At 38.7% G+C, this 144,179-nt stretch overlaps 1 protein-coding gene and 3 pseudogenes across 1 annotated transcript; all 4 read left to right on the top strand.

The window, feature by feature from the left end:
* The first annotated feature begins 55,733 nt into the window (after positions 1 to 55,733).
* Positions 55,734 to 105,749, top strand: LOC143626533 (G-type lectin S-receptor-like serine/threonine-protein kinase SD2-5). The gene is made up of 2 exons (XM_077096598.1): positions 55,734 to 56,609; positions 103,398 to 105,749. The coding sequence occupies exons 1-2, from the start codon at positions 55,734 to 55,736 to the stop codon at positions 105,747 to 105,749; spliced, it is 3,228 nt and encodes a 1,075-aa protein (XP_076952713.1).
* Positions 56,468 to 58,155, top strand: LOC143626481 (G-type lectin S-receptor-like serine/threonine-protein kinase SD2-5 pseudogene; annotated as a pseudogene).
* Positions 105,750 to 124,928: 19,179 nt separating the features above from the next.
* LOC143626532 (G-type lectin S-receptor-like serine/threonine-protein kinase SD2-5) lies at positions 124,929 to 134,132 on the top strand (annotated as a pseudogene).
* A 920-nt stretch (positions 134,133 to 135,052) lies between these two features.
* LOC143626480 (G-type lectin S-receptor-like serine/threonine-protein kinase SD2-5) lies at positions 135,053 to 137,689 on the top strand (annotated as a pseudogene).
* The last annotated feature ends 6,490 nt before the right edge of the window (positions 137,690 to 144,179 follow it).

Raw genomic sequence — 144,179 nt, 5'->3', positions numbered from 1 at the left:
CTGAGATATGGTGCCACTACCTCCTCCCTTCGCGCGGCGGAAAAGGGAAGCGGTGTTGCGCCTTCGACAGGTATACTTTGCTTATCTTTTATGGTTCTATGAGCGCGATTCTGATAGAATTACTAATGAATCTTTGCTCACTCAAATGTTTGTAGAGCCGGCGACAGCGCAACAAGATGCCGAGGCTGCGCCGGAGGTCGCTTCGAAGTCCCCTGTTTTACCCTCAAAGAAGGGTAGAATGGACTTCATGGCGATGTTTGCTTCGCGAACGGAGTTGCGCCAAGGTACGTATTGCGCTCTTTTTTTTTTTTCTGACTTTCTTTTAGATTTAGTCATGAACCATTTCTTTTTGTTGATTTTTTCATAGAAGCCGTAGCTGGCGTACAAGCTGCTGGTGGCACTCCTGGCGCCGGTGCCAGCGCCGTTGGCTCTTCTCCTGCTCCTGCAAGCGATGAATCTCCCCTCATTGGGATTACTAAGGAGCAGGAGGCCGTTTTGCGCGCCGACCTGGCGGCGTCGAGACCTCCTTCACCTCCTCCTGCGCACAGCCCTCCTCGCGAGACCGATTTTGGCTCTAGGTCGCAGGAGAAAAGGCCTGTTTCCGAGGAGGAAGAGGAGTTTGAAGTTGAAGACTCCGACCGCGGTCGCGCCAGTCCTGCAGCGCCACGAGGCTTCGCGGCGGAGCCTTCTCGTGGGGCTGGCGCTGACTTTTCTGCTTCATCCCCGCAGGTATAGGTTCTTTTTTGCTCCGCTGCGCGGACTTCCATCTTAATGTGTTGACTTAGATAATTTCTTTGTTTTTGCAGGAAGCCGATCACATTTATCGCCCGAGATGGACTATTACTGAAGACAGCACATTTCAGTCCATGGGTGTGTGTGCGGAATTCTGGGCTCATGCTGTGCCTCCATCTGAAAGGAGGTTCCAGGAGGACCGCGCTCGCGACGACCTGCTCAACGATCATATGTTTGCTGGGTCAGCCTTCTTTGCTGCCTCCCAAGAGCTTCGCTCTGATTACGTAAATGTACGTGATGCTCTTGCGGAAGCCAAGCAAGAGGCTAAGGTGTCTGCTTGGCATCTTTCTGATGCTCGCGAGAGAGCTGAGAAGCTCCAAGCAGAGCTCAGTGAGAACAGAGCAAGTGCCAACAGCGCCTTCGTGAAGCGCGGTCATGAGCTTCAGGCTGCGCGGGAGAAGCTGCAGGCGGCGGAGGCGGACGCGGCCAAGTTTGCGCGCAGAGCGCGCGACTTGGAGCTGGAGGCGGAGGCGCGTGACCAAGCTCTTGTCCAGTCTATCACTGAAAAATCATCACTGGAGAGTGAGGTTGCGCGCCTGAAGAAGGAGCTGGCGGCCGCGCAGGCCGATAAAGATGAGGCCTTGGCGACGGCAGCGTCTAGCCAGGAAGCACTTGATGCTGCGCGGGCGGAAAAAGAAGAAACCTTGGCGGCAGCAGCGTCCGACAAAGAGGAGCTGAAAAAGACTAAGGAAACTGTTGAGTTATTAAACTCTCAGGTTCCTGCCCTCGAGACGTCTGTTGCTGGCCTCGCGCAGGATCGCCAATGGCTAATCTCACAGGGCATGACTCGTTGCGCTTTCGCGATGAAATACTCAGACGAGTTTCAGGCCCTTGTGATGGACTGCAACGCTGCCGCGCGCTTGGTGGGTCGAGCTGAAGGGTTTACGGATGGCTATGAATATGGCATGTTGAAGAAGAACCCATCCGAGTACCCTTATCAGAGCGACGCTGCCTGCGCGGAAATGGCCGCGATGGGGGAGAAGTATATGAATACTCCCATTCCCATCCTTGCGCAGGTACTTTAACTTTAATGAGATTACTTTGATTTATTTTCGAAGTATGTGTGTACTCATATTTTTCCTTATGATTTGCAGATATCCGCGCTTGCTGACCAGCCCGATCTCGTCGCGCTAAAGAAATTACTTGACGAGTGCGAAGGGGCTGGCGGCGGCAATGATGGCGCGGGGAATACTGCTCCTGCTAGCGGCTCTGGCGTGGCCAAAGGATCTGCTCCTGACACTATCGTGATAGAACACTCCATTTTTGACGAAGAACTTGACTATGGTCAGTTTGGAGATGACGAGGAGCAGGCTGCGCCAGATGCTGAGGGCGATGATGAGGATGATGAAGAGGCTGATGTCAACGTGGAGACTTGAGAAGCCCTTCATGTTTTTTATTTTTATTTGTAGTTTGTATCTCATCTTGTAAACTTGTAAATTTCAATGCTTTGGAATGAAATTTTGTTTTTCCCTTCTTCGCATCTTGCGCATTCCCATTCATCTCTTTATATCGCATGTTTGCTTGTTGAATATAAGATATGCTTGCACGTTGGAATAAGAACAAGGTTGTAAGGAATTTATTATACTTAATCCTTGTCATATTGTAAGTGATATTTCCATATCTTGATTATGTTGACACGCGCCTTGGAGTTTTCATTATTCCTCTTTTGCGCGACGTTTTCGCGCATGGAATTATGAATTTTTTAGCCTTTACGTGTCAATATGTGTTACTCAGATATCCATTACATTTTCATGCGCGACCTCGACCTGAGACCTTAACAACTATGTTTTGGCATTTGCTTTGCCTTAGTTGTGTTTAGGTATTTTTATGGTCAGGGTGCGCAGTATGTAGGATGGATGTTGTGAGTGATTTGAGCTAAGGCTCACATTATTGGGCTAAGGCCCTGACGTTTTAGAGTTAAGACTCATTAACGTGTTTGAGCTTGAAGCTCGCGCATGTATGTTTTACTTCGTTTTATTTCGTTTTGATGTCAATACAGTGTTATCATATTGCTCAAAATTAATAAAGGGAAGTGTGAAACATGTATGCAAAAGGTAATAGAATTGGGCTAAGGCCCTGACGTTTTAGAGTTAAGACTCGTTAACGCGTTTGAGCTTGAAGCTCGCGCATGTATGTTTTACTTCGTTTTTATTTCGTTTTGATGTCAATACAATGTTGTCATATTGCTCAAAACTAATAAAGGGAAGTGTGAAACATGTATGCAAAAGGTAATAGAATCCACATTAAGAGAAGATAGCGCGTATCATTATTTATAATGGCTTAAAAAGCCTTGATTACAAACTTGACATTTTTACATGAAACATTTTCTAAGCTGTGCCGCGTTCCATGCGCGCGGGATCTTCTTTCCATTCAAATCTTTTAAAGCATATGCGCCTTTCCCCAATTCTTCTGAGATTTGATACGGTCCCTCCCAATTGGGTGACATTTTTCCCGGGGTATCGCGCGGCTAGCTTCATTGTTTCGAAGGACAAAATCATTTTTCTTGAAGTGGCATTCTTTCACACGCTGGTTGTAATATTTTTCCAGTTTTTTCTTGTATTTGGCTTCACTGATGATAGCCGCCTCTCTGCGCCCTTCAAGTAAGTTGAGATCCAACCTTCTTTCGCGCTCGTTATCAATCTTGCTCATCATGAGCACTCTATGGGATGGGCATCCAATTTCCGCTGGAATCATTGCCTCTGTTCCATAGGTTAGGCTGAACGGGGATTCGCCATTGCTGGTTTTGCTTAATGTCCTGTGTGCCCACAGGACATTAGGTAGCTCTTCGACCCAAGAATGGGATTCTCCCTCCAACATTTTCTTCATCCCATTTAACAAGCTTTGGTTCGCGCGTTCCACTTGTCCATTCCCCTGAGGGTGATAAACTGAAGTGAAAATTTGGCTGACGCAATTCCTTGAGCCAGCTGGGTATCTTCTTGTCAGTGAATTGCTTGCCATTATCACTCACAATTTCCATGGGCAAGCCAAAACGGCATATGATGTGGCTCCAGATAAACTGCTTCATCGCTTCGGCTGTTATTTTTGCTAGTGGCTTGGCTTCAACCCATTTTGTGAAATAATCTACCGCCACTACCAAAAATTTTACTCGCCCAGGCGCTTGCGGTAGGGGACCCACAATGTCGATTGCCCATTTGTGGAAAGGCCATGCAGAGGTCACTGGAATCAAGTTGTTCTTTGGCCGCATGGTGTTTGGCGCATAGCTCTGACATGCTTTGCATTTTTGGATCTCCTTTAGAGCGTCCAAGTACATGCCTGGCCAATAATAACCTGCGCTCATTGCCTTGGCAACCACCATGCGCGGGCCAGCATGTATTCCACAGATTCCTTCGTGTATCTCTCTGATCACATAGCTTGCTTCCTCAGCATCTAGGCATTTCATGAGTGGTCCCAGATAAGAGCGTCGATATAATGTACCATCAAGCAGTTCATAGTTTTGCGACTTGTGTCTTATTTTCCTCGCCTGTGCGCGATCGTCTGGTACTCTTCCCTCCTTCAAGAATTCCATTATTGGAGTTATCCATGATGAAGGGGTTGTATGAGTTACAAGGACAGACTTCGCTCCCACCGACGGGTTGCTCATTACTTCTACTCTGACATCTTTGCCAAAGTGATCAAAACTGGTTGATGCCATCTTGCTCAGCGCGTCAGCAGATTTGTTTTCACTGCGCGGAATATGAATGATTCTGAAGCCTTCAAATTGCTCGATGAGCTTTTTCGCCTGCTCCAGATACAGAGGCATGGTGTTCTCCTTGGCATCATAAAGGCCATTGACCTGTGCTGCTACCAAGTATGAATCAACATGGGCCTCTAGCTTTTTGACTCCAAATTTGTGCGCGATGCGCAGCCCAGCCAGCAGGGCTTCATACTCAGCCTCATTGTTGGTGCTCTTGAAGTCCAACCTGATGGCGTAAGTATATTCATGATTCTCTGGATCCACCAGTTTGAGGCCTGCGCCGGACCCCTCGTTGTTTGAAGCTCCATCAGTGAACAATCTCCAAACATTTTCTTCATCATTTGCCCGCGGAGGGTCTACCTCGCGCTGAGCTTCTTCAATTTTTCCTTCCGGAATTTCGGCGATGAAATCAGCTAAAACTTGTCCCTTTATTGCTGGACGGGGCTTATAGGAGATCGTGTGCTCTCCTAATTCCAGCGCCCACTTTGTCAGCCTTCCTGAGAGCGCGGGGCGCCGCAAGACTTGCTGGATGTTGTAACCAGTCAGAACTTCAATGGGATGACCATTGAAATATCTATGAAGCTTGCGCGACGCGTGTGTTAGTGACAAAACTAACCTTTCCATGATGGAGTAGCGCGTCTCAGGATCTGTCAGCACCCGACTCACATAGTATATTGGAGTTTGGATTCCCTTGCGATCCACCAATAATACTGCGCCGATGGCGCGCTCTCCTGCTGATAGGTATAATGTCAAAGTTTCACCAGGAAGTGGAGCTGTGAGCGCGGGCAGATTTATCAAACATTCTTTGATCTCACTGAAAGCTTGCTCGGCCTCAGGAGTCCATTTGAACTGACTTTTCTTTAAGCAGTTTCTCAATGTATTGACAAATGGGGTAGATTTGGTTGCATGGTTCGCTAGGAACCTGTTGATTGATACCAATCTACCATTCAGCTTCTGAACTTCTTTCATGGTGGATGGCGAGGGCATGTCAAGGATGGCCTCCACCTTCTCAGGGTTCACCTTGAAACCATCCTTGGTGACCATTACACCTAGAAATTTTCCCTCTAGTACGCCGAAAGTGCATTTGCTCGGATTGAGCTTCATGTTAACTTTCTTTAGGCGCCCAAGGGTTTCTTCGATGTCTTTGAGCATTTGCTTTTCCTCCCTACTTTTGATCACCAAATCATCCACATAGACTTCTAGGTTTCTTCCAATCTGCTCGCTGAAAACAGCATCCATAAGTCTTTGGTAGGTGGCTCCCGCATTCTTCAAACCAAAGGGCATTTTTGTGTAACAAAAAACACCCTTGTCGGTTCTGAAGGCGGTCTTGTCCTCGTCTTGTGGTGCCATTTGAATCTGGTGATAGCCCTTGTAGGCATCCAGGAAACATTTGAGCTTGAATGGCGCCACGGAGTCCACCTTTGCGTCGATGTTTGGGAGGGGGTAACAATCTTTTGGGCACGCTTTGTTGAGATCCTTGAAGTCAATGCACATCCTCCATGACCCGTTACTTTTCTTTACCATCACAGGATTGGCTACCCATGTCTGGTATCGTATCGGGCGGATGATGTTTGCGCGCAATAGATCCTCAACCTGCTCATTCATGGCCCTCGCCTTCTCATCCCCCATGACTCTCTTCTTTTGAGCAATTGGCTCTACAGACTTGAAGGTGTTGAGAGAATGTTGCGCCAGGTCTAGCGGAACCCCAGTCATATCAGAGTGTTGCCACGCGAAGACCGACATATATGCTGTGAGCAATCTTTTCATTCTCAACCACGTGTCGTCTGATATCGTAGCGCCAATTGTGATTGTCTGCTCCGGGAATTTTGGGTTGAGAATCCATTCCTCTGGCGCGTTGTCTGCCATTGGAAGTTTCATCCTCCCTTCCCGCGGAGTACTTGTCACTGCGCACAAATGATCTCGGTATACAAAAGTTACACCTGTTGGTGTTGGGAACCCCAATGCGCCGTGCGCTGGCGACGGTATGGCGTTGAATTGGGCAATCGTTTCCCTACCCAAGATCATATTGTGGCAAGAAGTGGTGGGCAAGACCAGGAAGTTAACAACTTCGGCTCGCTTGTGTTTCTCATCCCCCATGGTTAGTTCAAATTGTATTTGACCTAGGGGATGAATGATTTCATTTGAAACACCCGAGATCGGGGCATTCACAATTTCAAGCCTTGCCTGGTCTGCCGGATCCAGTTTCCTGAAACATTGCTCATACATGATGTCTGATTCGCTGCCAGTGTCCACCAGGACTTTTGACACTTCATAATGAGCAATGTGTGTAGTGATGACAAGAGGACTGCTGATGGAAGGGCCTCCCCTGATTCTTGGGAAGATGACTTGTTGCTCGCGCCAATCTCCTTGGATTTGCGCGCTTCTCTTTCTTGATATTTGCCCTTGCCTTCCTCCCTCGGCTACACAGATTCTTTTGTACTTTTTGCTGGCTGAGGCTCCTGATTGTTCATTTTCTGGTCTTGAGTTTTTTACCAGGTGAGCCAGCTTGCCTGATTTCACATCCTTCTCAATTGCATCCTTCAAGTGGTGGCATGCATCAGTGTTGTGTCCTGTGGATTTGTGAAATTCACAGTACTTGCCACTGTCTGATGGTCCCTTGTAGTGTAGTGGCTTGGGGCTTTTGAATTGGACATTCTCAGTGCTTAACACCTGTGAAGGCGTTTTAGTGAGGGGAGTCCATATTCTTGGCAGAGGTCTGCTAGGATCTCTGCCGCCCTCCCTATTGTCACCCTCCCCGCGACTACGACCGTCTTTTTGGGGCTGGGGTGAGCTTGGTTGCGCCTGCTTTTCTGCGGAAGAAAAACTGGTTGATTGCAACCTGGACCATACAGAGTTCTGTTTGCCCCTTTTTTCTTTGCTGCGCGGTGACTCAGCTTGATGCGCTCTTTCTCTTGCCCTATCTTGGGCAATTTGTTTTTCATTTCTCGCGAAAACTCGCGATGCTTCCATTAACTTGGCCCACGTGGTGGGCATGCCATCTCTGCTTACGAGAGCTCGGCGGAGTTGATCACTGCGCGCGCCTTGTATAAAGGCCACGCGCAATAGTTGCTCAGTGATGCCTCCGATTGCCAGAGACTCCTGATTGAAACGAGTGATGTAGTCTTCAATCGTTTCATCATTCCTGCGCACGCAGTGCATGATGTCATCAGGGTCGCGCGTGTGTCTGCGCTGCTGTACGAAGTGGGCTTGGAACTTTTCCAATAGTTCCTCGAACCCATCAATTTGCACAGTCGGCAAGCTCTCGAACCAGACACGCGCCGCGCCCGTGAGGCAGCGAGCAAACATGTGACACCATGTTGGCATCGTCCAGCTCTCTAGGTTTCCCGTGTTGTAAAAACCTTGCAAGAAATCGTCTGGATCTGTTGTGCCGTCATATTTGCCCAAACCACTTGGCATCTTGGTTTTGTGCTGGATGGGAGCCTTAGCGATGCGCTCAGTGAACTTTGAATGTTTCACCAAGATGGCTGGTCTGTACGGTGTGGTTACGTCCACTTGCCCTCTAACTGGTGGGCTGTACGGTATTTGCAGATCCAGATCGGCTCTGGCTCCAGGCGCCATGTTCACAGGCGCGCGGAGCTGTGAGCCTCCTGCATGAGTATCTCGCGTCTTCCTCATGCTGTGCACTTCTTCATCACTGAACTCAGTGTGTGCAGTGTGAACAGAATGTCCTTCTTCCGGCGCGCGCGGCCTTTTTGTTCCATGAACAGTTTGCTTATCAAACGCTTGCCTTTGTGTTAAGTCGGCTAGCTTTTTCTGTTTGACCATCTCATTGTACTTGTCCATTAGACGCCGCTGCTCGTTTATGAGCCATTCTTTAGGATCATTTGTTTCATCTTCTGGACCCATTGGTCCTTTTTGTTTCGCGCCGGCAAGATTTTGTAACGTGAGATCGTCTGGAGGAGTTTCAGTCTGGCCGTGAGGAGTTGTGATGAAGGGACGGTTACTGGTGGTGCGCGTAGAATCACGCGGCCCCCTCAGAAACTGCTGTCCCTCATTAACATCCTCACGTTCAATATCCTCCAGAACTTGATCAACGTTATGAACGCCAGAAACCATGGTGATTTTTTTTTATATATAGATCTGATGAGATCTGATTGCCGTTGTAACAGTGGATGGCGCCAATGAAGAAACGTGGATCGACTCACTGGTAGACGATCTACTTTCCTCGGGTGTGATTATGCTATTTCACCGATGGTTTCTCTTGGATCTGGGTTCTTCCACCTACAAAATGAACAGCACCGTAAACTTACCCCTCAGAAAGGGACAGGGGGGTCCTCTTTGGGGTAACCCTCCGGTGTGAGAATAAGTATTTGTGTAGAATATAATAATATCCGAGTAAGGAAATCCGGAGAGTATTGCTTAATAGCTGAATGCTCTGTATGATTGTGTTACTGGATGTAACTGTCTGATTGAATGTAATTGAATATGATTGAATATGATTGAATGGCTCTCCTTGTGGAGTTGATGCTGTATTTATAGTGCTGGGGTTTCCACTGATTGGGCTCAGCCTTGTTGGCCTCCTCCAATTGCTCTGCGCCACGTGTCCTCTGGGACACCTGGTGCTTTCTCATTGGTTATAATCACGTGGTAGCACATGGGTTATGCTGAGTTGTCCACCTTTCATTCGGCAGCTGTCAACATCAGCATATTCTTATTCCTTAAAAAGATACCTTCTGGAAGGTTGTCTGACGTGCACAATCAAGGTTGCCCTAATCCTGATTTGGATAAGGGTGAGGTTGATTATGTGCATGTATGATATGCGCCTATCCTGAGGATGCGCGAGGTCTTCTCTTTATTCTCACGCGCAGATGTTTCATGCGCAGATGTGATATGCACAAGCATGTGATATGCGCCGCGCGCTGATGCGCCACGCGCATATGTGATATGCGTGAGCATATGTGATGCGTGAGCATATGTGATGCCTGGGCATCTGTGGTGCCTGGGCATATGATGCCTGAGCATGTGTGGTGCCTGGGCATATGATGCCTGAGCATGTGATGCATGAGCATATGTGATATGCGTGAGCATATGTGATATGCGCCATGCGCATAGGTTTTGGCTTTTGCGCCTTCGTAATGTCTTGATTTCAAGCCTCTTGTCTATATCTTGTGGGTTGACCCGCCTTGCTCGGTGTTGAGGCGGGTACATACCTCTTCAAATACGTAACAAAAAAAATCATACGAACCGAAGTAGTAGTTGGTGGGTCATTTACCTTAGAGTAATGGTAGTTTGCCAAGAGTTTTATTATCTATATAGAAGTAAAAGAGAAAGGTCGGCGCCACATAATCATTTTGATTATTTTATTTTATTTTTTTTTTGACTTTCAAAGTGTGTTTGTTTTTTGGTTTGTTTGTTAAGCTATGCTTATACCCAACGAATCTAACAAATACTAAGCATATTTGCGTCTGCTTGCCGTCTAACGCTCGGGTTTTACCAACGTCTAGTTTTTACCGACCGAATAAACGTCGTATATATTTAATTTCTTTTATGTGCATATGCTAATAGTCATTTTATTTTTAATTTCACGAATTTATCTTTTGTTATTAGTTATGGTACCGTAAAACGTAATCGATACCGGCTGAATATAAGTCGAATCACCGTCGCAACGCTCAGGTTTTACCAACTGAAAAACGCTGTTTTAAATTAATCTAATTTTTATACAATAAGTTATATGAGTGCAGCTACATTTTTCTGTTTTTTTTTTCTAATATATTAATTTGAAGAACCTGTGTTTCAGTTTTAATCCGGTAACGTAATGAACGCAGCTGATACCGACAGAGTTCGCATTAGCTTGCCGCTGCAACACTCAAGTTTTACCAACAGAATTTGACGCAACGCGCACGAGAAATCATTAGCATATAGGTAAAGGAGACTTTTGGCGCCACAGAAGGGAAATAAGTTCCATGATTTATTTTTCAAATATATTAGATATTTATGAAATGCAAAGACAAAAGTTTGTTTTACCTGGGTGGTTAAGGTGTGTTGGTTAGAAGTTGTTTTTCTCATTTGCCCTGGTTCGATTATTGGGAAAATTACATTAACATTTATTTTTTTTTGGGGAAAGTTGCATTAACATTTAGCTTTTTTCTTTATTGTGTCGTTAATAGAGGTGCACAAACCGGTTTTTAAAAAAAAACCGGTTCGGTTATTAACCGGACCGGTTTTTTTTGGCCCGGAAAAAAACCGGTTCGGTTAATAACCGGACCGGTTAATAACCGGTTTTTTGCTGTCAAAACCCTAACCGGTCTAACCGGTTAGGACCGGTTTAGAAACCGGTTAGAACCGGTTAATAAACCGGTTTTTTTATTAACCGGTTTTTTTATTAACCGGTTTTTTTTTTTTTTTTAAATTTCGCGGTTTCAAATACGAATATTTGTTTTTTATATTTTGTACTTAATGAAGACCATTATTTTTTCACAGTATAAACAAACCGGTAACTACAAGGCAAAACGGTAACTACAAGGCAAAACGGACTGACCGAAGCCATTCTTTGCTTTCGTTGTTAGGGTTCTTTGCTTGGAAGATGAGTATGAGTGTGTGTTGGTGAATGTGTTTTCAACAAACCAAAGATTAAAAACACATAACTTTCATTTATAGTTTTTACATTAAAAATACAAACATTAAATCGTTATCGCATATTCGTAACTCAAAAATACAAACATTAAATCATTAACACTGAAGAAATCTCTGCCAAGAACTGTTGTTCATGATTTAACTCAAAAATACAAACATTAAATCGTGAACTAGCAGATGCTCCTGTTGTTCCCAATCACAGTTTGTTCATGATTTGCCTCCATGTTTGCTGTTTCTTTAACTAAATTAGAAAAATCCAAATCAACAAGTAAATAAGAGCACATATTAGGAAAAAGAATGCTTAGACACGATTACATGAACAACTTGCTGTTTCTTACTCATGATTTGCCTCCATGTTTGCTGTTTCTTTAACTAATTTTCTTCGCTACCCGATCCCGAGCTATTTCTTAGGTAATCGTCGTACGCGGCTTCTTCATCGGTCATTGGTTCAGTGTGTCCTTCATTGACCTCGTCTTCATACAAGCCCGCTTCATACTCCATTTCCCCCTCGAGTGAGCGTTGATGTTGTGCCCTATCTAAAGAGTCCAAGTAATCCTTGTAGCAAATCGACATCTCTATAGCTGGTGCAGTGAGTCGAGTCCTCCTAATCGATATAACCCTGCCAGAAACAGAAAAAGCAGACTCCGAAGCTACCGTGGAAGCTTGGACCGTTAGTAAATCTTTGGCCATGGCGGCGAGGATCGGAAACTCATCCTCCTTACCTCTCCACCAAGCCAGCAAATCAAGACTTCTAAATTCATCCGGAGTCATGTGTTTCACAAAGTTGGTACCACCATACCTTCCAAGTTCACTGCTTGGGGTGTTTACCTTTTGACGTTTACCGGCGTCTTCTCAAATCATGTAGTACATCCCCATTTCAAGGTCGGTTTGGGATTGGGATTGGGCAACAGCTCTTAACGAGTCATGAATTTGGGAAGACGACCCGTATTTTGTAAGGTAGACATCATACATGTTTGACAAGGTGGTGTTGAAAGCATTCTTTAAAGTTTGGCTATAATAGGGGTTTTGATCGTCGTTTAACCCTAGCTCATCACAAATTTTTTCTATTAAAGCTTCAACACCACCAACATTGATGCAAGGGTTTAACGCAGCAGCACATGTCAAAACAGCGGGTAGTTCTTGAAAATATTTTCTAAATTTTTCTTTCATTTTTACACCCATATCAAAATAAGGTGCACCCCTACAATGAAGTTCACTCAACTTTGTGCACATGACAACAATTTTTGGTAAAGCAATGGGGCTTGTTGTATAGTAAACCCCGGATAAACTAGTTGTGCAAGATTTAAAAATTTGAAGGACCTCCGTAACGATCTCAATCAATAACCAGTTTCTAGGATCGTACGGTGCACATTTACCCCTACTTGACAAAATTTGATGAAACGCAATTAATGATTCTTTTTGTTGGATGGCTTTCTCAAACATATTACAAGTCGAGTTCCATCTTGTTGGACAATCCCAATTTGGCCCCAACCATTGACAATTAGCTTCTACACAAAATTTTTTGTATCTTGAAAATGTTTTATTGTTGCTAAAAACATCTCGTAACATTCTTTTAAAATTGTTTCTTTGCGTTTCGATCACGTTTAACCCATCTTGCACGGCCAAGTTGATAATATGTGCAATGCATCGGCTATGAAAAAACGCTCCATCACAAATAGGTTTATACTTTAATTTTAAATGGCCAACCGCGGCCGTATTGTTGGACGCGTTATCAAACGAAATTGAAAAGATTTTATGTTCAATCTTGTATTGTCGAATGACTTTATCCAAGATTTGAAAAATATTTCTACCCGTGTGCGGGTAATCAAACAATTGAAACGCAACGGTTCGTTTCATCATTTGCCACGACTCGGGGTCAACCCAATGAGCCGTCACACAAATGTATGAGTCGGGCGAACCATGAGGTACCGACCACACATCCGTTGTTAAGTTTACACCAGTTTGTAAGTTTGAAAAGTATGAAATTAGTTCGGATTTAGCGTTTTTCCATGCTTTAAGACAATCTCTTCTAAGGGTCGAACGACTTACGTGTTGGTAGCGTGGTTGAACATAGTTTTGCATCATCTCCGTGAATTGAGGGTTGTCGAAGTGGTTGAAAGGAAGTGTTTGTTGAATCACAAAGTTTGAAAACTGTTGACGTACCGCTTCAACGTCGTACGTAAACACCGCTCCTTGATTCGTCATCTCCGGCTGCGAACTACTTCCCGATTCGTCCTTCAAGGCCTTGCAAAAGGGCCTTTGTACATGCGCTTTTAAAGTGGAGTTTGCATCTTTGCCATAAAACTTCAAACAATGTTTGCATCGAGCTTTTTGGCTACCGTTAGACATTTCGCATAGGTCGAAATGTTGCCAAACATCATGGTTTCGTTTCGTGGGGATGGCCCGAACGACCGTTTCTCCCGTGTTCGAGGCACCCATGTTGACGGATGAAGCAGCACTTTGGGAGGCCATGATAATCGACTACGAAATAAGAGTGGTATACTCGAGTATGAAATAAACGACTACGAAATAAGAGCGTATGGAGTGGTAATGTGGTATAATTGAGCGTGAGATAACAAAATAATCGCGTATGAAATAAACGTTTAGAGCGTTTGGAGTTGTATAATCGAGTGTGATCTGACCAATACCCAACCTAAACTATATATAGATGTTTGTGGGGGTAAAATGGTAAAAAAAAAAAAAAACGGTCCAAAAACAAAAAAAACGGGCATATAGCCGTTATACAACGTTCAAAAACCGGTTTTTAACCGGTTAACCGGTTATGGAGAAACCGGTTAACCGGTTTTTCCACAACGGTCAAAAACCGGTTAACCGGTTTTTCCATAACCGGTTAATAAAAAAAACCGGTTTTTCCATTAACCGGTTCGTTAACCGGTTTTGGATCTAGAACTTGTAACCGAAAGACGAACCGGCGGTTTGTAAACCGGTCAAACCGGTTTTTAAAAAACCGGTTTTCGTAAAAACCGGTTTCCGGTTTAAACCGGTAAACCGGTTCCCCAACCGGTTTTTTTGGCCATCTCTAGTCGTTAACCAACTGACATCAAATTTATTTATTTTTTTTGTTATTTTTTTTAACCGACTGAATTTGTGTACTCTCACCACCTCAACACTCGGAACCGATAATTCTCAGGTTTGAACAACACTCGGGTTTAGTGATCACGCCACCCCATTGGTCAGCCTCAAGTTTTATAGATTATTCACTTTAGTTCCGGTATCGTGACGAATGTAACCAAACGAATTTTTTTAGTTCTGGTACCGTAACGAGCACGATATATACCGACCAAATTCATGTAGACTCACAGCCGCAACGGTTGCGACCGACAACGCTCGGGTTTTACAGACACCCAATTTTAACGAACGATGACACCCCATTGGTCCACCTCAACTTTTAGAATATTCTTAGTTCCGGTACCGTAACGATCACGATGTATAGTGACCAAATTCATGTATACTCACCGCCTCAACGATCGCGACCGATGACGCTCGGGTTTACCAACCGAATACATATGCTAATTTTTTTTTTATAATTCGTTTTACATGTGCTGCTACATTTTTTCGGTTTCCTATTTTAAGAATTTATTTTTTTAGATTTACTTCCGATACCATAACAATTGACCAACTTCGTGTTAACTCGCGGCTGCAACGTCCGGGTGTTACCAAACAGTTTCCCCGCGCAACGCGCAGGTGAATCACTAGTTTACTTTATGTTTTATTTAATTTGTCCGTTGTAGTTTGTATGCTTATCTAAGCAGTATATATTCGGTGATGAGAAAATTAACTTGTTCTAGTACTTCATGATCTGCTGTTTGAGTTTTTGATATTCCAGCAACTATTATGGATATTATCTTTGTGATAATGAGCTATGGGATTTTCCAAAGGAACCCGACTTTTCAATCAGGGATAATAAATAAAAGGGAGTAACTTAGATGTACCAGTGGCTCAGTTTGACCTGACAGTTGAAGTCTTGAACAGGACTAAGCGATTTGGCAAATAGTTAACATATTCTCCAAAGTCAGTGCTCATTTTGGATCATGAGTGTAATGGCGGGGCGGCTGTTTTTTGGAATACATCTGGAAATTATGCTCATCGTGTTGGTTTCCTTGGAAATGCTTATTGTTCTTGTAGCTCTTGCTCGGAAGATTGTGGTTATTACCGTTTCCAGTAAATGCAGGCGATTGTTAATAATAAGCTAGACCTTGTGTTCATGCATTAGTTTAGTGAAGAAACACTAAGTGAGCCCGGTAGATTACGGATAATCTTAGGGTCAGGTAGATGTTTCCCACGAGGGTTAGGTCCGGCAAAGATGGTTATTCTTCTGATGACCTGCAAAACAGACACTGTGAGCTCGTCACTGAGAAGGAGGGGGTACCTCCTTGTGACCACCCTCCGGCGTGAGAATCAGACTAGATGGCTCTTGAATATAAGTGTATATTAATAGCTAGAGCAGATATCAGATAATATATGAAGATATAAGATGATGATACCGTTCCAAGGTGTTGGAGTATTTATAGCCAAAGGTAGGTTTCCAAGCAGGTACAGCCAGCTGTATAATATTCATGTTCAACCAACTGTGGGCTACGCACGTGCCATGCTGGTGGTTGGTGGGTAGGTAGCGGCTGATAGTGACATGGCCGGCTGTGCACTATTCCTATTCCACCAACTGCAGGCTATGTACGTGCCACGACAAGGGTTGGTGAGTAGGCAACGGCTGATAGTGACCTTAAGTACTAGAGCGTGCTGCTCGTCGTACTGTTGTCAGTGAGCTGTTGCTGCTTTGGTCAGATCTTTTGTCCATACCTTGGCAGGTATAGTACAAAAGATCCTCCAGAAGCGTACGGACTGGCTCATTTGGGCGGGAGTATTCCCGGCTTTGGGCGGGAGTATTCCCGGCTTGCTCATTCCTTCTTCAGGTGACATTACTGAATTATTTGAGAGTTAGTGCCTTGTGCGTGTAGCCTTGCTATTAGTGCGGGTAGCCTTCCCTGATGGCTTGTATCCGCAGCTGCGGGAACAGGCGGGCTACTTCACCATTGGGAGGCTTTTCCTGCGGGAACAGCTGGCGTACTGCGCGTAAGGTCTTCATCTCTCTGAGCATGGTGGGTCCTGCGGATCCAGTTGGTCTCTGCGCAGACGTCCCTCTTCAAGGTGAGTCTTGCGGGTCCAACTGGGCTCTGCTGGTACCTACCCTTGACTGCCAAATACCAAGCTTCCTCTTTTTGTTTTGTCGGGCGGTAAGGACGTTGTTTTCTCTTGTCCTCTGTGTGTAGAGGTTTGTGCTCTGGGGAAGATCTCTACCCAGTTGCTTTTCCTTTTCCGCGAAGCGTTTAGCTGCTGTCATGATGGCATCCCACTTGGATGGCATGCCATCTTTACCCGTCAAGGTGCGGATGAGCTCTGGGTCTTTCGCGCCCTGGATGAAGGCGGCGCGAACAAGATCTTCGCTAATAGTGCCCAGACTTAGCTTCTTTGAATTGAAGCGCGTGATGAAGTCTAACAGAGACTCGTCTTCCTCTCGGATGCAGTTGAGGATTGTCCATTGCTCTTCGGTATACTTTCTTTGTTAACTGAAGTGTTGGCTGAACTTCTGCTGGAAGTCTGCCCAATCGTAGATGTGGTGGACCAGTAGACGGTCGAACCACGCTCTGGCTGCCCCAACAAGTGTCATTTGGAACATGTAACACCACGTGGGTTCCATCCAATTGCTGATGGTTGTCCCCGCTATGAATCTGTTCAAATGATCGTCTGGGTCAGATATACCATCATATGTGCCTATGTTGGACATTTGTTTGGCACTTTTCGGGGCAATTGCTTCCGCAATGTCCCTTGCAAATTTGGACGTTCCCGCATTTGCCACAGTTGGTCTGAAGGTTTTAGAGAAGTCACGTGGGTTTCCACCCGCGTTTTTTGGTTTGAAGGTTTCTCCAAAATTTCTTCTCGGTTGGAAGTCCGCTTGTTTACGCTTCCCTTTCGCCTTATGACGAGGGTTCGCGTCACTGTCAGACTCCTCCCAATCGTCATCCAAGTACTTGCACTCATTGCTCACGTCGAGCTGTTGTGGAGTGCTTCCAAATTCATCAGCCTGTTGGAGTGAACGTAAGCGTTCATCCAACTCAGCTTGGAATTCCTTCTGACGTGCTTCCGCCCACGCTTTAACTTCATCAAGTGTTTGGCGGGGGAGCCTCGTCCGTTGTCTTTCCGCCTGGGTATCAACGAATCCCAGGGGAGGATTGTTTACTGCACTTGCCCCCGCTTGGGTAACCGGGGTAGTGTTCGTAAAAATTGTGTACTCGCCGGTGTTCCCCCCAGTAGCTGGGGTTGTGGTTACCGGGGTTTCTTGGTCACTCGTTGGCCTTGGCACCGGAGTAACCTTAACCATCTTTCCAGAAGTTTTGAAAAAAAAAACTGAAAAAGAATTAGTTCTAGCTTTTATGCACGGATGGCACCAATGAAGAAACACTAAGTGACCCCGGCAGATTACGGATAATCTTAGGGTCAGGTAGATGTTTCCCACGAGGGTTAGGTCCGGCAAAGATGGTTATTCTTCTGATGACCTGCAAAACAGACACCGTGAGTTCGTCACTGAGAAGGGGGGGTACCTCCTTGTGACCACCCTCCGGCGTGAGAATCAGACTAGATGGCTCTTGAATATAAGTGTATATTAATAGCTAGAGCAGATATCAGATAATATATGAAGATATAAGATGATGATACCGTTCCAAGGTGTTGGAGTATTTATAGCCGAAGGTAGGTTTCCAAGCAGGTACAGCCAGCTGTATAATATTCATGTTCTACCAACTGTGGGCTACGCACGTGCCATGCTGGTGGTTGGTGGGTAGGTAGCGGCTGATAGTGACATGACCGGCTGTGTACTTGTTGGTACATGTATGTCAGTAGTTCATAGTCTAACGTTTGTAATCGAGTCTGTAATGTAATTATGTTTTTGATTATGTTTATGTTTATTTAACGAGCGAAGTTGTCAACAAGTTCGCTCAGGCGAACTTGTTGAACAAGCGAAGTTGTGGACAACTTCGCCTGAGGCGAAGTTGTCGTGCTTATATAAACTGTTGACTGTAACAGTTTCAAGAGTTCGTGAGTTCGAGGGTTAGCGAGTTACGTGTTTACAAGTCAGTCTGTAATAGTGACCTCGTGTCACGTGTTCGTGTTATCAATATAACGTGTTTCGGTTATTGCTCGTGTGTTTGATTTATACGTATTCTACGCTCGTATCTAACTACGCAGGGATTCCGCACCTGCGCAGATAGCGACATCCCGTGTACGATCCGTCCAGGAACCTACAATTGGTATCAGAGCATGCTATTGTAGGCGAAATTGACGGACGGATCAACCCTCGATTTAGGCGAGGGTTGATTCCGCACCTGCGCAGATAGCGACATCCCTTGATTTAGGCGAACTTGATTTTTATCTCCGTTTTCGATCTTTGATTCTAGTTTCTATTATCATTGAGGGTATGTGTTGTCGATATCTCTCACAAACTCGTTCGTTTCTTGATCGTTTTTACCCGGTTCGAGACCTCGGGTCGTCGGACCTTCAAAACCGAAATCTTAAAAACTTGTGGTAAAGTGTGCATGGACGTCCTTTTCAACTTCACATCCTTAATATCATGTGTATTGATGTTCTTGATCGTCGGATTTAGCCGACAACACCGGAATTCCGATGTTGGAATTCTAACAGTCGCCGTTAGGGTTTAGGCGAAGTTAGGTTATTGACGAAGTTATCCGCAACTTCGCCTGGTGCTTAATTTCGCTTGAGGCGAAGTTATCCACAACTTCGCCTGAAGCTTAATTTCGCCTAACACTTATCTTCGCCTGAGGCGATGTTGTGATAAGGCGAAGTTATCTTCAACTTCGCCTAAATCAATTTGTTTAACAGCTACATTAGACGAACTTACAGATGAAGCGAAGTTGTTCCCAACTTCGCCTCACCTTTAATTTTGCCTATACAGTTTTAATCACAACTTCGCACATGGTATAACGCGAACTTGTGAGTTGCTTAACAGTTATCTAACTTGGTTCGTTTAGTGCAGATATGGCTGCTGTTGGCGGTGCTGGTGGTGGTGACGGTGATGATCAAAGACAGTTCTTTCCAGCGCATAACCAGTACATCATGTTAGACCCAGACGCAAGTGGCGTGGAGGACTACAGGGAAATAATCACATTTCTGCTGCGCTCAAGGATCTTCCATGCGATCACGAATACCCTGCCTATATCACTACCTAACATTGAAGACTTTTGGCAGTCGGTAGAGTATGATTGCCGGGTTGATCCACCGGTGATGCGAGCAACCGTAAATGGTCATGTTGTGCAGTTCTCTTCAGAAGATATACGGTTGGCTTTGCAGTTCGGAGAAGAAACGAGGGATGACCCAACGGAGTTCGTCGCTCCTTTTCGTGATGGGGCATATCTCAGGATGGGTTATTCAGGTCCGTTGGGGGACACGCAGAGAAGAAAAGGATTTTTGTTAGATCAGTGGCGCTTCCTAATGCACATCTTGATCGTGTGCATGTCTGGGAGGAAGGCAGGAACTGATGGAATGGGCGCGACGATGCAGTCTGCCATGACTGCCCTGACTTACAACAGAAGATATTCATTTAGTCAGCTAATATTTTACGAGATTGATCGTCAGAGGAGGGCTGTGGCGCGTGAGCGATTTGTTATGTATCCTCGATTCTTACAAATGATTCTCAATCATGTGGCTCCGTTGCTACCTCAGAGACGCCCTATTAGATACGTTGAATGTGTGACGAAGCGTATCTTTGCTCAGTGTCGCACTTCTAGCGCACGAAGCAAGCCTGAGCTGCGTCCCAGGCATACTCCACTGTTCGGGTATCTTGTCAACCCGGAGTATGTTCCTGCTGGTGGGGACGAGTTCAGAGACCCAAGACCACAACAGGCGGCAGCATCTCATGCTGTATCAGCTGCGCCTGCTGTGACTACTGCTGAAGACGTCGACCTTGATGCTGCTTTTAGCGGCCAAGGAATGTTTGATATGGATGTCTCGGGTTCTCAGGCCATGGATGTTACTAGAGCAGTTACTTCGGTAGCTGACTCCGATCTTGATGAGACTTTTGCTGAAGCTAGACGATTGATGGTGTCTAGGGAGAGAACGGTTGGGAAGAGGAAGAGAACGGTGGACGACGATGATGAGGAAGATGATGAAGAAGAAGCAGTTCAGCTAGTGCTCAGACGTTCAAAAAGAGAACGGACAGGTATGGGTTCGGGAGCTGGAGAAACTTTAAGGCTGGTACGTTTTGCTCCACCTGCCTTGTCTGGTATGTCTCTTATTCCTTCTACAGCACAGGTTACTGCCGTCCAGACGTCGACTCCAACAATTGTGTCTCTACCACCTCAATCGCTTACTCCATCGGTGGTAGTAGCACGATTTGTTGAGTCCACGGTCACTACTACTGCAGGGTTACCAAGTGTACCACCTGCGGTCACTTCTGCTGCTGATGTCCCACCAACTCCAACGCCTACTTCAGACTCCGAAAGGATAGCTTCACTAGAGCGGATCGTAGCTGAGCAGTCCAAGACAATTCAAAGCCTAGTGGAAGCAAACCAACTACAGGCCTCCCTCCTGGTCGAGCATGGGAAGATCATAGACGCTATGAAAGCGTTCTTGGCATCTCAGGGGGAGATGAGCTGTAGGGGAGATGAGTTGAGGACAAAACGAAGAGAAGATCATGACGATGATCCCAATGCACCGGAAGGTGCAGGTGGTGAGCTGCCAAGAACTTCTATAGCTCTTGGTACTTCCACAGCTGAGGGGGAGTCTACAAGCGCAGCTGGTGATGATGATGATGTTGATGATGTAATCGACGCGTTGAAAGAGTTAGATGATGATGATGATTTTATGCTTGAAGAAGATGTGCTGCCGAGTGATGAGATTGAGAAGATCGGTGAGCAAATTATTGTTGAAAGTGTGATAGAAGAAGGGGAGATCGTAGATGAAGATATTGAACACAAGATTCCAGAGGTGGAGATGCCCGATATGGGTGATGAGACAGTGGTGGAAGATACTGAATGGGAAGAGCAGCCGAATTGGAAGGAAGGTTGTGCTCAATGGTTCGTAAAGACGAAGAAACCGGCGGTCCCTAAAATGTTCAAAAAGAGTTACAATATTAAGGGATACGCTGAAGCAAAGAAAGGTATTATCTGCTGGATATATGATGAGCAGCTGCGGCTCTTCGTGATCAAAAGATATGACGGGATTCAGTACTTCAGGAGGACTTTGAGATCATTAAACACACTGCCTGAATGTGAGGTTAAAGACTTAGCCAGATTGGGGTTGATAAATCGAAGTGACAATAACATGGCTAGAGTCATCGGAAAGATCGTATGGAAAGAGAGCATTAAGGAGAAGAAGTTTGAGCTGCTGAAACCACAAAAGGGGAAACTTGTCGAAGACAAGGATAGAGGTTTGAGAGCTGATGGAAAGCCTTGGATGGTTATGAAATATAAACCGATCCGGTGCCTTAAAGAAGTACCGATGAAGCTTATGCCCAAGGACGTGCTCAAAGACCTAAAATGGTGGTTCGTGGATTGTGAAACAGCGGAGGCAGTAATGGAAGATGAGGATGAACAAGAAGTGCTTAGGGTTTACGACCCGATGCATCTTGTTAATCTATCGCAAGCTGATCTGAAGATGCTCAACGAAAAGAAGATCTTCTACATTCCTGCTTGGAAGGATCAAGCGAGGAAATATCAAAGGGTGGTGTCGGTATGTGTTAGAGAAGGAGCGCACGCGTAAAGCTACAAGATTACAAGACTCAAGCTTTGAAGATCAAGATATGAAGCTACTGCCAAGGGGGAGTCTGTTGGTACATGTATGTCAGTAGTTCATAGTCTAACGTTTGTAATCGAGTCTGTAATGTAATTATGTTTTTGATTATGTTTATGTTTATGTAACGAGCGAAGTTGTCAACAAGTTCGCTCAGGCGAACTTGTTGAACAAGCGAAGTTGTGGACAACTTCGCATGAGGCGAAGTTGTCGTGCTTATATAAACTGTTGACTGTAACAGTTTCAAGAGTTCGTGAGTTCGAGGGTTAGCGAGTTACGTGTTTACAAGTCAGTCTGTAATAGTGACCTCGTGTCACGTGTTCGTGTTATCAATATAACGTGTTTCGGTTATTGCTCGTGTGTTTGATTTATACGTATTCTACGCTCGTATCTAACTACGCAGGGATTCCGCACCTGCGCAGATAGCGACATCCCGTGTACGATCCGTCCAGGAACCTACAGTACTATTCCTGTTCCACCAACTGCAGGCTATGTACGTGCCACGACAAGGGTTGGTGAGTAGGCAGCGGCTGATAGTGACCTTAAGTACTAGAGCGTGCTGCTCGTCGTACTGTTGTCAGTGAGCTGTCGCTGCTTTGGTCAGATCTTTTGTCCATACCTTGGCAGGTATAGTACAAAAGATCCTCCAGAAGCGTACGGACTGGCTCATTTGGGCGGGAGTATTCCCGGCTTTGGGCGGGAGTATTCCCGGCTTGCTCATTCCTTCTTCAGGTGACATTACTGAATTATTTGAGAGTTAGTGCCTTGTGCGTGTAGCCTTGCTATTAGTGCGGGTAGCCTTCCCTGATGGCTTGTATCCGCAGCTGCGGGATCAGGCGGGCTACTTCACCATTGGGAGGCTTTTCCTGCGGGAACAGCTGGCGTACTGCGCGTAAGGTCTTCATCTCTCTGAGCATGGTGGGTCCTGCGGATCCAGTTGGTCTCTGCGCAGACGTCCCTCTTCAAGGTGAGTCTTGCGAGTCCAACTGGGCTCTGCTGGGACCTACCTCTTCATTTACATTGTTAAGTTAGTTATTGACACTTGACAGGTACTCTTCACTGTCATCTTGAAAAGATGCAACTGTTTGCGTATTGTAGTATACATAGGTGTCTATATATGTAGTAAAAGTAATGGCTACATTGCAACTGAATTGTGTAATTTCTGTTTCATGATTTGGATTTGGTCAATGACCTAACCAAAGCCCTAAATAACAAAATCGCTCCAATCGTTTTGTGTTACAAGCTGATTTTTACTTAGAAAGGTTAGGAACACACATTAGTGGCATTACAGAAAGCAATTCGTGAAAAACAATAAAAAAATGACAGAAATCGGACTATATTTTAAAAAGAAAATTATATTCTATATTACTCAAAGATGCTCTTGATTTCAAAGTTTTGGATCAGACTAGCCTCGCGTGGTCTAATATGGTGGCTAAAAAGTATAACGTTGACATGACTTGTTTAGGACTTATTTATGAGAAAACGAAGAAAACTATCACTAATTAATTGATTCTTATTTTTTTTTTCAATTCATGTAGAGCCTATTTCAATGGTTAATTCTTTTGTATTTATTAGCTTAGTTTATTTATGTAATAGTTATGTTTCCGTTTAGTTTGTTCTTATTTGGACCCGAAACCATTTTGTATTCAAGCTTATTGGGCTTTTTATAATAGAATGTATATGCATGTGGCTTGCACTACAGATAGTGCAAGCTTTCCATGCACATACCAACTCTTAACAATTTCAAACCACTTTACTTTCACTGTTTACCTTTTCTTTCTATCTACTTACTACTTATAGTAAATAACAAACAAGATCCGAGATCCGGGTGTTGTTAGTGATTTCCGCTAGCTAGCAATGCATTGATTCAAGCTAAGTTGTGAGATCTGTTTTAATAGGACCTAAAATTGTTATCAGAGCTTCGACTCGATTTTTTGTGGTTCTTGGGTCACTACTACGGATTTTGATCTTGTTTAAGTGTTTCTTGAGTGTGTTTAAAGTTACTAAGGGTTGTCTTGGTTGTTTGGAGCTTCATTCTTGCCAAAAGGTATGTTTAGTGAAGTTACGTGTTTGAACAGCGCATCTTGCGATTCTGTATCATCTGGTACACAATCGCAATCGCAACTGATTCACAATTGCAATCGCATATGGATCACAATCGCCGTCGCAAGTTTCTCACGCCTGGAATCGCAACCCATCCGGAATCGCTATATTGTTCATTGCGATTGCGATTCACTATACTTAGAATTTTCAGAATCTTCCACTAATTTCAAGAGTGTTTTCCTTAGCTGATTTCTAAATCTTTTAAACATAACTTATGAGTCTGAGATGATGTTGAAGAGTTACTTGGTGCTAGAGAATGAATCTGGAACCACTAACAAACCACCCCCACTTTTAAGGTTTGAGTATTTTGAAGATTGGAAGTGGAGGTTTAAGAACTTTGCTCGAATGAATGACTATGAGATTATAAGATCTCTTGATAATGGACCTCACAGAAGAACATCAGTGGTAGATGGTGTTGAAGTTGATGTTCCCGTCACAGCTCTTACACAAGATGATCTCCAAAAAATGCTTGAAGATCAAAAAGCCTACGGTTTTCTCAGCATTTGTCTAGCCACAAAGATCACTCAAAGCATTAGAGAATGTACAAATGCAAAGGAACTTTGGGATGCCTTGGTTGAGAAGTTTGAAGGAAACTTAGACATTAGGGAAAGCAAAAAAGCATGCTGAATGGGGAATTCAATATGTTCAAGGGGAGACTGTTGGATCAATGATTGATGGATTTGAAGCTTTGAATACAAGGATGAGAAGTGCTGGTATTTTTAGGGATATGTCTGAAGTTAACAAGAAGTTGTTGAACTCACTGCCATATACTTAGAACAACAATGTGACTGCAATCAAAAGAACCAAGGAAATGAGCACAACAAACCTGATGGACTTAATTTCCATCATCACCATATCAGTTCTCTTAATCATGCAGGTGTGTCAACAGGAGAGTTGGAGCTGCTTTTCTAACTCAATCACACCCAACTGTTCATACTGCTGATGGATTAAAAGGGGTTCAACCAATAATTCAAACCGAGCCAAACAAAGCTTCATTTCCACTACTGGTTCATTTGATTCAGTAACTCCAAATTCTATTCAAGGTTTGGTGAACCAAGCAGTCAATCAAGCCTTGAAAGCTCATGGTCTGAATCAGCATTCAAGTAGTTCAAGTAGTTCAAGCCAACCCACTCTTCAAGTTGAAGACTGCCGCATTCCATTGTTCGTTGCCTTCATGGCTTGTCATGAAGAGCTGTTGAAGGGAAACCTCTTGCCACCCTCGTTTACTCAAGGATATCTGCTAGAGATAAATGAATAAGATCTTAAGGAGATGAATATAAAGTATCAAATGGTTGGGGCAGTTCACCAGGCCACGAAATTTATCAATAAGTACAGAAAGAACAACTTCCGTTCAACCGGTCGAAACAACAACATTGGGTTTGATAAAGAAAAGCTTCGCTGTTACAACTGTAATGAAGCCGGGCATTTCGCAAGAGAGTGAACAAACCTAACAAAGCGTGCCGATGAGATGAAGATTGTGGAGGTGACGAAAAGTGAGGGTAGTAAAGGTTCTAGAGTTGGTGGTAGAAGATTTGTGCAGAACAGCTCATCGGGAAATCAAGGGTTCCAAGGATTGATAAAGGAAACTCCAAAGCAAGTGGAATGACATTGCTGACACAATCCGGTGAATCCTCTTAACCCGACTGGATGGCATAAATGAGTAAGCCGATGGTTCCAATCAACTTTGCTGGGATGGCATTTGTGAATAGAAATGATACTTAGACAAGTGCTGTAGGTGGTAGCAACCAAGCAAACCCAACCCTTCCCAAGGTACACACAATTATGCTCCAAACTATGTGTTGACAAAGTAGAATCCTATAAAGCCCAAAATGCTAGATTGCTAGAAGAACTTGCTGGTTTTAGATATCAAAATCAGGAGTATAAGAAAGCTAAAAGATATTTAATGAATACATTAAACTCATCATGATGACATGGCTAACTTAAATCTACAGTTGTTTGAGGCAACCTCACACTGTGATGTTTACAAAAATCGAGTAAATAAATTAATTATTAAAATTGAAAAACTCGACTTAGAACTTTGCAAAAGAAAGATAGTTTTAGATCCCTACCCCACTTTAGTTTTAACTCTCATCCAGAAGAGAAGACAGAATGATCTATGAAATTGGTCATGTATCAAATCCTAAGATATTTGTCCCTGGGGTATCTATGTCTATTAATCCAATTAGTGAATCGATGAGTACTAATGGCTGCTCATCTTGTTCAGTAGGTAATTTAGCGGATTCGGAATCATTGGAAGATGGCATGAGTTGTGAAAGAATGGTGTTTTAAATTCAATTTTTGAGTGTGACGTGAATTCAAAACTATCAAATGTTAGCTCTGTCTGTGTTGATAAAAACTCTATTTCCATGCAAAATACATTAACTTCATCTTTGAATATTAATGTTGATTGTGATAATGTTGATGTTGGCATTGCTCATGATATTTTGAATGAAAATATTGATGATGTTTCTGATATTGATTGTGTTAATTTGACAAATGATTCTTGTGTACAGAGTTATGTAAATTTAAATGAGCATGTTGATATGAACATACCAAGTTGTGAGATTAATTATAATTCATCTAAACCAAAGAATTTGAGAATGAGAATCAGGTTAGTACTTCTAGTAAGTACATTCCTCCTCACAACAAAAGATCATTTTCTCAAACAGCTAATCACATAAAAGATCCTCAATCTTACAACTCTACTGATGATAACTACTATGGTCATAGAACACAAACTGATGTTAAGTCTTACTACACAAATGCTTTTGATGATCATGGCCAGAAATTAAAAGGGAAACACAGTCATGATCCATCCTTCCAAAGGTCACCTTTTCTGCACCATCAACAGTCATATACTTCTGATGAGTATTATGGTGTTCAATATAGGAAATGCTGCTTTGTGTGTGGCAATCCATCTCACCTTGTAAGACATTGCAAGAACTGGTTTAGGCAACAAGGGACATTCACAAGCATCTTAATCCGTCTCGATCAGTAGTTGCTAACAACTTTGGGTTAAGGACTAATCAAGCTGACAGTGAATACCAGCGAAATGGATATGAGATCAAGGGTTAATAAAGTCAAGAAGAAGAGAAAACCCTTTTGGAGATCAAAAAGGAGAAAGTGAAAAGGAATCCAAAGATTGCAAAGTCTGAGGACTTTAGTTTGAAAATAAAGAAGGAAAAGTAAAAAACTGTTAAAAACAAGGAACACGTTTTTGCATGAGTTCCTAAGGACTATTCTTCAAGTGACGACTCACCAAGTAATAAAATGTTTTCAGGAAATAAAATAAAATTTGGTCAATTTGTTGTTAACCTTCCCGAGACAAATTTGTCTCGGGAACCCATGTCTAATTGATTGCTTATGGCATGCAGGGTTAGTCAAGGAGGTCTTTCAATAGCATTTGGTACTTAGACAGTGGTTGCACCCGACATATGACGGGAGACGAATATTTACTTTTTGACATTCAACAATTCGAAATAGGATCCGTACCTTTTGCAAGTGACATGGGAGGGAAAATAACATAGAGAGGAAAAGTCTGTGATGGCACTCTCTGCTTTGAGGATGCCAATCTCATTGAACAACGAAACCACAATCTGCTCAGTGTCTCTCAAATTTGCGATAAGAAATATTCTACCTTGTGCAAGGAAAATGAATGTTTAATTTTAAAACTTGGTTTTCAAGTCCCTGAGGAATGGGTTTTGATATGTACTCCAAGGCATAATGATGCTTACATATTACACATGAAAAGTTCGTACTCATGACAAACTGCTTTATGTTTAATGTCTAAAGCCTTGGAGAACAATTAATCACTTTGGCATCGACATCTCGGTCATGTCAACCTAAAGAATTTGAATAGACTTGTCAAAGATGAGCATGTGAGGGGTTTGCCTATTAAAACTTTTTCAACTATTGAAAAATGTATCTCGTGTTTAAAATGCAATCAACACAATCTCCCTCACAGGCCCAAAACTGTTAATTATATAGATTCCATTCTTAAACAGTTACATATGAATTTATTTGGACCAGTTCATCCTTTGGCGATTGGCCGAAAAGCTTATTGTCTTGTTGTTACTGATGATGTTTCTCGTTTTAGTTGGAATTTTCTGTTAGAATCAAAGGATGAAACTTCCCGGTTCTTGATCAAATTCATGACTCTCGTCGAGAACCAAACTGACTAAAGAATCAAGAGTATTAGAAGCGATAATGGAACAAAATTCTGCGACCGAACGATGAATGATTTCTGTCATTCTATGGGGATCGAGGGTCAATTCAGTGCCCCGTATACTCCATAAAAAATGGGGTTTCTAAAAGACGTAAGTAAACACTGACTGAAGTAGCGAGAACAATGCTGCAAGACTCAAAGATGCTGATCTTTTTCTAGGGTGAAGCAATCAACACCGCATTCTTTGTCCAGAAACGGTGCTGCTTAACAAGTGTATGAAGAAGACTCCATATGAAGTCTACTACAAAACCAAGCCACAAGTTAACTAATTCAAGACCTTTGGATGTGCATGCACTCGGTTCATATTGATGCTAATTTAGATTCTAAGTTTGCTGAAAAGGCAGATGAGTGTTACTTTGTTGGATATGCTGCCAACAAAACCGCTTATCGGGTTTACAATAAGAAAGCAGGAGTGATTGTGGAATCCTTCAATGTTGACTGACAAGAGCTTAATAGATCAGATGTTTGCACCGGTCTAGATTAACTATTTGATTATGGCTACTTTTTCCATCAGTTCCATGTTCTGTTTACCCCTAGTTGCTTCAACCTCATATGCAGTGTCTCATTCTATACTAATTCATGCTACAGTTAATAGAAATGTATTACCTGTAGCTCCTCAAATGGCTACAGTTAATCCAGTACCTCAAGCTGCAGATACAACCAACGAAGTTCTTGATGAAGAAGATTTTGATTTGGATTCTTCTTATTTATAGGCTAATAAAAATAATTCAAGTCCCATAGAGTCTTTAGTTAACCTTCAACAAGAGCCAAGTGTGGTTGAATCCATACCCACACCTCCTCCCTCAAACGATGATGCACTCACCACTGCTGAAGATTCTGTTGCAAATGAAGTTCCTCCTGGTGCTTCAAACACCACTGATTCCATTCCAGTTACAACAACTCATGTTACTTTCATGGAAGATCTTTGAGATGGTCCTATTGCTTCAGAACACATGGTTGATCAACCAGAAGAAATTCAACCAGCCACTGAAGAAATTCAACCAACCACTGATGTCTTAACAAATGCCCTAAGGGCTTTTCACCCATTGATAACCCGTCTGTGGAGTTACAGGTGGATCCAATATCTTAGATGAGCATTAACAGGTCACATCCTACTGAGAACATCATTGGATCTCCATATGTCGGCATTCAAACCAGAAGCAAGTCCAATTTTTTGCATTTTTTGTTTCTCAGGTTAAACCTAAAGACTATCATGTTGCTCTTAAAGAGAACTCCTTAGTTGAAGCCATATAGGATGAATTACTTCAGTTCAAAAAGTTCAATGTGTGGAGACTTGTGAAGAAGTCGAAAAACAAGAATCCGATTGGTACTAAATGGGATTTCAGAAATAAGAAGGACGATAAGGGTGCGATTATTCGTAATAAAGTGAGATTGATAGCACAAGGGTTTTCACAGCGTGAAGGTCTTAACTATGATGAAGTCTATGCTCCTATAGCTAGACATGAAGCTATTCATATTTTCTTAGCTTATGCATCATATATGGACTTCAAGGTTTATCAGATGGAAGTGAAGACTGCTTTTTTGTATGGAAAGGTGAAATAAAGAGATATATGTCAAGCAACCACCAAGTTTTGAGGACCCTAATCGTCCAGACTATGTGTACCATCTTGACAAAGATCTCTATGGTCTCTATCAAGCACTTCATGCTTGGTACACTACCTTGGCAGAACATTTGCTGGAAAATGGCTTTAAGAGAGGCGTTATTGATCATACACTCTTTGTCAAACAAGTTGGTATAGATCTGATCCTAGTCCAAGTGTATGTTGATGATAATATTATTTTTGGGTCAACGAATGATGATTTGTGTATAGAGTTCTCAAAGATAATGTATAATCGGATTGAAATGAGTTCTTTGGGAGAGATGACATTCTTTCTAGGCCTACAAGTTAAACAAAAGAAGGATGGGATTTTGATTCATCAAGAAAAATATGTCCATAAGATTGTTCAAAAGTTTGGGTTCAAGGATGCTACTTCTTTTGCCACTTAGATTGTTATAAGACCAGTGCTAGCTCCATATCCATTTGGGAAGTCAATCGATCAACACCTTTACAAGTCTATGATTGTTTCCCTAATGTATCTCACGGAAAGTAGGCTAGACATCATGTTCCCTGTCTGTAAGTGTGCCAGATATCAATCAGATCCTAAGGAGTCACACTTACTATTGTTAAACGTATCTTCCGATATCTCAAGGGAAAGCCTCACTTGGGTCTTGTTATTCAAAAGACTCTCCTTTGGTGTTACATATACTGATAGTGATTATGTGGGCTGCAATTTAGATCGAAAGTCAAATACAGGAGGGTGCCAATTTTGGGTGATCTCTTGATATCTTAGCAATGCAAGAAGAGGTCACAGTATCCACCTCCACCGCTAAAGCCTAATACATCGCTGCCTCCGGCTACTGTTCATAAGTGATTTGGATCTAACATCAGCTGCTGGACTATGGTTTGAATTTCTTTAACATCCCAATCAAGTGTGATAATAACGCAGCAATATGTATTGTCAAAAACCCGGTCCAACACTCAAAGACAAAACATATTGACATCCGAATGCATTTCATTCTTGAATTTGATGACTGAAACTTATAAATATTGAAAATATCCACACAAATTACAACTATGCAGACCTATTCACAAAAGCTTTTGATCATGCCCTATTCGAATTGTTTGTCGAATCGCTTGGCATGATCAATTTTGATTGAAATTAAATATCTATCTTTTTGTATATAAATTTGTAAATATTTTCAAATATGTCACAAATTTAGAAGGAGAAAATGAGGTTCTGCAACACACCAAAAATATTTTATCTTTTCCCTTTTTTTTAAGAAAATCAGAAAATGTTTCAAACCCCGTTTGGAGGGAGTCAGTAAAATTATAAAAATTTTGAGAAATGATAAAATATTGACCCTAATGTTCCTAGCACATGAAAATAGTAGACCAAAAAGCCATAAGATCATTACTTGATGTGTAGATAGGCTTGACAAATAAGTAAGTATTAGTGTGATATAAACTAAATTACTCGCCTGCACTAGTGGCTATAAACTCATGAAGTGGTTGCATGTTTATGGTTAAATCCTATTTATGAAGGCATAAATGTAATTAACATGTTATACTCAAGTCTCTCTTAGTTTTATTAAAATTTGTGTCTGCACTATAAGTAAAAAAAGAAGGAAGAAGAAAAAGAAAAAGAAATTAGGATTTTAAAGAAATTTCAACTTATTTTTCTTTATTTTAATTTAAGCCCTGGACTTTCTCCGTTTGTGGTCGTATAAGATCTGATTGTTAAGGCTCTAAATCTTTTACTTTGTTTTACTTTCTTTCGTTTTGTTAAGCCTTGGACTTTCTCTGCATGATAATATGGAATTATCCGATCTGATTGTTATTGCCCTGAACTCCTGCTTTATTTTTAAATTTCTTAATGAAATAAAAGGCGCAAAAGTGTGTCTATAAGCGTTTTGGTGATCAGATAAGACATGTTAAGTCAATTTGAGGTGATATGGAAGCAAATTGAGTATGAGATTTCATGGAGATTGTAATTTTCTGATTAGGTGGGGACCACATAAGTATTGTGCATAATCCTTACCTTAACATATCACTACGATGCCAAAATACTTCTCTAAGTTTAAAGTGGACAAAATATATCTACAATCGACTTTGGGTTATTGGCACAATAATGCTGAAATAAAAATTTGATCTACGACATTAACGATCAATGTTATTCCATGTTGTGATCATTCTCTCAAAATATAAATATAATATTAAATCTTTATTGTGTGTGTGTGTGTGTATATATATATATTCTAAAATTATATTTTTTTGTTTTGTTTTATCTTACTAGTTAAGTTTGTTTTTATATCTTTAGAAAAATCAAAATCTTATCCTTAAGTTATTTTTTTAATTTATTTTTATTTTTATTTTTAATTTTATGTTTTACTTAATTTTGTTTACTCCATGTTTCACTATATGTTTATGTTTTTTGTGTGCTTTACAACAAGGTTTATCATGCAAATATTGTCAAACGTATAGACAAACAAAATATATTATATATATTTTGAGTGTTCGGGTTTGGTGTATTATATTTTTCGAACTTAAAAGGTTAAATGTTTTCAAAGTTTTGGGGTTGAGAGTGAAAAATCATTCAAAATGTCGAGAGGATTTGACCCTATTGCGAGATAGATTGACCCTATATAAGGTAAATCAACTTTCATTTTCACTTTTAACACTCTCACATTATCTTCAAAACTCTCTCAACTCTCTCTCTAAAAACCTCTGAGATCCGATCCAAAATCATTTTTACACTTGATTCACCCTTCATATCATCAAATGGATTCTTCATTTAAGGTAATCCATCAGTTTGTACATGAATCGATCTATTCTTGATGGTTCGGTTCAACCCAGACCTTTTTGGATTCATAAAGGTTTGATATGTTGTTGTGTTAAAAAAGAGATTGGAAACATACTATTGATAAAATATGGAACATGTGTATTGATTTAATTAGATTTTTGATGAAATTTCATAGGATTTTTGATTTTAGGGTTTTTGGTTTGTTTATCGTCAAAATTGGAATACTTAGGGTATGTTTGGGATTGCTTATTTTCACCAACTTATAACCTATTAACTTTTTGAAAAGTTAGAAGGTGTTTGGAATTGCTTATATCGTGAGAGAAAAAGTTTCATAAGTTATAATGTTGTAACTTATTAACTTAATGAAAAGTTACAAGGAGGTAAAATAAGGAATCCTAAACACCCCCTTAGAGTTGTTGTTGGTGAAAATAACTTGTTCAGAAGTGTTATTCGAGGGATTGCAAACCTGGATCTACAAAGAATTGGGCTTTAGAAAAACTTGAAAATTTCAGATTATGAATAGATTCGGAATCGCAATCCTGAACAGATTCGAAATCGCAATTCTGGCAAGACTCAGAATCACAATCCTGATGGATTCGGAATCTCAAACCCGTCTAAATCGGAATCATAATCCTGATTGCGATTGCGATTCCTAACTCTTGGAAAAATTTTCAAGTCTTCAAGTCTTCAATTTTATTTTTTTCTGTTTTACTTGAAGTTTAATTTTTGTTAATTATATCAGTACTTATGTTTTCTTATGCTCTCATCTTGCAATCGAGTCACAACGTGTTTGCTCCATTGGAAATCTCTACATAACCTCGTCACAAAGTATTCATGTCAATGATCAAGGGATTACAAGGGTGTGCCCTCTCCTATGCCATTACAACAAATCCAGAGATACATATATGCCGGATACATGAATTCTGGAAAATGCCAAGCAAACCAAAGACAAAGTCGGGAAATTAGTTATTACTACAAAGGTGGCGAAAAGAAAGTTGATGATTGATGAGGGAATCATTAGAAGGGTTTTGAAAATCAAAGACTCCCCGACTCATTACTTTGATAAGTTCAAGAAGGAGAATGTTCTTGAGGTAGTAAAGCAGATAGGATATGATGTACCTTTGGGAACCTTTGAGAAGAAGCATTTTCCACCTTTTGGGAAGTACTTGTTTCACATATTGCCCATTGCTTTTCAGACTTGAAGGGAGGTTTTTATGATTTGAGATTAGACTGGGTTGGGTTCATGGCATGCCTAGCTCATTGATGGATTGGAATTCAATTATTCCAAGTACATTTTTCTTTGCATGCATGCCCATGCCGGTTTGGATGATAAATGGCTTCTTTAATTGAGATTTGTAGAGTTGGCACTTGATGACAAAATGCCCAACGCGCCCAGACCAATATATGAGGCAAATTATGATGATGTGACGTGAGGTCGAAGACTCACTCAAAAATAAACCAAATACTACTAAATAGATAGTGGTAAATGGGTATCGAACACAGGGAGTTTGTGGAATATGCGTTAACAAAGTAGTTTAGCAATAAAACTAAGATAAAAAGTAAATGACAAAAGTAATGTTCAAGTTGATTTTTGATTTGATTATAAGAACTAAATAAACTACAAAAAAGTTGTAAACAATTGATTAAACAAGCACTCCTCTTATGGTTTAGGTTATTACTCAACACTTTTGTTAACATTCAATGGATAAACCATACTATCTTGGTTTTGTGTAAATGCAATTGTATGTGATTAATCAAGAACTAAGTACTCGGATTCTTAGAACGCGAGGTTGTTACTCAACAATCAATCAATATTATTAACCCTAATTCTTTCCACTAAATCTCAATTGTCAACGACACCAAGAACGTGTGGTTCAAAACTAGGTTTAAATGATATAGACAAATTACAAACAATCACACAAACATCATGATTATACTAACATAAATAATTAGATAATCAATCCAAATTCAAGAGCAAATAACATAAAGTGTATTGTAAATTAACCTTACATCCCAAGAGGAATAGCAAAGAAATTAGCCACTCATGGTTTTGTTGATCATCATAGCATCAATTGTTTTCATCAAACGAATCAAACACACTAAAATAATGATTACAATCACCAAAGATAATGTCTTAGACTCTCCAAATCGTTCCCCAATGTTTCTAATTGAAGAGATAGTTCACAAGACATCCAAAACAACCTAATAAAGAACAAGAATGCCGGCAGTTACTATCGGACTATGGTCCACGGTCTGGACCGTGGGACACGGTCCACTCCACGGTTCTGGAGTAACCCACGGTACAGTGGGTTCTGACCACTTTTGTCCCTTTTGGACCATGGTCTACGGTGTGCATGATGTGTTGTAAAACACACTTATTTTCCGCGCCTTTTATCTACGTATTATATTATATTTTATGTGTTTTAACTTGTTTTATATAGGTTTTACATATTAATCTTCATCTTGTAGGTTATGGGTGAAAGAGTGAAGAAACCAAGCTTCTTGAGCAGTTTACGAGCCTTATACGCATGAGATTTCAAGAAACAACTCAAGGCCTATCCCGATTACATGTTATACAAGCCCATGTCTTACACTAATCAAGATATAAAAAAAAAATAAAAACCCTAGGCCTAGTAGCCAGGTTGCGATCGGAACTGTGGCAGCCAAGGAAGAAAAGAAAAAGGCTAGCGTTCTTTAGGTGGTGACGGCTAAGGAAGAAGAAGAAGGTTAGAAGCAAGTGTCAGCCACGTTTTACATCAGTTTGGACAGCCAAGTGCCGCCCCGGAACCTCTTATATCCTTTCATTCATAACATTGTTCATCAACTATAATTTTCTTGTTCAATTGCTTAGTAGTTTTGAAATTACTTTGAAGATTGACTTGTTATTGATTAGTATTGATCATTGAATGCTTGAATTGATGTTTGAGATTAGTTATATGATGTTTTTATTAAGTGTTCATGGCTGTCCAAATATGATTAGAGGCTAAACTTGTTAGTTCTACCTAGGAATGATGATAATTGTTAGTGTTTGATGAGCTTGTTGGATTGTTTGATTGATAGATGTTAATTGTTATTGTAAAGTTTGATTTAGACATGAAATAGGTTGTGTTTAAGGGATGGAAATTTTGGGTAATTCATTGCTTAAACCCCTTGTGTTGGTTGATTAATTTTGTGTTGATTGATTGGTGCATTGTTTGATTCTAGACTTTGTGTTTAGTGTTTGTTTGCGGTAGGTACAACCGTAGGGTTTTGTTGCGTGAATTTGAGGTTAAAGTACAGCGGTTAGGCACCTTCTTAGAGACCGAGAGGTGATAAGAAGTTAGGGTCGTCTATTACCTTTGCATGCTAGAATAAGGATTGCGCGAGAGCGAGTTCGTTTCTTGTCAGGTTTAGGTGTTTTGAGCGACTAGTTGATCTATTTTGGTTTAAGTTGAATTGTTCCTCTATCCTTGGTAGTGTAGTATTCATTGCCATTAGGGTCGAGTGTTGGTGAGACCGAGAGGTGAGTCAACATTAGAACACGTTAACAATTGTTTCCCGGTTTGGTCGTTTTAGCCGATTTTGAGTAGTTTAGGCTTGTTGAGTGAGACCGAGAGGTAATCCAGTGAGCCCGAGCGATCCTTAGTCGTGTCATATTTAGGAACCGGTGTCTTGATATCATTCAATCCATTAGCTTGTTAGGCCTACAGTTTGATTTAAACCTAGGTAGACGTTTTCTCCATCCAAAGTCAATACAATTAGTTTGTCATTAAGTTTTTTATTTTAGGTAACTTTTGTCAGTCAGTCTAGTTAGTCCATTTAAGTTAAAAGAAATAAAAAAATCAATTAAATATTATTCTTAGGTAGGTCTTGTCTAGGGGTTAGTGATTGTTAGCGTCCTTACGTGTCCACGTGTTCGATACTCGGACTTCCTAGGTCTATACTACTTGCGATCGGTACACTTGCCGGTTGTGTGTGGTTTAGGATTTTCGTTTTATATTTAAAGCTTAGTTGTGAGGGTCATTATTATAGGGTTATCCAACGCACACCAGTGGACTGTGGGCCACAGTGGAGCTCGAATCCATTTTCTTGTTTTTCTTCATATCTCTCTCGTTCCAGCTCCGTTTCCTTTGCCGTTTCCGCCCATGATCTTGTTATTTCGTCCTTTACCTCATCATACCTGCATTTACATGAGCAACCATAGTCATCTAATTTCATAAAATTAACTTAATCCCGAAAGTATATGTATATCATTTAGTTCGATTAAGAGTTTCCCTACGGGTCACTCGTCACATTCCCACACTTAACCGTTGCTTGCCCCCAAGCAATACTTAGAACCACAATTGCTTTCAAAACACAACCACCAAACAAACCACAAGCCCGGCTCAGTCAAGGTCCCCAATCATACCCTATTCCCTCACTATTAGAGGTTTGCATTCGTATCACTTACTATTATATTTAAAATATAAAATTTTAGTCAACCTTAATATGCTTTCGGTTTTTATTCACACATAACACACCGTCACTCATTAACTCTCTTATCGGTGATCGTTCCATGTATTTCAATAATACTCAATTCTCCTCGCATACGCTTTTACCACCATCAAATCTCCACCTATTCATGCTTTAACACAAATGCAAATCAAGAGGTCTTAAAAAGGGTTGTAATGGGGCCAGGTGTAAAGGTATGGAATGGGAATATTGAAAGTGACTCACATGATCTGATCCGGATTGTTACATCAAAACTAAAACAATAAAATAAACTACTACATACACTACCAACTTGTATCCCAAACTCGATACACATCACTTTGAATATTGGATCCCAATCTTTCTCTCTCTCTCTCTCTTTTTTTTTCAAATAAACTTAAACTTGCACATAAATATGAAATCCACTACTCTCTATTGATTGATATCAAAACTAATACAATTACAAAGTAAAACCTACCAAGCCGGATCATCTCACAACATACATCGGGGTTAATTAAATAAGAAGAATAAGTCCAAATAGGTGTACTAAGGGAACCAACCCCCCCGCCCCTCTCATTGCCCACGCTCATATGGGTAATGTATGAGGCCCAACCCCCAAAACCCACACTCACGCTCATCCAGACGCGGCTTTAGAACAAGTTCTAACGGAGAATAACCAATCCATCACCACTTTTCATTTTCCCAATACTCAAGTGAATATGGATATGTTATGCGGGTTATTATACCGAAAGCATGCTAACCTTGACTAAAATACTTCTCAACCTCATTTATTTTTAAAACAGCTAAGCAAACTTGACTTTGAGGGAATTATGACCATGAAAAGGGACCAAAACTTTACCCATGCTATCTTACCACTTTCCGGTGTTTTTCTTTCAATTGTCCTTTTTTTTTAATATTTTTAAATTTTTAACATTTTTAACGAAAAATTTCCCATCCCCACACTTGGGATACATTGTCCACAATGTATGGTTTTGAGAAAATAAAACAAAGACATTGCTAATTAAAACTCCACTTTCATTTATGAAAAACCCGTGTTGTCCCCAACATAGTGTTGAAGAGAATTTCCCCACACTTGGTTTTTGCTAAGATGGTAACTTAAAATACCATTAGTAACAAACAAACTAGAAATTATAAAGCAATATAAAAATAAAAATATACAAAATGTACAATTACCACCTTTTTGAAACTTTTATGACATTCAAGGTGGGTGGCTGGCCCACTTCCGTGCAGCCTTCTCGTTATAAGCACGCTCTTTTTCAAGCAACTGTTGCCAGTCTTCCGGCAAACCAGGGTCGGGCCCGAACATCCTCATCCTCCACAGTGGATCATTTAGGTTAGGTGGATGTCTTACTTTCATCTTCCTTGGTCGACCGCCTTTTTCTGCCACCTTCTCACTCTGTTGATGCTCAACTTCTTTCTTCTCAATTGTCCTGTCAATCAAAAAACACTCCATTTTCGTGTGATCCTTACTCAAGGATACACACTTGTTAACAAAATCCGCCTTCAGGCTTTCCTTGTCAACAAGAGGGTCAGTAGTACTTTCAAATAATAATAATCGTTTATCACAATTCCCACATTTAATTCCCAGTGTCCCCATAGCACAATCAATTACTGCAAGTGAAGTGGAGAGAAAGGGTCTACCCAATAATATGATTGTGGGTTGCGCATTAGTTACATTTTTAGCATAATCAAGTACTAAAAAGTCAACTGGGTAACAGAAATCCTCCACATGTACTATCACATTATATATCATTGATGTGTTGTAAAACACACGTATTTTCCGTATGTTTTATCTACATATTATATTATATTTTATATGTTTTTACTTGTTTTAGATAGGTTTTACATACATTTATTAATCTTGTAGGTTTTGGGTAAAAGAAAGGAAGAAACTGGGACTTTTCGAGCATTTTACGAGCCTTTTACGCATACAAGTTCAAGACAAAGCTCAAGGTCCGGCCCGTATGCATCATGGAGGCCCAAACCTTATATCATATTATAATATAAAAAAAATTAAAAAAACCCTAGGTGAACAGTAGCTGCGATCGCAGCAGAGCAGGAGAGGACTAAGAGCAAAAATCTTTTTTCGGCTTGGAGTTGGGACTTGTGGCGGCTAAGGAAGGAAGAAGAAGCAAGAACCAAGCCTTGGGATCATTCACCACTGTTTTTTACAGCCGAGAGCAGCCCCGGAACATCTCATATCCTTACATGTTTTCTATTGTTCATACACTTTTAGTTTCTTGCTTAATTGTTGAATTGTTTTGCAATTACTTGAGAGATTGAATTGTTTATGATTAGAATTGATTGTTGGACGATTGTTAGGATAATTGGTATGAGTTTTATGGAGTTTTTATTGAGTATATGCGGCTGTCCAAATAATATGATCGGCTAATCTTGTTAGTTCTACCTAGGAATGATGATTATTGTTAGTGTTTAATAGGTTTTATGGATTGTTTGATTAATAGACCTTAATTACTACTGTAAAGTTTGATTTAGACATGAAATATGTTGTGTTTAAGGGCTAGAAATATTGGTGATTCGTTGCATAAATCCCGTGTGTTGATTGATTAGTTTTGTATTGATTGATCGGTGAATTGTTTGATTCTAGACTTGATGTTTAGGGATTGTTTGCGGTAGGTACCACAGTAGGGTTTTGTTGCATGATTTATTGGATTAAGTACAGCGGTTAGGCACCTTCTTTGAGACCGAGAGGTGATAGGAAGTTAGGGTTGTCTCATTATCTTTGCATGCTAGAATAAGGATTGCGCGAGAGCGAGTTCGTTTCTTGTCAGGTTTAGGTGTTTTGAGCGACTAGTTGATCTATTTTGGTTTAAGTTGAATTGTTCCTCTATCCTTAGTTGTGTAGTATTCATTTCCATTAGGGTCGAGTGTTGATGAGACCGAGAGGTGATCTAGCATTAGAACACATTAGCAATTATTTCCCGGTTTGGTCGTTTTAGCCGATTTTGAGTAGTTAGGGTTTATTGAGTGAGACCGAGAGGTAATCCAGTGAGCCTGAGCGATCCTTAGTCGTGTCATCTTTAGGAACTGGTGTCTTGAAGTCATCCAATCCATTAGCTTGTTAGGCCTACAATTTGATTCAGACCTAGGTAGACATTTTTCTCCACCCTAAGTTAACACAGTTAGTTCCCCGTTAAGTTTTCTATTTTTGGTAAGTTTTGTCAGTCAGTCCAGTTAAGTAAGTAAAAATCAAAAATCAGTATAATATTATTCTAAGGTTGGTCTTGTCTAGGGTTAGTAATCGTTAGCGTCTTACGTGTCCACGTGTTCGATACTCGGACTTCCTAGGTCTATACTACTTGCGATCGGTACACTTGTTGGTTGTGTGTGGTTTTAGGATTTTCGTTTTAATATTAAAGCTTAGTTGTGAGGGTCATTATTATAGGGTTATTAGACACACATCAAGTTTTTGGCGCCGTTGCCGGGGACACGGTTTTAGGCGTTTTGAGAGCTATCCGAGTTAGGACTTACCTTTTGTGCTACTTGTAATTATTGTTTGTTTTATTTGACTTATTTTTTAGAATAGATTAGATAATCTTATTTCTAATATAGTTTTTATGCGACATACTCGATCTCGTGGACCACCCGACACTGAAGCATTTCCCGAGCCAGAGAGAGAGTTTCGTGAGAAACATCGTCCCGTTTCACCCTCATCCACTTCTTCATCCGTTGACTCCGACGATAGCGATAGGATCATGGGCGACATTCCACCGAGGAGGACAATTGCGGACCGGGGCCGACCGGCCAATGCTGGCGCGAGATCCAGCATCGCACCACCCGCCATTGGAGTTGCTACGAACTGGCAGATCCCATCGAACATTCTAAATACCATTGCTCGTTCTGCTCAGTTTCACGGGTTGCTTCATGAGAACTCGCACTCTCATCTCACCCGCATCGTGCGTATCTGCGACACTTTCCATCTTGCGGGCGTTTCCGAAGACGCCGTTAAGCTCCGCGTCTTTCCGTTTTCACTCGCTGATCAAGCGAGTCTGTGGCTCGAGTCCATCTCACAGGGCTCTATAGCTACTTGGGCTGCCATGCAGAACCAATTTCTTGAAAAATACGATCCTCCGGCTAAGGCTGCTCGTTTGCGTAACCAGGTACATTCTTTTCAGATGGAGGACACCGAGAGTTTTTATGAGACCTGGGAGCGATTCAAGAACTATTAGCGTTGTGCCCGAACCACGGCTTGCAAGATTGGGCGGTCGTCGAGAAATTTTATAATGGAGTGACGTACGCGACGCAGAGTATGCTCGACACGGTGGCGGGAGGAAATCTGTTGACAACAAAGGACCCCGATGAGTGTATCGCTTTATTTAACGGGTTAGCTATGAGTGGATACCAGAGACCACCCGCCAGAGGAGGTAAGACCATCGATTCCATCTCACAAGGTATGCATTCGGTGGACACCACCACCGCACTGACGGCACAGGTCGAGGCATTGGCGAAGATGGTGAAGGACAAGCAGACGAAGAGCAAGTTGTGTGAGATCTGTAGAGGGGGGCATGATACCGTTCAGTGCCCAGTCAGTTCGCAGGAGGAGGCCGTAGACTTCATAGGAAATCCAAACCGAAATCCAAATTCTTTCAATTCTTATAATTCGGGATGGAGAGGCAATCAGAACTCCAACTGGAGGAGCGGCAACCGGCCCGGGTTTTAGCAACGCCAGAGTTTATTTCAGGATGCCGGTGAAGGAGCAAGCAGTGGGGAGAAGAAGCCCACCTTGAAGGAGATGATGACGCAACAGACGCAGATGTTGTCGCAGCTTATGACGCGTGAGGATTCCCGACACAAGGAGACGTAGGAGAAGCTTCGAGAGCACGAGCAGTTCATGAGGAATCAAGGAGCGTCGATTTAGAGTCTCGAGCGGCAGATGGGGGAGATAGCCAGCCGATTGAACGAGAGGCCGCAGGGTTCACTACCGAGTAACACCGAGCAGAACCCGAAGGGATTCGCTAAAGCTGTGACAACGAGGAGTGGTACAGGGGCACGAGAGGAGCCCAAGATTCGGCAGAGAGAAGTCGTCGAGGAGCCTGCAGTAGTTGTAGAGGAGCAGGTGGATGAGAAGATTCAGATGGAGTCTCCACCGGCCCAGGTGCATCAGAGGAGCAGCCCAGGGAGTTCAGCATAGGCCGAGAGACAGCAACTACCGAGCGAGCCGCCGAGAGTCTACAAGCCCAGAGTACCATACCCCAGGAGACTCCGCAGAGACAGAGATGAGGAGCAGAATTCCAAATTTCTTGATCTTTTGAAGCAGCTTCACCTTAACATTCCATTCCTTGAGGCACTAACTCAGATGCCTAAACACGCGAAGTTCCTCAAGGATATCCTTTCGAATAAGGAGAAGCTTGCTGAGGTCGCTTCCATCCCATTGAGTTCTAGTTGTTTTGCTGTCTTACAGAGGAAATTACCAGAAAAGATGGCCGATCCAGGGAGTTTCACGATTCCCTACATCTTGAGTGATGATACGGTTATTCATGTGCTAGCCGATCTCGGTGCCAGTATTAATCTCATGCCGTACTCCATGTATCGCAAGTTGGGTCTAGGCGAACCGAGGCCTACCAAGATGAGTATCCAGCTTGCTGATTGTTCTGTGAAATACCCTCGAGGGGTCATTGAGAACATGCTGATTCGTGTCGACAAGTTCATCTTCCCGGTGGACTTTGTCATTCTAGACATGAACGACGATGATAGCGTACCACTGATTTTAGGCCGACCATTCCTTGCCACTGCATAGGCATTGATCGACGTCTGCGAGGGTAAGTTGATTTTGAGAGTTGGGGATGAGAACATCACCTTTGACGTTCGACAGTCACTGAAACACCCCAAGTCTGCTGATGACTCCCTGTACTTTATCGATACCATCAAGGAGCATGTTGGGGAGTTTTTCAGCGAGATCTGTGGAGGATTTGCCTCCGACACTCAGATTCTCGATAGGGATATTCCGGAGATTGAGATGGTTGCCATGACCGATCAGTCAACAGAAGATGATGCGGAGTCACATCACCCTAAGTCTGAAGTGTCTGCTAGGATCGTACGTGACGATTCGATGGACCGACCTTCTATCAAGAGCCCCCCTCCATCCTTAGAGCTTAAGGATTTACCTGCCCATCTGGAGTACGCGTTTTTGGACGAGGAGAGGAAGTTGCCGGTTATTATCGCATCCACTTTGATGGAGGTCGAGAGAGACAGACTGTTGAGAGTGCTTCGAGAGCACAAGGAGGCCATTGCATGGAAGATTATCGACATCAAGGGTATCAACCCTTCATTTTGCACGCATAAAATCCTCATGGAGGATAATTATAGGACTGTCGTTTAGCCGCAGCGGCGGCTTAATCCGAAGATGCAGGAGGTCATGAAGAAGGAGATCATCAAACTCCTTGTTGCGGGGATCATTTTCCCCATTTTTGACAGTTCATGGGTTAGTCCAGTCCAAGTGGTTCCCATAAAGGGTGGCATGACTGTCGTCACCAATGAGAGGAACGAGCTCATTCCCACTAGGACTGTGACCGGTTGGAGAGTCTGCATCGATTACCGCAGACTGAATGATGCCATGAGGAAAGACCACTTTCCTCTACCTTTCATTGATCAGATGTTGGAGCATTTGGCAGGTCAGCAGTACTACTGCTTCTTAGATGGTTTCTCCGGGTACTTTCAGATTCTTATTGCTCCCAATGACCAGGAGAAAACCATGTTTACCTGCCCATACGGTACGTTTGCCTATAAACGTATGCCGTTCGGACTGTGTAACGCTCCAGCCACATTTCAGAGGTGCATGGTGGCTATATTTCATGACATGATCGAGGACTCCATGGAGGTGTTCATGGATGATTTTTCTGTGTTTGGGAGCTCTTTCGATAAGTGTCTCTCCAACCTTGAGAGGATGTTGGCCCGATGCGTTGACACCAACCTAGTTCTTAACTGGGAGAAGTGTCACTTCATGTTACGCGAGGGCATCGTTTTGGGGCATCGTTTTTCGAGTGCGGGGATAGAGGTCGACCGAGCGAAGGTCGATACCATCTCTAATCTTCCCCCGCCCACTTCCATGAGATCCATCCGGAGTTTTCTGGGTCATGCTGGGTTCTATCGCCGGTTCATTTAAGATTTTTCTAAGATTGCGAGACCCATGACCAAACTCTTGGAGAAGGATGCCCCATTTGTGTTTTCTGAGCAGTGTATCGAGGCGTTTGATCTTTTAAAAGACAAACTCGTTAATGCCCCGATCATGATTGCTCCCGACTGGTCGCTTCCTTTTGAGTTGATGTATGATGCGAGCGACTTTGCAGTCGGAGCGGTTCTTGGACAGCGGAAGGATAAACACTTCCATCCGATTTACTATGCGAGCCGGACCTTGAATGGGGCACAGGAGAGTTACACCACCACCGAGAAAGAGCTTTTAGCTGTGGTGTTTGCATTTGATAAATTCAGGTCCTATCTTGTTCTATCCAAGACGATTGTGTAAACGGATCATTCTGCCATTCGTTATCTCTTTAGCAAACAGGATGCTAAGCCACATCTTATCCGTTGGATCCTTTTGCTCCAAGATTTTGATATTGAAAAATCCGTGATAAAAAGGGGGCCGAGAATGTGGCGGCCGATCATCTTTCGCGTCTTGAAGGAGCTGAGTTAGGAGAGCCGGGGGTCAGGATTAATGACCAATTCCTGACAGAGAGTCTTATGTTTGTTTCGGCTTAGGATGAGGGTTTCCCATGGTTCGCCGACTTCGCGAACTATCTTGCGGACGGGTAATACCCGAAGATGTCTTACCAGCAAAACAAGAAATTCTTTGCTGATGTTAAGTTTTACCTTTGGGACGACCCGTATCTCTTTCGTATTGGTGCTGACCAGTTGGTCAGGAGGTGTGTTGATGTTAAGGAGGGATGGCAGATTCTGAGCCATTGCCATGTTGGACCGACAGGAGGTCACCACGGTGCGAGTTTGATGGCAAAGAAGGTGTTTGATTGTGGATTTTATGGGCCTTCGATATTTAAGGATGCGCACGCGTTTGTGAGGAGTTGTGATCGTTGCCAGCGGGTCGGCAACATCTCATCGCGAAATGAAATGCGCCAGAATGCTATTCAGGTTTGTGAGGTTTTCGATGTGTGGTGCATTGATTTCATGGGACCGTTTCCATCTTAGCGTGGGAACAAGTATATACTCGTGGCGGTTGATTATGTCTCGAAGTGGGTTGAGGCCAAGGCCTTACCCACTAATGATACCCGAGTTGTACTCCGTTTTCTCAAGAGCCTTTTTGCTCGTTTTGGTGTCCTGAAGGCGTTGATCAGTGATAGAGGGACTCACTTCTGCGATGCGCAGATGGAGAAGGCGTTGCGTCGCTATGGGGTCACCTGTCGGCTTGCAACCGCCTACCACCCACAGACTAGTGGGCAGGTAGAAGTGAGTAATCGGGGGATCAAACGTATTCTTGAGAAAACGGTTGGTTCGAATCGTCGGGATTGGTCCATCAAACGTATACTTGAGAGATTGAATTGTTTATGATTAGAATTGATTGTTGGACGATTGTTAAGATGATTGGTATAAGTTTTATGGAGTTTTTATTGAGTATATGCTGCTGTCCAAATAATATGATCGGCTAATCTTGTTAGTTCTACCTAGGAATGATGATTATTGTTAGTGTTTAATAGGTTTTATGGATTGTTTGATTAATAGACCTTAATTGTTATTGTAAAGTTTGATTTAGACATGAAATAGGTTGTGTTTAAGGGCTAGAAATATTGGTGATTCGTTGCATAAACCCCGTGTGTTGATTGATTAGTTTTGTATTGATTGATCGGTGCATTGTTTGATTCTAGACTTGGTGTTTAGGGTTTGTTTGTGATAGGTACCACCGTAGGGTTTTGTTGCATGATTTATCGGATTAAGTACAGCTGTTAGTCACTTTCTTTAAGACCGAGAGGTGATAGGAAGTTAGGGTTGTCTCATTACCTTTGCATGCTAGAATAAGGATTGCGCGAGAGCGAGTTCGTTTCTTGTTAGGTTTAGGTGTTTTGAGCGACTAGTTGATCTATTTTGGTTTAAGTTGAATTGTTCTTCTATCCTTGGTTGTGTAGTATTCATTTCCATTAGGGTCGAGTGTTGGTGAGACCGAGAGGTGATCTAGCATTAGAACACGTTAGCAATTATTTCCCGGTTTGGTCGTTTTAGCCGATTTTGAGTAGTTAGGGTTTATTGAGTGAGACCGAGAGGTAATCCAGTGAGCCCGAGCGATCCTTAGTCGTGTCATCTTTAGGAACCGGTGTCTTGAAGTCATCTATTCCATTAGCTTGTTAGGCCTACAATTTGATTCAGACCTAGGTAGACGTTTTTTCTCCACCCTAAGTTAACACAGTTAGTTCCCAGTTAAGTTTTCTATTTTTGGTAAGTTTTGTCAGTCAGTCCAAGTCCAGTTAAGTAAGTAAAAATCAAAAATCAATATAATATTATTCTAAGGTAGGTCTTGTCTAGGGTTAGTAATCGTTAGCGTCTTACGTGTCCACGTGTTCGATACTCGGACTTCCTAGGTCTATACCACTTGCGATCGGTACACTTGTCGGTTGTGTGTGGTTTTAGGATTTTCATTTTAATATTAAAGCTTAGTTGTGAAGGTCATTATTATAGGGTTATTAGACACACATCAATCATGCCTCGGGGAAGTGTATGGGTTTGATTCGCTAAAACCACGGTAGTGTTTACCTTTTTTAGCGGACCAAACTCATATTGATCATATAAACTACCGGGCATGATACTAACACAAGCTCCAAGATCTAGCAGTGCCCGATCAGTTTTAAATTCATCAATTTGGATTGATAAAAGGGGCACTCCTGGGTCTTGAAGTTTACTCGGGATAATATTATTGTCAACCCTCTCATCCCTTATTTTGGTTAATTTGTCATTTAGACATTTATCACAAGAATAATTTTCCCAAAAAGATTTTTCATTCGGTTGTAATTCAGAGTTATTTTGGAAAATTGTTTCATAATTACCCACATTTTCAATCTCATCACCAATATCTTCCACCACCCCCTTAACAAGCTGTGGTGCTGGATCAACTTGAACACTAGAAATTCCCAAATTAGGTAAAAGTCTTACCGCATTGATATGCACATTGTTCCCCTTCTTTAAGCTCGAGCTGCTTTCTTCAAATTCTCAACATCGGTTGCAAATTGACCCATTTGAGTGGTCAATGATTGAATGGCTTTGTCACGGACTTCATCCTTTTGCATGCGCACTTCATCAAGTTGATTTCTCCTTTGCATGTCTTGTTGCATCATCCTAAGCATATCCATGACTTTATTCCCACTTGAAGAACTTTGACCCGAAGACCTACTTTGACCTCCACCCGTTCCTTGAAATTGACCTTGACTTCCTTGATTGTTCCCACTTTGAGCATTTCCTTGATTGAAGTTTTGTTGACGAGGAATAAAGTGGGTTTGAGAGGTCCCTTGGAAATTAAGATTGAGTTGAGTTGATTTATTTCCATATCGAAAATTTGGATGATTTCTCAACCCAGGGTGATAGGTGTTTGAGTTCATGTTGAAATTTCGATTACCACCTTCCCCTTGACCTTGAAGTGCATTCACCTCCTCTACTTGTGATTGCCCCACCATACACACATTCGCCGCATGACCCAACTCGTTGCAATTTGCACAAACATCAATTCTTTGGTTAGTGGTTTGTACCTCTACATCTTCTACAGCATGGACTTGCGATCTTCCAATTGCCGGTCTTGCTCTTCTTGCGGTTTGAGCCTTTCTCTTTGATGTGATTGACATTTGCTCCAAGAATGCCCACTCATCTTGTTCATAATTGGTACCGAAGGTACCATTTGTGATTGACATTAAATCTCGCTCGTCTTCCGTATTCAACCCCTCATGAAACGCATTCAACAACTCCCAAAGATCAATCCCATGGTGAGGATAATTCTTGATCATCATATTAAATTGCTCAAATGCTTCATGAAACATCTCACCCGATTGTTGTTGGAAGCTTCTCAAACTTCATCTTGCATCATTAGTCTTTTGGGCCAAGTAAAACTCTTCCAAAAATCTTTGTTGCATCTCGGCCCAAGTATAAATTAATGCGGAAGGCAATGTGTAGAACCATATATTCGCCTTATTTTCTAACGAAAATTGAAACAAAACCAACTTAACCTCATCCGGTGAAAATCCTTGAACCCCGATCATATTGCAAATAGAATCATATGCCTCTAAATGAAAATAAGGTTCTTCGGTTGCTAGACCCTTATACTTTGGTAAACTTTGGAGCGCATTGGTTATAACCTCAAATGTTCTTCCATTTTGATTTTGAGGAATAACCACCGGAGATGGGTTATTGGTGATGACCGGTCAAAAATGAGCTTCAATTCCCCTAACCATTTCTCTTGCATGCCTTCTTGGTACCCCCAATGGTACTCTCAGTTGGCCCATTTGCCGGTAAACGGGCCTTGGTTGCGCATGTTGTTGAAATTGAGGTTGGGGATTTGGTTGTTGAAACTGAGGTTGTTGATATTGGGGTTGTTGAGGAATTTGCTGCAATGGTTGTGGTTGTTGAAATTGTTCTTTATTAAATTGAGGCCCACCCCATTGTTGCAAATTCTGTTTAGGTTGTTGTTCGGGTACATACCCAAATTGCCCTTGAATCCTCAACTGATTCCCATCAACTCCACTTGAATATCCCTCTTCATACTCTTTGTACCTTTCATTATTATCACCATAACGTGGCCCACCAAACAAATGCGGGCCCGACCTAAGATCAGTTGAGGTATAGATTATAGGTGGGTCTTGCGGTAATGTATATGGTTGATTATAAAGTGGATTTTGTTGAGATTGGAAAGCTGATTGTTGTGGTGAGTTTGATGATTGTCCTTGAATAGGCATAAAGTTGGTCAAGGATGGAAGGTTAGGTGGTGGTTGAAAGCTAAACACGGTCGAGGTGGTTACACTTTTGAAACTGGTAGTAGTAATGGGTTCAGTGGATGGTGGGTTTTCTGGATTTATGGGTGGTGGCATTGGTGGTAATGATTGACCTGAAGCCATGATGGTTGTGTCAGTTATTCGACTTTGTGTGCTTGGTGCCCCAATAATCTTATTCTCCTTTTGAAAAATCTGATTCTGACGAAAAGTTCTCTTGATTTTAGGATCAAAAGCTAACGGTGATGACGACCGAAAGCTTCGTGTATGCATATACCTGTAGATACCTGCACACTAGCACAACCCGCGTAAAACTGACAATAAACAATTACACAAAAGCTACAAAAATACACACGCTGCGCACTACTCCCCGGCAACGGCGCCAAAATTTGACGTGAGGTCGAAGACTCACTAAAAAATAAACCAAATACTACTAAATAGATAGTGGCAAATGGGTATCGAACACAGGGAGTTTGTGGAATATGGATTAACAAAGTAGTTTAGCAATTAAACTAATATAAAAAGTAAATGACAAAAGTAATGTTTAATTTGATTTTTGATTTGATTGTAAGAACTAAATAAACTACACAAAAGTTGTAAACGATTGATTAAACAAGAACTCCTCTCAGGGTTCAGGTTATTACTCAACACTTTTGTTAACATTCAATGGATAAACCATACTATCTTTGTTTTGTGTAAATGCAATTGTCTGTGATTAATCAAGAACTAAGTACTTGGATTCTTAGAATGCGAGGTTGTTACTCAACAATCAATCAATATTGTTAACCTTAATTCTTTCCACTAAATCTCAATTTTCAACGACACCAAGAATGCGTGGTTCAAAACTAGGTTTAAACGATATAGACAAATTACAAACAATCACACAAACATCATGATCATACTAACATAAACAATTAGATAATCAATCCAAATTCAAGATGAATAACATAAACTGTATTATAAATAAACCTTATATCCCAAGAGGAATACCAAAGAAATTAGCCACTCATGATTTTGTTGATCATCATAGCATCAACTGTCTTCATCAAATTAATAAAACACACTAAAATAATGATTGCAATCACCAAAGATAATGTCTTAGACTCTCCAAATCGTTCCCCAGTGTTTCTAATTGAAGAGATAGTTCACAAGACATCCAAAACAGACTAATAAAGAACAAGAATGCCGGAAGTTACGATCGGACTGTGGTCCACGGTCTGGACCTTGGGCCACGGACCACTCCACAGTTCTGGAGTAACCCACGGTACGGTGGGTTATGACCACTTTTGTCCCTTTTGGACCGTGGTCCATGGTGTGCACTGTGGGCCATGGTGGAGCTCGAATCCATTTTCTTGTTTTCTTCGTATCTGTCTCGTTCTAGCTCCGTTTCCTTTGCCGTTTCCGCCCATGATCTTGTTATTTTGTCCTTTACCTCATCATACCTGCATTTACATGAGAAACCATAGTCATATAATTCCATAAAATTAACTTAATCCCGCAAGTATATGTATATCTTTTAGTTCGATTAAGAGTTTCCCTACGGGTCACTTGTCAAGGAACCATCCGAACCTCAAAACCATCTGAACCTCATTATACTTCATGATAAAGGAGTCTGTGTTTGATTCGTTGCTGAAGCCGAGTTCAAAGAGAAGTTACACGTATATAGGAAAGGTGCCGTGGAACAAGCTTGAAATATTTAGTGAGGCCGAGCCTCCGAGTTAGGAGGATGAGACAGTTTAACATGTTGAAGATTCTGACGATGAAGAGATTGAATCAGAGGTTGAGGTGCTGCTAAGATTCTAGATCTCTATCTAAGATAAAGAACACAATTCAAAAGCAATGACACAATAAACAGTTGATCTAATTCCTTGTATGAATTGGTAGCACTTTAACTGAATTCATATTTGAACTATAATTCAATTACTATTTAACAAAAATAAATTTAGCAAAGAAAATCATAAAGACTCTTTTCTTCATTATATACACGTGTCAAACAACTTATAGCTAAGGTGAAAGTGACATCTAACAAAACGATTACAAACTACTGATGAACTAATTACAAACAACTGATTATAAAAGAATCTCATGTTAACTACTGATCTTTGCTAAAACAACTGATGTTTGACTCATCAGTTGTTAGACTTCAGTCGTTTGGATCTTCCTCAATATATTGATCAGTTGTTGATTCTTCAGCTCTTTCATATCAGCAGTTGGGTAAAGTCAGATGTTTGGAGCAGTAGTTTGCCAAAACTTCATGATGGAGAACAACTGGTGTTTGTATCGTTTGTTGTTTGGTTTTTGAGCATCAGTTCTTTGCAAGGTTCAAAAGGTGCAAAAGATTGTGAAGAAGACTGAGAAGAAGAAGAAGAAGAAGAAGAAGAGGAAAGTCACTGACAAAACCTCCTGTTAGTGGTCCTTCCCAGCAAAAAGAAGAGCAATCTAACCGTCCTTTCAAGAGAATCAGGAAAGTTAGGGACACAAAGAAAAACCCAAATTTGAGAATAAAGTTGCACAAGGACCCAAGGGAAGAGGTTTCCACATCACTAGCCCAATCATCTCACCCTAACCCACATGTTGCTTCAACTACATCTCTGCAATGACAAATCGAAAGATGAAAGGTATGCAAGTCAAAATATCCAACACCAAGACCCAAATCAAAACCTCCAAACTATTTCTTCCCGATCTTCCACTTTCAACTCCACAGCCTTCACCCACACAACAAGCCTCACCCATTCACATATCATCTCCTTCCAAAATAACCATAACCACTCCACGTGACTCACCTCTCAGTTTTTCTAGCCCATAGACCTCACCCATTTCACCACCACTTACCATTCCTATCTCTACTTCTTCCCACCCTCAAATCTAAACCTTACTCCTAACCTGAGTCATAACCTTTCCATTCCCAACAACCACTACTCCAGCTCAAACCATTTCCTATCAGATTCAATCCATAACCATGCCTATCCTCTTAATCACTCAACTTACCTAATCAGACATTCCACTCACAATTACCAGACCTAAAATCCTAAGCCCTACTCCTCTGTCCATGGGTAAATCAACCAAGCGTCCAATAATCACTGATCCAATCATGAAAAAGATTATGGCATTGGAGGAATCAAACAGGTTGATGGGTGAATGGAAGAAGATAATGGTAGAAGTGGGGAGGAAACAGAAAGAGAAAATGGAAGTATTTTCCAAGGAGAGAGAGTGAAGGATAAGAAGAAGATTGCAAGATATGAGGTCTTGATTGCTACTCTTCAACAGAATTTGTCTAATCAACAACTTTTACTCAACGATCAGGCACTATCACTGTTGAGAGAAGCAAGGAGGTTGAAAGAATGCAGTTCTATGTCGATAAGCTAGAGACAAATCTTGATTCATCTAACAAGACTGCAGATGATCAGAAAAATGAGACTGCTTAGCTCAGGTCTGAGATCGAATTATTAAAAGAAGAAAACCAGAAATAGCTTAAGATCAATGAAGACCTTGTTAGTAGACATACAACTGCCTCAGAGAAGAATGAGATTTATCATCTCAGATCTGATATCGAAGAACTGAAAGCAAAGAACCAGAAACAGCTTAAGATCAATGAAGACCTTATCGGCAAGTATACGGCTGCCTTATAACTTATTGCTATGTCAAATCAAAATCTTTAATCTGAAAAAGATATTGAGGAAGCTGTTTAAAAGTTGGGAAGACTCAGAAGATGAGGAGAAGGTTGAGAAGAATGTTGTACAGTCTGAAATGGCTGGTCCAAGTGGTATTGGTGGCGGTTTAGGTGCGAGTAATGATGGCGATGATGAAAAAAAGATAAGCAAGATGAAGATGATGAATCGGATGATGATGAGTCAGACAATGATGATGATGAGTCAATTGATGATGATGATGACTCAAGTGATGATGACAATGATGGTAATGATGGTGACGACGGTGGTGATGGAGCAGCTAATGGCGATGATGAAAAAAGATAAGCAAGATGAAGATGATGAATCGGATGATGATGAGTCAGACAATTATGATGACGAGTCAAATGATGATGATGATGACTCAAGTGATGATGACAATGATGGTAATGATGGTGACGATGGTGGTGATGGAGCAGCTAATGGCGATGATGAAAAAAAGATAAGCAAGATGAAGATGATGAATCGGATGATGATGAGTCAGACAATGATGATGATGAGTCAAATGATGATGATGATGACTCAAGTGATGATGACAATGATGGTAATGATGGTGACGACGGTGGTGATGGAGCAGCTAATTAAACTGCTCTAAGGGATGATGACACTGCTGCTTATGATGATCTAAATGATGAACAAGCACCCAAGGATGTTCATAACTTGGATACTGACATTGAAAGCGGGTTTAATGATGATTTTGGTGAACATGTGGTTTCAGGTATAGAATCGCTTCTCAAAGGCAGGAGCTGGAATTCGCAGTATGATATTGACTACCTCTTTGCTTCATAAGATCTAGAAGCTAAAGTAGAAACTGAAGTTAATCATGCTAATGATCCAGTTTCAACTGTTGCTGAGCCAGTCACATAATCTACTACTGATGCCCCAAGCCAGAAGTTGATTAAAAGGAAGTGGCACTGCATAAAAAAAACGTCACAACATTCGATGCAGAAATGTTGCTTTCCATGATAAGTCCTTAATTCTATATAGCAAGTGGCATACAAAATGCGAGAAATGGGATATCAGACACCAAAATGGAGATCTCACCTACATGTTCCACACACAGATGCATACATTGTCTCATCTAGACACGAACTTCTTCTCCAAATCAACAGGTGTTGGTGTCAAAGGGCTTCCAGGTTGGTTTAAGAGGCATAACTCGACTACAAGCTCAACATGGGGAAATCCTACAAGCATCCAACCGAGATTGATGCAACAATAGGTAAACGATGAAAGATCTGGAAGTATGAGAAGCTAGAAGATGGGCCTGCTATATATCATAGATAACCTTTAAAGCCCGACACTCTTTCAGATTTTGTGTCATGGCACTTTGATGGTGAAACTGGTGAAGCTGTGATCTACTGCAAACGGAACCGAGTCTTCCGATTCTTTGATGTGTAGTATGAACTAATGAGGTTCGGCAAGGAAGAATATGAAGCTGTACAAGTCCCCTTTGGGAACACTTGAGGATGTGGGTCGGGGACAGTGATAGAATAGTTGACCTATTCAACAAGTTTGTTCGATATATTATTGAAAATCAACTAATTGATGCCCCCGAACCCTTTGACTTCAAGACAGACTAGAGACAAAAGCAACTAAAAATATTAAAGACTAGAGGGAAATTGTAGAGCCCATTTTAGTGGTTAAGAATTTTGTATTTATTAGCATAGTTCACTTATGTAATATTTATGTTTCCGTTTAGTTTGTTCTTGTTTGGGCCGAGACCATTTGGTATGCAAGCCCATTGGGCCTTTTATAATGGAATGCACGTACACATGGCTTGCATTATAAATAGTACACGCTTTCCATGCACATACCAACTCTTAACAATTTCAAACTACTTTACCTTCTCTCTCTACCATATCTTCTTGTCTACTTACTACTTAGTAAATAACAAACAAGATCCGAGATCCGGTGTTGTTAGTGATTTCCGCTAACTAACAAAAATGATTGATCTAAGTTTAGTTGCGAGATCCGTTTTAATAGGACCTACAATTTTTTTTAATATAGGGTTAGAAATATAAAATGATAAAAAATAAAAAAAAAATTAAAAAAATATGTAGCTTAAAAAAGTTATATATATGTAAGTTGGTGATCTATATGTTTAAACAAAATTTTCTTAGCGTTTTACATCTGTTACCATACAAATAAAAGAAAAAATAAAAATAAATTCTAAAAAAAATATTCGATGATAGTAGTTTTCTCGGATGTCTCGTAATTTTATAGTTTTCGTTGGAACCTATCCTATATATAACAACAATACATATAAAAGATTGCATATTTTGACTGATTAACTTGGACACTTGATCAATAAAATATAGCACACCACATTAATTTTGTGACTATTATTTTAAGTTGTAATTTGAATGGGGTAAGCTGTAAACTACCAGGAAATACTTTTGGAAAGAGGATAGAATATTACCAATGTTCTATTTTATGTAAGAACAATTTATAAAATTGTTATTAGTCGTCAAAATTTTGAGAAATGACAAAGACTGGCCAACAACTAGTTGACTTTTCATGTATTTGTGAAGATAATCGAATCTTTTTGTTACATGGGAACAAACATTAACTAAACATAAATTATTAAATTTTTTTCAACGATAAATTTCTTTTAACATGTATCGTGTGTGCGAGCATATATTAATTAAACATAATTATTAATTAAAATTGCTATTTTCCACTTTTTCTTAAATCACAAAATATAACCTTATTTTAATTATATTAAAATTGCTAGTTTCCGCTTGCCTTCTGTTTCGATGTAATCCAATGAACAATCATATATTATAACATTTTGCAGTTAAAGTGTAAAAAATTATATTTAAAATTATTTTGGGAAATATCTAATATCAATTTACATGTACAATGAAAGCTGATATTTCTTAAGGTGCTTAGACTGTTGGACAATCGGTTCTATGATTACATACTTGTTGCTCCATGTTTTGAATAGTGGTTTGACTAACACGGTCGCTCTAATGAGCCTACTATAGCATTGACTTTATTTGTTCAAGACTTGTAAACAGATGTGTTGAATCATCCATTCTTCATAGAGTTCATCAATCATGACGATTTCTGATTTCTTCTTTTCCTTTTTTCTTCTAACTTTCATGCTATGCTGCTACTCACCCACCGCTCAACTAGATGGACCATCCAGTCGTATAGCAAATCTTTCTACTACATGGACCATCCAGTCCTCGAATGAACCCATATTCCCTATCTTTAGTCAATTCACATGTGGCTTCTTCTGTGAAAGAAATTGTAGCTCTTACCTCTTTGTCATATTCTTTTATACATCTAGATACTCGGATACTAGGGTCGTTTGGTCAGCCAACCGTGATCATCCAGTCAGGAAGAATGCGATACTAAATTTCACCGCAGCTGGAGACTTGGTTCTAAAAGATGAAGATGGAAGTATAGCTTGGGCCACAAACACTGCCAGAAAATCAGTTTCTAGCATGGACCTGATTTATCCCGGAAATCTGGTGTTGCTCGATCACCAGAACTCGATAGTTTGGCAATCTTTTGATCACCCAACAGACTCTTTGTTACTTGGCCAAAAGTTGTATCAGGGTCAAAAACTGAAATCTAGTGCTTCTTCAAACAATTCTTCAAGTCAGGAAGGTATTTATTATCTTCAAGTCACTGATAAAGGTGTGTTTGCTTATATTAAATCAAACCCACCACAAGCGTATTACAGTAGGTTTGCGTATAGCAACGATGCAAATAAAGGAAGAAGAAAATACATTAGCTTCTTGAATGGGAGTTTGTCATTCTTCATAGATTCTTCTGAGCCAAGTGATTATCCTTATTATGTAATTGGCATACCTGAAGCATCATCAACTCAGTATATGAAACTGATGCCAGACGGGCATTTGAAAGTGTTTGAAGCGCAAACTGAAGGGTGGACAGTGGTAGCCGATCTTCTTACAGATAATGATGTTGGAGAGTGTGGTTATCCTTTGTTTTGCGGAAAAAATTCTATTTTCTTGACTACTCAACAATGTATTTGTCCCAAATTTGAATATTTTAGACTAATTAACGATGCCCAACCCAACATGGCCTGTTATGAAATTACTCCTCTCTCATGTGATTCTACAGAAGATCAACATTTTATCACACTCGAGAATGTCACCTACTTCACCTTTATTGCCGACCATGGAGGGCGTGAACATGGAGACTTGCAAACAAGCATGTCTAAACAATTGCTCATGCAAAGCGGCTTTTTTTCAGTATTCTTCAAATGCTTCGAGTGGAGAATGCTTTTTACCTTAAGAGATATTTACAATGAAGGCTGTTGGTCCACTAGATGATATTTCTTTAGCTTTCATAAAAGTTCAAAATGCTACATCACATCATTCATCTCCTCAAGCAGCAAGAGTTGTAGGCTCTACAATTGGATGTTTTGTGCTTCTACTTGTTGTGGTACTAGGATTTATTACGTATGTAGTCCATAAGAGAAAAATGGATGCTAAAAAGGAGGAAGAGTATTTAGATCAAGTGCAAGGAATGCCGACTCGCTTTTCTTATGAAGAACTGAAAACCGCCACCGAGGATTTTAGTAAAAAACTTGGTGAAGGAGGATTTGGATCGGTTTTTGAAGGGAGTCTCAAAGATGGCTCCAAGATTGTAGTAAAATGTCTTGAAGGTCTTGCACATGTTAGGAAATCATTCCTAGCTGAGGTTCAATCAATTGGCAGTATTCACCATGTGAATCTGGTTAGACTTCGAGGATTTTGCACATGGAAATCACAAAGATTTCTAGTGTACGACTTCATGAGCAATGGATCATTAGATAGGTGGATCTATAATGGAAAACATGAACACATACTTAATTGGGAATGCAGAAAGAAAATCATTCTTGATATAGCCAAAGGTTTAGCATATCTCCATGAAGATTGTAGACAAAAAATCATCCACCTCGAAATTAAACCTCAAAACATACTCCTAGACGAAGATTTGAATGCCAAAGTATCTGATTTCGGGTTGTCTAAGCTCATAGATAGAAATCAAACGCAAGTGATGACTACAATGAGAGGAACCCCTGGGTATCTTGCTCCAGAATGGTTGAGCTCAGTTATCACAGAAAAGGTGGATGTATATAGCTTTGGAATTGTTCTGTTAGAGATCTTGTGTGGAAGAAAGAATTTTGACCGGACTTTGCCAGAAGAAAGCTGGCACTTACTCCGTGTTTTTCAAAAGTGTTGGCAGCAAGAAACATTGTTAGATATGGTTGACATGAGCAGTGAAGATTTGCAAAAAAATGGTACAGAGGTTGTGGAGATGATGAAATTGGCTTCATGGTGTTTACAGACTGATTATACGCAAAGGCCTTCAATGTCATCGGTGGTTAAGGTGTTAGAAGGAGGAATGGAGGTTGAATCGAACCTGGATTATAACTTAACAGATCCAAGACTATAAAAAAACAACAGTCAGGAGAAAGACTTAACACCATTGCTGCCTTCTGTTCTATCAGGGCCAAGGTGAGTGAATCATTTCTATGCTATTATATTTTTGTTTCTAGACAAATTTGTCTTCTTTGACTTCATTCAATCTTAATTGACTTTGTGCTTGTACTATATTATTTTGGTTACGAGTACATACTAAAATGGTTTTAATAAATTCAAATTATTATGGTTTTAGCTGCGTATACTATGCCAACGTCCTGTATTCTGCGTCATTGGTAATGATGAGTCTAGGATCAGAACCATCCTCTTGGGAGGATACAATGGACCACAGTTGGCATTGGCTTCTTCTATGATGGAGCATGCACTTCTTTACCTTTTGTTAACTTGCTTATTCAAATCCATGGTGTGGTTACTACTGTTGAACCTCAGGTTGTTTGATCAGAAAATGGAGACTATATAGTTAAATAAATGTCACACCCGACTGACTAACAGGGTCGAAAGCGTAAAGAAGATGCAATAAACACCTCTGGTAGCAACCACATTTTTATAAAGAAGTATTAACACACTAATTTACATCATATTACATTAATTGAACTCTAGCTAGATACCACGCATATCATAACATAAGCCAGTTCTTTAAAACGCCTTATTCTCTAATAGCATACTTGCATCTATCTACATTAGTATCTGGACACAATACTTGACCACATAGCACGTAAGCATCTTATTCCAATTTAAGTGTACCTGAAAAGCATGTTAAAAAAGGGTCAACTACGAATAGTTGGTGAATTTCACAAGTTTAAACAAAATCAGATAAACGTATCCATAATAATTATAATGCATAGGCGATGTAATTATACTAAGCGACAAGTGAACCCTTGACAATGCGTTTTTATCCCGTGGCCTCCACTACCCATGTCATGCCCCAAGTAGCTATGTCTAACACTATATAGTGTGTATGTATATACATGGGCATGCGCAATTGCAATAGCGTCATGGCATCGGTGCCAATTCAATTGGGTTTGTCAAACCAATAGTACTATTTACATGCCCCCAACCTATAGTTAATCACTTGTGTTTGTGGGGACTTTTCAGGTGTTAGCGTAACTCAGACAATTCACATCATAATTTGTTTCCATGCGTTTCAAGAATATATATATATATATATATATATATATATATATATATATATTTATATATATATATATATAAAGAGAGAGAGAGAGAGAGAGGAAGTATAGAATGAAAACCCATTTGAGTTGTGAAAACCCGTGAAAACCTTATGTAACATCGTTTTTTTTTGTTTTTTTTGCACATGTAATATATGTTGTAACATTTAATACAAAACATCGAAAAATAAAAAAAAATTGTTTTGCTATTTTTAACATTTTTTTTACTAATTTTTATATATGTTTTCAGGAAAGAGAAAAAAATTAAATTTATGTTTACATTTTTTATTAACTTTAATTGTGAACCACAAGATTCAAACTTTAATTAAAAACAAGTTGTTGAGAATGAGTTTCTAGAGTTTTTACAACTCAAGTGGCTTTTTATTTTAACCTAACCTATATATATATATATATATGTATGTATGTATGTATGTATGTATGCTTTTCACCCCAAGTATTCATTAAAAACAGTTTAATGTCTAAATTGAATTGGGTTATATATATCTAGTCTGGGTATAATTGTTTCGCCCAGAACATATCAGCAGTCTCAGATTGTGACGTTGTACAATGTCTGATGTTTAAAATCGGTTTTGACTCAGTTTCATCGTTTTTTCGCGTCTGACCAAGTTGTTCGTTTAAGTGTTTCAAAAACAAGCAAGATCACAAAAAACTTGAGTAAACATGCTATTTGATAAAATGAGTCAAACTATAATGAAAAATCAGGGTTTAGGTGTCCGGATTTGCTACGGTGCCCGTTTCAGTTTTATAAATACTAGTTTGGAGAAAACACGCACCATTCACCAGAGTTGTCCAGATTACTCCCAAAATGTTTGATTTAACTAAATTTATCCGAAACTATGATATTTGACCATTCTTATTGTATTGATATTCCAAGCGGTTCGTTAACTAAAAAGTTGCTGGTTTTATCATAAATTAGATTGGTTAATCTTCAAATTAGCACAACTTTTTATCCGAACATATTCAAGTTATGAAAATTTATGCACTTGATATTTATTGAGTGTAGATTTTAATAAAAGTATTTTTGAAAATATTATACTTATTTATTAATTTATAAGATTCATTTAAAATATTATTTTTAACCGGCTAAATCATCCGTTTATATCAAATGGTACCCGAAAAATCTGAATATTTTTTTGAGTGGTCAAAATAACTTCAAAAAGTCCCTTCTAGAAATTCCAGCACTAAACTATTTAGTTGACATACCTTTTTGAGCAATAACCGATCATTAAAACTCGATTAAACAAGAATTCAAAAACTATAGCTAGGATTATCAAACAGACCCAAAGATTTATGTGTGACCTTATAATGGTTTACCTGAGTTCTCCACAAATTCGTAAAATTTTTCCAGCTTGTTTGCTATTTTCATAATTAAACACCAATAAATATATAAAATAGCCAGAAATTCTCTCAGATTATTGAAAAATTCTTAAATTTGAATAGGCACCTATTCATATAGTAACTGATGTCCTTGTAAATTTTCATGAGCTAACAATAAGCGCGCCAAAGTATAGATTCAAACAGCTCCTAAATAAGCTTTTCAGTTAATACCTTTTGTGTTTCTTGCTCGTTTAAACCCTTTTCTTGCGTTTCCGGGGTCTTGACTAGCTAGGTAGTATATCTATTGGTCATGTACAACAAAACCAAGCATGTAACATCAATAATCCAGCATTGTAACATATGCTTTCATTTAGCGTTTCAAATCGAGTTTTTGATCCGTAAAAACGTGATTTAAACATTCTAATCCAAGTTTTTCACCAAAAAAGATTTTTGATTCAGCTTAGTACTCATGTTTGGCTTCCAAAACTATTTTTGTTCCAGTTTGAAGGGTTTTCATGGTTAATAATCAATTTCCTTAATCAAATCTTAATCTTTTGCTTAAGAACATGATTAAAACACATAAGAATCAAGTTTTTACCTCTTGTTTTGGCTGGGTTTTGTAGAGAAAGAGCTGGAGCATAGATACTTTGCGATAAATTGGTATAGGGAGTGCTTAAAAATGAAGGAATCAAGTGGGCGGGGTCCCCCTTATTCCAATCGGAAATTGGGGGGGGGGGGGGGGGGGAGGGGCTAGCCCCCCTTTTTTCCTTCTTCTCTCGTTTTGCATGCATATACAACCAATCTCGAGTCCACTTTAGGTGCGGGTTTGGTTTTTGGCAAAAAAATATAGTTGGGGTGCAGTAAACAACACAAAAAACGAGCATTTTTTTTGTCTTAATTTTGCAAATTTAAATAAAACGTACCATCTAGTTATAAAAATCCAAAATATTTTTATAATTTACTTAAAACATCTTAATCAAGTATTTCATAAGTCCTTTTTGGCTTGAAGGATGATGCAATGCTTGTTTTGGTAGTACTGTTTGCGTTTAATACGATAGCGTACTGTTAACCTGAAATATTTACGTTTAACTAGTTTTCTACATTCTAAGGCTTTAACACCATTATGTTAGTCACTATTATAAATTTATCAATTATATATGGCCCCTCGGTATATCCAAGTCATAATTAGTAGTGTTCGGTTGATCGTTTATTTTTTACATAGCAGTTTAAGTATACCTGATTTTATCATAATTGTCACAAACACAGATGCACAGTGCAATATTAAATCTAATTGTTACCAACCTAATATGTTTGTTGAATGGGGTTCATCCTGGTTCCTTCTTAGAGGTATACCTGGCGATAATGATCCATGTGTTATGGGTTCACCTAACTTCACTAAAATTATATAAAGTTCTTTGCTTCTATTCAATCTATATAATGGATTATTGGCTTGTTGTTTGACCCAAATGTAAGGCCTAACACAAGAATTAAAAATTGTTGGCTCAATTGTTGTTTGGCCTAAGTGTAAGACCCAGCCCAATAATTAAAAGAGTTTTATTATATTTGGTAATGTATTGGTTAGTAAGTTAGGTTGGTCTATATAAACTGAATTATGGTTAGACGTTATAGATTAAGAATAATCGGTCAGCGGCGAGCGGTGGCATGAGGAGGAGTTATCAATCAGTGCATATCGAAACCAAGTTGGGTTTCTGAATCGGACCTGTGGTGGCGGTTTGTTGTTGTCCATCGACGAAAAATCGAAAGAACCAACGAAGCGTTTACGAATCGGCAACATGTCAGTCGGACCAGCTACCAGCATCCGACAATAGCAATAAGTTCATTCTTCGTGTTTAGAAATCAGATCCGCGAAGGGTTATGTACGATCGAAACAAGAAACAGGTTTGTTTATTATTGTTGTTTTTTTAGACGAAGACGACGACACGGAAGATTGCCCTTTTGAACTTTGTGGGGATTGCTTCGTGATTAATTAATTAAAAAAGAAAGTTACACAAGTCAAAGGAGGATTTGAACTTTGCACACGTCACGAAACTAAGAGGGTGTTAGGGATTGCTTATTTAACTTTAAAAGTGCTTTTTGTTAAAAGTGCTTATTGGCTTCTGGCTTTTTGAAATGGAGTTTTTAAAAAAGTGTTTGGATTAGGTTATGTGGTTGGAAAAGCCATAAGCACTTTTTAAAAAATGTTTGGCTTAGCTTATTTACATAAAATGACCAAAAAGGGTAAAGATTGGGTAGATTAGTAAAAATCCAATCAAAAAGCCAAAAGCATTTTTGAAAAGCCCCAAATTGGGGCTTTTGGAAAAGTGCTTTTTCAAGCCAATCAAAAAGCCAAAACAAAAAGGGCTTTTACATTTGCCAAACACCTTTTTTGCTTGAAAAAGCCAATAAGCCAATAAACATTTTTCAAACTCAATCCCAAACACCCTCTAAGACTTGAATTGGTTTGCTCATATACAAAGGAAAGAAGAAATAATATTTTATTTCAGCAACTAAAGGATTATATTATTTTTGCAAGCAAACGCGATCGGTTCTGAGAAGGTGTTCAGGATTGATTGATTTATTTTTTAGTAATTGTAAGGCCAAAAATGTGACTTGCGATATCAAAGTACGAAACGCGTTATACATTTACGGTCAAGTTAATAATTAATATGGTCGAGAAATTCGAACACGAGATGAGAGCTTCAGCACGCGTTTAACTTCAACGGGAAAGTTTCTAGATTATGTTTTTATTTTGCTATATATATGTCACATGTTGTCATATGTATGTGTGTGTTTTCTAGTGTGTAAACAACCACCCAAGGGGAGCAGTGGGATCGGTTCGGTTAATGTTATGAATCTTTTGTTACCGGTTATGGAGTCGTTCAATATTATCTTTATATATTTGTTCGATTGTTTGTTTATGTAACAACTCGGGTTTTCCACATACGACAATGTACTTATTACCTGACCCGTTTTACATTTGAAAAATTTTAATAAAAAAAGTATCGCGCTTATCGAGAAATCATTTTACAAATTTATATTTATGTAATATATATATAACTTTGGAAAATGTTTATTTTTAACCCAAAACTAAACTTTTACCCTTTATTGTATCCACATCAACTCTTCAGGGACTAAACTGCAATTGTTACATATTATTTTCATAACCCATTTACCCAAACCCGTACCCCACTACCCGATAACCTAAATCCGTGACCCGTTTAATTGCTTGAACCACAATCTTTGTCATAAACTTGGAATTAAATCCTGTTTTTGATTCTTTTTGCCATTGTCGGCCTAACTAACATAACTAATTAAGAAACAAGATCTTATACGAAGTGAATGATATATGAACCCTAACCGTTTTAACCAAAAAATTAATTATATATCCTAACAATGATCTTAACACAATTCATCTCATCTGCACCATCTATTTAACCCGATGACTCAAACGCCTAACCTCAATTGTATCAAGATTGGCTGTATCCCTCTGATCAAGCTCTGTTCTTGCCACCGGCGACGTGGTTCGTCGTTCCCCTTTGATTCATCATAGTTCTAGGTAATTAAAACATGGATTTGTTTCGTCTAATATCGTATAATCTTAACCCCAACGTTAATTGAATTAACATGGAACAGATTGATCGAATTGATAATTAGGGTTTATGTTTCATAACTGGTTCTGTTTGTTATCTGCATACACAGTTTCGTTTTCATTCTTTAACCAACTAACACACCAGCTCAGTTGGCTGGTGTGTGTGTGTTCCAAACCTGAGCCGGCCAAAGGTCTCGGGTTCGAGTACGGCCAGCCCCTATTTTTTTTGTATTCTTTTTATTTAATGTTTTAACTTGTTTTATTAATATATAATATATTATAATTAATATTAACTATTAAATAAACAATATTTTATTTATACCGATATCATAAGTTAATGTTTCGTGTCAATAATTTTGATACAAGTTTTCGTGTGAATATATATATATATATATATATATATATGTACATATTTATATATATATATATATATATATGTATGTATTATGAGTGTATATTTATTTATTAAACCATCATTATTTTTATTAAAACCGACACCACTATTGATGTTTTCTCGTTGTTAAAACGTCTTAATAAAATTGTTCATATTTATATATATATATATATATATATATATATATTAGTCTTTTTAAAACAAGAATTATAATAAAAGTGTTAAACATGATTAAAAGTGTTAATGCATATTTTACCCTCGGATTTTGTTACAAAACTCAAGATATAAAGCTTACGATAATCATATATTTAAATGTTTATTATTATTATTATTATTATTATTATTATTATTATTATTATTATATAATAATATCTTAACTCATATTTATTCAAACTAATTAATTGTAAGTTCGATTATATGTTAAACGATGATTTTATAATTAAACGATAACAATAATCTTTAGCGATCAATCGTTCAATCCATAACGTATCTAACCATAAATATAACTCAAATCATATCGAAATCCTAAATTCGTTATACGTATTGCATCATTTATAATTCATTCAATATTATTTAATTAGGATTCTGTTGATAATTCTCGAAGATCGTGATTATCGCTTTCTTGTCATAATCATTCCCGTTTGGCTTATTCGATCAGGTGAGTTTTATCATTCCCCTATTTTACTCAATTTTCACAAACGTTTTTGGGGACATATGCGTATATCATACTATACATACATATCTATATATACATACATATCAAAACTAGCAAACGTGTAATTGTGTGTGATTAATCAAATCTACTTGTTATGTGCTTACTTGTTTATGTGCGCATTCGTGCTCAGAGAAGTCCCGCATATCCTCATGTATTGGGTTCTCATTCTATTGACCACTGCCCGATTAACTTGGCAACGGTCTTATTCTGTTTATTTGCTCATAGTTGATTTGCCGGCGCCCGATTCGCTTGGCAATGGTTTAATCGACAATCTACTTGTTTATGGTTTGATTTCATTACCGCATTTATTACGTTTTGCAAAAATTGGTGATAGACTCACTCAACATGTGTTGTTGACAAAACTATGTTTTCTATGCATATGCAGGTTACTTGAATTTGAAGTATGGACACTTAGAAAGACTTTAGGGTTATAATGAAGACATTACATGAATTTAACATGTTATATTTGTTTATTTGTATTGGTTGTTGTATTTGGATATTGTGTGTGTATAATTGAAATAAAATAATTAATTAGATATTGTCATTTATACTTATGATAATATCTTCGAGCTGTGAGCAATCGGATCACGCCCTGGCATTTCCACCTTAGGTTGGGGTGTGACAGATTGGTATCAAAGCCAAAGGTTATAAGATAGGTTGTTAAAAATGGTCCTAGACATATGTTAGGAACTCTATACGTGCTTATCTGAACTGCCTTATGTGCTATTTAATAAATTGTTTACAGCTTTCTTAGATTAGTTATTTTATTGTATTTATCTTATTTATTTATCGCGCACACACACAAATTCTGAGGTTACACCTCGCTTTCAAAATATTTTTTTTAAAAAATCCTCTTAATTTTAGTAGATTGTCTTTTATTGTGGGAAATTCCTTAAGAATTCCCGTGTTTTGTTTTGTTTCTTCACCTTGAAGCATGGGGGTATGACAAATGTCGTACAACCATAACTTCAAGTGGTACCCATAATCGGCTAAACGGTTACGTGGTAAACATAATTGGCTAAACGGTTATACTTCCAAATTGTGTTTTTAAAATTATTTTAAATGCTTAGTTGGGTGAAAAATCCATGGAATTCCATGGGCACTCCAACTATTCATTTCTTAAACCATTTTAAATTTAATTTTTAGGTTCGTACGTATTGTCCGGGGTGGTTCCCAAGATACACCAGCTACTTATATTTGATTCGTTGATTCGATATTTAGTTGAGTCGGTTAAATGCCATGTACACGCTCATGGGTTGAACAACTCAATTGTTTATTTCTCGTTAATTGAATTGGGCCATCAAAATGCCATGGAATACTCATGGGAGGCCAATTCACAAACTTTATGATTGTTTATTTAGTTGGGCCATTCAAATTTCCATGGAAAGCTCATGGGAGGTCAACTCGTTTGACATGCTTGGTTATTTTATTTTTGGAAAATTTTATAAAACATTATTTACTTAAATGCTTCAAACTCATACATATTATTTTAATTCTTGACTCGTCCTCGAGTCTTCACTAGTACTAATTCATATCTATACATATACATACACATACGCATCCCCATAATTTCATATCAACTCATTCCTACAACTCACCTGTCATCTTACACATTTCCATTGTTGGTCCTCATAGAATGTCTTTCCTAAGAATCATCGTCGTAATTAACGTCGTTCACCTGTTTCCCGTGATTGCCATTCGACTACTAGAATCATCAAGGAGTGCTACTGTATGCTATTAACCGACCAACCGTCAACCTCGACAAAACTAACATGCCCCGAACAAGAAATCTTACACTAACTCATATCCGTTAAAATATTAGTTAAATTATACTTTCTTAATTATATCCATATCCTCGAACTATAAAATTCTAAGTACATTTAAATCCTTATCCTCAACTTTAAACTATAAATATTTTATCATCTCTTGTTTTCCTCAATATCATGATGATTTTCACAACTTATTTTCCACTTTATAAATCTTTATTATTAAAATTCAATTATTATAAATTTTATTATTATTAAACTAAATTATGTATTCTCTAAATTTATTTTCAATTTTTAAATTAAAAAGTTTCCATTAATTAATTTAACTTTTATTACTAAATTGACCTTTTGATTGAACATTCATCGTAAATATTTCAACTCCCTACTTTGATTTTTGAAAGTTTTGAATGTTTTAAATGATAAATTTGTAGTTGTTAGAATAGTCATGTAGTTCATGCATTTCTAGCCTCGCATTTATATCAATTTATTATATGCTTCACTTTAATTTAGAATTTATTAATTTCTCAAATTTCCATTATTGATAATTCAAATTACTTACTTCCTAATATTTATAACGATTTTATGTGTAACGCCCGTAAATTTCGTTAATCGGCTCGATCGTTTATAAATGTTGTTCAAAAAGCCGGGGTTTCATCTTTTCTAATTTAGAGCCTTGTAATACGTTTTAAAAGTCCGTTTGTCCATCCTTTTTCCCAAAACATCCCCTCTTACGACTTAAAGTATTATATTAGTATGTAGCACCCAATATTTTCGTTTATCGGCATGCACGTTGTAGAGTTTGTATATTTATCGGGTTTGAACCGGCTTACTTCGGGGACCTCCTTGTCATACCCGTAAGTTGAATTACTTGACTTTCCACCCAAGTTGCTACACACTTCATACTGGAGGGACTAGAGTGTAATTTATTTTATATCATAATATTAAAAAAGAAAAACCCTAACCCTAATTCTATTCCCAGCAACCGATGGGCCTTAAGACCCCCCCCCTTCTTGTTTTTCTTCTGCCCCGCCAAGTTTCAGCCATGAAAACTTCAATTCAAGGTCGGTTTTATGATTCCCCATGTCTTTTACACCTTAATTGATCATATTAACGCGCTTATTGGTCGTTAAGGTTGAGTTTTGATGATAATAGTTTGCTGACAGATTCGTATACGTTTATTGTAGGGTCTGTAACGCAATGATAATCCACTGTTTTTGATCGATTCTTGATTCCATGATGTTCTACTTTGAGTCTAGTTTCCAGAAAGGTATAATACGTAATTTTTAGACGAGATTTGAATGGTTTTTATGAATTTATAAAATCGAGTGTCAAAGCTGATGCGGGATGACGGATTCTGGTATGTCTTCCCAACGTCATAACCTTTTTTCGACAGGTCTAAATTGGTTGGTTTCACTTCTGGAAGCTAGTATTTTGAGTTAGGAACCAAACCCAATTGGAATCGTTTAATTTGGTTCGGTACTGAATTTTATAAAAATAAAACCATTTTGTTGCGCACTGAAATAGCTGCGCGTACCTTGCTGTGTTGAAGGAATTTTTATAATTTTTGTGTCCAATAAAAAAAATATAATAAAAACATTTTTATAAATCTAAGACATTTATTAAAGTCTGGTAAAAATTTAATAATTTATTTCAAAGGTTATCCTATGTAATTAAATGCATCTTCGCATGCTAAAATCTACTCGTTTTACTCGTTATTAATCGATAAGTTCGTTTTAGGCTTAATCGGTGGATTTGGTTAGTTGAAAGGTTTTAGGGGCTGAGGTAAAGTAATTGGGTATGGGTTGGGCCTTGGGCCAAGTTGTTGGGCCTTGGGCCAGGTGTTGGGCCTTGGGCCAAAGTGTTAGGCTTGAACGGCCCATTAGGCAAGATTGTTCTTACGGTCTAGTTTAGTAACGCGTTGTGTACTATTTACAGGCCCTTACTTGTGAGTGTGCACTTAGGGATTTCCTAGCTCGTTGCAGGTGTTCGATCTATTCCAGGTGAGTTCATGATGCCCTTTTTACTCTTTTCAAGTTTTGGGCTAGCATGCATACCGTAATACAATTTTACACGACTTTACTCGTTACAACTATTTGGATGGTATTACATAGCCTTATTCATATTTGTGCATTTATGAAACTATTTGTGAACTATATTTTATGCCTTAGGATATTGTAGACTCGTTTATGGTCTTATATTCCTTAAGGTTATATACCTGAATATGGTCTAGACTCGATGATGTTAATAGGCTTGGTAGTAATTGAATACGAGTAGACCTATTTACTTAGTTCATGTATTGGACTGATTAATATATATTACCTATTTACTTGGTAGTAATTAATATATATTACCTTATGGCCCATAGGCTTACTTGTAATTTGGAATGTCTTGGGATGATATATATATATATATATATATATATATATATATATGTATGAATGTATGGAGGTAAGTATATATATATGAGTATGTGTTACCTTATAGCCTACGGTTGTGTGATGATATTTAGTTCCTCGTGACTAAGAATGATGTGAGTAGGCTTATTGATGTGTGTGTGCATGGTAATCACGGCCGGGTCAAATATATTACTCGGGTTTTCAAATCCCGTGGTGGAGAGGCCCGTGTGGCGTGATCATCATTTTGGCTGGTCAAATATATTACTCGGGTTTTAAAATTACTTGTGGTATAGGCTCGAGGTTGCTATTAGGCCTAGTATTAATTCCTAGTATTAAACGATTTTCCCTGATGAAACGTTTAAACTATTTTATATAGGCTTGCTAGTATATAGTTGGCATTGGAATGTTATAGTATGTGTATATGTGTGTGTGTATATATATATAATTGTTGTTTGGCCTATATTTGGCGATGTTGTAGTCGTTTCGACTACTGATGTTGTGTATGCCTACTTTGAGTTTGCATACGGATGGATGGTGATCTTGGCCGGGCCAAACTATACGACTCAGGTTCTTAAATCTTGTGGCGGGCCCTGAAAAGCCCACGAGGGGGGAGGCTCGTGTGGCATGATCATCATCGGATGTTACGTGTTTGGGTTGTACGTGTGCTCGACCCTGATGTTATTACTTGGATGAGATGTTACGTGTTTGGGTTGTACGTGTGCTCGACCCTGATGTTATTATTTGGACGGTATTTATAGGGATAAAAATATATGGATATATATAGATGTCTAAGTACGAATACTTAGTGTTGATGATGGCCTAACTGTTCGTATCCCGTATTATATTTTAAACTCTTGGAATGTTTTATAATCCCGTTTTTATATTTAAACTCTTGTAATGTTTTATAATCTCGTTTTTATATTTAAACTCTTGGAATGTTTTATAATCCCGTTTTTATATTTAAACTCTTGGAATGTTTTATAATCCCGTTTTACATTTAAACCCTTGGAATGATTTATACGTGTTTGGGTTGTACGTGTGCTCGACCCTGATGTTATTATTTGGACGGTATTTATAGGGATTCAAATATATGGATGTATATAGATGTCTAAGTACGAATACTTAGTGTTGATGATGGCCTAACTGTTCGTATCCTGTATTATATTTTAAACTCTTGGAATGTTTTATAATCCCGTTTTTATATTTAAACTCTTGGAATGTTTTATAATCCCGTTTTTATATTTAAACTTTTGGAATGTTTTATAATCTCGTTTTACATTTAAACCCTTGGAATGATTTATTTAAACGTCTATTATTAAAACTTGAACTCACTCAGCTCAAGCTGACTTTGTGTGTATGTTAGATTGATTTTCAGGTTAAGGATTGGAGGTTATCGCTTGGACGTGCTAGGGACTACTCGGAAGGTTGAAGGCATTTCTAGTCGAGGATTTCCAATAAAACGGATATTATATTTATATTTGATTTTTGGACACTTGTACCCATGTTTGGGATTTTCTTTAAATAATTACACTTTTTCCGCTGTTATTTACTCTAAACTTGTTCTAAATAAAAACGAATAGTTTGTTTTTTTAAATTTTTATGAAATTGTGGATGTGATTACCAACTGTAGGATTCCCGGGATTCGGGGTCTTACATTATGAAAAAGGAAAAATTCATGAATTCTCAATTTAATCTAATTTAATTACCTACTTTATATTTATCTAATTTTAAAGATTTAATTGGAATAGGACTATCTCGGTGGTTCGGGAATATCCGTTTCCCAGTTTAATCTATTAACAATTTAATTCAATACGTATATTTTTCGCAATATCATTAAGATTTAAATTATTAACTATTATAATATTTTAGAATATCTTAACGGAATTAATCTAAATCTCAAAATCACCAACTTGAAAAGCTATGACCTTATATTAATTTCTCTTTAAACTCATAAGTACTTAAATTAACTAAGCTCGGCTCACTAAAATTTTCGTTAACGATGTTTAAACTTATATTCTCGATCTTAAGAACTTCATTCCTAAAGAATACGATCTTTAAGGACTCCGCATGCCATTAACTATTTGTTATAAATTAAAGTATTGCGTAACTCATCCCCTGAGTAAAATTCTTTTATCGAAGTTAAACTATTAGGATCTTGTATCTCCATCTCATTTCCTAAATCTCGATTATCACAATAACATCTGTTTCACCAAATCTGTTTTCTTAAATTTTCAAAATTTTACCTTTAAAAGCAAAAGATGTTTTCGAAATCTTACGGTTTTATTAATTCAACTAGAACATTTACTAATTATAATTTGAAATTATATTTAGAAATTATGAAAAATAATTGTTTTCTTTTAAATGTTTTACCACCCACATGATGGAACGGATTATGCAGATCCTCCGACGATAAGAGTAATTATGGATGCATACGTAATTATTCAAGTCCTCGCATGAAAATTATAATACGTAAAGATTGTGTGTCATGATTTAGAACCTAAGGTAGCTAGGGTAACGGTACGAATGACGAGATGATAAGGACATGGTGGATACGCCGCTGGTACATCCTATATATAAGTGCCCTTATCGGATTGTCATTTGAAGCGTTGCTTCGGTTATTATAAGTTCTATGTTATGATTATTTTTGTTAAAAGTATAATTATTTTCAAAACAATGATGTTGTGGTTTTCCTTAATTTCGGGACGAAATTCCCTAAAGTAGGGGAGACTGTAACAACTCGGGTTTTCCACATATGACCATGTATGTAACACCCCGACCAAAGGCGGATTATACATCGGGGCGCCACATATTGTTTCATTACTCGTGACACTATTGGGTGTCAATATTTAATAAATACATTCATTCGCGCACGCGCAGGGTAAACACAAGATAACATAAATCATCATAAATCAATATATTATAAATCATAATAATAAAACAGCAATAACTTGTCTTGATACATTTTAATCTAGGTCCAAAATAAAGAAAACTTCCTAGGTGTCCACAAGCTCCAAAACAGCTACTGCAAACCTGAACATGTGTTAAAATAAACGTCAAACACTTGCGTGTTGGTGAGAAATCAAGTTTAATACAATACATAGATAACCATAAATCTGCGCGCAACATGTGTATGTCTGGTTTTCAACAAGGGTGTAATCTGATCGGGACCAACTCTAAGATTCATAAGACTGCCAGTGCTCACAATTGAGCTCACAAACAAGACAAACTGTGCATGTGTAAAAGAGAAAATCATAAACGATAGTTCTCCCGTGTTCATCTAATGGTACCATGAAAACTGCGGAATAGACCGACAAGACGGTTAATGATCCACACATACAAATAAACAGCCAAGTCTACGTCCTCAACACATGGGATACTGCGCGACTAAAGTTCATAAACAGTTTAAGACTCTAAGTTTGTATGAACACATGAACATCCCAAAACATTAAAAGCAAAAAGGGATTAGGTACGAGATTACTCACTTGATAAATGATGCGGTGTAAGATAAAGCTAGAACCAACTTTAAACAAGCACAAGTTAACCTATAATTAAAGATTATTGTTTTAATGATTTGTTTTAAGTCTTGATTATAAGTTAGCATAATTAATAAGTAAATTATTATATATAATATATATATATATTACCGGAAAAGCAGGGCAGAACAGGGAGGAAGACGGAAGCAGAGAGGAAGACGGCAGAGAGAGCAAGGAGCAAGAGAACAGGAGAGATTAAGTGTTTTGTGTGTGTAGTGTTAAAACATTATTATTATTTATAGGAAAACCCTAGGAGACATAATCCCTAGAAAAGGGGAAAAGATCTTTAACAGGATCAAGCAAAAGATATCAAAAAGCATAAGAATCCAAAAGCAAAAGATATGGAAAGATATGGCAGCTGCAGAGGCAAGATAAAGCTGTCAGGTAACAGTAAAAAGGCATGGGAGGGTCAGATAAAGGTACTGGTCAAGCATGGCAAAAGCAGATCTCAAAAGATAATGTCAGTCACTTTTTCTGCCAACCAATGGGGTTGGTGCGCATGCTGCGCCAAAAGTGGCTTTTCAGACATAAAGCAGATTAGGTCAACAGCTCAAAAGATAAGACAACACAAAAGCAAACGGCTAGATTAAACAGAAGAAAACTCAAAGGGTTTAGCGCGAGAAGGCTGACACAAAAGGTCAAGAGAGCGCGAGCGCGAAGGCAGACAGAACTAACCTTAACGCGTCGCGGAAAGAACTACATTTCTAAGCGCGCCGCGGGAAGAATCACATTTCTTAGCGCGCCGCGGTAGGAACTAAAATTCCTAGCGCGCCGCGGGAAGAACTATAATTCTTCGCGCGTCGAGGGATGAACTACGATTCTTAGCGCGCTGCGAGAAGAACTACAAATCCTTAGCGCGTCGCGGGAAGAACTACCGTTCTTAGCGCGCTGCGAGAAGAATTACAATTCTTAGCGCGCTGCGAGAAGAGTTCGTCTCGCGTATCGCTGAAACAGGTGGTCTTCACGCAGGATTCCTTGTAAGAGGTCTGGCGCGTGGAGCTGCGCAGACAACCTTAGGCGGGAAGGAACAAAGGACAAGCAAAGAGTTAGAAGAAAAAGAGGGAAACAAGGCGTAAGGGCGGGACGGCGACAAAAGGGAAAAGAAGGCGGAAAGAGAGAAGGAGAGGGACGGGACGGCGGAAAGAAAGAGAGAGAAAGATGCGGGAAGGAAAATATATATATTATTATTAAAAGTAAAATATAAGTATAAATAAATATTAAATCATAAAAGAAAGAGATCGGGTCAGAGAAACGGGTACCTGGGTCGGGTCGGATCGGGGCAGATGTCACAATGTACTTATTACCCGACCCGTTTTACATTCTGGAAATTTTAATAATAAAAGTATCGCGCTTATCGAGAAATAATTTTACAAATTTATATTTATGTAATATATATAAAACTTTGGAAAATGTTTATTTTTAACCCAAAACTAAACTTTTACCCTTTATTGTATCCACATCAACTCTTCAGGGACTAAACTGCAATTGTTACATATTATTTTCATAACCCATTTACCCAAACCCGTACCCCACTACCTGATAACCTAAATCCGTGACCCGTTTAATTGCTTGAACCACAATCTTCGTCATAAACTTGGAATTAAATCCTGTTTTTGATTCTTTTTGCCATTGTCGGCCTAACTAACATAACTAATTAAGAAACAAGATCTTATACGAAGTGACTGATATATGAACCCTAACCGTTTTAACCTAAAAATCAATTCTATATCCTAACATTGATCTTAACACAATTCATCTCATATGCACCATCTATTTAACCCGATGACTCAAACGCCTAACCTCAATTGTATCAAGATTGGCTGTATCCCTCTGATCAAGCTCTGTTCTTGCCAACGGCGACATGGTTCGTCGTTCCCCTTTGATTTATCATAGTTCGAGGTAATTAAAACATGGATTTGTTTCGTCTAATATCGTATAATCTTAACCCCAACGTTAATTGAATTAACATGGAACAGATGATCGAATTGATAATTAGGGTTTATGTTTCATAACTGGTTCTGTTTGTTATCTGTATACACAGTTTCGTTTTCATTCTTTAACCAACTGACACACCAGCTCAGTTGGCTGGTGTGTGTGTGTTCCAAACCTGAGCCGACCAAAGGTCACGGGTTCGAGTACGGCCAGCCCCTATTTTTTTGTATTCTTTTTATTTAATGTTTTAACTTGTTTTATTAATATATAATATATTATAATTAATATTAATTATTAAATAAAAAATATTTTATTTATACTGACACCATAAGTTAATGATCCGTGTTAAATAATTTCGATACAAGTTTTCGTGTGAATATATATATATACATATATATATATGTATTATGAGTGTATATTTATTATTAAACCATCGTTATTTTTATTAAAACCGACACCACTATTGATTTTTTCTCGTTGTTAAAACGTCTTTAAAAAATTGTTCATAATTATTATATATTTATATATATATATATATATATATATATATATATATAAGTCTTTTTAAAAGAAGAATTATAATAAAAGTATTAAACATGATTAAAAGTGTTAATGCATATTTTACCCTCGGATTTCGTTACAAAACTCAAGATATAAAGCTTACGATAATCATATATTTAAACGTTTATTATTATTATATAATATCTTAACTCATATTTATTCAAACTAATTAATTGTAAGTTCGATTATACGTTAAACAATGATTTTATAATTAAACGATAACAATAATCTGTAGCGATCAATCGTACAATCCATAACGTATTCAACCATAAATATAACTCAAATCATATCGAAATCCTAAATTCGTTATACGTATTGCATCATTTATAATTCATTCAATATTATTTAATTAGGATTCTTGTGAGATCGTGATTATCGCTTTCTTGTCGTAATCATTCCCGTTTGGCTTATTCGGTCAGGTGAGTTTTAGCATTCCCCTATTTTACTCAATTTTCACAAACGTTTTGGGGACATATGCGTATATCATACTATACATACATATCTATTTATACATACATATCAAAAATAGCAAACGTGCAATTGTGTGTGATTAATCAAATCTACTTGTTATGTTCTTACTTGTTTATGTGCGCATTCGTGCTCGGAGAGGTCCCACATATCCCCATGTATTGGGTTCTCATTCTATTGACCATCGCCCGATTCGCTTGGCAACGGTCTTATTCTGTTTATTTGCTCATAGTTGATTTGCCGGCGCTCGATTCGCTTGGCAATGGTTTAATCGACAATCTACTTGTTATGGTTTGATTTCATTACCTCATTTATTACGTTTTGCTCATTTATTATATTAACCTTATTTTGTTGCAAACATTGGTGATAGACTCACTCAACATGTGTTGTTGACAAAACTCTGTTTTCTACGCATATGCAGGTTACTTGAAGTTGAAGTATGGACACTTAGAAAGACTTTTGGGTTATAATGAAGACATTACATGAATTTAAAATGTAATATTTGTTTATTTGTATTGGTTGTTGTATTTGGATATTGTGTGTGTATAATTGAAATAAAATAATTAATTAGATATTGTCATTTATACTTATGATAGTATCTTCGAGCTGTGAGCAATCGGATCACGCCACGGCATTTCCGCCTTAGGTTGGGGTGTGACAGATTATACCGCACCCGTCTCGAGCGCTTATCAAGAACAATACTGTTTGTTTTTGGATTCGGTTTCGGGACCTATAATTGGTATCAGAGCAGGTTTGAATCAACTGATTCAACTTTGGTCTTGATATTCGGGTTCTATTTCCGCTATTACCCAAACCGAGACGTTAATTCCGTTGAAGTTTTGAAGATAAAGTTTGAAGTTTGAAAATAAAGTTTGAAAATCTTGAAAATAAAGTTGGAAATAAGCGTGTTTGAAGCTTCTCCTTGTAGATCCGGATGTTCGGTATCTACAAGTGCCAGATCCGGGTGTTTTGGGAATCGTTCCGCCATACGCTGAAATTTCGGCGACCCTACGGTTCTTCCCAGCGACGATTTCAGAGGTTGAAGATGTGAAAATCAAACTCCAATGCTCAATTTGCTAAGTGTCAGTTATCTCTGTATGTTCAAAGAGGTTCGTATACCGGTGAGAGTGAACCAAAAAAAATTGGAAGAAGCTTCGCCGGTGACCTAAGTGGTGTTGGAGGCTCGATGTGGCCGGCAACGGATTTCCAGTGAGTGGTGTGCCAGAAACGGCGGCAGTAAAGGTAGGTATGGTGGCGGCGGCCGGAATCCGTGTTCCGGAGAGTCATGGTGGAAAGCGGTGGCCGTTTGAAAGTGAGGCGGCTATGATGGCAGGAACCTGATTTCCGGTGGAGGCCACAAAGGGTGGCGGCGCATAATGGTAAGGGGGCTGGTAGCCGATTGTTTGCAAGATGTGCTTAACAGCGGTGTTGAATGGTGCTTGGTGAGTGGTGGCCGGAATTCTTTTTCCGGTGACCGGTTTTCCAACGCCGGTAATCGGTGGTTGGTATGTTGGCGGCTGTTTTGATCCTTCCTAGGGTTTGTTTTTTTTAAAGTCTCCTGCATGTATTTTTTTGGTTTTATTTGATATGGGCTAGTTGGGTTTATTCAAGGATTTGGGCCTGTTTGATGGGCTGATATTTTGAAATCTGCAATGGGCTTTAGCCTTTATGTGTGGCTTGCCTAAATTGGTAAAAAAAAAAAAAAACAGCAAGCTGCTTTCTTACTCGGCTGCTGTGAGTGCTGCATGTTGAAATTGTAAACCGAGCCACATGCTTGCAATATGTTTTTGTCCGAGAAATAATTTTTTCATGTTGACCAAACCGAAGAAAGTCAAATTTGTTCGGGTTTCGTCATTATTGGACCGTGTACAAAGCATATTATTTATATGTTATTTTCAAGGCGTTCAAGAATTGGATCCTGAAAACGTGGGCTACGAGCATCCGAGATGCTTATTTATTAAGGTGATAATTTTGAACAAGTTGGATTTAATTGGGAATTAAATTGTTTAAGCTCTTAACCTGAAATGTAAGATACGAGTATCTAGGATACTTATTTAATAAGGGTGAGTTACCTAAATAATTTCATTCACGGAAATAATTAGCTTTGTCATTTGATCGTTGTCCCCGGTATTTCGTCAAGCTCTTCTGAACCTATATTGCTTAAGATCCGAGATGGATAAAGAAGCAAGAACGTCTTCATAGATGAATTAAGTGGATCATACCTTGAGGGGGTGATTGAAGAAGCTTTGGTTATCTGGATGATTTGCGAAAATGCGAAACACGGTTTGACGATGTTTTGAGATCAAAAGTCAAGGGGGTGATTGTAAGGCCAAAAAATGTGACTTGCGATATCAAAGTACAAAACCCGTTATACATTTACGGTCAAGTTAATAATTAATATGGTCGAGAAATTCGAGCACGAGACGAGAGCTTCAACACGCGTTTAACTTCAACGGGAAAGCTTCTAGATTATATTTTTATTTTGCTATATATATGTCACATGTTGTCATATGTATGTGTGTGTTTTCTAGTGTGTAAACAACCACCCAAAGGGAGCTCACCTTGGATGGGATCGGTTCGGTTAATGTTATGAATCTTTTGTTACCGGTTACGGAGTCGTTCAATATTATATTTACATATTTGTTCGATCGTTACCCGTCTTGAGCGTTTATCAAGAACAAAACCGTTCGTTGTCGGATCTGGTTTTGGGACCTACAGTAATTATTTCAAAGGAGTGGAGTAAGGGGGTTCGACACCGTCAATAGCTGATGACAAAGAAGATCCAATAATCCAACCCAAAAGCGACCGGGGGATATCACTACAAGTTCCAAAACTGAATGGAACTAATTACATCACATGGGCGATTGTGGTGAAAGCAATATTAGATGATCAAAACCTATGGGAACTTGTTCAACCAGAAGAGGGTGTGGCTATTGATGTGAAGAAGAATAAAACGGCTAGAGTTTTTCAACCAGTGCAATATCATAAGTCTTGGTCAAGCAACGGAAGGTGGATGCGAGATTCACATGAAACACGATTTGCTAACCATTAAAGATGATACAGGTAAGCTTTTGATGAAAGTGACAACGACCAAGAATTTATTGTACCAGATTAGCCTCAAGATAGCAAGTCACGAAAAACGAGCTAGCATTGGAATGAAGAATTTTGCAGGTCGGGATATTCAAAGTATTGGACTGAAAGAAGACAAGCAGAGTACGAGTCAGATTCCAATCAAAGATCCAAGTTTCAAAATTCAAAGTCTGAAGAAGAGAGTTTAAGAAACTAAAAGCACGGTCAAGAAAATGATTCAAGCCCAAGGGAAGGCATCTAATGATCAAACGAAGTAAGTGTTTGTTAAAGCTAATTGAAGCCCAAAGAACACTGCAAGAGATCAAGAAAGGTCTCGGGAGAATCAAGAAAAGAATGACAAGCTTGAAGTTAAAGACCCGTATAGTTCAACTTGGAAATTAGGGGGGTGAGTCGGATACAACAATTGGGGGGGGGGGGGGGGTTGTTGATTGTTGGCTCAAATGTTGTTTGGCCCAAGTGTAAGGCCTAACCCAAGAATTAAAGGGGTTTTATTATATTTGGTAATGTTTTGGCTAGCAAGTTAAGTTAGTCTATATAAACCGAGTTATGCTTAGACATTATAGATTAATAAGTTGATGCAACCAAGTTAGGGTTCATCAAGAGTCAAACCAAGTTAGGGGTTGAGAGTTGTAATTAGTTTTTTAAGTTATCTTTTCTGATTAATATAAACAAGAGTTGTTTATTAGTTCGTGTTTGATTATCGATCCGGGAATTGATGGATCACTATTATAAATAGGCTAGCAACACTCACCTCCACGGCTCCACTATGTCCCACTACTATCACTGCCCCGCCCCACCCCACCCCACCCACATACCATAAAATTGGGTCTTTGACATTGCATGGCAACCGACTCCATGGGCTTTCCTTATGCATAACAGTTATTCAAGTTTCAAGAATTTCAAAACAAACCATCTGCCATAGTATGCAAACCAAACTGGCAAAATTTCTTATACAGATTGGTCGTATGATGACCTTTTTTGTGCCACTGAAAGAGCGACCAACATTGAATGACAAACAAGGGCATAGTTAGTCTCGTGTGAATGATAGGATTGAAATTCCACGTGATGTCGGATGGAAACAATATATTTTGATTAACTCTGTAAACATATAAAGATATGAGGATTCTCATCAAAAGTCATTATTGCATATAATGTTCACACTTGAAGATATCAAATGATACTAAACAACTGATATCCATTCCATATGGTGAAAACGTATGGTTTTGGTTTAACCGAAAGCCTCAACGCTAAAATAAATGTTGCACAAATTGGATGAAAAAGTTACTTCACATCAAGCTAGTCCAAGAAGAATTACTAAATCCATAAGTCAAGCAACCAACAGCTAAAACTTAGTGCATTGCACACAACATATGGTTTTAATAATAATAATAATAATAATAATAATAATAATAATAATAATAATAATAATAATAATAATAATAATACAACAAGAATCATACATTGGTTGCTTATCCCCACATAAAATAACTTTGGTTACTCATTTTCTAGTTTCTACGTCATTCCTTAAAGAGCGTGGCTCTTTAACACAATCCAATTAAAGAGTCCGGAAGATGTTAGAGTTAATCTTGATGGGTCGGGTTAAAGTCAGATTGGTTTTTGATAAGCAGTTAGCCACCTTTTGCCTGCCTTCTGTTTCCAATAAATTGATTTCCTTTCTTGAAATTACCTCCTTTTCAACTAAGTTAACCGAGTTTTTACCCGTTTCCATTTCCCCTAACAAAGGCACTCGCAAGAATCAAGTTTGCAACTACGAGGCAAATGCTCGGTGTTCAAGATCTACGACAAGAAGATGATCGTGATTAAGGGGTGAATGAAGCGTTAATCACTCGTCATCAAAGTACAAGGGGTCGTATTGTAATCAGTTATAAGTATGTTTAAGTCATATTTAAACATAGGGCTATTCAAAAAGCTCGAGGCTTGAAGCTCGGGCTCGTGGCTTGCTCGATAAAAGCTCGAATAAATCTAGCTATAAAAAGTTGATTTAAAACATCCTGTGCTGATTTGGATCATTTTTGTAACCGAGCCAAAATTGTCCTTGGCTCGGCTCAATTCATGGCTTGGCTCATTGGCTCGATCTTAAGCGCGCTTAACTTCAAAATCAAGCTAGAGCCTAACTAAGTTGCCTCGTTTAATTTCGAGTCCGAGCTTGAAACCACCCTGGCTCGACTCGTGAACAGCCCTACTTAAACATGTATGTAAGTATAGAGATTAGAGTGTCAACTTGTTAAGTTTGTAACTGTTAAAACATGTGTTTGGATCTTGTTGTTCTTGAAAGGTTGCAACCCTAATCATCAAACCTTTTGGTGATCTATAAATAGGGGCAACATCAGAACATTTATTTATTTTAATCCAAGTTCAAATTATTCAAGAAAGATTGCTGCTCATTTATCATTGTTCATCTTATCAATTCTTTATCAAAGATCCATATTGGGCCAACAACATGTACAAAATACAGAAGTGGTGGATATGATGAATGTGGCTCCATGGTGTTTACAAACAAACTTTAAGACAAGGCCTCTGATATCATCGGTGGCTAAAGTTTTAGAGGGAGGAATGAATGTTGAACTGAACTTGGATTACTACACAGATCCAAGAATTCAGGAACCAAAAGTTGGAGACGAGAACGATTTCACATGCTTCTCTTCTCTCAGGGCCAAGATAAGTAGCCATGAGCTCCATTGAAGTAGTAGCCTTTGGGACATTTAACTTTGACTGATGGTATATAGGTTTTATGGAGTTTATTTTACTTTCTGTTTGATGGCCCTTAAATCGATTGATTAACACAAATGACAGAATCAAATGAAAATATATGAACACAATTGAATATGAACAATTATGTATTATTGATTTGTTTTGAACGGATGATTACAATGATGGCCAGTGGTGGTATTTATGCCCACCGACAATTACAAACCTACCGTCGCAACGTTTTAACAAGCGACACATCACATCGTTTCTAATATCCTTAATTACAATATGTCCCCAAACTATATATTAATTACAATTTTGGCACTAACTACACTAACAAAGTTTATAACGAAGTTTAACTAATTTTTAATAAACTAACGAGATCTTTAACATGATCGTAATTAGAGTTTTTGTTATTCCAACAACTATTACGGATCATATCTTTATAATAATAAGTTATGGAACCCACATGGAGATGTGGGTTTTGTCCCAAGATTGTCTTCTGTATAGTTAAGTTTGGGACTCAAACCAGCCATCAGCCAACTATAGAACTATAGGGTTGACTTGACTTGTTAACAGATTGGGCCTTTTACTTAAGACAATGTTGATTTTTGTTGACTTCAAACACCCGAATTGAAACACAATTTCGTCATTTGAAGCATCGATTCGAGAAAATTTTACATCATCAACTCGTATCATTCTTCCATCAAAAGCACTAAACATTAATTTGAAATTCAAATAAAACTTAACTCTATTACTATTTTTTTAATGGAGATCTAATGATAAAAATAAATATAAAGGTGAGACTGTAGGTCCCAACGGGGGTGGATCTAACAACTATTCTTGAATCAACCAAACTCGATGCTAGCGGAATATCACACCGGGTCACCTTTGGTCTCGGATCTTGAGATTATTTTCGGTTTCGGTTTTAGAGAGAGAGGGAGAACTAAGAAAGAAAGATAACAATTGACAAAAAGCTTCTTTTCTCATGGCATGCTTCACTATCTATAGGAAACATGCATGAGATCTTTGCTTTATTTCCACATGCCCAATGGGCTTCTTTACAATTGGCCTTGGGCCCAATTACATATAAAAACAACATATGTAACACCCGTTAATTCCGGTTTCAAGAACTAAAGCTTGTAGAGTATGTATAACTCTCGGGACTTAACCGACGTTTCTCGAAAACCTTCACGTCATCCTGGTATGTTAAAGAACCTAACTTTTCCTTCCATTTTGCCTTACACTTGAATCTAGAGGGACTAGAGTGTAATATCTTATGTTATAACATGATCTAACCCTAGCCCCCTTGTGAAGCTGCGATCGGCAGAAGGAACAAAGAACAAGACCACCGATTTTCTTTTTTGCGGCCAACTTTAAGCCTTAGAACTTCAATTCAAGGTATGTACTACGATTCCCCAAGTCTTTTTCACGTTAATTGGTCCTCATATTGCGCGTATTGATCGAAAAACGTCTTGTTGTAGGCTAACCGGGTGGCTGCCCAGTTGAGTGTTTCCGGGGCTGTTTTGAGTGAGGTTTTCGCATCAAAATCCCACTAGGTATGACATGTACATCATATTATAATTTCATGGCCAATGGAGGTGTTTAGGTCGGTCAATCGATTTTAGTTCGCAAACTAGGGTTTATCGGGTGTAGAATTTCAAATTGTTGAGTTTGACGCATTAATTGATCGGATGACCGACCGAATCAGTTTGTGCAGCCCTAGGGGGGTTTAAGGGCTGTGGAAAAATTATTTTTTTGATGCTCGGGGCTGTTGTGGTTAGTGCTTCGTTAATCGAGTCGGCGGTGCACGAATTTTCGTTTAAATGTTAAAGTAAGAGTTGTAAAAAGGAACCGTCAACCCTATCAACTCGGGTGACATAATCTTGATGAATGAAAAGATTTAATATGGAATTTGGTCCATTTGGAGCTGATTCGTTTAACAAATGGTTTTAAGGTTTATTACACGCGCATTCGACCCGATTTGATTACCTTTGGGCCTTGGGCCAAGTGTTGGGCCTTGAGCCAAGTGTTGGGCCTTCGACCGAGTTGTTGGGCCTTGGGCAAAGTTTTTGGGCCTTGGGCCACGGGCCAAGTTGTTGGGCCTTGGGCCACGGGCCAAGTGTTGGGCCTTGGGCCAAGTTGGTGTGCCTCGAGCCAAAGTGTTGGGCTTGAACGGCCCATTAGGCAAGAGTGTTCTTACGGTCTAGTGTAGTAACGTGTTGTGTATAATTTAGAGGCCCTTGCTTGTGATTGTGCACTTAGGGATTTCCTAGCTCGTTGCAGGTGTTCGATTGATTTTTGGTGAGTTCATGATGCCCCCTTTTAACTCATTTTAAATTTTGGGCTAGCGTGCACACCTAAGTGTTTTCTTACATGATGAAATGTTTTAAACGATTTTATATAGGCTTGCTAGTATATGGTAGGCCTTGGGATGTTAAATATATATATATATATATATATATATATATATATATATATATATATATATATACACATTATTGCTTGGCCTATATTTGGCGATATTGTAGTCGTTTTGACTACTGATGTTGTGCATGCCTACTTTGTGTTTGCATGCACTGATGTTACGTGTTTGGGTTGTACGTTTGCTCGACCCTGATGTTATACGTGGATGTTATATATATATACTGTGATATATATAGAGATGTAATTAAAAGGATGTTTACATATACATTTTGTATATGTATGTATGAGGATGTTTAGTTCTCGGTAATGAGGACTTGATGGATGTACCCTTGTACTTTTTAAAACTTTTGGTTTGACTATCTTAACTATTACTACTGATGTTATTTACTTAAACTTAAACTCACTCAGCTCAAGCTGACTTTGTGTGCATGTTAGTGTGAGTTTCAGGTTAGGAAGAGGATGCCTTATCGCTTGGACGTGCATGAAGCTACTTGGATGGTGAAAGGCATACGGGATCTGAAGTTTTACTATTAAACATTTATTATTAAAAGTTTTTATTTAAAGATAACTATGTTGATTTTGGGCAATGTTCCCGGGTTTTGGGAACTTATTTTATTATTTATGTTTTCCGCTGAATTATACTCTGAGATGTTTGTTTTAATGAAAGAAACCGTTTTCAAGTTTAATTATTTTCTTAAGTGTTTTGCATGATTACCAACTGTGGGGTTCCCGGGGTTCGGGGCCTTACAACATAATAAGCCCAATACATAAAAACCAATACAAAAGACTTAATAAAACAAAATGGGACCTAACAATCTCCCTCTAGTCTTTAGTATTGGAAACCATCGGTATCATACTCCAAGCATTCGTCCTTAGAAAGTGGAAGTTCAACAAGTCTCTTGATGAACTTGTTGAATGCTTCAACAATCCGGTCTGTGTTATGATGACCAATGTCCTCGACGGTGCGCAAGGGTGAGTTGTAGAGCTTCAGAATGTCTTCCATGTGCAGACCCATCAGCTCGTGCTCGTCAAACACACGAATTTCGTGCATATTCCTATAGTGCAGTGTATGACGGCTTCACCCATAGTGTTGTCAAATTCCCAGCCAATAAAGTCTCGGAGAGTGTTTGGAATATAGGGTTCACCATGATAAATAATGTGACTGCCCTTTAGCGCCCTCTACCTCCACATTATGCGTGGCTGTCCGGTGGCTGGGTCGATCTCTCTCAGGTTCTTGAACTTTCGACCCTTATTTAGCTCAAAATCCTTATAATCCATTTTTGACTGATGATGCAAATGACGGGTGAACCAACCGTCCAAATTCTCATCATACTCCCCCGGACCCAAAGCTTTCGAAGATAATTGATATCAAGTTCCGGTAGCGAACTCAGCTCTTGATAGTTGATGTAGATGAGATCTCCGCTGTATCTTCTTATAGCCCAGCAACTGTTCTCCCGGTTGTATTTAGCATATACAATCAATGAATCATCGTGATAGGGGTAGTTGAGGGAGCGGGTACTGGCACGACTTGACACAATGTGAGTCTTCCGTTTCTTCTTCTGTGTTGCCTGTGACAAGTTGGCGGCTGGATCAACAACGGAACCACTTGCAGGTGCTTCAGAAGTGGCTTGAACATCAGCAGGTGGTGTGTCTGGATTAGGCGAGTAGTTGATGTAGAAATCATCTTCAGGTTCCTTAGCCGCATGAGATTGAACCGGTTCAAGAGTTTTCCTGGCTTCAATAAACTCGTCCATCACACTTGCAATATCACCTGTAGGAAACAACTCGTTATATAAATTCTCGATTCCTGCCTCATCTTCTCTTACATTCTTAGTTGCCTCGTATGCAGCAGGATCTTGATGTGTCTCTTGAGTATTTGGAGGTGATTAATTGTTACCTCCACCTCCACTGCCTGTTGTACCGTCCCCACTATCTCCACCGTCACTCCGTCATCATCATCACCATTGTCATCAAAACTATCGTGGACGTTATCATCCACATCATCATCTTCTTCCTCGTCATCATCATCACTCTCATCTTCATCATCACCTTCATAATCACCACCAGCTTGGGTTTGCAGTTGATCAACATGTGCAATCCCCAATCTGGTTTCAACAGTGCTTCCGGTTTCAACAGTGCTTCCTGCCTGGCCGACCTGTGGTGCAATATGACCCACAGTCGCCTTTTCTTCTGAAACACCAACTTATTCAACTCGCACGGCCACACTCGGACCTGTGGTAGGTTGGGATCCACCAATCTGTGCCACGGTGGTAGACTTCTTCCGAGTTCCAAAGACTGAATCAAGACGGGCCTCAAGCGTGGAAAAATCATCATCACGCATTCCTATAAGCTCAGAGGTCGCCTTGTATTTCTCCGTCATCTCCTCGTTTACTTTCAACTGGAGCTCATTCAGACGATCCTACTCAGCTATCTTTTCTTGAATAGCCTCTATCTCGGTTCTGAACTGTGTGTTTTCAGCAATGAGCATACCGAGAGAGGCAGATGAGGCCAACTGTCCCTCTAGCATAGACACTCTAGAGGTAGTCGCCTCCTTCTCAATATCCCACTTTGTCACCGTGTCATCAATCTTCTTGAATAAGCGTTCTTCAAGGATAGTGGCAGCAGGTAGGCTCTTTTCAAGTGTTTCCACTCTATCTCCTAGTCTAGAGTGGGTTGCCTTAGATTGGCGTTCTCCAGTGCTTCATGGTTAAGGAGCTCTTGTTGATTCTGAATTCGACCTTAGAGTTGATTGATCAAGGATCGTTGGCAGTCTATCAAAACATGATGCAACTCTCTTTGCTCTTCCAGGACCTCAACCCTTGTCACCAACTTCTCCTTCTCCTTGGCATCCTCCATCTACTTCTTCTTTTGAGTCTTTATGTACTCAAGTAACACACGCTCATGCTAAGCCCTCTTAGCATTTGATTTCTCTAGGGTGATGATCCTATCGAGGATAAGATCAGCATACACCGGAGGTGTCGAAGACTTTCCTTTGGCTATTGGTGTTGGTGAGAGGATAGTAGTTGGTGGTGTATCAGATAGGATGGGTGCTGATGTTGTTTGGAATGGAAGGGTAATGGATTGGGTAGGTAGTGATGAGGTTATAGAGGTGGGTGGTGTCAAGAACAGAGGTGTGTAGGGTTTTGGTTCTAAGTTTGATAATGTTGGTTGTGTGGGTGGAGAGGAAATAAGAGTTTGGCTGCATAGGCTTATTGATTTGATGGGTGAACTGAAGATGGGTGAGGTGAATGGTGAGGTTGTTAAGGGTTCGGTTTGTGTTGGTTGTTCAGGTGGTGTGGTTGTTTATGGTTGTGATTAAGGTGGGAAGGTGGTAGGTTTTCTAAGAAAGATGGCATTGGTTGGTCTTGTTGTGTGGGTGAGGGTTCAGGTGAGTAGTCTGGTGAGTCATGTAACAAGGTTTTGGTTGGTTTGGCTTTGGCTTTGATTCTGGTTTTGGGTTTCTTGTAAATTGGAACCTTAATCTTAGCTACATCTAGGTTTCTAAGGGTTTTAGCTAAGGTTTTGGGTGTAACTTTGTGTGGGTCAGGTTTAGAGGAAGGCTTACCTTTGGTGGAAAGCTTGACAACAAGCTTGGAAGACTTATGGGAATCGGCAAGTTTCTTCAACTGCTTCAAGGGCTGACGTTCCTCTTCCTCCTCTTCTTCAGCACCTTCAGCTCTACCCGAAGTACCACCAACAGAAGGCTTGTCGGCAGCCTTCCACTTGAGATCATGCTTAGCTTGGTTCGGTCTTCAGGTGCCTCAGCAGACGAGTCATCCTGCTCAGCTATAACCTTTGGCTTAGATGGAACAAGCTCTCCACTTTCTTCCTGAGCCTCATCCCCAGCAGGCTCAATTTCCTCAAACAAACCAAACTTGGGTCCCGGTCGTTCTCCTTGATACTGGTGATCCTTCCCTTTCGTACTCAACAAAATCCCGAAGATTGACTGCCTGATGGCATTGACATGGTAAGGCTCAGGCAAAGACTTCTTATCCTTAGCTTTCTTCTGAGCTGGCCTGGGTACCTTGGGAATCATATCATCCAATAACAACTGCACGAATCTTGGATACATTAGCCAAGTTGACTCATTTGTTGCGTTCACCAACATGCACAAGAACAACATCCGGGAATAATTGAACTTTTCCTGATGTGTCAGTGCATACATAATCCTTACCCAATCTGTACGCATGCTATCAAAACCGGCCCTCAAATCTGACAGACAATGAATCACCACATGAAGTAGAAATCTCCAATATGGTGGCAGATGTTTCTTTTCCAAACTCTTCCACTAAGTATCATATCCCATATCTGCCACAAACCCACTCAGCTTGGCCCTGTCACCTTTCTCATACACATAATCTGGCTCATCCTTGATCTTCAATTTACACCTGATGTCTCCCTCTGTAATCTTCAGTGTCTTTCCCGCCACCTTGGTGTTAATTGAAAGAGTCCTCTGCAGGCTATGCAAATGCCCAGAATTCTATAACCCACTTTGAGTAAATGGCTGAGTTAGCAGAAATGGCATACTCAAAGGGGTGACTGCCTTAGCCCCTTGATCATTGATGTAAACACCTTGTCTTTTCTGTCTTTTGGCTCCTCGAGAGGACAATGTAGGTTATATGCCTGAAATCAAACATCAAGATCATGAGAATCATCATCAAGTATAAATGAAAGACACAAGATGTATTAGCATATATATGTACTTATACCTCTATAATTATGTACATAAGTTGTTAGGTTAATTTTAGTTATACACATACTTATACTTGTTTATATACAAATTTGTTTTTATAAGTTAATAAGTTGATTTTAGTCTATTAAGAAGTTAACAAGTCTAATATATACAAAGGTTGTCAGTTCATAGAGTCTAAAAGTCAAACAGTCCACATAGGTCAAAACAGTCCAGTAACTTAGCAGTTTAACTTTCTTAAAACAGTCCACATAGATCAAAATTTCGCATGGACTCTTCACTGGCTTCGCATGGCTATGCGAAGCGAACTAGGTATCCCATTCGCTTCACATGATCCAAGCGAAGCGAAACAGAGGGGAACTCGCATCGCATCGCATGGTTTGAGCGAAGCGAAAAGGATTTTGATCTCGCTTCGCATGAGCCATGCGAAGCGAACTAGAAATGGAATTCGCATCGCATGATGGTGCGAAGCGAATAAGAAACATACTTCGCATCGCATGGTTGTGCGAAGCGAAGTAGATTTCCTATTCGTTCCGCATGATTCATGCGAAGCGAAAAACCTTTCCTTTGCGAAAACTCCCCAATGCGAAAAACTTTAACTTAGCCCTTTTTTATCCTTTTTGCTTTCCAAGTGGTCGCCTAGACTCGAATTGAAGATTTGGAAACTTTGGGACCTTAACCCTCTCTTTTACCCCTTCAATCAAACCCTAAAAGGTTTGAACAAACCCTAGAACTACAGACCGTTCGAAATCAAACCTAAAACTAACAACTAAAGATGATATTCATGATCCAAAGGCTTGATGACAATTGCATAGCATGATAGCAACACCAATTTGTAAGATCTACTACTAGATCTAGCCGACGATTCATATGAACCGCCGTCTAGATCTGAAAGAATCCAGAAATAAGATGATGAACAAGGACGATGATCTACCGTAGGTGTGGGTTCCATTTTGATGATCAAGTATGATAATCAAGGCTAGATCGATTGTGGATCTGATGAAATGTTAGGATTTTGAAGATAATATAGTGAGAGAAAGTGAGAGAGTTTGGTAAAGTAAAGTGGTGAATAGTGAAAGATATTTTAGGTGGCCCTTATATATAGGGTTAGCCTATCTCGCGATAAGGTTAAAATATCACGAGTATTCACCGAAAATACACTCTCAGTCGTCAGCCTTTAAAATTGTTTACGAACTCGAACCCGAAAAATATTTAACCACCGAATCCAAGCACTTGGTTGTTTTTTCAAATTTTCTTTTTTCGGTCCGTAATTGTTAACGTTTGCAAAAATGATCTCTTTAACAAAGTAAACAAAAATAAGACAAAAATAAATCAAAACTAAATTAAGAATAAAATGAAAATAAAAATTAAAATAAAAATTAAAATTAAAATTAAAATTAAAATTAAAATTAAAATTAAAATTAAAATTAAAATTAAAATTAAAATTAAAATAAAACATAAAATATTAAAATACCAAAGTAAGTGATATTTTAAAAAATAAAAACAAAACAAAATAAAATTTGAAGTTAAAAGAAAATTTTTTTAAAAAAAAATTAATTTACATAATTCTTTTCATTGATTAATTAATCAATTTATAAGAACGATCGCAACATGGAATCACATTGATTTGCAAAGTCCTAGATCGCGTTTCCATTTTGATATTATTGTGACATAAGTTCATCATTGATTGTACATATTGTCCACATGTTTAACTTGTTTAACTTGGCAAGTGCTTTGATGTCAAAGTGATACATTTGAGGTTCAATTAGGCACAGTACCTATGTGGTCCCCACTTAATCAGACATGTTACTAATTCCATCATATCTTGGGCCTAGTCTGTGTTGACATATCACCTCAACTTGACTTAAACCTTTCTTAGTTGATCAAGTATTCTTATTAACACATTTGACACTTTATCTTTGTACTCTTGACTCTTTGTACACTTGACTCGATCTAGAAAGATTAAAATAAAGCAAAGTTCAGGCCATAACAATCAGGTCGGATAATACCATATTATCGTGCAAAGAAAGTCCAAGGCTTGAACAAAAGAAAGAAAATAAAACAAAGTAGAAGACTCAGGGCCTTAACAATCAGGTCGGATAACACCATATTATCGCGCTGGAGAAAGTCCAAGGCTTGAATCAAAATCACTGAAGAAATAAAGTAGAAGTAAAATTCCTAGAACTGACTCTTTTTCTTGAATTTTCTTTTTCTTTTCTGGCTCTTTTGTTTTTCTTTTTCTTTTTCTTGCTTTTCTTGACTCAATAAAAATTAAAACTTGACACTGATTTTCATAAGGCAACTGTGATCAGGTAAAGAGAGGCTTGGGTATGGCATGTGTAATTACATTTGAACCTTCATGGATATGACTTTAACGGAATCATGCAACAGCATCATAAGTGTATAGCCATTAGTACCAGCAGGAATTTAGGTTTATATCACTCAACACTTACTTGTTTGTCAAGCCTATCTACAGATCTATGAGTGACCTTGCAGCCTTTTGATCTACTCTTTTCACGCGCTATGATAATTACATGCCAATGTACCATCACTTTCCATAAGGTCGGATCAAATTCTTGATTGAAAATTTTAAATATCTGACTCCCTCTAAACGGGGTAATTCTTTTTGAATTTTGTTAAATATTTCTTAAATAGGAGTTAAGATGAAATTAATATTATATATAAAAATAAAATCTTTTTGTTAAGTCAAGTGACTCGATTTTGTTTTTCCTGAAGTAAATTGAAAATCTTTTTGGCAAGTTAACATTAACTCATTTTCTCCCTCTAAAATTGTGACATATTTAAAAAATATTTACAATTTTAAAACAAAAGATAAAATTTACTCAAAAGAAATCATTCCCAAAGATTCAACGAGAAATAAAAATTAGGCACAACTGAAGGATTTTGTAAAGAGATCTGCAAAGTTAAAGTCATTATGGACCCTTTTTATGTTGACAAGCTTACGATCAAAACAATCACGAATAAAGTGTATTCGGATGTCGATGTGCTTTGTCTTTGAGTGCTGGACCGGGTTTTTATCAATCGCAATGGCAACCTCATTATCACATGTGATCATTGTATCATAGAAATTCAAACCGTAATCTAGCAACTGATGCTGGATCCAAATGACTTGGGAGCAGCAATTGGATGCGGTGATGTACTCGGCTTCAGTGGTTGAGGTGGACAAAGTGACTTGCTTCTTGCACTGCCATGAGATCAACCTGTCTGCCAGAAATTGGCATCCTCCCGATGTTGACTTTCGGTCTAAATTACATCCCCCATAATCACTGTCAGTGTAAGCATGAAGTTCGAAGGGGAACTCTTTTGGATACCAGAGTCCCAAACGAGGTCTTCCCTTCAAGTATCTGAAAATACGTTTGACAGCTGTCAAGTGAGATTCTCTTAGATCTGACTGATATCTGGCACACTGATAAACAGGGAACATGATGTTCGGTCTGCTTGTAGTGAGATACATCAGGGATCCAATCATAGACCTATATAGGTGTTGATCTACTGGCTTTCTTGATGGATCAGGAGCGAGAACAGATCGAGTAGCGATTGGTGTCATAAAGGCAGATGAGTCCTTGAATCCGAACTTCTGAACAATGTCATGGACATACTTTTCCTGATGAATCAAAGTCCCATCCTTCTTTTGTTCAACTTTTTAACCCAGGAAGAAAGTCATTTCTTCCAAAGAACTCATCTCAAATCACTGTTGCATGACCTCAGAAAACTCCTTGCACAGATTCTCATTCGTGGACCCGAAAATAATGTCATCAACATACACCTTAACCTTCTTAACAAAGAGAGTTTGATCGACAATTCCTCTTTTGTACCCATTCTTTACCAAACGGTCAGCCAGTGTGGCATACCAAGCACGAGGTGCTTGGTGAAGACCATAAAGTGCCTTGTCAAGATGATAAACATGATCAGGATGATCTGGGTCTTCAAAACCTGGAGGTTGGCTGACGTAGATTTCTTCTTTTACCTTTCCATACAAGAAAGCGGTCTTCACGTCCATTTGATATACTTTGAAGTTCATGTATGAGGCATAGGCCAAAAAGATACGAATAGCCTCTAATCTGGCCACAGGTGCATAAACTTCAACATAATCAAGTCCCTCACATTGCCAAAAGCCTTGCACAACAATCTGGGCTTTGTTTCTAATGATAACCCCCTTGTTGTCCTTTTTATTTCGGAACACCCACTTTGTTCCAATCGGTTTCTTATTTTCTGGTTTCTTTACTAGCCTCCAAACATTCAGCTTCTTGAACTGTAATAGTTCCTCTTGCATGGCTTCAACCCTGAAATTTTCTTTCAATGCGACTCGATAGTCTTTGGGTTCAACCTATGAAATAAAACAAGCAAAAAGACATCTGTTAATGTTGCCAGAAGTGTTGCGTGTTTGAATGCCAGCTGATGGATCTCCAATGATATTCTCAGTCGGATGTCGTCGGTGAATTGGCAATTGAGGAATTTGCTCGACATGCTCGACTGGTGTTGCTTCAAGCTCGATGGATAAGCTCACTATGGGAAGAAACACAGTAGACACATTGACAGGAGCATTAGGTTGAGGATCACTGGCACCTTCTTGTTGATCAACCAAATGTTCTTGAGCAATAGGAACCTCCCATAAGTTCTCATAAAATGGCACAACGATGGCTAGAACAGAAGTTGAGTCGGTGTTGCCAGAAGCTTCATTCTGCACATTTGCTTGATCAGTCTCCTCAGCAGATCCATGATTTTCTTCTTCAGAGAGAGGTGTAGGAACAAACTCAACTACACTTGGTTCTGCTGGGGGATTCATAGAATGATAAGTCTGGTCGTTTTCCACATTGTCGGCTGACGCATACGAATCGGTATCTGAATCGGAGGTGTCTTCGACAGTGGACATCTCAGTAGTATCTGTAGAAGGCTGCACTTCATTGATCGGGGTTGGTTTATTTGCCACGGGTGGAACATTTAGTACAGGTGCATGTGCAGCTACATGAACATCTTCCAGACCTCTCACTACGACACGCATCAATATTGACTGATCATCTTCAGATTGAACTGGAGTAGTCACAACAGTGGGAACAGATGAAACAACTGGTGTTACGTACATCCCTCGAAATTGCTTGAGCAGCCCTATATAATCAAACATCCAATCCGGATCAGTGTGTGCATCAACAGTATTCAATTCTTGCTAATCAATGTTGAACGATTTCAAGATTACTCTGGTTTTCATGTTGTAGACCCAATAAGCACTTTTGTCAGCAGCATAGCCCACAAAGTAGCACTTGTCTGCCTTCTCAGAAAATTTGGAAGTTGATACGGCATTTGTTTGGAGTACGGTGCACGGACAACCAAACGTTTTAAAGAAATTGACCCTTGGCTTCTTTCCATAGAAGACTTCACAAGGAGTCTTGTTCAATCTCTTATTAAGCAACACACGGTTCTGGGTAAAGCAAGCAGCATTGGTGGCTTCACCCCCGAAAAACAAAGGAAGTTTCGAGTATGACAACATTGTCCTTGCTGCTTCAACCAATGTACGGTTTCGTCTTTCAGTCACCCCATTTTGTTCGGGATTGTAAGGTGCGCTAAAATGACGAAGGATCCCTTTGTTGTGACAAAACTCGTTGACAATCTTGTTGCAGAATTCTGTTCCATTCTCACTTCTAATACACTTGACTCTTTTATCCGTTGGATTTTCCACCAAGACAATGAACCTGCGTAGAAACTGAGTTGTCTCATCCTTGTGCCCTAGAAGAAAAGTCCAACTGAAACGCGAGTAATCATCAGTAACAACCAGACAATAGGCTTTCGACCTATTGCCAAAGGTTGAATTGGACCAAAAAGATCCATGTGTAACAGTTGGAGAGTGGAGTTTATGGAATTGACAGTCTTGGGTTTATGAGGAAGTTTGTGTTGTTTTCATTTTGAGCAAGATAAACATTTTTCAACACAATGAAAAGACTTTAAAGGCAAACCCCTCACATGGTCACCTTTAACTAACTTATTCAAGTTCTTAAAGTTGACATGACCCAAACATCGATGCCATAAGGATGAGTCGTTCTCCGAGGCCTTGGACAGCAAGCAAGAAGCAGTACGCATTGAATAATTACTTCTCATCTCCAGAATGTAAGCATCATTGTGCCTCGGAGTACGCATCAAAACCCACTCATCCGGGACTTTAAAACCTGGTTTGAGAATAAGATACTCATTTTTTATAAAGAGGGTTGAGAAATCCTTATCATAGATTTGAGAGACACTGAGCAGATTGTGGTTGAGCTGTTCCACAACATTGACTTCATCAAACATCAATGTACCATTTGACACCTTGCCTTGTTTCGTTATTTCTCCACCTACATCACCAGCAAAGGAGACATGTCCGCCGTCGAATGGTTTCACATCAAATAGCAGGGACTCATCTCCAGTCATATGTCGGGTGCAGCCACTGTCCAAGTACCATATACTATTGACACGCCTTCTTGGCTCACCCTACACACGTGAACAGCTAGTTAGTAGATGGGTCCCGAGACTTGGTAGTCTCGGGAAGATTAAACAGAAAATCACCAAGTTTAATTTTATGATTCTTGAAAATATAATCTTTTGGAGAATCAGAATCTAAAGAGCAATCCCTCGAGGAACTTGAGTTATAACTTCCTCGGTTTTGGAAAGGTTTTTTGGATTGCCATCATTTTGGTTTGGGCTTAACCACAAAATCTTCTGGATTTTTCTTGCTGAAAACCTTTGAAGGGTTCTTGGGTTTTTCAGCTTCTGAACCCTTTGCTAACCTTTTTCTTTCTATTTGGGTCAGCCTAAATGGTTTCTTTGGTTTCTGTTCTTTCTTTGATTTTGAATCAGTCTCACTGGCAGAAGAGTGAGTTTGGAGAGTTATTTTCTTAGGTTTGGGATCAACCTTAGGAAATGCCTGACCAAACGCACTATTTAAATTTCTTTGTTGCTTGTGCCAGTTCTTGCAATGTCTTGCAAGATGTGACGAATTTCCACATACAACGCAACACTTTCTTTGGTTGCATTTATAGACTTCTTGTTCACTGAAGTATGTGTGATTTCACAAATAAGGTGATGTGGTCGGGTTAACATGTCTGTAACCAGATAATTATGATCATATGAACGTTGAGTAACAAAATAATTTGAATGCCTAGGTTTTTGTCGAGAGTAGTAATAGGTACTATCAAACTGATCATTATGTTGAGAACTTTTGTTGTAATTTGTATTTTGAGAAAATGGGGGTTTTCTTAGGTGGCATGTATTTACAGGATGTGCTTGGTTTTTCATTTTCAAAACTAGATTTTTGTTTTCTCAAATTCTCAATATGATGATCAGCTGACGAGCAGCTAGGACCAATCTGTTCATCAACCTTGTCTTCAATAGTTTCATCATAAACTGTTTCACAATCTGAATCAGATAAAGAACATTCATTTTCATTACAATCATTTTTACGACTTTCATCACTCGAACTTTCACAAAATACAAGATTAGATCCTGACTTTAAACTTCCTAACATCGATTCACACACTTTATTACAAACTGGATTGTTAATTGATTTGGTTAGATCCACACAAGATTCAAAACGTGGTTCTAACTCTCCCTTTTGCTTACAACCCAAGTTAACCTTCCCATTACATCACCTGCTTCACAAGACACATTGATGTTAGATTTATCAGATGGTAGGATTGGAGAAGCAGTTTGAAAAACAGGAGGGACAAATTTCACTGGTTTTGGCATTCTACCAATCTCATACATTTCTTCCTCAGGAGAAGTATTATAGCTAAAGTGGGGCAACCTGGTGTAATTGTTATTTAGAGGTGGTGGTACAGCAGTATAATCATACCCCAGCCCCACCTTTAACTTAGTACTTCTCTGGGCTCCAATAATATCATCCAATTTCTCAGATGATGTTTCAAATCTTTCGACTATCTTTTCTTGTTTCCTTTTATCAGAAGCATCAAGTTTCAAACCTTCAATTTCATCTTTTAATTTAGAAACTATGTTTTTATAGTATATTACTTCTTGTTTTGTTTGAAAAATTTTAAGTCTAATATTTGCTACATCATCACGATGAGTTTCAATCTTTTCAACGTAAATCTTGTCGGCTTTTACATGCTCAGCATTCAACTATCGAAGTTTTGAAATTTCTTTCAGGACTTCATCATGATTATGTCTATAAAATTTAACCTTGTTTATGCAAACTTGAGAACATAAATTGCTGTATACCTCATCAGCATGTGATGCATGTGAACTTGCAGCCGAAGATGAAGACGCTTCGTTGTTTGAAGAAAAAGCCATTCCTGCCATGTTGAGAGGATCCTGCAGCTCCTGAAATTGGTCATCCCAATCTGTATGGACCTCTGTTTGAGAGACAAGGGCTCTTGAGTTTGAGCTTGAGCTTTGATTTCCCTTGTGTGGATGATTTCCAATTCTTAGAACCAAAGTGCTTGGCTTTTGTACCTCATACTTCTTTCCAGCTGACTTGCCATTTTCCTCATCAGTCACCTCTGTCACACAAATGTCATTTGCTGGTTTGGGAGGATTGGTGCATTCTCTTGAAAAGTGGCCCATCTCAGCACAGTTATAACACTGAAGTTTCTCTTTATCAAAACCAATCCTTTTCCTGTTAGAGTCCTTAAAACTGTCTTTTCCATAAGTTTTCATGAAGTTTGTAGCTCTGTGTACTGCCATAGCCATTTGATATTTGATGTCCATCTTCTCGAGATCCTTATTGTTGATGTCCTTTAGATCTCCTTGCTCAAATTGTGGTGGCAACAAATTTCCTTGCAGCAACTCTTCATGACTTGTTAAGAACGCTTGAACCAATGCTACATTGGAGTCATTCAGCAGAGGAAGTGCTTCACAGCTGGAGCTTTGACTTTGCTGAGTTTTTGAAGAAGAGGTAATCCCATGGGCTTTCAAGGCTTGTTCAACTGCACTATCAACTGGCTTCTAATATGAGCTTGAACCAGATGACACAAACTGATTGCCAGTTGAGATAAATTCTGTTTTCTGTGGTGGCACATCTGAAGAGTACTTTGGAGTGTTTATTGGATACATGTTTTGCTGAGTTTTGCTTATGAAAGCAGTAGGCATTGATGATGCAGTATTCATCCCAGCTTGATTAAGAGAACTTATATGCATGGTTGTTCATCCTCATTTTCTCATCCATTTCAAATGACTTGATAGTGGATATCAAATAAGTATTTGAAATGGCATTCAAGTTGGTAGTTCTCTTTATTGTCACAGTGTTGGTACTCCAGCTATACAACAAAGAGTTCATCAATTTGTGGTTGATTTCAGAATTCATGATGTTGACACTAGCAATTCTGATTCTTACTAACATCTTTTCAAATCTTTTTATTAAGTTCCCCACACTTTCACCTTGACGATAGTTAAACATGTTGAACTCTTCTTTCAATAGGGCCTTCTTATTTTCCTTTATCTCAGCATTTCCTTCAACCTTTTCAACCAGTGCATCCCACAATCCCTTGGCAGTTGTGTGTTCACGTAGAGTCTCAGTAATTTCATTAGAAAGACAGACAGTTAGAGTGAGGTATGCTTTCTTGTCTTGCTCTATCAAGGTCCTATCATTTTGATCATAACTTTCAACGGGTTTTGGTTGTTCCCCATTAGGAGTGACTGTCATGGGAACATGAGGACCTATTTCAAAACTTCTCATCAACTCAAAATCAGTCAAAGAGATAAAGTTCATGAACCTCCACTTAAAGTCAGCAAAGTTGTCATCTAATGTCATGAATTTTGGAGGTTTTGTATTGGTTTCCACTTGATTCTCAAGCAACAAGTACCCCTTCAATAACTCAGAATCAGTACTAGCCATGATTCCAACAGTTTCAAACACCAAAAGTCTTCAAATAGATGAGTTTTTCACCAACCAGGACTAAAAATTCGCATAGGATGCGAAGCGAAATTGTTATGCGAAGTGAAAACTTGGATGCGAAGCAAAATAGATGATGTGAAGCGAACTTTGTGCGAAGCAAAACTTGGTGCATGCGAAGCGAAGTAGTTGATGCGAAGCGAAACAGTTAAGCGATGCGAAACTTTCGAGCAAAGCGAAAAAGTTATGCGAAGCGAAAATGTTCAGCTGGAAGCAATATTTCTAGGGATCTGTTCACCTAACTTGTCAGTTTTAGTCAAAAGTTAGTACACCAACTTTTCAAGTACATGCTGTAGGGCCAATATTATATATTGTTTTTAGGATTGTATATGTCGTTTTATTTTGCTTTTAGTCGGTGTAGTATGTACTCGGTATGTTTGTTTTGTACGTTTATTTTGTAAGTATTGGAGAAATAGGAACCCTATAAAAGGGTCACTCAACCCATTTCTCCACACAACTCCAACCCTTTCCAACTCTTTCACAACTCTTGGAAATAAAAAGAATTTCTCTCTCTCTATCTTCTTTTTCTTTCTTTCAAGCAAATAAACCAAACAAACAAAGATCCGAGATCCGAGTGTCGTTGGTGATTTCCGCTAACCAACAACATGGATTGATCCGAGTCAAGTCTTGAGATCCATTTAGAGGACCTACAAGTGGTATCAAAGCTTTCGGCTCGACTTTTTGTTGGATTTGAGGTTGATTTCGTGTTACTCATCTCTTTTGGAGTCCCTTACACCTTGGAAATACACGAGAATCACCAAATCTAAGTTTTTAGTGTTTTAAGTTTTTGTGTAAGAGCTCAGATTCGGCTTAAAAACTCAGATCTAGGCCGATTTATTGATTTTTAGACTAAAGTCTTTTTGACTTTTTGGAAGTTTGGGTGTTATATTCTCAAAAAAAAATCACATTGGGTGCTCTAGCAGTCGCTTCCGAGGTACTGTAGCAATCGCGCGGGGGGGGGGGGGGGTACTATAGCAATCGCTTCGCACGAGGTACTATAGCAATCGCTTCGCACAGGTACTGTAGCAAATCGTTTCGCTTTGCACGGGGGTACTGTAGCAATCGTTTCGCTTCACACGGGTGCTGTAGCAACTCATGCTAAACACTGTAGCGACTCATGCGAAACACTGTAGCGACTCGGCACTGTAGCACCTCGGTACTGTAGCAAAAAAAACAAAAAAAAACCTTAAATTCTTTTTCTCTTTCAAAAAAAATGAAAAATCAAGAAAAAGAGTCTTCTAGGATATTAATTCTGCTTTATTTCTTCATTTATTTTGATTCAAGCCTTGGACTTTCTCTGTTTGTAGTCATACAAGACCTGATTGTTAAGGCCCTGAATCTTCTACTTTATTTTAACTTTTCTAGATCGAGTCAAGTGTGCAAAGCACAAAATGTCGAGTGTACAAAGTACAAAGTGTCAAGTATGTTAATAAGAGTACTGTGATCAACTAAGAAAGGTTTAAGTCAAGTTGAGGTGATATGTCAACACAAAGTAAGCCCGAGATATGATGGAATCAGTAACATGTCTGATTAAGTGGGGACCACATAAGCACCGTGCCTAATTGTACTTTAAACGTATCATATTGGCATCAAAACACTTATCAGGTTAAACAAATGGACGATATCTACAGTCGGTGATGAAATTGTGACATAATAATATCAAAATGGAAACGCGATCTAGGGCTTTGCAAATCAATATGATTCCATGTTGTGATCTTTCTCACAAAAATATTAAAATCATTAGAAAATTTTGTAAATATTATTGATATATAATATTAATTTCATCTTTACTCCTATCTTTTATTATTTATTTTGATTATGTTTTATTTTAGTTTCAACTTCAAAATGTTATGTATATATTTTCGCTATTTTAAAATATATGAAAATGCCAAAAAGATTTTAAGTTTTATTATGTTCGTACATATTTTATTAAACTTTGTTTCATTCAAAATCATGTGTTTTGTTGTTAAGGTCGTTCATGCAAAGTTCGTTGGAAATCTGGGACTTAAACAAATCATTTACAAGTTGAGGGACTAAAATTAGGAGGGCCTATGAACGATTTCTTCTTGACCCTCGAGAGGGTCTGTGAACGTATCTTATTTGTTCTAAGTTTTGTGCAAGTGTACATAGACAGGTAGATCAAGATCATGTCTGCTCAGAGTTGCAGATGTAGAAACGCTTAAAAGAAAAGAGAACGTGAAAGTTAGTGATTGAACCTAAAGATGAACTGATTGTTTCTGAAGACAAGGAAAGAAACCACTCAGCTCAAGAAAGTCAACAAAAGAAAATTAGATGTCGAGCCTCTCGCATCTGATGTTTCTAAAATTTGCTGATGCCGATCCTTCCCAGAAAATAAGATTGAAGTTCAAGTCTACAAGACTAGAAAATAAAGAATTGTTCAAGATCCAATCTTGTTCAAGATCCTGGATCAAGAAAAGTACTAAGTTTCAAGAAATAAAGACGAAGCAAAGAACTTGACGAAGGTTCCTCGACATACTCAATCCTAGAGGGAGATTGTAGGGCCAATATTATATATTGTTTTTAGGATTGTATATGTCGTTTTATTTTGCTTTTAGCCGGTGTAGTACGTACTCGGTACGTTTGTTTTGTACGTTGTTTTGTAAGTATTGGAGAAATGGGGACCCTATAAAAGGGTCACTCAACCCATTTCTCCACACAACTCCAACCCTTTCGAACTCTTTCACAACTCTTGGAAATAAAAAGTTCTCTCTCCACTTCTCCTTTTTCTCTCTTTTACATAAACAAACTAAGATCCGAGATCCGAGTGTCGTTGGTGATTTCCGCTAACCAACAACACGGATTGATCCGAGTCAAGTCTTGAGATCCATCTAGAGGACCTACACATGCGAATGCGAGATTTTTAAACACTTCATTTTTTAGCAAATTTCAAACCCGATTTCAAGAGTTTTAGCTACTTTTGAGCCTATGATCTTCACCAAGAACACATTTAAACCATTTTGTGCAACTTATGAACCCGAATCTTTTTGTGTTTTTTTTCTTTGCAAGAACACTTTCTTTTCACTTTCTCAAGATCTAAACCCAAGGTTGTGATCCAAAAACCTCAACTAGTGAGCCAAAGCTCTAATACCAATTGTAGGTCCCAACGGGGGTGGATCTAACAACTATTCTTGGATCAACCAAACTCGATGCTAGCGGAATATCACACCGGGACACCTTTGGTCTCGGATCTTGAGATTATTTTCGGTTTCGGTTTTATAGAGAGAGAGAACTAAGAAAGAAAGATAACAATTGACAAAAAGCTTCTTTTCTCATCGCATGCTTCCCTATTTATAGGAAGCATGCATGAGATCTTTGTATTATTTCCACATGCCTAATGGGTTTCTTTACATATAAACAACATAATAAGCCCAATACATAAAAACCAATACAAAAGACTTAATAAAACAAAACGGGACCTAACAGAGACTGATTCTCAGGCGGGAATGCATGATTATTATCGGTCAATTTCAAAAAAGATGTTAAAATCTAATTTTCCATTAATAAATAGGTGCGTTGAGTTTTATGATCTTCTGTAGACTTTTGAGATATTTTTCTTACCTTTGTGATTTTATGCATCTTTTTTTGTATTTTTGTGTACCTTTCTATTTTTCTTTATTTATTATTTAATATTAAAAAAAGCTATTACATGTTTTTATTGGGATGTGATTTCATACACCACCCACATGGTGGCTCTACATGTCTATACGGATTGTATAAGACTATACGGGCCCCGTATAGACCATGCATGACTGACAACTATATGGAGGGGACGCAATAAAACAACTTTTTTAGGTCCTATACGAGCTATATAGGTACACAAAAGTAGGGCCTGAAAAATAATAAATAAAGAAAAATAGAAAGGTACACAAAATTTCAAAAAAAAAAAGGTTAAAATCTAATTTTCCATTAATAAATAGTTGTGTTGAGTTTTATGATATTCTGTAGACTTTTGAGATATTTTTCGTACTATATGGCCCCGTATAGGCCACGCATGACTGGCAAGTGTATGGGGACACACAAAACAACTTTTTCATGTCCTACACGAGCTGTATAGCTCTTTAACAACTCAGGTCTTATACAACTTGTATAACCGTATACGAACAATATGTGCGAAATATGATGTGTGAAGTATGAGGATCCTATGCCTTTTTATTACGTTAAAACATTTTTGTAGTTGGTGTTTAACTTTGCTATAGTTTTATTATTTTTGTTATTTTTTAAATTAGACATGCCAACGGTTTTTAAGAACCGGACAAGTTAAGTTTGTAGAAAAACTAGTTGAATTTTTCTTTATAGCTGTGAAGAAAATAGAATGGGGTTTGTGAAACATTAATTAGATATGAAGTTCTTCTAACTGAAACTTGTGGTTGGTCCAACACGGTAGGTAAGCTTGGCTCAAACTGCAACTTGTGGCCAGTCCAACACGTTATGCTTGGCTCAAATTGTCAAATATAGCATTGAATGGACATGTAACTATTGGGTATTTACTGAATTGACTTGTAACATGCATATAGAGTAGTTTTCATTTTTATACATAGGCTCTTGATCAGTGTTCATCATCAGTCATGAGGGTTGCTAGTTTCTTTTTTGGCATTTTTTTAATTCTCATGTTCGCACCCATTGCCGAGTCACATCCAACAGCAAATCTTTCCACTATGTGGACAACCAATCACTCGGTTGTCAAACCCATTCTTCGTAGGAAAGCCACTGGAGCTCAATTCACTTGTGGCTTTTATTGTGAAGAAGATTGTACCTCTTACATCTTTGCCATATTCATTTCTCCAATAACCAATTCCCTTGGGCAATATAGAACCGTATGGTCAGCCAACCGAGACTATCCTGTCCAGAAGGATGCGATATTGAATTTCACTGCGGCCGGAGAGTTGGTCCTAAAGGATGTAGATGGAAGCATAGCTTGGACCACGAACAATGCAGGAAAATCTGTTGCTGGCATGAACCTAACTGATACCGGAAACCTGGTGTTGTTCGATGACCAGAATTCGATAGTTTGGCAATCTTTTGATTATCCAACAAACTCTTTGTTACATGGCCAAAAGTTGTTTACTGGTCAAAAACTGATATCTAGTGTAACCAATTCGTTGCGTCACAAGGATATGTATTCTCTTCAAGTCACAAATAAAGGTTTGTTTGCTTATGTTGAATCAAACCCACCTCAAGTCTATTACAGTTGGTTGGTCAATGGAAATGATACAAAGAAGAGAAGAAGATACCTGAGGTTCTTGAATGGGAGTTTGTCATTCTTCATAAATTCTTCTGAGCCAAGTGATCCTGATGGTGTTATTGGCATACCTCCAGCATCATCAACTCAGTATTTGAAACTAAAGAGAAATGGGCATTTGAAAGTGCATGAATGGAATTTTGAAGTATTGACAACATCAACCGATCTTACTGAAAATATGCTTGATGAGTGTAGTTATCCCTTGATTTGTGGACGAAATTCCATTTGCTCGACTGATGAACAATGTAGTTGTCCCAGCAAAGAATATTTTAGGCGAGTGAATGATCGCAAACCCAATCTGGGTTGCTCAGAAATTACTCCACTCACATGTAATTCTACAAAAGATCAAGATTTTATTACACTTGAGAACGTCAAATACTTCACCTCTACTGCCGACATGGAGTGGGTGAGTATGGAGACTTGCAAACAAGCATGTCTAAACAATTGCTCATGCAAAGCAGCTTTTTTTCAGTATTTTTCAAATGCTTCAAGTGGAGAATGTTTTTTAACATCGGAGATATTTACAATGAGGACTGTTAACCCACATGATATTAATGCTTTAGCTTTCTTAAAAGTCCAGATTGTTAGATCACATCATTTTGCAACAATTATAGGATCTACGATTGGAAGTTTTACCCTTTTGCTCGTTGTGGCCATTGGGGTCATTATGTACATAGTCCACAAGCGAAAAAGGGACGCTGAAATGGAGGAAGAGTATTTAGATCAAGTTTCAGGATTGCCAAATCGGTTTTCTTATAAAGAACTGAAAACTGCAACAGAGAATTTTAGTAAAAAACTTGGTGAAGGAGGATATGGATCAGTTTTCGAAGGGACTTTAGGAGATCACACCAAGATTGCAGTAAAATGTCTTAAATGTCTTGAAGGTCTCACACACATTGAGAAATCATTCCTAGCTGAGGTTCAATCTATTGGTAGTATTCATCATGTGAATTTGGTTAGATTTAGAGGATTTTGTACATGGAAATCACGACGATTTCTTGTGTATGACTTCATGAGTAATGGGTCATTAGATCGGTGGATTTACCATGGAGTTCGGGAGCGCATACTTGAATGGGAACATAGAAAGAATATTATTCTTGATATAGCTAAAGGTTTAGCATATCTCCATGAAGAATGCAGGCAAAAAATTGTGCATCTTGATATTAAGCCGCAAAACATACTTCTAGACAACAATTTCAATGCCAAAGTATCTGACTTTGGGTTGTCTAAGCTCATTGACAAAAGTAAAACCGAAGTGATGAGTACCGTAAAAGGAACACCTGGCTATATCGCTCCAGAATGGCGGAGCTCAATCATCACTGAAAAGTTGGATGTATATAGCTTTGGGATTGTTCTTTTGGAGATATTATGTGGCAGGAAAATATTCGATAAATCTCAGCCAGAAGAAAGCTGGTACTTGCTCGTTGTTTTACAGAAATGCTGTGAGCAAGGAACGTTGTTAGATATGGTGGACACACACAGCGAAGATATGCAGGTACACAAAACTGAAGTAGTGGAGATGATGAAAGTGGCTTCGTGGTGTTTACAAACAAATTTTAAGCAAAGACCTTCAATGTCCTCGGTGGTTAAGGTGTTGGAAGGAGGAATGACTGTCGAATCAAACTTAGATTACACCTTCACAGATCTAGGAATTCAGGAAATAAGGATTCAGGAACCAGCAGTTGGAGACGAGAAAGATTTCACACGCTTGTCATCATCTCTTCTGTCAGGGCCAAGATAAGTAGCCATGAGGTTCTCGTGGATCATTTCTACAGTCTTTTTTGATGTTTATTTAATAATTTTTCAGATATGGTATTCTTTTCTTATTTTTATATTTAAAGATCAAATGGTGATTTGGCGGTACCACATCTATGATCAATCAACAGTTACCCCTTTTTTACTTGATCCAACTAGTATTTGTACTCTTGTAGAAACCAAAGATGTTTAGTTTGTTACTGTTGCTGGAATAAGTCATATCTTTATGATAATGAGCTATGGAATAAGATGTTGGCAACCGTTGAAGTAGTAGCCTTTGGGTCATTTAACTTAGATTGATGGTAGTTTGTCAGGAGCTTATTTGACTTTCTGGTTCATATAAGCAGTATATGACAATGAAAAGATTATCTGTTGTCCCATTACCTCATTAGCTGTTTTGAGTTTTTGATAGGGGCAACAACTGTTGATATTACCCGAAACACCACACGAACCCGACATGAAAAAAAAGGTTTTGGGTTAACAAACACGACCCATTTAAAAAACAGATTGTGTTCGGGCTGACCACGTTAACATGACCCGTCTAAAATACGGGTCGGGTTTGGGTTGACCCATATAAAAATGGGTTGACCCGTACAAGTAATTAAAACTAAACTAACTTTTATAATTTTATATATATATATATATATATTTGCTTTTTCCATTTTCCGAATATACTCTTGCAATTATTTTTAAAAATTAAAAAATCATATTACTCATTTTCTCTACAAACTCTAAATTATATCTATTTTATTTTTAAAAAAATCTTTTACAATTTTTGGTAAATGGGTCAAACTTGTCGTTTTCGGGTTTGTACCTCAAATGAGTTGTCACTCAACTATAGTGTTGACTTGACTTGACCTGATATGATAACTGATTGTCTATAACATAGCAGGATGCTAAACAAACTAGCTAAACATCTTGTATGCACTTGAAAATTTAAAAAAAAAAAACCTTCTTGAAATTTCTATCTTACACCTTGCAATCCTACTCCCAATTCATATATTTGTTCAACTTAGTATTAAAACACTTGATCAACCAGAAAATTTACAGAAAAACAAGTGATTAGAAAACATGATACAAAGACCATTATGTACAGACATTTTAATGCCGCTAGGCTACAAGCAGTCAAGCCTTTGGTAAAATCGGAATAACTTCTTAAAGGGGGGTCAAGTCAGAACGTAGAAAAATAGTCTTCTTTCCAAGCAACGGATATTGGGAGTTTTAGTAACTCAAAATGTTGATTTTATGAAAATGCCCATAAAAGGGCATTTTGGTTTAGGATGAAGTGATGCAATAAAATTAAGCAAAAGAATTATAGATGTAATCGGCTCAGATTTCTCATTGAATTCATAAGAATTGGTTACAGAAAGATATGTGACTAGAAAACATGCTACAAAGAGAATGGAGATGGGAAATCAGAATCGTTCACACACTCAAGTTCATTCATGCCCTTCATCGTCTTCTACCCGTGCTTATATTATGATGTGATTGTTCACTCCATCAATTTTACTTCTTGGGCTTTTACTGACACCTGAATGGGTTGTTTAGCTGGGTCTATTGTGGTGCTATAGATGTCAAGTGAGTATTGTTTTTAAAGAAAATATCCGGACCCGTATCTAGAACCGGGTATTAAAAAAACCCAATTTATACGTCTCTGGATTAGTCTAAATGACTAATTTTGAACCTAAATTTCCAAAAAAAAAAATTCCAATTAAACCTAATCAAATGAATAGCGGATGTATATATAAGTTACATTTAGAAACACTGAAATGTGAAGTTTTATAAGTTTTTTTTAGCGTGTCAACGAGTCAAAATATCAACGGTTATATTATGATTCAATAAAAGGATGATTGGCTTCAAATGAGTCAACTATAGCACTGAGTTGACTTTTAACATAGGTTCTTCAGTGTTCTTCAGTGTTCGTTGAATAATGCATTAAATCTCCATAGGTTCTTCGGTGTTCGTTGAGTCATGAAGATTTCAACCCCTGTAACCCCTCAAATTTGCCAACATGAAGAAGAGGGTTCTAACGTTTAATTCATTGTAGCTTTTAAATATGTAATGTTTAAATAATTTAAAATTTTGACCGGGTAATGTAACATTTAAATATATCAAACAATATGTTAAATAATACTTACTATTCTTAAATATATTATAACTGTTTACACAATATTAAACACAAAATTAGTTATTAAAATATATAAGGAGTGCTCATGTACATTTTAATCTTAACATGAGAACTTAGGAAATAATACCAATTTATAAAAAATGAGAACGTAAGAAACAATACCAACTAAAATATCAATCTACATAAACAATGATTTATAATAACAAAGAAAAAAAACCTAAAAATTACAACAAAAGAATCAAAATAAAAAACAAAATAATAACAGCAAATATCAGCAAATACTTATAATAGCAAAAGAAAAAAATCTAATAATAACAACAAAATATAAATAAACACATACTTATAACGTCTCATAATCAAAAATTAACAAATACGAACAAAAATAACAACAAACACCTATAAAAATAAACCTAATAATAGCAGCAAATTGGTTCTCACTATTTTCATATTAAGAATAAAATGTATTTGATCATGTTTCTAAAATATATAAATTGGTTATGAGATATAAATGGAAAGCTAAGTGATGATATGGACATATAAAATGGTTCGTTATGCTTTCCAATGCTAAAATTTGTGTTATTTTGCAATTCACCACAGGCTATCAACGATGGCAAGATAGTGTAGGTCCCTATTCGGGTGGATCTAACAACGTCTTTGGATCAACCTAACTTAGTGCTAGCGGAAATCACACTAAGCAACCAAGAGGTCTTGGATCTTGAGGTTATGTTCGGGTAAAGAAAAGTGAGTGAGTGAGAGAAGGCCGAGAGAAGAGAATGTTGGAGAGATGGAATTTTTCGCAAAAAGGTTATTTCTCTCATGTCGTGCTCCCTATTTATAGGGAGGCATGCATGAGATGCATGATTTATATTCATTAAGGCCCAATGGGCTTCTTTACAAAGAACCGTGGCCCAATACATACAAAATGGCCAATCGGCTCCAAACACATAACTGAACCAATACAAAAGACTAAGACATACAAAACGGGACCTAACAATCTCCCTCTAGTCTTTAGTATTGGAACCCGTCGGTGTCGTAGACCAAGCATTCGTCCTCGGATAGTGGAAGTTCAACAAGCCTACGCACGAACTTGTTGAAGGCTTCAATTATCCGGTCTGTATTCTAACGTCCCAAGTCCTCGACGGTTCCTAGTGGCTTGTTGTAGAGCTTCTTCACATCCTCAATGTGTAGACCCATAAGTTCATGCTCGTCAAACACTCAAATCTCGTGCATATCACGGCAGTGGATGATGGCCTCACCTGTTTTATTGTCAAACTCCCAATCTATGAAGTCTCGGAGAGTTTTTGGAAGATAGGGCTCTCCATGGTAGATGATATGACAATTCTTTGGTGCCCTGTATCTCCACATGGTCCGTGGCTCTTCGTTGGCTGGGTCTATTTCTCTTGGGTTCTTGTACTTTCGACCCTTATTTGGCTCAAACTCCTTGTAATTGACCTTCGACTGTCGATGAAGATAATCTGGGATCCAACTATCCAGAGTGCTCCCAACCGCACCATGACCTAGAGCTCTCCGAAGATAATTGAGGTCGGTAGTGACTTCAGCTCATGATAGTTGAGATAAATCAGATCACCACTGTATCGCCTTATCGCCCAACAAGCGTTCTCCTTATTATACTTCGCATATACAATCAGCGAATCATCGTGGTAAGGATAGATGAGATCGCGGGCGCATGCACTACTTGACACAATATGATTCATTCTTTTTCTTTTTAGTGGTTTCTGTGTCAAGTCATTAGTTGGATTGGAGACGGGATCAGCAGCGGGAGTCTCTGTAGTCTGAACTTGAGCAGGAGGAGTGTCTGGATTCGGTGAGTAATTGATGTAATCATCTTCAACCCCCTTTTCTGTACTTTGTTCAATAAGTTGCTCCAAGTTCTTTCTTCTTCGATAAAGTCATCCATAGCACCTGCAAAGTCATCAGGAAATAAATCTTTATACATGTCAGTAATCTGTGTGTCGTGTTCCCTGACTTTACCAGCTGAGTCATAAGCAGCAGGGTCTTGAACATCATGTTGAGCTAGTGGAGGTGATTGAGTGTTATCTCCACCTCCACCTCCTGCTGCCCCGGCCCCTCCATCTCCACCTGCTCCACCTTCATCATCATTATCGTCATCTTCATCAAAACTATCATGAACTTCATCATCGTCGTCATCTTCTTCCTCATCATCATCTTCTTCATCACCATCATCATCACCATCATATCCGCCACCAACACCGCTAGACTGGCCGCCCTGTTGTACTAACCGACCAACAGTCGTCACTCCTTCAGATAGCCTGAACTCCTCGCATGGTCACAGAAGGACCTGCGGCAGGCTGTGAACCACCGACTTGAGAAGTCTCACCAGACCTTCTCCAAGTCCCAAACACAGCATCAAGCCTATCCTCCAGACCATGAAATTCATCTTCTTGAATGACCATGAGGTCTGAGGCCGCCTGGTACTTGCTCACCATGTCTTCATTCGTTTTGAGCTGTAGCTCATTCAGACAATCTTGCTCTTTTATCTTTCCTTGTATGGCCTCCATTTCTGCTCTGAGAGTATCGAGAGAGGCGGAGGAAGCAAGCTGATTTTCCAAATTTTCAACTCTTGAGTTTGTGGCTTCCTTTTCAACATCCCACCTTCTTGTTGCATCTATGATCTTCTTGTTTACACTAGATCTGAGAGCACTAGCACTTGGTAAGTCTCTTTCAAGTGTAGTCAGCCTATCTCCAAGTCTTGTGTGATTTTCTCTCAGATTAGCGTTTTCGGAGGCCTCATGGTTCATTAACGTTTGTAGATTCTGGATTCGGGTGTGGAAGGTGTTTGTCAACAATCTTTGATTTTCAGCAAGAGCATCGCTTGCCTCCTTCTACTCTTCCAACACCCTTATCCTTTCCCTCAGAGCCGCCTTTTCTTCTTCATCCTCCAACGCCTTTTGTTTCATCTCTATAATAAACTTTAGGAGCACAATTTCTCTTTCCGCCCTCATGGCATTGGATTCCTCCAGTGCGACGATCCTATCTAGGATAGGATCAGCGTATACTGGAGGTCACCTCGGGAAATGGGTTTTGGTGAGATAATGGTGGATGGTGGGGTGGTGGACATGATGGGTGGTGAGGTTGTTTGCAAAGGTAGGTTGACGGCTTGGGTAATGTTTGGTGAAGTTGTAGTGGTGGCTGGTGTTGGTTGTGTGGTAGATGGTGTGACGGTTTGGGCTGGAAAAGTGATGACGGTTTTGCTCCATAAGCTTGTTGTTTGTATTTGTGAGCTGAAAACTGATGAGGTGAATATGGATGAGGTTGTTTGCGTAGGTGGAGTTGAGACTTGAGAAGGTTCGGGATGGGTTGGTTGTTGTGGTGGTGAGTGTGGTAAGGATGGTATTTGGGGTAGGAATGTTGAAATTGGTTGGTTTGTTGGTGAGGGTTCAGGTGAGGATTCTGGTGAGTCATGGAGTAGGGTCTTGGTTTTCTTGGCTTTGGTTTTCTTTCTGGTTTTTGGTGTCTTGTAGGTAGGGATTTGTATCTTAGTAACGTCTAGTGTCTTGAGGACTTGGGCCAGGGCTTCTTTGGTGATTTTTGGTTGGTCGGATGGTTTGTCTTGTGAGGGAGTTTCGACAAGAAACTTGGTTGACTTCTGGGAGTCCCCAAGTTTCCTCAAACGCTTTAGGGGCGGCTGGTCTTCTTCTTCCTCCTCAAGTTCTATCACTTTGCCCTTTTCAACCACTTTCCTCTTCAAATCATGCTTGGCCTTTGTTCGATCCTCGGCCGGCCCATCTGATGAATCTTGTTTACCTTCAACCTCGGGTTCATCATCATCTTCACCCTCAGCAGACACCTCATCCCCAGCAGGCTCTGTCTCTTCAAATAAACCAAACTTGGAACCCAGCCTTGGTCCCACATACTGATGACCCCTTCCCTTGGTGCTCAATACACTGAAAACCGAAGTTTTAATCTCATTCACATGGTACGGTTCAGGAAGCGACTTCTTATCCTTGGCCTTATTGGTTCCCAGTCGTGGAACATCAGGAATTAAATTGTCTAAAAGCAGCTGCACGAATCTCGGGTACATGAGCCATGTAGCACCACTCTTGATGTTTCCCAGCATGCACAAGAATATCCTTCGAGAGTAGTTGAACTTCTCTTTGTTAGTCAATGCAGACATAATGCGAACCCAGACTGTACTCATACTGTCGAATCCTCCACGAATATCAGTCAGACAATGGGTGACTACGTGGAATAAAAACTTCCAGTATGGTGGAAGACTCTTTTGGAGGCTCCTCCATTCCGTGTCGTATCCCATCTGTTCAACAAAACCAACCAGCTTCTTCTTGTTTCCCCTTTCATATGTATAATGTGGCTGGTCATCAATTTTTAACACTCGTCTAATGTCTGCTTCTGTAATTGTCAACTCCTTTCTTGCTACGGTTGTTGTGAAGGACAGAGAATCGTCAGCAATCTTGGCAAATGCCCAGAAGTCCAAGATCCATTTATAGTAAACGGATGGATTGGCGGTGATAGCATAGGCAAGTGGTGATTGCTTGAGCCCTTTGACCAATGAAGTGAATACTTTGTCAGCCTTTGTCTTAGGCAGCCCGAGAGCACAAAAATTGTTATGTCCCTGAAATTTAAACCATGAGATCATGAGAATCATCATTAAGTTAAGTCATAAACATAAAGGTCATGTACATAAGCATTAAGTATTTACATTTACATAAGTTAACTAATTTACTTTAGTTGATAAAGTTTAAGTATAATTAGTTTTAATAAGTTAATAAAGTAATCTATTAACAAGTCAATTGATCCACAAAGTACAAGGATCAAGTCCAAAAAAAAAAAAAAAATTTGCCCAGGAGTCCAAACAGTCCATTTTCTTTATCAGACTTTTAATCCTAAAAAATTTCAATTGTTGGTTTATCGCTTGAGGGCTCATTTCGCTTTGCATGACCATGAGAAGCGAAACAGATGGTGTTTCACTTTGCATGGTCATGCGAAGCAAAATCTCCTTTCAAGCGAACACTTGAATGTTTGAACCCTTTTCCTTTTCTTTGGTGTCGCCCAGATCTGAATTAGGGTTTTGGATAGTTTGAAGGCAAACCCCACATATCTTCATGGTAAATTGAACACTTGAGTGTCCGAACAAAAAACCTAAATCTACAAACTTTTCAAATCAATCCTAAAAACTAATTAATAATGATGATAAACAAGATCTAAAGTTTAAAAACAGAATCTGAACATGATAGCAACTCAAATTATGAAGATCTAAACTCAGATCTAGCTGACGGTTCATAAGAACCGTTGTCTCGATCTCTGTGAACCCAGAAACATAAAGATGAAAGGATTTATGGGGTTATGAAGTTATACCGCTGGAGGATGCTCAGGATTCAACGGCATGTTTGTGATTATGAGGAGCATCAGTTAAGAATTTGAAGAGATGTTAGGGTTTTGAGTGTTTGAAGATGAGAGAGGAGAGAGAGTAAAAGATAAAAGTGTTTGGTGAATAGTGAAAGATATTTTAGGTTTCCCCTTATATATAGGGTAAGCCTTTCTCACGATAAGGTCAAAACATCGCGAGTATTCACCGAAAATACACTTTCAGTCCTCAGTCTTTAAAATAATTTGCATTTTCAATCCCTGAAAAACATTTACCCATTGAATTCGATCACTTGTTTGTTTTGCAATATTTTCTTTTGTTGGTCCATAAGCGTTAACGTTTGCACGATCGATCTCTTTTGTCAAAGCAAAACATAATAAAGGAAGACACTAATAATAAAAAATAAAATTAAAATTAAAGATAAAATGAAATAAAATAAGAAAATAAAAACAATAAAAAATAAATTTTAAAATATTAAACTATGCAGATACTTAATATTTTAGAAAACAAAAATAAATAATTAAACCATTTTTAAGTAAAAAACAATAATATTAAATTAATTTACATAGTTCTTTTCATTAGTTAATTTACAAAGAACGATCACGACATGGAATCATATTGATTTGCAAAGCCCTAGATCGCGTTTCCATTTTGAAATTATTGTGATATAAGTTCATCATTGACTGTAGATATTGTCCTCCATTTTAACTTGACAAGTGTTTTGATGCCAAAAATGATACGTTTAAAGTACAATTAAGCACGATGCTTATGCGGGCCTACTTTGTGTTAACATATCACCTCAACTTGACTTAAACCTTTCTTAGTTGATCACAGTACTCTTATTAACATACTTGACTTATTGTACATTGTACACATGACACTTTGCGCTTTGCACACTTGACTCGATCTAGAAAGGTTAAAATAAAGCAGAAGTTCAGGACATAACAATCAGGTCGGATAATACCATATTATCGCGTAGAGAAAGTCCAAGGCTTGAACAAAAGAAAGAAAATAAAACAAAACAGAAGACTCAGGGCCTTAACAATCAGATCTTGTATGACTACAAACATAGAAAGTCCAAGGCTTGAGTCGAAAATAACTGAAGAAATAAAGCAGAAGTTAAAATTTCTAGGACTGACTCCTTTCTTTTGTTTTTCTGACTCTTTTGTTTTCTTTTTCTTGCTTTTCTTGACTTTTTACTTGACTTTTTTCTTGACTCAATGAAAATTAAAATTGACACTAACTTTCATAAGACTATTGTGATTAGGTAAAGAGAGGCTTGGGTATGACATGTATAGTTACATTTTTGCCTTCATAAATATGACTTCACGGAATCATGCAACCACTTCTTAAATGTATAGCCACTAGTACCGGTAGGAATTTAGGTTTATATCATTCGACACTTACTTGTTTGTCAAGTCTACCTACATATCTATGAATGATCTTGTAACCTTTTGTTCTACTCTTTTAACGCGCTAGAATCATTACAAACCAATGTACCATCACTTTCCAATGGTCGGATCAATTTCTCAAAATTTGAAAATTTTAATTATCCGACTCCCTCTAAGCAGGAGCTCCCTCTAACCGGAACAATTCCTTTTAGATTTTCTTAAAAGTAATATAAAATCTTTTTAGTAAATCAAATGATTTGTTTTTGCTTTTCTTAAGATGAATTGAAAATATTTTTGGTGAGTTAAACTTAACTAATTTTCTCCCTCTAAAATTGTGACATATTTGAAAAATATTTACAATTTTAAAAACCTAAAAAAAATAAGATTTACTCAAAAGAAATCATGCCCAATGACTCAACGAGAAACAAAAATCGGGAACGACTAAAAGCTTTAGTAAAGAGATCTGCAAAGTTATAGTCAGTATGGACCATTTTTATGTCGACAAGCTTACGATCATAACAGTCACGAATAGAGTGTATTTGGATGTCAATGTTCTTAGTATTTGAGTGCTGGACCGGGTTTTTAACAATTGCAACGGCCGTCTCATTATCACATTTGATCGTTGATCCATAGAAATTCAAACCATAATCCAGCAGCTGATGCTGGATCCAAATCATTTGAGAGCAGCAGCTGGATGCAGCAATGTACTCGGCTTCTGCTGTGGAGGTGGACATGGTGACTTGTTTCTTTCACTGCCATGAGATCAACCGATCTCCCAGGAATTGACATCCACCAGATGTAGACTTTCTGTCCAAGTTACATCCCCCATAATCACTGTCGGTGTAAGCGTGAAGTTCCAAGGGAGATTCCTTTGGATACCAAAGACCTAAACGTGGTCTACCCTTCAAGTATCTGAATATACGCTTGACAACCGTCATGTGGGATTCTCTCGGGTCAGACTGATATCTGGCACACTGACAAACAGGAAACATGATGTCTGGTCTGCTTGCAGTGAGATACATCAGGGAACCAATCATTGACCTGTAAAGGTGTTGATCGACTGGTTTTCCCGATGGATTAGGAGCTAGAACAGGTCGTGTTGCGATTGGTGTCATGAATGATGATGAGTCCTTGAAACCAAATTTTTGAACAATGTCTTGAACATACTTTTCTTGGTGAATCAAAGTCCCGTTCTTCTTTTGCTCAACTTGTAAGCCAAGAAAGAAAGTCATCTCCCCTAAGGAACTCATCTCAAATCGCTGTTGCATGACCTCAGAGAACTCCTTGCACAAATCCTCATTCATGGACCCGAAGATAATGTCATTGACATAAACTTGTACCAGAATCAAATCACTGTTGACCTTCTTGACAAAGAGATTTTGATCAATAATACCTCTTTTGTAACCATTCTTCACTAAATGATCAGCCAGTGTGGCATACCATGCACGAGGTGCTTGGTGAAGACCATATAGTGCTTTGTCAAGGCGGTAAACATGATCAGGATGAGTTGGATCCTCAAACCTGGAGGTTACCTGACGTAGATCTCTTCTTTTACCTTCCCGTACAAGAAAGCAGTCTTTACGTCCATTTGATACACTTTGAAGTTCATGTACGAGGCGTATGCCAGAAAGATACGAATTGCCTCCAATCTGGCCACCGGTGCATAGACTTCATCGTAATCAAGACCATCACGTTGCCAAAACCCTTATACAACAAGCCGGGCTTTATTTATGATGATCACCCCCTTGTCATCCTTTTTATTTCGGAACACCCATTTCGTTCCAATCGGCCTTTTATTTTCTGGTTTCTTTACTAGCGTCCAAACATTCAGCTTCTTAAACTGTAACAGCTCTTCTTGCATGGCCTCTACCCAAGAGTTGTCCTTCAGTGCGACTCTGTAGTCCTTGGGTTCCACCTGTGAAATAAAGCAAGCAAAAAGACATCTGTTAATGTTACCGGAAGTACTGCGTGTTTGGATGCCAGCGGACGGATCTCCGATGATGTTCTCAGTCAGATGTCGACGATGAATTGGTAGTTGTGGAACTTGGTCGACATGCTCGACTGGTGTGGCCTCAATTTGGATGGACAGGCTCTCTATGGGATGGAAAACAGTGGTCGCAGGGACAGAAACATTCAGTTGAGAATTAGTTCCATTTTCTTGTGGTTCAACCAAATGTTCTGTAGCAATGGGACCTTCCCATAGGTTGTCATAGAATGGAACAGCAACAGACGTTGTGTTGGTGTTATCAGAAGTGTCATTCGGACTTGGTTCAACCTGCACACTTGATGCATCCACCTCCATTGCACCTTGATTGTCTTCTTCTGAGGGAGGTGTGGGGACAGAATCCACCACACTTGGTTCTATAGGAGGCAGTTCTGCTTGATCAACTTGAACATTTTGGTTGTTGTCAGCTGACACGTATGAATCAGAATCTGAATCAATCATGTCTTCAACAGCTAGCATTTCAGTGGTGTCGGCAGAGGGCTGCTGATCACCAAACGGGGCTTGTTGGTTATTTATTGGTTGTACATTCAGTATGGGTTCAGCAGCAGCTATGTCAACATGTCTAAGATCTTTCAAAACAGCATGCATCAGGATAGACTGGCCATCATCAGGTTGAACAAATGGAGAAACAACAGGGGAAACCACTGGTGCAGCAGGTGTCATGTACATTCCACAAAACTGCTTGAACAATCCTTCATAATCAAATATCCAGTCTGGACCATTGTGTGCATCAGTAGAGTTTAACTCTTGCCAATCAATGTTGAAAGACTCCAAGATTATCCTTGATTTCTTGTTATACATGCGATAAGCACTTTTATCGGCAGAATAACCGACAAAGTAGCACTCATCTTCTTTTTCAGCAAACTTGGAGGTTGTTCCAACATTTGTTTGAAGAACGGTACAGGGACATCCAAACGTTCGGAAGAAATTTACCCTTGGCTTCGTTCCATAGAAGACTTCGTATGGAGTCTTGTTTAGTCTTTTGTTCAAAAGCACACGATTCTGGGTAAAGCATGCAGCGTTGATAGCTTCACCCCAAAAAATCAATGGTAGTTTGGAATATGAGAGCATTGTTCTAGCGGCTTCCACCAAAGTACGGTTTCTCCTCTCAGCCACCCCATTTTGTTTGGGAGTATAAGGTGCGCTGAGTTGATGAACAATTCCCTTGTTTTGACATAATTCATTCACCACCTTGTTGCAAAATTCTGTGCCATTGTCACTTCTTATACATTTCACCTTCTTATCAGTTTGATTCTCAACCAACACGATGAACTTGAGCAGAAAATGTGACATCTCGTCCTTGTGCCATAACAGAAATGTCCAACTGAAACGCGAAAAGTCATCAGTAATAACCAGACAATAGGCTTTTTGACCTATTGCCATTGGTTGAATTGGACCGAAAAGATCCATATGCAACAACTGAAGAGTGGAATTGATGGAATTGACAAGCTTGGGCCTATGAGGGAGTTTGTGTTGTTTGCATTTAGAGCAGGATAAACATTTTTCAGCACAGTGAAAAGATTTTACTGGCAAACCCCTCACATGGTCACCTTTAACCAACTTGTTCAAGTTCTTAAAGTTGACGTGACCCAACCGTCGCTGCCATAAGGATGATTCGTTCTCCGAGGCCTTGGATATCAAGCAAGAAGCAGACTGCATGGAATAATTGCTTCTCATGTCCAGAATGTAGGCATCATTATGCCTTGGAGTACGCATCATAATCCATTCTTCAGGGACTTTAAAACCTGGTTTCAGAATGAGACATTCATTTTCAGTAAATAGGGTTGAAAATTTCTTATCACAGATTTGAGACGCTGAGCAGGTTGTGGTTGAGCTGATCCACCGGATTGACTTCATCGAATGTCAAAGTGCCATTCGAGACCTTCCCTTGTTTCGTTATCTCTCCTCCAATTTCACCGGAAAAAGAGACGTGACCACCGTTGAATGGTTTGATGTCGAACAACAGCGATTCATCTCTTGTCATGTGTCAGGAGCAGCCACTGTCTAAGTACCAAATACTGTTGACAGGCCGTCCAGGCTGTCCCTGCACACACGAAAATCCAGTTAGTGGAGGGTTTCCCAAGACACTCCTGTCTCGGGAAGATTAAACACAAAATCACCAAGTTTAATTTTATGATTTCTGAAAATATAATCCTTTGGTGAATCTGAATCTGAAGAGCAATCCCTTGAGGAACTTGAATTATGATTTCCTCGGTTTTGGAAAGGTTTTCTGGATTGCCTTCGTTTTGGTTTAGGCTTAACCACAAAATCTTCTTGAGTAGCCTTTGAGAAAAACTTTGAAGGGCTCTTGGGCTTTTCAGCTTCAGAACCCTTAGCTAACCGCTTTCTTTCTCTTTAGGTTATCCAAAATGGTTTCTTGGGTTTTTCGGTTCTTTTGGATCTTAAATCTGTCTCACTGGCTGACACGAGGTCGAAGACTCGTGCAAAAATAAACCAAATACAACTAATTAGATAGTGGTAAATGGGTGTCGAACACGAAGAGTTTGTGGAATATGTGTTACCAAGTAGTTTTATAGATTAACTAAATTTAAACTAAATGCATAAAATGAAATTTCAAAGTTTTGATTGTTTTGTTTGATTAAAAGAAATTAACTAAAACACTTAACACTGTTTTATAATCAAAGACGAGAGGATATGCTTTCCCTCGGTTTCAGGTTTCAATGAATGTTAATGTAAACGTTCAATCTGAGACGAACTATGGAACATAATTCATCAATATGCAATTGATTGTGATAATTGAGAACTAAGTACTTGGATTACAATTGCAAGGTTATCACTCAAAAATCAATTAGATTATCCAACCCCGAATTCCACCCGATTAATCCCGATTGCCTATAGCACCAAGAACTGACGGTTTAGAACACGAATTAAACAAACTAACAACTTATCAATCAATACATAGACATCATAAACATTCAATCAACAAACAATATGAAACCATACAATCCGAGGGAAAACACAAAGGAAATTAGCCGAGCATGATTCGGGTCACCATCCCTTCGACTACAATGTGCATATGAATCAAAAACAAGTCTCCAATGTTTAAGCAACTCAAAATTGAGTTATAGCTCCTACAAATCACCTCCCTAGTGTCTCCAATAAAAAAAAACAATGGAAAAGATACCTAAAAGTCATCCCAAAACGGCCTTAAATAGCAGTTACAATTTCTGCGTTAAGGTCCACCGTAAGCTACGGTGGCTACCGTAACTTACGGTGGCTTTAAAAACCACTACGCCAGCTTCCATCTGTTTTACGCTAGGCCACTATGCTGGAACCCTACCGTAGCTTACGGTGGCTACCGTAAGCTATGGTAGCCTCAGCTCCAATTTCCTTGTTTACTCTTTGACTTATTGACTTCCATCACCAATTCTCGAGTCCTTCACTCCTCCCCATCATGGCTCACTTGAATCGCCATTTTTAGCCCTTGTACCTATAAACACACGATAAAGTGTAGTAATCCAAATTCATGAATTAAACATAAACGCACACGTTTTAATGAGAAATACTACACTTAAGGGTGGTGCTACAATTCACCCGTCACTGGCTGAAGTGTATGTTTGGTTAGGCATTTTCTTGGTTTGAGCATTGTACCTAGGAAATCTCTGACCAAACTTACTTTTGAAGTCTCTTTGTTGTTTGTGCCAGTTCTTGCAATGTCTTGCAAGATGAGATGGATTTCCACAAGTGAAGCAACATTTTCTTTGGTTGCATTTATAGACATCTTGCTCACTGAGATATTTGGGATTAAGTGATGTAGTATGGTTAACACATTGGTGACCTCTATCCGAATGATAATTGTATGCATTTGAATGATGAGTTACAAAATAATTTGATTGCCTAGGTTTCTGTCGAGAGCAATAAAAGGCACTATCAAATTGATCATAATATTGAGGACTTTTTTTATGAATTGTATTTTGAGAAAATGAAGTTTTCTTGGGTGGCACATATTTACGTGAAGTGCTTGGTTTTTCATTCTCAAAGTTAATTTTCTCTTTTATTAAGTTCTCAATTTTATTATCAGTTGATGAGCAGCTTTGACTAGTCTGTTCATTAACCTTGACTTCGATGGTCTCATCAAATACAGTTTCACATTCTGAATCCGAAGAGGAACATTCACTTTCATTGCAAACATTTATACAACTGTCATCACTTGATGATTCACAAAATACATTCTTTGATCTAGACATTAAACTTCCTATCATTGATTTACACACTTTGCTGCAAACAGGATTGTTAATAGATTTTGTTAGACCCACACAGGATTCAAAACGTGGTTCTAACTCTCCCTTTGATTTACAACCCTGGTTAACCTTTCCACCACCTACATCACCTGCTACACAAGACATGTTGATGTTAGAATTATCAGATGATGAAATTTGAGCTGCTGAAACAAATTTTACTGGTTTTGGTAGTTTACTAATACCATAAGCCATCTCCTCATCAGGAGAAGTATTATAGCTAAAATGGGGTAGGCAAGTGTAATTATCATTCATTGGTGGAGGCACCGCTGAATAATCACAACCCAGTCCCGTTTTAACTTTAGTACTTCTCTGAGCTCTGATAAGATCATCCAATTGTTTAGATGATGCTTCAAATCTATCAACTTGTTTTTCCTTTCCTCGTTTATCAGAAAGATCAAGTTTCAAGTTTTCAATTTCATCTTTTAATTTATTACAATGTCCTTGTAATAGATGACATTGTGCTCTCCTTGAAAGATTTTAAGTTTAAGATTTGCAACATCATCGTGATGTGTTTTAATCTTTTCAACATATATCTTGTCAACCTTTACATATTCCGCATTTAGTTGACGAAGTTTTACGTTTTCTTTCAAAACTTCGTCTTGAAGATATCTATAATATGTGACCTTATTTACGCAAGCTTGAGTGCATAGATTTCTTTTTACCTCATCAGATGGTGACGCATCAGAACTTGTAGCAGCAGATGAAGAAGCTTCATTGTTTGTGAGAGCCATGCCAGCCATGTTTATAGGATTCTACAGCTCTTGGAATCGATCATCCCAATCCACACCAACTTGGACCTCCGATTGGGAGACAAGGGCCTTTGAGTTTGAGTTTGAGTTTGAGTGGCCCTTTTGTGGATGACCTCCGATTCTTTGAGATGAGCTGCTTGGCTTGTGCACCTCATGCCCCTTTCCTGCAGCCTTTCTGTTTTCCTCCTCTGTCACCTCAGTCACACGAATGTCGTTGGCAGGTTTTGACGAATTCGTGCATTCTCGTGAGAAGTGACCCATCTCACCACAGTTGTAGCAACGCAACTTTGTCTTATCAAACCCGATCCTTTTCCTGTATGAGTCATTGAAGCTATCCTTTCTATACGTCTTCATGAAGTTGGTGGCTCTTTGCACCGCCATTGCCATCTGGTATTTGATATCCATCTTCTCAAGATCTTTCTGATTGATATCTCTCAAGTGCCCAGCCTCAAACTATGGTGGCAATAAATTTCCTTTCATCAACTCCTCATGGCTTGACAGAAAAGCATGAACTATTGCGATGTTGGAATCATTTAGCATGGGTAGTGCTTCACAGAAACTTGAAGGTTTGCTTGGTTGAGGTTTTGAAGATGACGAAATCCCTTGAGCTTTTAATGCTTGGGCAACTGCACTGTCGACTGCCTTTTGAAATGAACTTGTATTTGAAGAATCTGATTGATTATTGGTTGAGATAAATGCTGTTGGTTGTGAAGGTACACTTGGGGAGTACTTGGGAGTGGTCACGGGATACGCATTCTGTTGAGCTTTGAAGGCAGTTTGCATTGAGGAAGCAGAACTCACTCCCGCTTGATTTAGAGAACTTAGATGATTGTTCATTCTCATCTGCTCATCCATTTCAAATGACTTGATATTGGATATCAAGTCAGTGTTTGTCATCATATTTAGATTGGTAGTTCTCTTGATTGTGACAGTATTGGTACTCTAGCTGTATGGCAATGAATTCATCAACTTGTGGTTGACCTCAGCATTTGCAATGTTGACACTTGTAGCCCTAATTCTCACCATCAACTTCTCAAATCTCTTTACCAATTCCAAAACAGCTTCACCTTGACGATGATTAAACATATTGAACTCTTCCTTTAAAAGTGCCTTTTTGTTTTCCCTGATTTCGGCATTGCCCTCAACTTTTTCAACAAGTGCTTCCCACAGACCCTTGGCACTTGTGTGTTCACGAAGATTTTCAATGATTTCATTTGAAAGGCATACAGTCAATATGAGATAGGCTTTCTTATCTTGTGCCAACAGGTCCCTGTCTGCTTGATCATAGTTTTCTGGAGCCTTAAGTTGTTCCCCAGCATCAGTGCGAGTCACGGGAACATGAGGACCTTGCTCAAAACATCTCATTAAATCAGTCTCAGTCAATGAGATATAATTCATAAATCTCCATTTGAAATCCGCAAAGTTATCATCTAAGGTCATATATTTTGGTGGCTTTGTAGGTGTTCCCACTTGGTTTTCCAACAGCAAATAACCCTTCAATACAGTGCTAGCCATGGTCTAAGCAGTTACAAGCCTTTAACTAAGCTTAATCTTCAAGACAATCAACTTTTTCGCACAAAACAGCCTCAAGCGAAGCAAAATGGATCCAACTTTCTAGAAGAAATCTTCCTCGGGATCTGTTTTTCACCTAACCTTATCAGTACTAGGTCAAAGATTGTTGCACACAATTTCATGCCATGAGAAGCGAAATTGATTCTTATCAATTTTTGCCAACTTTTTGAACCCGTAACCCAAGCTTTAACACTTTTTAACCCAAAACTTCTTAGATCTAGACTTGATATTTTTTACCAGGAACACTCTCTAAGACATTTTTATGAAGATTTTGCTCAATTCTTTTTGTATTTTTCTTGTTTTTGAGGTTTTTGTGAACTTCCGTGTAAAGAGCACTTGTTTTCTTATTCTCAAGATCAAAACACAAGGTTGTGATCCAAAAACCCTCAACTAGTGAGCCGTAGCTCTTATACCAATTGTAGGTCCCTATTCGGGTGGATCTAACGTCTTTGGATCAACCTAACTTAGTGCTAGCGGAAATCACACTAAGCAACCAAGAGGTCTCGGATCTTGAGGTTATGTTCGGGTAAAGAAAAGTGAGTGAGTGAGAGAAGGCCGAGAGAAGAAAATGTTGGAGATATGGAATTTTTTGCAAAAAGGTTATTTCTCTTATGACATGCTCCCTATTTATAGGGAGGCATGCATGAGATGCATGATTTATATTCATTAAGGCCCAATGGGCTTCTTTACAAAGAACCGTGGCCCAATACATACAAAATGGCCAATCGGCTCCAAACACATAACCGAACCAATACAAAAGACTAAGACATACAAAACGGGACCTAACAGATAGTTTATTAAAATTTTCTTATTTTTTAAGTTGACATGGATTTACTTATTAAATAGATTTTTACAAAATTGGATTCTCATCTATTAAATCTTAGAACCCTAAATTGTTATTTAAAATAATTAGTTAATACTAGTGTCTTGATATTTTCGTAGAATCATCAAAAATGCAACTCCAAGTCAACTTTATTGGTCCAGGTCGACCCCAACTAGCTAGTGGTTGGCCCAACACGACAAGGCTTGTACAATTAATTCATTTGTATCTTACCGCTACTTGTTATGGGGCTTCAACAGGTACGACAAAAGTGATGCGGTGTGATAACGGGGCTTTAACACTGTGCTAAGGTGCCTAGGCGCTAAAAAAGGAAATGGTAACATTATAACGGGGCTTTAACAAGGAAATGGTGGAGCCCAAATGTTTTAATAGGGAAATGGTGAGGCTTTACCGGGGTAACGGGTCTTTATAACACAACATGGTGTTAAAGGGTATGTTAGTTAAAGCCTCGGTGTCTATGTGGTAGTGACGTGACGCTTTAACTTGATGTTTAAAGCTCCACCACAACAAGTTGCCTAACTATTAACTCTCTCCTATATATTAGTTAAAATTTTCTTCATAAAAAAAAATTAGTAAGTACTAATAATAGTAACATGTATTAAGTAGTTATCTTTATAAACACTTCACTTTGTTAAAACAAAGTTGGTAAATTAATGAGAAAATGACATATAATCCGACATGAAATGGTGTTGCACCACAGGTATGCACTATATTGATTTAATGAAGTGGGTAATGATTAAACAATGCAACATCCTAAATTTTTATAACAGAATATAGAATCATCCATTAAAGAATTGCTGATCAGCACTCATGAGGATTTGCAGTTTCTTCTTCACCTTTTTTGTAATCCTCATGGTATGCTGCTACTCGGCCACTGCTGAATCATATCGGCCTATAGCAAATGCAAATCTTTCCACTACATGGACCACCAATTACTCCTATGACCAACCGATGCTCCTTAGAACAGCCAATGTAGCACAATTCGCCTGTGGCTTCTTTACTGAAGATGATGATCATGATGAGCCTACCTCTTACTTCTTTGGCATATTGATTTCACCAACCGAAGGATCTTGGATTGAGTCTGGGATAGAAATTTGGTCTGCCAACCAAGGCCATCAGCTCAAAGAAAACGCGTTATTGAATTTCACTGCAGCTGGAGACTTGGTCCTAAGTGATGCAGATGGAAGCATAGTTTGGAGCACCAATACTTCGGGAAAAGCAGTTGCTGGCATGAACCTAACTCATACCGGAAACCTGGTGTTGTTAGATGACCATAACTCGGTAGTTTGGCAATCTTTTGATCACCCAACAGACTGTTTGGTGCCAGGCCAAAAGCTGCTTCAAGGTCAAAAACTTAAATCTAGTGTTTTCTTAACCGGTCCTAATGGTAGTTATTCTCTCCAAGTCATGGGTGAAGGTTTGGTCGCTTATGTTGAATCAAACCCAACTCAACCCTATTTAATTACGCATGGGGACGAACTGAACGCACTATACTCATACATTAACTTCTTAAATGGTGTAGTTGAGACACCTCATACATCATCACCTCATTATTTTAAATTGATGCCAGATGGGCAGTTGGAAGTGTTTGAATGGCAATCTGATTCTCTAGAGTGGAAAGTGGTAGACGATCTTACTTTAGATTTCGAAGGGTGTGATTATCCTTTGCCTTGCGGAAGAAATTCCATTTGCTCGGGCGATAAACAATGTAGTTGTTTTGTAACAGAATATTTTAGACCGGTGAATGATCGCCAACCTATCCTTGGATGCTCTGCAATTACTCCTCTCACATGCAATTCTATACAAAATCAACATTTTCTCACACTGAGGAACATCAGTTACTTCACTGCCTACACTCCGACTGCCCCTGACTTGACGAGGGTGAATATGGAAACTTGCAAACAAGCATGTCTAAAAAATTGCTCATGTAAAGCTGCTTTCTTTCAGTATCAATTAAATGCTTCAAGTGGAGAATGTGTTTTACCTTCAGATATATATACAATGCAGACTGTTGAACCACTTTATTATCATGCTTTATGTTAAAAAATATATAATTTTATCTTTCCATTTGATAATCCTACTTATATGTTTGTTTCTTGTACTTGTGTTTTGTTTATGGGCTACTGGACATTTTTGGGCCTCTCTGAGTCTTGGCCTACCTCTCCTTGCTTCCTTAAATTCATAAACATCGTTGGCACAAATCTGGGATTATTCGTGCATCAAGCGGTTATCTTCTATGGAAGCTCCGTAGTCTCTTTTGGAAGGTCCGACGGGTACAACGGCTACCCCGTTTCCCCCTAGGCTATTTATTCGCTCCTCTGCCATGGCTCCAAGATACACAAGAAAGATAAATCAATTATCAACAATGTAGTCTCAAAATTCTCTTCGTTGATGTAGGGTTCATCCATGTAAATTTTATCTTCTTCTTTAGAATATTTTGTAAGAATCATTCGGTTCTAAATCTTTGTTCAATAATAATCTTACCATTCAATTTCTGACATGGTATCAGAGCTTTAGGCTCATTTGGTTGTCAATTGATGGTTCTTATCTGCTAACTCATTCTCCTGGGTACAATCAATTGGTTTGGGTCTCACATTCGATTTCTGCACATTGTCGATTAGCTGTTAGATTTCCGACCACCTGAAATTTCTTCATCAAGTAATCAATTTGTATTGCAATACATTGATTATTGGCTTCTGTGTTTATCGACTATTTCTTTAGTTGGTTTTCAACTTTTCATTCTTTTTCATCCTTGATTCCGAAATTGTTTAGTGAAGGTTGCAATTCGCTGTTTCTCTTACTTAATTAGTGGTTGAAATTGCCGATTTTAGATTCACTTTAGATCGCTGCAATCATTCTTTCTTTCGTCCCAATCAGATTCGTATTTTTGTCTTGTATATTGTTGTGGGATTTCTGGTTGAAGAAAAAATCTGCTGAGTGCAAGGACGGATAGAGCTGTTGGTAACCATGAGCTGCTTGTTATTGTGCGTCCCTTTTTTACTGATTGGCCATTGTGAAGATGATACTCAGCCCATTGGTTGGATCCTAAATGAGGTGGTTCAAGACAAACCCAAAAGTTACTCTTTTGTGACTGCCAAATTGATTCAAGTCATTCTTATCTGGTCTTCTATTCACAATGGTATGGCTAATTCAGATGCAATATTAAGAATTTGATCTACTCGCTAAAGGTCTATTGATTCTATCGGTGCTGTCAATTGCTATTGTTCGATTTTTTTTGGGGGTTTTCTCATTGATCTTATCTTTGTGGATTGTGGAGGTTACATGTGCCTGGTCTTGGTATTATACTCTGCAAATTATTTTCCTTCGTTATCCGCTGCACAAACTCTCCTATTTTTAATTAGCTGTTGCTTGTGATCTCCAATTTCTAATCATCGATGGTCGGAATAATCCACTGCTGAGTTTAATTGTGGCTTAACGGTAGAGTTTCTTGCAACATTGAACTATAGATGTAAATGCTTTGTTTGTGGAAATGCTTGATGTATGCCAGCATAATGATTTTCATTTCTTTCGCCAAAATTTGACATCAAGAAGCTACATGGGCCATCTCAATCTACATTTTATGGAAGCCATGACCAAGTTAAGTTATAAACAGGGAAGTATATCTCATACTTTCTAAGTTATTGCTTATCGTGTCTCATCAAAAGGGTTAATAGTGTGAAAGGGTTAGAATTTTTGGAAAAACAAAAATATAAAATAAATAAATAACCTGTTTGAATTACAACTTGTGTATGGTTTTACAAAGAAAAGAAAAAGGATGGATGTAGTTAACTTGTTTCATGTGTTAAACTTTTGAATTGTGGTGGGGTGTTTAAGTTATATATTTTATTATAATTCAATATCAAACATTTTTGTGATATTATTAATGTTGGTTTAATTTCATGGTGCATGTTCTCTGGTTCAATGGGCTATCAAGCTCTGCTTTCTGTTAAAGCCTCTCTCCCGGTCCAGTTAGCTTCAGCACATCAAGTTGTTTTGTGGCCCGAATAATGCTTCTTCATCGAGAATCTAAACACTGCGTAATTGTGTTTGGTTAAAATACTATGATTCATTCACGGTTCATACTTAAATTGGTTACTGTTAGATTGGTGTTAATTACAGTTCTGTTAATTGGCGAGACATTTAGTTTGCGGCCTTGTTGCTTCTCAGTTGGTGGCTATTAACTACCACGAAACTTTGCATGGCTTATCTTCATTTGCATTATTGCAACCCATATCTAATTGGAGTTTCTATTGGTTGTTAAAGTTAAAATCTTATATAGCCTCTTATTACACTTGGTTCAAACGCTGGTCAAGTGAATCTGTCTTTGTTTTAATATTGAATTGAATTCTGCTACTGTTCTCAATCGTGTTTTGGTGACTATCGTGAAGTTAATGGTTCTCCCAAAGAAGACCTTCGGTTCTTGAAGATTACAGCCCACAGACTACTGCTCTTTTTCGTTACCATCTATTATGAATTTGAAGGTGTTCAAGGGTTCAAAGATGCTCAATAGTTCTAAGTTTACTGGTGCTAGGATACAAGGGCTTAGTAACCCACTGTTCTTCCGCTGCAAATACTGGCTTTATCAAAATGGATAATCATTTTTCGCATTGTGGTTAAGAGGGTCTTCCATAACTGGTAAGTTTTTTATTTATGGTGTTATGCTTTATTTTGTTTTCTTAATCTAAGTAGAACTCCTATTTGCTCAAAATGCTATTAATGGCATAAATTAAACTTCTTTTTGTTTCATATTATTCTCTTTAAAAAAAACAAATAAATAAATAAATATCATAATAACATAAAAGTGATAGAATATGTGTTTATATAAAAATGTTTTCTTTAATTTAAAAAATTATAAAAAAAAGAAAAAAAAACTAATCTTGCTTCATAAAACCTTTTTTAATCTATTGCTCTATTGGTATTCTTTTATAAGTTTGAGCATTCATCTATAATCATGAATTCATTTTCTACAAGCTCCTCTGTTAATTACAAGACATTGATAAGTGAACTTTATGCTAGTGACCCATTATTTTTGCATGTCATGTGTTAATTTCTTGTTTTTGTATGATTATTGCTTGGCGCTGAAAGTTCTGAATAAGATTTGAGTGGCGGTAATGTCAAATATTTTCCATCTTATTCTAATACATTTTGTCTTGTTATGGAAAATTGCATGATTATGAATCTAAAATTTGTCATGTGATCTACGGTCTATTAGTTAAATCTTTGTGACAATTTCTATGTGTTTTGATTTTTGAATGGCATTATTGGAAAAGTATCTTTCAAGTATGATCGTGTCTTGATGGGTATTATTTTGTATCATGGAAAATCGTGTTTGGATTATTAGCTTGTTTGTTTTCATGATGATTTGCTTGACCAATATATCTTATAATCCATAATCTTGTTTCTGGTTAGTCGAATCACGTGGTTAGCTTATTTCAACCAGGATTAGTATCAAGATGGGTCTTGATTCTTTAACAGCCTTATATGTTATTTGTCTTATGTTAGAATTTAAAAAAAAAAAAGAACTGTCTGGCTTTGTTTTTCTAAGTCTGAGCTATGTTATTCTTTTTGTCCAGACTTTGTTTTATAGAATCATGTGATTCTTGTTTTATCAGATATGTTTTGGACAGTGTCTTCTTTCCAGACTATGTCTGAGTTCTTTAGAGTCTCGTGACTCTATTCTGAATCTTGTGATTCAAATTTTTTCCAATGGTCTTGTGACTTTTATTTTATAAAATACTTCAAAAGTTATATGACTTTTATCTTTAAAAAAAAATCTTTCAAAAAGGTTGTGTGCCTTTTATCTTATCAGATTTGCTTCTGATAGCGAATCTTGTGATTCAAGTTTTTTATTTGTGAAGTTGTAAAAGTTTTTTTGACCCGATCAAAATTAGTCTTTATGTTCTTCACTTGTCTTATCTTCAGACATGTTTTCTGAATTTTAAAAGCCATGTGGTTTTTTTATCTTTCTAATCAGGCATGTTGCTGATTGTCTTATAGAATCTTTGATTCCTCTTTTCTAAAAGTCATGTGACTTTTGTCTTATCAGATATGTTTCTAGATATGTTTCTGATACTCTTATTGAATCTTATGATTCGTTTTTATTTGTGAAGTTGTAAAAGTTTTTGCTTGATTTAAAATAGGCTTTATGTTCTTTACATACTTGTCTTGTAAAGTTGTAAAAGTTTTTTTTTCAAGTCAAATTAGTCTTTAAGTTCTTCACAGGTTTTGCCTTGTGGCATGGTTCTGAACTATTAAAAGTCATGTGACTTTGTGTTTTTATCATATATGTGTCTGATATCTTTATGCAATCATATGTTTCTGGTTAATTGGGATATATTATATGATTGTTCTGTTTGTGGTGAGTACTACAAATTATGATATGCCTTGTGGCGTTACATTTTCTTTACCGTGTGGGATCATGTGATTCCTTGTTTGATCAGATATGAGATTTATTTACAACCATATGATATTATTTTATCAGAAACATGTTTTCTAATCCGTTTACTCCTTGAGAGTAGAATATGATGATTTCATATGTTGGCAACGCCAAGTTTTTAATTAATGAGTTGTTTTTGCATGATATGTTTGATTATCAAATTGAGGGGGGGAGGTATTAAAAAATATATAATTTTATCTTTCCATTTGATAATCCTATACTTATATGTTTGTTTCTTGGACTTGTGTTTTGTTTATAGGCTACTGGACATCTTTTGGGTCTCTCGAGTCTTGGCCCACCTGTCCTTGCTTCCATAAATTCATAAACATCATTAGCACAAATCTGGGATTATTCGTGCATCAAGCGGTTATCTTCTATGGAAGCTCCGTAGTCTCTTTTGGAAGGTCCGATGGGTACAACGGCTGCCCCGTTTTCACCTCGGCTATTTATTCGCTCCTCTGCTATGGCTCCAATATACACAAGAAAGATAAATCAATTATCAACAATGTAGTCTCAAAGTTCTCTTCATTGATGTAGGGTTCATCCATGTAAATTTTATCTTTAGAATATTTTGTAAGAATCATTCGGTTCTAAATCTTTGTTCAATAATAATCTTACCATTCAATTTCTGACACTTTAGCTTCCTGAAGAGGTAGGTCCCAGCAGAGCCCAGTTGGACACGCAAGACTCACCTCGAAGAGGGACGTCTCTTCATTGATGTAGGGTTCATCCATGTAAATTTTATCTTTAGAATATTTTGTAAGAATCATTCGGTTCTAAATCTTTGTTCAATAATAATCTTACCATTCAATTTCTGACACTTTAGCTTCCTGAAGAGGTAGGTCCCAGCAGAGCCCAGTTGGACACGCAAGACTCACCTCGAAGAGGGACGTCTGCGCAAAGACCAACTGGCTCCGCAGGACCCACCATGCTCAGAGAGATGAAGACCTTACGCACAGTACGCCAGCTGTTCCCGCAGGAAAAGCCTCCCAATGGTGAAGTACCCCGCTTGTTCCCGCAGCTGCGGATACAAGCCATCAGGGAAGGCTACCCGCACTAATAGTAAGGCTACACGCACAAGGCACTAACTCTCAATAATTCAGTAATGTCACCCGAAGAAGGAATGAGCAAGGCGGGAATACTCTCGCCCAAATGAGCCAGTCCGTACGCTTCTGGATGATCTTTTGTACTATACCTGCCAAGGTATGGACAAAATAGACAAGATCTGACCAAAGCAGCCCATGAACCAATCACAGGGTGACAACTCACTGACAACAGTACGAGGAGGGGCACGCTCTAGTACAAAATGTCACTATCAGCCGCTGCCTACTCACCAACCCTCATCGTGGCACGTACATAGCCTGCAGTTGGTGGAAAAGGAATAGTACACAGCCGGCCATGTCACTATCAGCCGCTGCCTACCCACCAACCACCAGCATGGCACGTGCGTAGCCCACAGTTGGTAGAAAAGGAATATTATACAGCTGGCTGTACCTGCTTGGAAACCTACCTTCGGCTATAAATACTTCAACACCTTGGAACGGTATCATCATCTTATACCATCATATATCATCTGATATTATCTAGCTATTTCTCTTAATATACGCCTATATTCAGAGCAATCTAGTCTGATTCTCACGCCGGAGGGTGGTCATAAGGAGGTACCCCCCCTTCTCAGTGACGAGCTCACGGTGTCTGTTTTGCAGGTCATCAGAAGAATAATCATCTTTGCCGGACCTAACCCTCGTGGGAAACATCTACTTAACCCTAAGATTATCCGTAATCTGTCGGGGTCACTTAGTGTTTCTTCACTTCCATAAAAGTCCAGAATGTTACATCACCTCATTTTTCTCCTCAAGTTGCACCACAATTAGGCTCTACCAATCCTTCGTCTCCTCAAGTTGCAAGAGTTGTAGGTTCTATGATTGGAAGTATTGTGCTTTTGCTTTTTGTGGCCACAGGGTTTATTGCGTACGTAGTCCACAAGCGAAGAAGGGATATTGACACGGAGGAAGAGTATTTTGATCAAGTTCTAGGAATGCCGACTTGGTTTTCTTATGAAGAACTGAAAACCACTACAAAGAACTTTAGTAAAAAGCTTGGTGAAGGAGGATATGGATCAGTTTTTGAAGGGATCCTCAGAGATGGCACCAAGATTGCAGTAAAATGCCTTGAAGGTATTGCGCATGTTAATAAATCATTCCTAGCAGAGGTTCAATCCATTGGTAGCATTCACCATGTGAATCTGGTTAGACTTTGAGCAGGGCCGTCTCAGAGGATTTGAATACCTCGGTCGAGCCGAAATAAAAAGGCCCATAGCCTTAACGAGTAAAGAAATATATAAGCTAATTTTTTTAAACGAGGCTTAATGTTATAACAATAAACATTGAATATATATTATTAAAAAAATACTGTAATAACTAACGATTAACAAATGACTTGTGAAACTCTCCTAGCATTGGAAAAAAAAATAGCTTGGTCCTTGGTGGCAAGCTTGGTCAACTGTGGAGGAGCCTGGTGGTTAACACAGTGGTGGTCGACTAGGTTAGTCGCTGTTCAGCATTCATAAAGAAGGAATGAACCAAAGAGAAATTTCAGTCGACCGCCTTTTCTTTTATTTTACATCGGGTTTTTATTTATTTTTGTAGTTTTATTTTAGTTTGGGCCCCATAATTTAAACATTATTTAATGGATTATGAATAAAATAAGAATTTTGGGTCCAATAATTATAAGATGGTAAAGAGCAATTCATATTATCTAAGTTTTATACTTTTAAATGTATATATATAAAAAATATAGATACAAAAAGTTTTGGCCCCTATAAATTGCGTGCCCCGGCGGTGGTCCGACCGGCGCCCCCATCCAGTCGGCCATGACTTTGGGGATTTTGTACATGGAAATCACAAAGATTTCTAGTGTACGACTTCATGAGTAATGGCTCATTAGATAGGTGGATCTATCATGGAAATCATGAACACATACTTGATTGGGAATGCAGAAAGAAAATCATTCTTGATATAGCCAAAGGTTTAGCATATCTCCATGAAGAATGTAGACAAAAAATCATCCACCTAGACATTAAACCTCAAAACATTCTCCTAGATGACAATTTCAACGCCAAAGTATCTGATTTCGGGTTATCTAAGCTTATAGATAGAAATCAATCCCAAGTGATGACTACAATGAGAGGAACCCCAGGGTATCTTGCTCCGGAATGGTTGAGCTCAGTTATCACCGAAAAGGTGGATGTGTATAGCTTTGGAATCGTTCTAGAAATCTTATGTGGAAGAAAGAATTTTGACCGATCTCGGCCGGAAGAAAGCTGGCACTTACTCCGTGTTTTCCAAAATTGTTGGGAGCAGGAAAACTTGCTAGATATGGTTGACATAAGTAGTGAGGATATGCACAAAAATGGTACGGAGGTTGTGGAGATGATGAAGTTGGCTTCATGGTGTTTACAGACTGATTATATGCGAAGGCCTTCAATGTCATCGGTGGTTAAGGTGTTAGAAGGAGGAATGGAGGTTGAATCGAACCTGGCTTATAACTTCACGGATCCAAGAGTACCAAAAAACAGCAGTCATGAGAAAGATTTAACATTGTTATTGCCTTCTGCTTAGGTGAGTAACTAGTGTTATGTGTTCTTGTGAATCATTTCTATGCCTCTGTATTTTGTTTCAAACTAGAATTACTTTGTGCTTGAAATATATTATTTTTAGTAAATTTTATAATGGTTGTCATAAATTCAAATTATTATGGTTTTAGCTACTTATACTATGTCAGTGTCCTGTATTCTGCTTCACCAGTATTGATCAGGTGGAAACAACAGACCACAGTTGGCAATCGCTTATTTCATTAATTTCTTTTGTATTATGTCAATTTGAATTTCCAAAGACTTTGCATACCTGCAAGTTTAGATTTTCTTCATATAAAGGATTGCAATATAATTGTTTTTCTCATTACGCAAACAAATACACGATCAAAAACAGATTGCATAGAAAATCTGAGTTACCAACTTAATTAACCATAGGCTTAAGTGCTTGTTATATTAATTAACATTTCTTTAACCCCAGCAACCTCCACTTCCACTTCCATCCATTCGGCCCAACGTTCTTATTCAAGTTTGGGCCTCACACGAGTCATCAGTCAACTATATCGCTGACTTTGGTGTTTTGTATACATGGTCATGACCTGTGGTTTAATTATTCTGATGTGTACCTACTTAGCTATTGCTAATGGATTTCCGGTGGGTCTGTCCTGGGTACGTCCAAGAAACTGAAACGGGTCGGGTATAAGGGTCCGGAACGAGTTTTATGCCCAAGTCTACAATTCAGCTACATACTTAACTGTTTGATACTTTGATATCAATTATTATCTGCATTCCAGATTCTTTTTCTTCTTTACATAATTGTTTTTTAACCGTACTATGAAGGTAAACAGTTGACTTGGTTTTAATATATGAAAAGAGAGTACCACATGCTCATGACACGGTTTTATTCATTATATGAAAAGGATGATTGGCCTCAAATGAGTCAACTATAGCAATGAGTTGACTTTAACATATTGGCCATTTTGAATAATTAATGCATCAATTCTGCGTAGTATCTTCAATTTTCATGAGTCATGAAGATTAATTCTAGTTTCTTCTTTGCCTTTTCTCTACTTCTCCTGTTATGTTGCTACACACCCACTGCTTGGTGTTTTGAATCATCTCCTACAGCCGATCTTTCCACCACATGGACCACCGATTACTTGCAGGACAATGTCGTGCCCCGACCCATCCTCCTTAGAGATACCAGTGTAGCTCAATTTGCTTGTGGCTTCTACTGCGAAGAAAACTGTACCTCTTACTTCTTTTCCATATTCATTTTTGGAACCCGCGGTTCCAAATTTAAGGTTGTTTGGTCAGCCAACCGGGACTATCCGGTCCAGGAAAATGCAATATTGAATTTCACTGCAGCTGGAGACTTGGTGCTAAAGGATGGAGATGGAAGCATAGTTTGGACCACCAACACTACAGGAAAATCAGTAGCTGGCATGAACCTAACTGATACTGGAAATCTGGTGTTGTTCAATGACCATAACTCGGTAGTTTGGCAATCTTTTGATCACCCAACAGACTCTTTGTTACCTGGCCAAAAACTGTTTCAAGGTCAAAAACTGATATCTAGTGTTTCATTAACCAATTCATCAAGTCAGGAAGGTATGTATTCTCTTAAAGTCACGGATAAAGGTTTGTTTGTTTATGTTGAATCAAACCCACCTCAAGCCTATTACAGTAAGTTTAACTATCTATATGGCAATGAAACAAATAAAGGTAGAAGATACATTAGGTTCTTGAATGGGAGTTTGTCACTATTTATTCATTCTTCCGAGCCAAGTGATCCTGACGATGCTATTGACATACCTCAAGCATCATCAGCTCAGTATATGAAACTGATGCCAGATGGGCACTTGCGAGTGTTTGAATGGCAATCTGATTCTTTAAAGTGGACAGTAGTAGCCGATCTACTTACAAATAGTTATGTAGGAGAGTGCGGCTATCCCTTGACTTGTGGAAGAAATTCAATTTGCTCCACTGATCAAAAACAACAATGTAGTTGTCCCACAAAAGAATACTTTAGACCAGTGAACAATCACCAACTCAACCTGGGTTGCTCTGAAATTACTCCTCTCACTTGTAATTCTACGCAGCATCAACATTTTATCACATTCGATCATGTCAAGTAATTCACTCTTACCGCAGACATGGAAGGGGTGAGTATGGAGACCTGCAAACAAGCATGTCTAAACAATTGTTCATGCAAGGCAGCTTTTTTTCAGTATTCATTCAATGTTTCAAGTGGAAAATGTTTTTTACCTTCGGAAATATTTACAATGAAGAATGAAAATTCTGGTTATTTTGTTTGTTTAGCTTTCATAAAAGTCCAGAATTTTACATCACCTCATTGGAATGTTACATCACCTCATTGGAATGTTACATCACCTCCTTTGTCTCCTCCGGTTACAGCAATTTCAGGCTCTACGAATCATTCGTCCCCTCAAGTTGCAAGAGTAGTAGGCTCTATAATTGGAGGTTTTGTGCTTCTTCTTGTGGTTGCCATAGGGATTATTATGTACAAAGTCCATAAGCGAAAAATGGATGCTGAAATGGAGGAAGAGTATTTTGATCAAGTTCCAGGAATGCCGACTCGGTTTTCTTATGAAGAACTGAAAACCACCACAAAGAACTTTAGTAAAAAGCTTGGTCAAGGAGGATACGGATCAGTTTTTGAAGGGACTCTCGGAGATGGGACCAAGATTGCAGTAAAATGTCTTGAAGGTCTTGCGCATGTTAAGAAATCATTCCTAGCAGAGGTTCAATCTATTGGCAGCATTCACCATGTGAATCTAGTTAGACTTCGTGGATTCTGTGCATGGAAGTCACAAAGGTTTCTAGTGTATGATTTCATGAGTAATGGTTCATTAGATAGGTGGATCTACCATGGAGTTCGGGAGCAAATACTCGACTGGGAAAGCAGAAAGAAAATCATTCTTGATATAGCCAAAGGTTTAGCATATCTCCATGAGGATTGTAGGCAAAAAATTGTGCATCTTGATATTAAGCCACAAAACATACTTCTAGACAAGGATTTCAACGCCAAAGTATCTGATTTTGGGTTATCTAAGCTCATTGACAAAACTCAAACTGAAGTGATGACTACCATTAAAGGAACACCTGGCTATATTGCTCCAGAGTGGCGGACCTCAATTATCACTGAAAAGCTGGATGTATACAGTTTTGGGATTGTTCTCCTAGAGATCTTATGTGGTAGGAAAGTCTTCGATAGATCACTACGAGAAGAAGAAAACTGGTACTTGCTCAATGTGTTTGAAAAATGTTGGGAGCAAGGAACATTGTTAGAAATGGTTGACAGACATAGTGAAGATATGCAAGTACATAATACTGAAGTAGTGGAGATGATGAAAGTGGTTTCATGGTGTTTACAAGCAAACTTTAAGAGAAGGCCTTCAATGTCATCGGTGGTTAAGGTGTTGGAAAGAGTAGTACCTGTTGAATCAAACTTGGATTACAAATTCACAGATCCAAGAATTCAGGAAACAGAAATTGGGGACGAGAAAGATTTCACACGATTGTCATCATCTCTTCTCTCGGGGCCAAGATAAGTAGCCATGATGTCCTTGTGGACTATTTGTGTGCACTATGCAGTTTCTTTAATATTTTTTCCCCTATTGTTGTATGAATTGATATGTGTTGGTTATGAATAACTTTTATATAGACATGTGTGGTATCCATAATTCTAACAGTTTCAATCAAAGAAACACAATCCTGTTGATATTCTCTTAGAAAACAAAGCCCACTGTTCAATCAATCTTTGCAAATTTGGTTGAATAAAAACAACATTCTTCATTTGAATAGCCCCTAGTACTGAATTACTGATATTCAGACCTTCTAGCATTTGTATTAATCATAAAATTCCAGATCGAGTCATGCTTAATTTTTTCTGATTCTTGAATTCTGTCTTTCATTACAGATCTCACAGAAGGCATACTATTAGCTTTTCAAATTGGCTTATTATCTGGATTTTCCTCCATAAAGTTATTAGATTGCTTAGTGTGTTGCTTACTATCATTGTTAGCAACACATACTATAAGCTCATTAACAGTTATATTAGCAAATAGTAATATAAACCTAACCATTACTGGTTTGCCAACAGAATAGCCAGCAGTGAGACTGATATTGACAATCGGACGTGGGTCTAAAACTAGATGAGATGAGTTGCTTGCAAAATACTCGAGTTCAGATCGATAAAAAGGTCGAAACAAGCTGAGCCCAAGCCTCAAATAAAGCCCGTATAGTTATCGAACCCGAGCTCGAGACTTGTATGGAAAGCTCGTTTAGGTTCTTCGACCCTTAACAAGCTTTGTATATATTAAGTTTAACCTCTTTTGGACTTCTATATATTAAGTTTGTTGGCCCAACATTGATCTTTCACAATGAATTGACAATGGAAATAGATGAACAATAAGATATGAACAACAATCTTATTGAGAACTTGAACTTGGATTGAATGATTGAATGATCAGAGGTTGCCTAAATAGATCACCAAGAGGCATTATGATTAGGGTTGCAACGTTTTGTGATCAACAAAATATAGACACTTGTTTTTGGCAGTTACAAAACAAATTACAGACACATGTTTTTGGCAGTTACAAATTTGACACGTTGACACTCTAACCCCTAGACTTTGCATACTTGTTTAAGTATAACTTAAACATTGTTTCAACTAATTACCCTATGACCCTTGTACTTTGATGACGAGTGATTAATGCTTCAAAGTTAACACTTCATAGCTGAGCTCGAGCCGGGCTTAGCTCGTTCAAGGTTTTATTCAAAATATATAAAAAAAATATAAAATTAATTAATTAATAATAAACAAGCCGATCCTGAGCTTAAAAGAGCAACTTATGAATCGAGCTCGAGCTTCGGAAAAAGAACCCAAAACGAGATGATCTCGAGCTCGAGCCCTTGTATGTCAAAACGGACTCAAATTCATATATTTTCAAAGAAAACTTTGGCCAATTTCACAGGGCATCTGCTGTTTGATTTCGAAAAAAAGATATATCATATTGCTCGTTGATCTGTTCACTTCACAGACAAATTGAATATCATTATTAGGAATATATAATTGCAGTTGAAGAAATAGTTCTTGCTATCAATTCCTTATAATTGTCCAAATTTTTCACCAGTTTGTCGAAACGAAATGACTGATGGAATATTATGCGATAGTGGGCCTGTGTTGAATAGGGTAGCATTCGTGACTGTTTGGCCAACACTTTATTAGCCCATTGTTAAATTGTTGTTTGTAAGCTGGCCTCTTCTAATATTTAAATACTTCAGTTGGAAAACAGTCATAAACATTAGAAATGCCACTTTTATCTATTATAGATTTATAATTTAAGATGAAACTAGCAATAATCTCCATGCGCGTTGTGCAGAAGCCCGCATCGAACTCGAATATCAAAATGCAGGATATACAAACGCATAGTAACGACTATCACTTCAACACAATAAAAAAAAAACAATTTGGTTCCTCATGGTTTCGCTGCTATCCGCGTTCAGCGAAAACACAGAAGCAACATTTTTCAAACGAATAAATGGAAACCATAACGAGTAAAAGAAGACTACAATTAGGGACTCGCTTTCTTAATAATCTCACGAGTCCTTGATAGTCTTGTTGAGTGAAAATAAAAGTCCACCAGTCGTTGCAGGCCCTGTTTAGTGAAAACACAAACGACACTTTTCAAACGAACAAATGGAAGCCCAAACGAACATATGGAAACCACGAAGAGTAAAAGAAGAATAGAATGAGGGAATCACATCCTTAATCATCTCACGAGTCCATGATAGCACCGTTCGGTGAAAACAAAAGCCCACCAGTATATACTAGCTCCTGTTTAGTGAAAACAAAAGATTTTTCAAACGAACAAACGGAAGCCCAAATGAACAAATGGAAACTTCAAAGAGTAAAAGAAGACTAGAATGAGGAACTCACCTCTTTAGTCATCCCACAATTCCCTTATAGTCCCTTTATGTGAAAACAAAAGCCTACCAAGTCGGTGCTAGCTCTGTTTAATGAAAAAAAGCGACACTTTTAAACGAACAAATGAAAGTCCAAACGAACAAATGAAAACCACGACGAGTAAAAGAAAAATATAACGATGGACTCGCCTCCTTAATCATCTCACGAGACCTTGATAGCCCCATTCGGTGAAAACAAAAGCCCACCAGCACCGCTAGCCCCTGTTCAGTGAAAACAGAAGCGACATTTTCAAATGAACAAATGAAAGCTCAAACAAACAAATGGAAGCCTCAAGGAGTAAATAAGAGTAGAATGAGGAACTCACCTATTTTTTTATACTTCTTACGAGTCCCTAATAGCCAAGTTCACTGAAAATAAAAGCTCAGCAATCGCTGTTATCCCCGTTCAGCAAAAACAAAAGTGACATGAACAAACGGAAACCCAAATGAATAAATGGAAACCATGATGAGTAAAAAAAATAGACTATAATGAGGGGCCGCCTCTTTAGTTATCTCATGAATCCATGATAGCCTCGTTTAGTAAAAAAAAAAAAGCCTAGCAGTTTGTGGTAGCTTTGTTCATAAAAACAGATGCGATGCCTTTCAAACAAACAAATGGAAATCCAAACGAACAAATGATAATCATGACGAGTAAATTACTAGAATTAGGGACTCACTTCCTTAATCATCGCACGAGTCCCTAACAGCTCCATTTAGTGAAAACAAAAGCCCACTAGTCGCTGTTAGCCCCGTTCAATGAAAATAAAAGCAACATTTCTCAAACGAACAAATGAGCCCAAAGAACAAATGGAAACTACGACAAGTAAAAGAAAAACAGAATGAGGGACTCACCTCCTTAATCATCTCACAAGTCCCTGATACCTCCGTTTAGTGAAAAATAAGCCCACTAGTCGCTGCTAACCCGGTTCAGTGTAAATAAAAGCAACATTTCTCAAACGAACAAATGAAAGTCCAAACGAACAAATGAAAACCACGATGAGTAAAAGAAAATCATAATGAGGGACTCACCTTTTAATCATCTCACGAGTCCCTGATAGCCTCGGTTCAATGAAAAAAAGAGCCCACCAGTCGCTGGTTCAATGAAAATAAAAGCGATACTTTTCAAATGAACAAATGAAAGCCCAAACGATCAAATAGAATCCATGGCAAGTAAAATAAAAATAGAATGAGGGACTCACCTCTTTAATCATCTCATGAGTCTCTGATAGGCTGTTCAGTGAAAACAAAGGCCTACCTGTCACTGCTAGCCTTATTCAGTGAAAACATTACCGACACTTGTCAAACAAACAAAATTGTCGCCACCCAACTACATGTCCGTTTGTAAATATTTTTTTTTTCAAAATAGGAACAAAAGTGATGGGCAAATTGTTTCTAGGAGAGATAAATTTTGTTTTGTGTTTCTAGTCAAGGACGGATTTATAATGGATGCAATAGGTGCACAAGAAACCCGAGTTTCGAAATTATAGGATAATACTATAAAATCTATAGAACGAATTCGGAATGACATCTATAGAAGATTGTAATTCATACATTGTAACCATTAATCACCAACCTAAATCATAGGGTGTAGAGTTTTTTTAGTAGGTGTAAAAAAACCCGGCTCATGAACTAATTCCAATTTCCAAAACCCTATTTCTCTATTAATCATTACATAAATGAGGCTATTCGGTTATGGAGGGTTTGGAATTATCATTAACCAAAACTGACCCACATTTGGTGGTTTTCGAAATTTTATTAAACCGACCATCGGTTTTGTCGGTTATCGGTTAAAATCGGTTCGGTTATGACGGTTATGGTTCGGTTAACGGTTATAGCGGTCAATTTGCTCACCCCTAGTTAACAGTAATGTCCCAAGTTCAATTCTTGTTAATGGCCGATTGGTTTTGTTGTGTGTATGTAATTCCTTTTAGATGTGTGTGTTTAGGGTTAACATGGATATATAACATGGGCATGTATGATGAAGGAAATGCTGTTATGTTGTTTGCATGCAGGGTATGTTTGTTTATTTTTTGGGTTTTATTAGGTATATTTACTTTATATTAGCATGTGCTGCTACTGTTTATTAGTTATTAGTTTAGGTTTTGTATAGATTTTATTTGTTCGTTTACTTAGGTTTAATGTGTGATTATGGTTGTGTTCTAAAAGTATGAATCATAAACAACCGTCAATATTTTGATTTGATACTGCTATTAGTGGTTATGGATTTTGAATTGATTATCGGCCGGTCACCACCGTACTCTTTGGTATGTATACATTATCTAATTAATCAACTGAATGTTTTCGCTAATTGAAGATTTTACTAAGTTTTGACTAAGTTCTTTTGTTTTTGGGTGCAATCCAAGAATTAGTTAATGATCACATGGTGATGTGGCTATTGGTGTGATTAGGCATATTTACATATCATACAGTTGTGATTTATACATACATTAGACTATCTAGGTGCTACGCTCTGACACCCCGTCAAAATAAGTTATTTTCCGTATGACTATATAAAGTAATTAAATCGAAAGCAACCGTTATAGGCTTAATTATAGGTAATTAGATCGGCATGCGCATCTAGACGCCCACATCATCATATGTCTTGTATTGGTAATTATTGGAGGATTACCGGGTCACAAATAAATCTGTCTAACACATACTAACATTATTGAAAAAAAAAATTAATACTAGAAGGGTATTAAACAAAAGAAATAATATATAAACTAGTTATATATTTTAATATGAAACTTAAAATAAGAGTTTTGTTCGAAATACGTATTTATATTTTGTAAAACGATGTCCCATAAAATTAGACAGACATATATAATATATAAACGGGTTAGTGAGGTGTGTTCGTTTATTATAAAGCATCAAATATTACCGACCAATAAACCATGATTTAATATGATCCAGAGGTAATAATAATTGTATGCGTTTAATAAGATTAATAATTTATGAAACACGATCGAAATATGTTTGTATGCATATATGATGCACACATACATACATAAACATATAATACATATGCATGTGTTATACCTACACCACGAAGCCTATTTGTTATTTAAATGACCAAATTTATGTAAGTAAAACAATAACTAAGTATGTTTTAAAAAAAAGAAAAGGAAAAAAAAAGAGAAAAGAAAAATGCATGCAAGAAACCTCCAAATCATTTGTGTTATCCAAACCATGCAAAAGTCAAAAGTCAAACCCAACCCCATACCCTTCCCTGTTTTCCAGCCGACCACCCATCACCCATTTCCATCTTCCATTTCTACTTTGCTTTCATCACACTCCATAGCACCTTACTTGATTATTTTAACATGTATGGTGTTTTCTTTATCTATAACACACTCCAGTGCAAAAGAGAAACAAATCACAAACACAAATACATCACTCATCCTCTCATCCTTCCACACTATTGGCCTAAACAACCCTTCTGTTAAAACTTCTACTCAACCCATCTCTTTTGTTCCATTTCTTTTCAAACCCAATATTACACTCAAACTCCCATGCATACTTGATTAACCAAGAAGTAATGCCATGTCTCCTTGTTCCTATAAGCTACATCAACTTCAATATTTAAACACAATATTATCCATTTAAAAATCCACACTCTCATTCCCTCCATGTGCCGACCCCCACCCTCAACTCCCAATTCACTCTTGATTTACAAACACACCACAAACATACTAACTATTGGAACTATAATCTCTTTCGGTTCAAAGCAAAAACCAACACAACCACCGTCAAACACTATTCATCACCGCCGCACCACTCGGTAATAGCCACGAAACCGAACCGGGACACCTCTACGGTTCAGTATTAGACCTGAGCCCGGACCGAAACACTCTACGGTCTCCTCCCGTAAACCGAACACATGGAACTCGAAACCGGTTTTCGATCGAAAGCAAGGACTTGGAGTGTCAAGATGTCGAACCGAGCATCACAAAGTGGAAGCAGTACAAGCTCTCTGTCTTCTTATTCCTTAAACAAAATCCTAGAACTAAGTGAGCAAAACTCATCCTTAACCAATTCTTCACTTCACTATATATGTTGTATTTATTTTATGTAGTAATGATGT

This window comes from Bidens hawaiensis, unplaced genomic scaffold (genome assembly GCF_021521415.1).
Source record: "Bidens hawaiensis isolate Kalapana, Puna unplaced genomic scaffold, B.hawaiensis_p1.1 tig00004412_1, whole genome shotgun sequence".
In the NCBI taxonomy this organism is placed as follows: domain Eukaryota; kingdom Viridiplantae; phylum Streptophyta; class Magnoliopsida; order Asterales; family Asteraceae; genus Bidens; species Bidens hawaiensis.
This window is presented reverse-complemented; position numbering and strand designations above follow the sequence as displayed.

Bases quoted from the DNA above. Each gene is read 5' to 3' on its own strand.
- LOC143626533 (XM_077096598.1), top strand. From the start codon at position 55,734: ATGACGATTTCTGATTTCTTCTTTTCCTTTTTTCTTCTAACTTTCATG. The intron at 56,610-103,397 runs GTTGGAGAGTGT...CCCATTGCCGAG, and splicing joins ATCTTCTTACAGATAATGAT to TCACATCCAACAGCAAATCT.